Below are 144,179 nucleotides of genomic sequence, written 5' to 3'. Positions count from 1 at the left end.
TCAAGTGTATGACAATCCATGATGATAGATCTAGTAATGGTCATTTCAGGCTTAGCCCAAATTGACCGCCAAAGCAAGATTGGCTTGAGTAAGAGTAAATCCTCTAGATAGCTCATTCCCACCTCTTTATGGGTAATGTATGTTGAGACATAGGTAGGGATACTTAGCATACGCTTGAGGAAGGCATTCTCTTCTGCCTGTAAAGAGCAACACAGAACATATCCTCAGATGCCTCCTCCATAGAAGGCTGCAGTCAGTGCTTTGGCTTCATATATATTAATCATTTCTCTAGTAGGACGACTACCGAGCTTCTTCAAAGATCTAAAGACACCCTTGCAGATCCAACTCATTTTAGCCTACCACTTTGTATGTGATTGACCAATGAGTCACTGGTGGCAAGCGCTATACCCAAATAATTGAATGTATTGATCCTTGTAATCAGAGAATCTATGATGTAGATGCTTCTGCTCCTCTGGGTCTTTTTCCCACATGTTCTCGTATAGGTTTTGGTAATATTGATCTTCAATGTTCTCCCCTCCATAAAATCGACAAAGGTGTCCATAGTCTGTGCAGGCCAACGGCTGTTCTTGACATCAAAACTGCGTCATCAGCGGAAAGTACCACAGGGACCAACTGGCCGGCGACAATAGGCGCGTTGGCCTGCAGAGCCCTAAGAGCATCATCAACCCCATTGATGTAAAGTGCAAAAAGCAACGGAGCCAAGACATAACCTTTCCTGGTTCCCTTCTTGACTTTAAAGGAGTGAGTATATTCCCTGCTTGAGCCAAAGTGTGCCTTAGCAGTCAAACTCTCATACAAAGTAGTAAGAAAGCTAACACTATTCTTGGGTGCCTCAAGTGAGAGTAAGATATGCCATAAAGTCGAATGATCTATGAAATCAAAGGCACTATGGAGGTCAGCAAAGATAAAGAATGTGAGCCAGCCTTGACCTTTGTAGATATCCCGATTAGAGATACAGGTTGTCACACTGTTTTAAGGTCCCCCAGCCCTTTCTTAAAACCACACTGGGCTTCTGACAGGATGGAGTAATCAGTGGCCCACTGCTCCAATTTTTGTAGGAGAACCCTAACCATCAGTTTGGCGAAAGAATCCAGTAATAAAATTAGGAGAAAGCACTTCGGATCTGATCTATCCCCCTTCCTAAAGATGGACACTATAACACTATAATAGAGTCAGCGTAGCTGGGGGAAATCGTATTCTCTGCAAATGCGTCAAGAAAAAGAGGGCCCAGAGTTCTCCCACAGCCTTGAAGGCATCAACCAGAAAACCATCTGTCCCAGGCAATTTACTCCTTGCACTGTGGTCGAAGGCGAAAAGAACTTCCTCCAGGGACACTTCAAGAGGTCTCCTAGCGACTCAGCTGCCTATCTGCTCTTTATCATCCACTAGAGAGCTGAAAATGTCTGAATAATGCTCAACCCATGCATAGGGTGGGACATGCAGAGTGAGTTCCGGAGCTGTTTCACCTTTCAGGAATGGGGCATTAACAGTATTCTAGAATAGAGTGGCATCTTTGGCCTCGATTGCCTGGGTTAAATTTGCCCAAGCCTTTACCCTGAGTGCCTACTTACTATTGGCTAAAGCTGAGTTGTAGTTATTCCTAAGTATTTTGATGATAGTTTGGTCCCTTGGTGAGCTGTGCAGTGCTGCACGCAGCACTTTAGCATGCTGAATGTATGAATGATGAAAACAATCATGCTTTGCTATGGCCGGGTGTCTAGGCTTTTGGGTTAGGAAAGCATTAATTGGCCTAGTAATAGCTTCAAATACAAACATGAGTAACATATTACCTACCTTGTCACCCAGGCAATACTTAAAAACTCTATTTCATTAGTAATTAACAGCTTCTGGAGCACAGCTGGAGGATCTACCCCCGTCTACTTATGGAATCCATGTTAGCAGTCGTGGCGCTAACCCTCTGCTTTTCAGTATATAATAACAAAGATACAACTAGCAGCTTATGGTCACTTTGTGCACTTGGTATTATTTCATGATCGATAACAAGGTTCCTGGTTGAAAAAAGACTAAAATGGTCAATACTCATACTAGCTCCTCTACCAATAAAAGAAGAAATCTGGTAATTTATTTCTTCAGTAATTTTATCCAGTAATAATCGATCATACTTAAAAATGACTGAATTCAGACAGTACCCATAGGAGTTAAGTGAAAAGTGTGGGACTCCGTCACCTGCTGACGGGTTATACCACACACCAATTTAGCAGCAAGCATACATGTCTGTATATTAAAATCCCCTGTTGATAAAACAAAACAATTTTAAGAACTAGCTTGTAAAAACATATCTAAATCCGCCGCTAAAGCAGTAACAACCTCACTAGTTGTGGAATCAAAAATATTATTATAAAAATTCATTAAAACCAGGTCAGATCTGCCCGAAAAGGACAGTCAAACAAGCTTGTAATAGGGTGAGGCAGTAAAGGATCTCCTAATAACCGCAGGTAACCCATTTGAAATTGGAATTTAAAGACCACCTTTTTGGTGAACCTGATAATGATGGAGCAGCGGGCTTACAAATAGAAGAAAATACTTCCACGTAGTAGGGGACTGCATCCCAGGTTTCCTAAAGACAAATCACATGAGAAGTGGAGGTAATATGGTCTCAGCCTGGGGCATCTAGCTTGTTTTTAAAACCAAATATATTCCATGATATAAAAAAACGTACTCCCTTATGTCCCATCAATGCTGGTAGTGGGGATGCTCAGTTTGACTAGGGTTTCCTGATACCACTGGCTCAACTAGCGGAATGATAGAATTACAAAAGGGTGCATCATGCCCGACTGCCAGCCCTTGGCTGGGACATAGAGGATCACTAGATTGGTTACCCCATTACCCCTGATTTAGTGAATCCCCAATGATGTTATGTCAGTCTATTACCTGTAACTCGCTTAGTGCCATAAATCTATTGGATGAGGAACCGCAGGTTGACAATCAGCCACTGGAAATTGGGATGGTGGAGCGGGGGCTGGCACCCTGCGAGATTGATGCAGGTGGCGATAGAAATACCATAGGGCAGAAGAGCTATGCTACTAGGATCGTTACTAGGCGTGGAGACCTAGACAGATTCTCACCTGCTGCCCTGGGGTCTTTAACATTTATAGTGGCACAGTCCCCCTCAATAGTTTTCCTATTAGGTCCAATCCACCCAACCCTTCCTGTCATAATTATTAGGTCCTCCCTCACAGTTGGAAAGAGAAACTTAGACCATAACCAATGGAGGACCTTAGTTAGTCAGATGACTCAGCTACACCTGGGGGAAAAGGGGGGACATTAGCCATTATTGCCACATACAGGAAACAAGCTGGGGTAAAGAATGGTTAGATTGTTGTATGTTGTATGCTGTATGACACTTCTTGGGTAGATTCCAGGTGTACACACAATGTCAAGGGGAATAACTGAATTGTCAACTCTAGTCTGACCCAAATGAGCAAGGCATGGGTCCATAGAGTGGGCAGTAGTGTTAGCAGCACCCCTGGAGCTGTTTGGTGGTAACACTGCTGGATGATGCTCAACAAAAACACTACTAGATTTGTCAACCCCTCTTCTACTTTCTCTAGACGGGCCAGAATCGACGCCTGTACACTCGTAACAGTTGTTACCACCCCCTTTCATATTTTTTCTACCTTGTTGGGCACAGTTTCTCTGTTCTTACTCATATTGTGACTGCTGGGCCACAGTTAGGACTGGGTTTCGGACTGTGCAGAGACGCTGAGAGACAGGTACATTGTCTCTTAGATTTAGCCGTCCCTTCTGCCCGCTTCCTCCTTCCCCCAAGGCTTTTTAAGTTCCTTTTCCCTGCACAAATTTGAGCCCCCTCCAGATTGTCAACAAAGGCAGCAGTCACAGTTGGAACATCCGGAGCCCAGAGAGTTACAGCTTGCAGCAGCAGGTGGGAGCCCGTATCAACAATAGTAGGATAAGAGTGGGCCTGCAGTCTCAGGCTTGGGGGCAGGAGGGGAACAAGGACACACGTCGTTCTACAGCACACTGTAGAAAATCCTCTAAGGTAGTAACAGGTGTAGGCTTCACGGGAGCAGCCCTACGTTTCCCCCTGACAGAAGACAAGAAGACGGGGGCAGGAGCATGCTGGTGTTTTAAAGCAAGTTGCAAAGCAGCCCCACCTACACACAGGGAAGCATGGGGGACAAGATCCCACCCCAACCAGGACCTTCAAATGCATGGCAGTCAAGCCGTTCAAGATATTTTGAAACAGTCCCAACTAGGAATTAAAAGGAGACCAGCAGTTCTTTTAAACTGGAAGCGAAGGGGGGTGACCCACACTATTCGGGGCAGGCTAGGACGGGCTAAGATGGGCCTCTCTTGACCTGGTCTTTGCCCTGGCACATGTGTCCTGCGCTTTATGAATCAATTAGCACTTTTAAGAATTAGAGGGCAGATTTATGACTTCTGGCGCATCTCTGCTGATCAGCAGAGAGGTGCCAGAAGAGTTGCGACGCATCTGCCCACCCGTGCGCCACCACTGATGCGTCGCATTTACAATGCGGTGCACCGTGGCACTCGGATAGGCAGATGCGTGACGCATCCCCAGCGGAAATGCGGCGCATTGCTGGTGTTGCGTCGCAAGTGCGATGCATCTCTAGCAAGGCTCGGGGGTGCGCTATCTCTAACATGCTGCGTCAATCCTTACGCCTGCTTCAAGCAGGCACAGGGTTTTGATGAAGCATGGCCCTAAAAGTGACTAGGTGAAATCTTGTAGGAGGCGTTCCTACACCGGAACGCCGCCCCCGGTGCCAGAACGCCTAGATGTGGCCCAGGGCTTTACAACTTGACGCATCTCCCAGATGCATCACGTTGTAAATACCCCGCAACATGTTGCTGGTTTTGCGCCGCAGTTGCATCACAAAAGTGACACAACGGCGGCATAAAAGAGGCTCAAGGGGCTTGTAAATCTGCCCCTTGGTGTTTGGCAGATATGTGCAGTCAGGCAGAGACAGCCCCTCCTCCGAGCAAGAATGGTGGGGGTCGTAGGCCGACCCCAGCCATGGCACAACAAAATGAACGGAGGTCTGAATGTCACATACCACAGGAATCACTTAGGGCCATATGTATCAAGCAAAATTGCGATCGCAAACGCCGAAACTCGCCGAATTGCGCTGAATTTCGGCGTTTGCGATCGCAATTTTGCTAAGTTATATGTATGAAGCCAAATCTGCGTGCAAAATAAGGAATTGTAAAATTTGCGAATCCTTATTTTGCATTTGCATTTAAGGAATCGCAAATTTAGCGATTCCTTAAATGCAATGTAAGAAGCACCAAAAACAGTGCAATTTGGCCTTAAGGAATCACAAATTACCACCAACTTCAAGTTAGTGGTAATTTGCGATTTCTTTGAAAAATTCACTTTTTTGCATTTTTTAAAGTGCAATGTGAAGCACATACATGCACTTAGGGCATGTATGTGCCCCACATGTGCACCCATGCTTATTTCAGGGGTGCAACAGGGTATCCTTTTGACACCATTGCACCCTTGAAATTGCATTCTCAATTTGCGATTCTCTAATTGCTAATCGCAAATTGAGAATGTCTTCCCATTCATTCCAATGGGCCTCTGGGCCCATAGGAATGAATGGGAAGGTATTTCTTAATTGCTAATCGCAATTGGAGATTCACAATTAAGGAATATGTAGGATTCGCAAAATGTATTGCAAATCCTACATACATAGCATTTTGTGATTCTCAAATAGCGATTCGCAAAAAATCGCTGTTTGAGAATCGCAAAAGAGGATTTTGATACATATGGCCCTAAGTGTTTTAAGCGCTTGATGTAGGAAAGCTATATGCAGGCAGGCAGAATCCTCCGGGCCAGAAAGCTGAGAGATGTAGTCCTACCACTGCCCCTGTACCACAACCAGAATGGAGGTCTGAATGCACAGGAGACTTAAGTGTGAGAGCGTGTTCACAGGTGTCCAAGCCCATGGAGGATGCAAGGGGTGTCTGGTACTCACGCTCAACGCAAGATGTGGCATTTTCTCCCACCCTACTCTGTCAGTGTCTTCAATAATTGCTGCATTCAGTCTGTTCTGCAGATCATATCCGGTGCCAGTCTCAGGTGGTTCTAGCAAAATGCAGAAGCGTGAAAAAGCAGAAGGATGCTAAGCAAGGTATCCTTCTTCTTCTGCCTGGAAGGCAACATCTTTTGGAGATGAAGGCATTGCTTGTCTTAAATCTGTTCCTTTCCATTTTGGTAGCCTTCCCAGTATTTGTTGCCTGAAAATCATCATCCAGGATTATGCTAACCTTTTAACCTGTGATTTAATGTTCTGCCTGTACCATTTATAAGGAGGCTTTGCCTTGAGATGTATGCCTTGTGAAACATGAATTCACTAATTTATTGTCACATTCATCACTCACTTTGAAGCCTTTTCATCCCTGATAGTTGCTCTATTGTTCAGCGTCTGGATCACTTATTTGGATTCTCTAGTGGTGAAGATCTTAAGCTTGACTCCTTCTTCTTCCAGGTTGAGGGTGGTCATTCATCATCTGCAATTAAGAGTCTAGAAGATTGTCAAGAAAACGTTTTTCCTTTGTGTTTTTTTCCCATTAACTGGGATCCTCTTAAGGAAACACATGGCATATTTGAGGTGAATAGTTATTGCATGATGATACAGTGGCTCCTAGTAGAAGTCACCCTTTCTTCAGAGAATCAGAAAAAACACTTGGGGGTCTTCTCCACATCCAGTCCTTGACATCAGGTTATCCATATTTGTGCTGCATCAAAGAGTAAGCTCCTGCTCTGGTGCATCTCTCATTCCTCCAGTTGCCAACACCCAATAATGTATGCCAGCCACGCCGATTCTAATGCACAGTCCACTGCGGTAATCCTGTGATCCATGAGACCACTGCAGCCCTGAAAGGGGAGGAAGCACCTACTTTACCACCAAAGACGTGCACCCACCACATATTCAAGTGAGTTGTGAGTGAAAGAAAGGAGCAGGTCTTTGGATCCACCAGATGCGAAGATAGTAACAGGCCCCATAGAGGCATAAACCCATATCAGTTATCTGCAATAAGCAGTGTGCTCTTTGTTTCTCATGTGCTTTGCAGAGATGTATGTGTTATTTATTTGGCTGCCCTTGAACAGTTTCCTTAACTTCCATTTTTCATAGATTTTGTCACTTGTGATATTCAGTATTTCAAATGTTTCAGCTCTGATTTCTCCAGAGGAGATAAAGAGCTTGAGTTGGAGGAGTGCAGTTCCCTCTGTCCCATAAAAGTAAGAATGTTATGGCATGTGTTTGCATGTCAGTGCACTGTTTGCAATCAGGCTTGCATGCAGAGGGTATTCTGTACCATGTTATGAGACCCAGAAAGCCTCTTTGGACTAGAGTGGATGCATCTTCCTTCATTGAGTGTAACTACTTTAAACTCACAGAATTGTAGAGAAGTAATATTGGTGTCAGTAACAGATCATAGTGGGCTTTTTGCAAGTAATGTGCCAGGAAGAGTTGCCTGTTGGCCTCTCCTGGGTATTTTCTCAGTTGGTCTGCCAGTCTTTTGCTCCATCCATGCGGGACACGAATCATGCATTTTTATGAGTAAGTGAGTGAGTGTACACTTGTAAAGCGCATGGCTACCAAAGGCCTCCCAGCGCTGGAGACAAGCATATAACTAAGGCAAAGCAGCCGGCTCAGGGGAACAGCAAAGTCTTTAGATGTTTGCGGAACCGTAAATGGTTGGGCTTGAGCCGAATATGGTCCGGCAGAAGGTTCCAGCACCTCGCAGCAATAGCGGAGAAACGCCGGCCACCACTCCGCACTCGGTTCACTCTGGGAATAATGGCAAGATGTTTCTTCTCAGAGCGCAGTGACCTTTTAGGAAGATACCGGGGAATGATGGCACGAAGGATCAGAGGGGCAGTATCCGAGAGAGATTTGTGAGCAATGCACAATGACTTGAATTGGATTCTCTCGGCAACTGGCAGCCAGTGCAGAGAGGAAATGTGCGGTTTAGCAGATTCCCGGTTGTGGACCTGCATCAGAAGACGTGAGGCACAGTTTTGAACTATTTGAAGTTTTCTGATGGTCGTAACAGGAGCACCTAAATAGATTACATTGGCATAGTCCAGCCGAGAAAGAATCACAGCTTGTACCAGCAGTTTCCTGGCATTGAAAGGCAGGGGTGGTAGAACCTTTCTTATCATTTTGAGGATGCCATAACAGGCGCCTGCTACTTTACTCGCCTGTACCCCAAAATTCAGGTTGCTGTCCAACCAAACCCTAAGACTTTTGATATGGTCTTTGGAGGGAGGCATATAACCTAGGCAATTTGGCCAAAAGGCACTGGGATACAAGTTGATAGGTTCCCCAAAAACATGAGCTCAGTTTTAGCAGCAGTTTTAAAAAGGAACTGTCCATCCACGCAGACACTCTTTCCAGGCACTTTGCCAAGCTGGCACTATTATTGTTCAAGGGATTAAGGGACACCACCAGCTGAGTGTCTTCAGCATAGGTAATGATTTTAACTCCAAAGGGCTTAACTACATCGGCCAGGGGGGCATATAGACATTACAAGCGTGGGGCTTAGGGAAGAGCCCTGAGGCACCCAACATCTCAAAGGCATCCTATCTGAGACAGTACCAGAGAGTCAGAAAGAAACTACGTAACTACTTTGAAAGCAACAAAACACAATACTGTGTAATAGTTAAAGTGACGTGACTATGTGTCACTCTGCACTCAAATTTCCCTTCTTGGAAAAAAGTGCCCATCAGTTCCCGCCTGATTCCGCCCTACATCATTTGGACTCTCCTTACCCAGGAGAGAATGCAGTATATCTATCAGTGTGGTAGTGATAGATTAACTTCAGAAAATTTCGCTGGTAGGAATGCCAGAGTGTTAATGCGGGTTACTGAAATACAGTGCCAAATTAAATATGTGAAAAATAGTGATGTTAAAATTGGGTAGCTATTGAGTGGATGCAAACAATTTTAATCAGTTCCCTCAAAACTCCCAATATTAAAATGTGAAAAAGCAAACAGATTTAACATAATATCTGTTGTTAAGTATGGTCAACATGTTTCAGCAAATGTGACTTGAAATATCACTGCTTTCAACAGGACCTAGATTTTATTGGCTACTGTGTAAGAGATAAAGGAAAAATATCATCTGTATATTTTTCAACTTCGTTCAATCTTCTCCACTCAATTTGGTAGGAGGAATAGCATCACCCCACCTGGCCGCTGCTCAGGTAAGAGGAGCATCGCTCTTCCTGTCGGTACACCAGACGTCCCTCTGTGCAATCCCCCAGATTTTGTGATTTTTCACATTTTAATATTGGAAGTTTTGAGGGAACTGATTAAAATTGTTTGCATCCACTCAATAGCTACCCAATTTTAACATCACTATTTTTCACATATTTAATTTGGCACTGTATTTCAGTAACCCGCATTAACACTCTGGCATTCCTACCAGCGAAATTTTCTGAAGTTAATCTATCACTACCACACTGATAGATATACTGCATTCTCTCCTGGGTAAGGAGAGCCCAAATGATGTAGGGCGGAATCAGGCGGGAACTGATGGGCACTTTTTTCCAAGAAGGGAAATTTGAGTGCAGAATGACACATAGTCACGTCAGTTCAACTATCACACAGTATTGTGTTTTGTTGCTTTCAAAGTAGTTACGTAGTTTCTTTCTGACTCCCTGGTACTATTTCTAGTTTTTCAAGTGTCAGTAGGGCATGTACTCGGTGGGTCGTTAAACAAGCCCAAGGACCCCATCCTAATGTTTTTCTTCTCATCCTATCTGAGACAACATTATCTTCAAAGACCTGGAAAGACCTTTCTGAGAGGAATGACTCCAGCCATTCAAAAGCATACCCGTCACCCCGCATTCTCTTAGTCTTATTACCAGGAGCTGGTGGTTAACCCTGTCGAAGGCCGGGTAAGGTCGAGTAGTATAATAGCTGCGGACCCTCCGGCATCAAGAATTTTCCGTGACTCCTCAATAACCACTAGTAAGGCCGTCTCTGTGCCTTGGTTGGGTCTGAAGCCAGTTTGCGAGGGGTGTAAACAATTATTTTGTTCTAGAAATGTAGAGAGAACAGAGTTGAATGTATTTTTCACAAATTTTGGCTATCCCAGGCAAAAGTGAGACTAGGCGGTATTTCACAAGGACCTCTGGGTCCATGGATGGTTTTTTCAACAGGGCCCTGACCATAGCCCGTTTCCAGGAGGAGGGAACAGTCCCGGTAGAAAAGGAGGTATTAATAAGTTCCAGGATAACAGGAGCAATAGCATCGAGGACCTTATTAAGGATAGTGGGGGGAGCGCTATCACACAGGGAGCCAGATTTCAATTGGGCAAAGTAGATTTTTAAAGTTTTTATATCCATGTGGGGGATTATGTCGATAGTGGGGACAGGGAGTTGGGTAGGGTATTCAGAGAGGTCGGACCCTGTTGGCATTGCTAGCGGGGGAAAGGTGGAGTAAATGTCTTCAATTTTCTTATGGAAAAACAGTGCCAAATTATTACATCTTTCATCTTTATCCTCTGAGTGTAAAGGGGGTACTGGTGGTTTTAAAAGGGAGTTAGTGATTTTTAAAATTTCCCTGGGGTAATTGGCAGCAGAAAGTATTTTCTTTCCATAGTAGTCAGATTGAGCAATTCTAATTTCTGTCTTATTGGCTCTCAAGGCAGCTCTGTATTTAGTTTTTTCCGTTGTGGAGAAACCCCTTCTCCAGTTTCTCTCCAAGCTCAGTTTGGGGGAGTACTATGGTGCAGAATGCTCTACTTTTTTGCTGGATATCCATTTTTTTGGAATTAGGGTGTCTAGTGAAGTCTCCAACCACTGGTTGACATTAATGCTGGCAGATTCCCGGTCGCTCCCGAGAGCCGGCCTCGTATTATTCAGAGTCGATGCCCAGGAATCTAGGGATAGTTTGGCCCAATTCCTATTCCACGTTTTTACCCTTTCCCATGGCTGGCCATCCTCCTGAAGGGTCCAGACAAAAGGAACTAAAATATGATCTGACCATGGCAGGGGAATATGCTCTTCCACTGTCAGACTATCTATGTTGGAAAAGAGAGGGTCCAAAAGGTGACCCTTTTGATGGGTAGGGTCAATCACCTTAAGCTTCAGGGCCATTGGATCTGGGTTATCCGTTATTGCCTCTGCATCAGATGAGGATGTCAGGTCAAAATGGACATTCAGGTCTCCTAGCACAGAGAAGTTGGCGAAGGTGCTCAGTGGTTTAGCTAAAATTTCTGGAAGCTCTCTGCTGAAATGGCCAATTGTGCCAGGAGGACGATGAATAAGTACCCCGGAGAAGGTGCATGTAGGCGAAAAACCGAGTATGAAACAAAACGCTTTCGCAGTCAGGGATCGGGCTAGCAGAGAGATTACAATTGAATTTATCTTGATAGATGATAGCTAGGCCCCCACCTCTACCCAGTTCTCGATCTTGTCTCTGGATCAGACACCCAGGGGGCAGGGCTTGGACAACCGCTGGGTCTGCGGTACTGGAGAGCCATGTTTCAGTGAGAAACATGGCATCAGGATTATGTTCCTCCAGGAGTAGATGGAGTTCAATGCTATGCTTGGGTAATGAGCGGCAATTCAAAAGAAACATCTTAAGGTTTTTATTGATGGTTTTTCCAGCTGGGGTAATGTTTAATGAGTTAAACTTGAAGGGGCAGTGAGGACATTTGTTGTGGATGGTGACTGGTAGTATTGTATGACAACATTTAGAAGGTAGAGACTCTCTAATGAGGTGCAATTGGTGGGAGGGGTAAGCTAGTTTACCTGATGTGAAATAACCAGGAGTCTGGCCCCGGATCCCGTTCGAGGGTGGACGGGCGCAGACGGGCGCAGACGGGCTTGCCTTCTGCAGCCAGCGGCGCGCCCGCTGCGCGGCCGCATCACCTACTCCTTAAAAGGAGTGGTGAGCGTGGAGGGCGTCACTGCTAGACTGCCGCCTCCGAAGTGATGAAATTCCACCTGAGGTCCCCCTGGAGCATTCAACAGATCTCCCTACTCCCTACTCGACGTTTGTGCAAATTTAGCAAATGTGGTGCCCCGGAGCATTGAACACAGCTCCAATTCCCTCAACAGTGCAATTAAGCAATCAAGAAGTTACATTGGTAAAAATCGGTTTTAAAATCACAATATCACAGGAATTAAAATAATTGTCTTTTTAAAGAGGGAGGGTTCGCGCTGCAGCTACTACCTGCCAACCCGAGCCGCTAATGCAAGGATTAGCCTGTCTCGCTGCGCGGCCCGTCACCCGCTCCTTAAGAGGAGTGGTGAGCGTGGAGGGCGTCGCTGCTAGACTGCCGCCTCCGAAGTGATGAAATTCCATCTGAGGTCCCCCCAGAGCATTAACCAGAGCTCCCTACTCCCTACTCGACGTGTGTGCAAATTTAGCAAATGTGGTGCCTCGGAGCATTGAACACAGCTCCTTTCCCCCAACATTGCAAGTAAGCAATCAAGAAGTTACATTGATAAAAAACGGTTTTAAAATCACAATATCACAGGAATTAAAATAATTGTTTTTTTAAAAAGGGAGGGTTCGCGCTGCAGCTACTACCTGCCAACCCGAGCTGCTAATGCAAGGATTAGCCTGTCTCGCTGCGCGGCGCGTCACCCGCTCCTTAAGAGGAGTGGTGAGCGTGGAGGGCGTCGCTGCTAGACTGCCGCCTCCGAAGTGATGAAATTCCGCCTAAGGTCCCCCCGGCACCAGGGAAGGACAGAATAGTCAACCAAGCAATCAAGATGCTCCCAGATACCGCAGTGGAGCACCTTGCTGAGATATTTAACGCATGCATGCAGCATCTGCATTTCCCAAACGCCTGGAAAGAAGCAAGAGTCGTCGTATTCCCCAAGGCTGGGAAACCACTGCGAGATCCTGCAAACTACCGCCCCATAAGTCTGCTATCTGGCCTATCAAAACTCTTTGAAAAAGTTATCCTCGCCCGTCTCGTGGATTTCGCGACAAGCAACAACCTCCTTGCTAAAGAACAGTTTGGGTTCCGGAAAGACCACTCAACCAATCACCAACTCCTCAGAGTTGTGGACATCATCAGCCATGGATTCAACATCAACAAGTCTACCGGAGTAGTCTTTCTGGATGTAGCCAAAGCATTTGACCGAGTATGGCACGAGGGACTGCTTTACAAACTTATCAAGCTCCAGTTTCCCAGCTACCTGGTCAAGCTACTGTCCAGCTACCTGACAAAATGGACCTTTCACATGGCGGTGCGAGAAGAATGCTCATCGCCACGCCCTATTCTTGCTGGGGTGCCTCAGGGATCAATCCTAGGACCATTCCTCTTCAACATATTCACAAACGACATCCCCACGGACCTAAAGAAGACTGATCTTGCCCTTTACGCAGATGATGTTGCAGTCATCTCTCAATCCTTCAGCGACAAAGAAGTGGCTAAGAACCTGGAGACATCGCTCTGCAGACTCTCCGAATGGTACAGCGGCTGGCAGATAACCTTAAACACAGGAAAAACCACTGCAACATTATTTACCAGGAAGCAGAACAGGAACCACCCACAGATCCTCCTCAATGGGGACGCGGTCAAATGGGAAAACAGCAGCTCCTACCTGGGGGTGACTCTGGACTCTAAACTCAGCTGGAGAAACCACATAGAGAAGACCTGCCAGAAAGCAGCATCCAAACTGGCTGCATTATACCCACTCCTGAAAACTAAGTCGATGCCCATGCAGAGCAAGGTACGAGTAATCACTGCAGTAATCCGACCAACTATGACATACGCTTCACCAGTTTGGAGTGGCTGCCGCCCACATCTTCGGAAGGACCTACAAAAACTACAGAGTAAGGCCCTACGGATTGCAGCAGGTGCTCCCATGTTCACACGAACAGCAGACCTCCACAGAGACCTAGGCATCGAGATGTTGGACGACCATCTCCTCAAACTCAACAGAACATTCTACAATGGACTGGATCAAAAAGAAAACCCACTGATCAGAAAACTTGCAGATATCTCTACAAACCCATTTGACCGCTACCCGCGTCCCATTGAAGCGCTAACCCTGCGAACCTGAAACAGCAACGCAGCATCCAAAAACTCATTACTGCCTGAAGGCAAACGCCGGCAGATACGCAAAACGCACCGCTGCCCTGATGGCATAATAGCCTCGGCAAACACCTAAAACCCGCTCACTGCCCGATAGCATTATAGCCGCGGTAGGCACCCAAACCTCAACACTAACAGAAGGATCTACACAGATAAAGACGAGACTCTCGAAGGGAACATGCTGACAATTCTGCAAACACTACTGACCGCTACCCGCGGCCCATCACTGAGCTGACCATGTGATGCAACCTCAACTGTGACAATGCGTCACATACCAATAAGACAACCTAAACAGCGACTACAAAATTCCAAACGAATATGGAGTAATGAGGCTATTGCCTCGGTATCCAAAAACTCACCACTGTCAGAAGGTATCTGGCAGGAGAAGACAAGAATCAGGCCCCGGAGCATTAAACAGAGCTCCCTACTCTCTGCTGGACATGTGTGCAAATTTAGCAAATGTGGTGCCTCGGAGCATTGAGCACAGCTCATTTACCCCCAACAGTGCAAGTAAGCAATGAAGAAGTTACATTGGTAAAATTCGGTTTTAAAATCACAATATCTCAGGAATTAAAATAATTGTTTTTTTAAAAAGGGAGGGTTTGCGCTGCAGCTACTACCTGCCAACCCGAGCCGCTAATGCAAGGATTAGCCTGTCTTGCTGCACAGCGCGTCACCCTCTTCTTAAGAGTAGTGGTGAGCGCGGAGGGCGTCGCTGCTAGACTGCCGCCTCCGAAGTGATGAGATTCTTCCAGCGCTCCCCCCAGAGCATTAAACAGAACTCCCTACTCCCTACTTGACGTGTGTGCAAATTTAGCAAATGTGGTGCCCCGGAGCATTGAACACAGCTCCTTTCCCCCAACAGTGCAAGTAAGCAATCAAGAAGTTACATTGGTAAAAATCGGTTTTAAAATCACAATATCACAGGAATTAAAATAATTGGTTTTTTTTTTTTTAATGAAGGGTTTGCGCTGCAGCTACTACCTGCCAACCTGAGCTGCTAATGCAAGGATTAGCCTTTGTGTGTGTGTATTCTATTTATGTGCAATAGGCTGTGTGTGGAGAGATAGAAAGAGCCGTTGGCAGCAATGTTAATGGCAGGGCTATCCCCCAGCATTTCTTAGTGCATTTGTAGTGAAGCAGATTCCAAAATGTGGAGGATAGGAGATAGAAGGACCTTATGTTGTAAAGGGAAAACTGTTAACCCCTTGTTGTTTAATTCTTCACTAGAAGTGCTACTCACAAATCATCAAAAGGTGGTTAGGTGGCACTTCTGTGCCTTTGTTTTGGGTTTGCCTTAGAAGGAGACTCCCAACTCCACCTCTCCTTCCTACTGACACTGTGGGAGAAAGGGTCTGATTGTGATCTTGGTAGATGGGATACTCCTTCACAAACGTCGTACGGGATATCTGTCACATTTGCAACGGAGTACCCCATCCGCAAGATCATAATCAGGCCCAAAGTCTAGACCAGTCTGGGAGATATACATGTAAGTCAGGAAATGCCTGAAACAAATACCAGAGTTGGACTGTGGAGAATGAACACTCTGTCTGCAAATGTGGTATATGTGTGATGCAGAAACTACCGGACAGTGTATCACGGTTTGTCTTGCAGAATCGAGGGTTCCACAGCAATGAAGACTGAGAAATTCTTTTTTCAGAATTAAAACAATTTTTATTAGCAGGACACACAGCATCATAATACAATGCATTGTTGCCAACAACCCAAAGGGCCGGCTACATCGAAGTCATGAAAGCAGGGAAGAGCAGATGGATTACAAGCTGTCTGCATAGGTAGATTACACAACATGCCGCCTACAACCCATCATGGGGTGGAAACGTTCAACAGGAAGAAACATTAAGTGATACAAGTATCATATAATTTGTAAAATAAAGATGATCTGCAGCATCTAAAGCATGCAAATACCTGGTGGACCAAAGACTCACTATAGCAAGCCCCGGTCTGTAAGGTCTGCCTTTTAAGGAAAGTAAAAACCACATGAAAGGAACATTAACAGGTCCAAAATTAAAGGACCAAAATCCCATCCTTCCCCCCACCCCAAGCCTCTCCAGATAAGCCGGTTATTGCACTTATGCGAATGGACTTGGTACGGTGTGGTAGCTACTAGCAGAGCATACCCCTAAAAACCCATCAGAGGCCTATATGCGTTAACCACCCCCTAGCATTCGGGGATCAGTTTCAAAGTCCGAAGGTAAGCAGGGCATGTCAGCTCGCGGAACTGTGAAGATAGGATGGAAATAAAGGGAGCCCATACCTTAGAGTATTTAGTTTTGTCCCCTAGGGTGGCCATGAACAGTTTCTCCAGGTCCAAAAAGGACCACAGCTGGTGGAAGCCACTGTGTGTGAGCTGTGATCCTGTCCATTTTCCAACCAGATAAAAGCATCCAGTGAGTGGCATTCAATGCCAGGGCAATCTGTCGACCTTTGGTAGAACGCAAAGGGAAAGTCAGGGCGTTGGGCAATCCTAAAATAGTGTATACAAGGAATCTGGGGATGGTAGTGTCAAAAGCTTTATCTAACTCATTGAAGAATCTAATCCCAGTATCTCGTGAGCTTCGGACAGTCTCACAGCAAATGAAGGAGGGTACCTGGATTCCCACAGCCTCGCCAACAGAGACCATCGCACTGTGAGTTCCATTTAGTTAAACAATGTTAGGTTTGAAAATCCCATTCTTCCTATACACCTGTTCCATGTTATATTAGGTTAGCAGTGTGCAGCTAAATAGACACCATTTGTATTCACGTTATGCAACCCACTGAATTCTCCCTGCAACGTGCAAGCTGTAGTTAGCTAGTGTGACTCCATTTTGTATTTTGTAACCCCTATTAGGCTGTGCCTGAACTAGACCTCATTATTTGTACTTCTTGCCTCAGCAGAATACTGTATTTAGTTATTATTTTCTTTTCTGGTCAAGGCTGCTTCTCGACTTACTAATGAATAGGACTTTCTGCCCTCGCATACCTATCCAAGTGTGTAGTCCTACTCCCACGTTAGGAGATGCTGAAACACAGCATGGTAACTTTGAGCCCGAGATACCATGTACCCATCTGGCAGGTGGGAGCCCATCCTTCTGTGCCTCCTTTGTTCATGTTCGGCCTAGGCCGGTAACTTTCTACTGTGGGTGTGGTTGGAGGCTCTTGGGAGGAATGATTATGCATTGCAGACTGTTGGGGAGTCAGTCCCTCAGCAGACATCTTAGGGTGCAGGTCAGATTGGACTCATCTACAGAGTATTACTAATAAAACTAGTTGTTTGTATTCTCTACTGTCTGACCGACTCTTCATTTTGGCAGAAGGCAAATAGGAAGTTGTAGATAACCCCGGTGGCCCCTAAGAGCCACTTCCTTCAGTTGGCGCCTGAACAGGAACCCCAAAGGTGACCCGACTCACCCGCAAATGGGTTGCAGGGTTGGGGTTGCGTCCGGTCAGTTGGGCAGATTGGGGTACCCCACACGATTTAGCTTGGTTCTCGCAGCTGCCCCGCCTGTCCGATCAGGCGATTCCACATCTAGTGGTCACCGGCCGGGGTCCTGAGAAGGCAAAACCTTGGATTTGACCGTTTGGGTCCAAAGAGTCGGCAGTGGAGAATACTCTTGCTCAACCTGAGTGCACCAGGTGAGTAATTTGAATTATTGGAAATCTTGCGCCATAGTTGAACGACACAAGTGTGCAGGCTGTGTCTGGTACAGTCTCCGGACTGTCTTGTCTTGCACTTGGTGGGTTTGCGGACCCTTAAAAGACACAAAGTGTATGTGAGCAGTCAACCAGGCCAACTGGAAATTCGCCTATTCTTGAAAAAGTCTGGGACTGTTTGCAGGCAATCTGCCAGGCCAACTGGAAATTAGGTCTATTCTTGAAAAGTTCTGGGGCTGAAGCCTGCCTTCTTGTCTTGAAACAGTCTTTGGACTGTCTTGTCTTGATACAGTCTCTGGACTGTCTTGTGTTTGTGCAGTCTGCGGACTGTGGAGAGCAGTTTTCTGACTGTTTTTGTTTTGGTTCTTTGGACTGTTTTGAGTGGCTGATATTGTGTTTGTCTACTGGGGACAGTGTGTGTGTCTTATATTAAGATGCCTTGTTTAAGTAAGTTAGGGTGTTTTGGATGGCAGTGTTGCTTCACTGATGCTCGATTGGAAGAGAGGCCGCCTGCGCCTCTAGAGGGTACCCCAAATGTTGTTGTATACGTCAAGCATGGCATTGGCCCTATTATGTTTAGCACATTCTTGAATAAATATACGAGGGACAATTCTGAATTACAGTGGCCTCTCACTGACCCATTAGATGAACAAAAATTGAATTTCCTGCATGATATATTGTTTGCTAAAAGGAGTAGGCAGTCGATATTTAATTCTCTGAGGGTATGGCAGAAGAAAGAAAAACAACGACAGATCCAAGCAGAGAAACAGCCTTGGAAGAAACAGACACAAACAATAACACAGAAAGCAATCGCCTATGACAAAGAAAAGGTTGAGAAAGGCATTGAGTTTGCAGAAAGGAAGTTTCGATTACAGGGGGATAAGTGTTATGTTGCTCGGGAAGGGGGTGATGAGTTTGTCGAGGAGTTGCTAGATGCCTGACCCCCACCTCCTTATGCCCCTGAAAGGATATACCCCACAATCCCAACACATCAATCTTACTCTTCTGGTTCCTCTATTCCTAGTCTTTCTGCCTCCGGCTCTGCTGCTTCGGTCCCAGCATCACCTGTCTCTGCCCCACCTTCACAAGCGACAGGGGCGGGTGCCGTCAGCTCTCCCATTCTGTCTTCTGTATTTGTGTCTGTGGCTATGTCTTCTCATGCTCCTACCACCCAGACTTTGTTTGTGAGGGTGTCCATTTCTTCATCTGCTCTTTCTCCCTCGAGTGTATTACCTCAGGCATTGCAAGAGTCCAAGACGCCTGTGCGTGGAGGGCATGCAGCAAATTGGGCAGCGGCACGTGATTGTATGGAGAAAGATTTAGTGAGCTCGGCTGTGGGTAATAAGGAAAAGAAGATGGTGGCTGACCAGGCTTCACAATGGGCCCATAACCCTATATATAGTGTAAAAGACGAGTGGAATGTGATGAAAGATTTTGAGCCATTTATACAGTAACATGCCCTTAGGTACATGTCGACTACGTTGATAGGCTTGGGAGAACCATGTTTCAAGGGTATTGCACCTCAGATCATCTATGACATTCGGGATAGGGTATATGCTACAGATAAGGCCCCCAATGAGGTTTTCAGTAATGTGACGACATTAGTGGGTTATGGGGGCAGGTTACTTAAGTAGGTCCCGATGACAGTGTCACAGTTCCCCATGCGGGAAGGTCATCCCATTTACCATCCCGAAATACCGGAGTTGCAAGATGGGAATGATGTCGTTACTCACCCATCAGTGGCAGCACATTTTCAGGAAGAGTGGATTTACACTCCTTGGAAAAGGAGTGAGGTCCTATCCCTAAAGGGTCAGTTCTGCAATCTCGGAAAAATCCTACTGCATATTATAAAGAATTGACAGAGGCGGCCTCCTCTATAGTGATGACAATAGCTCATATAGAGTTGTTTTTTGGCCTGTTGGTACTGGTAGATATATGGAGGCAGGTTCATACGCATGATCATGTACTGGAATTGGGTGGCACATGGGACAAGGAGCGTAAGACCGACGAGAAGCCGAAAGTGGAACTATTAGTTTTGCTGGGACGCATTATCACTTACATGCATTCCCTTAAACCTCTGAGATGAGTGGACTGAAATAAGTTGACTGCTTGTTGTCAGAAGAAGGATGAAAGCTTGTCTGATTTCTTTACCAGATTTGAAGGGGTGTTTTGGGACTAGTGGCCAAGATATGTCATCGGAGGGTGGTGTTTGTTTGTTTTTTCACAGATTCGTCACTAACTTGCTTCATGAGATTGCAACTAGGTTGCAGGCTTGCCAAAGTCTTGGACAACCTCATCCCCATCAGGGATTTTGAGCATGGCGCAATACTACGAACATAGGGAAAACGAGGACAAAGAAAAGGTGGAGAAAAAGTTGAAGGAGTTGAAGACGAGGGTGTTGATGCAGCAAGTGTCAAGGGGTAATGGATGAGATAGAGGTTCAGGTTTGGCTCAGCAGGGGTCCCGAATGGACAGGAACAGTACTTTGAGTACGCCTGTAGGGTACAACCAATGTGCGTACTGTAAAAAAGGAGGGGCATTGGCGAAGTGAGTGTCCGGAGTTGTTACAGAAAGTAGAGGATCTGAGAGGCAGGGGTGGAGGCCGAGGAGAGGTGGATTCTGACAGTACAGCATATGATCACCATTGAAAGAACTATTTTGACAAGACTCTGGGAAGACAGTACTAAATGATGACTATAACATGGACGTAGTGACGGGGTTGTCCCACAGCTAGGACAGCCAGGGACAGGGTGAGGGACCAGTTCTGGTGCCTGTAGATCAGCACAGATCCTATATCACCGCGGATTTACAAGGTACAACCAAGAAATTTTTAGTTGAGACAGGGGCTATGAATAGCTCTGTTTCCCGTTCACTGGTCCTGGGGGCAGCTCTGTCTGGCCAAAACAATGTTTTGATAGGTTTCTCAGGTATGCCGGTTGTTAGCCCCATATCCAAGCCCCTTGCTCTGACTATTGTTCCCTTTGCGGCGGATTCACCATTTCTGTTAATGACAAATTGTGGAGAGAATTTAATGGGATTGGAGTTGTTGAAGAGATTACATGCCACCATTTCTTGTTCCCCAGACGGTGTTTGCATGACCGTTTGGCCGTAAGTGGCATGTGCAAAACAATGCTTTGCTAAAGGTGCACCCCTCCCTGCTGCATTCGATGAGGTATGTCTAGCTTGTGGGCAACAGGAGATACGGACGTGGGGTTGCTCTAAATACTGCCGGTCTCTAAAAAAATCAAGGATAATGCTGTACTGCCCCGCATTCCCTAGTATAAGATTTCACAAGCAGGAGATAAGGCTTTATTACAAATAATACAGGATCTGGTTAAGTCTGGTGTGGTGGAGGATACAGTGGCGAATGTGTGTAATATCCCTATCCTTCTGATTCTTAAAAAGCAATCTTTGGATTCTTCTGATGCTCACCCTGAAGTCTATTGCTTTGTAATTGGCTTCAGAGAGGTTAATAAGATTGTACTACCCCAACATCCTGTAGTCCCAGACATTATCACAATCTTGACAATGATTCCCCATTCAGCTAAATTCTTTTCTGTGATCGACCTGAAGAATGTTTTCTTTAGTATTCCCATCCATACAGATAGCAGATATCTGTTTGGATTTGCTCTAGCCGGCAGGAGCTTTAGATTCTGCCAAGCTCCTCAAGGCCATACAGAAAGTCCTAGTATCTATAGTCAAGCCTTGGAAACACAATTGGATTCTTTGGTGCTTCCCCCTGGTAATGTGTTATTGCATTACTTTGGCAATCTCCTTGTGACCTCTGATACTGAGGATGGATGTAAAGAGGCCAAGGTTAAACTGTTGTTGCATTTGTCGCACCAGGGCCATAAGGTGTCCCTTTCCAAATTTCAATATTGTTGACAGGAGGTCACCTACCTAGGTCACCTATTGTCAAAGGAGGGTTGCAGAATAACACCTGAATGCATAGCTGCTATCACTAATATGCCTGTTCCTAACACTCAGCGTGAAGTTCGTGCATTTATCGGCATTAGCTCATATTGTCGCCTTTGGATTCCCAACTACTCCCTACTAACGAAACCCCTCCTTTACCTGACTACCAAAGAAGTGCATGAACCCCTGCATTGGACACCTGCATGCCAGAAAGCTTTTGAGCAGTTGAAGGTTGTTCTTTGCTCTGCTCCTGTGCTTGGTACTCCTGATTACCAGAAGCCTGTTGGGCTCTACCTACATGAGGCGGATGGTTGTACGTTCTCTGTTCAAACACAGGGTTTTGGTGGTAAGCAAAGACCCTGCACTTATTTTTCTGCCATTTTGGATAACGTCGCCAGAGCTCTCCCAAGCTGCCTAAGAGCCGCAACGACGGTGGCAGTTTCTATCGGGCAATCGGCAGTGCTACTTCTTGATACTGATCTCACAGTGATAGTACCCCATGCTTGAGGATACGCTTTTGAATAAGACAAAGGCACAAGCACCTTACTAGTGCACGTCTTACTGGATATGAATTGACACTGTTTGCTCCGCACATTAACATCAAAAGATGTGCCACTCTGAACCCAGCCATGTTACTACCCCTTCCTGCGATGAGTAATGACACAGACACACACAATTGTGTGTATAGAATGGAAGAAGAGACGAAGGGACGTGCAGACCTTACTGAAGTTCCCCTATCTGATCCTCAAGGGAAACTATATGTCGATGGCTCTTGTTTTAAGTTACCTGACGGCACCACCACTGCAGTATATGCAATTACAACATCACGCCCTGTAGTTGAGACATCCCGAGTCCCGTACCAGTCAGCCCAAGCAGCAGAGTTAATTGCCCTCCTTAGGGTTTGTGAGTTGAGTGAGGGACTGACTGTCAATATCTACACTGATAGCCAGTACGCCTTTAGGTCGCCCATAATTTTGGACACCTCTGGGCGGAGAGAGGGTTCTTGACCTCGCACAGACTGAAAATACAGATTCGCGCACTGATACGTAGACATCTGTCAGCTCTAACACTTCCCAACAGGTTAGCAATAATATAGTGTAGTGCCCATAAAGCAATAACAAACAATGTAGGGAGAGGAAATGTGTTTGCAGATCAGACAGCTAAAGAGACCGCTGATTCAAAGATGAAAAATATGTTTGTGGCAGGTCCTGCTAGGTGGGTCCCAGGCAATGGACTTTTCAAAGCCACCTAGGAAAATGTGAAAGAAATACAGAGAGAGGAGACTCAAGATGAATTGGCAATGTGGCAGGAGAGAACATGGCATCTGGATGAGGATGGGTGTTGGACTGATAAGTCGGGGACACAGCGGTGGATGCTACCTAATGCCTATATGTTCCCTGTGGTTGCAATGGCCCATGGCCCAGCCCACATTAGCGCCAAGAGAATATGTAAAGTTTTGGACCAGTATGGAAGAATGAAAACATTTCCAAAGTAGCCACCCATGTAGTAAAACACTGTATGGTTTGCCTGACACATAATCCCGGGAAAGGTACTCTAACACACTCAGGTAACTTTGCACTGCCTTCCTTCCCTTTCGAGGTTCTCCAGCTGGATTTCATCGAAATGGAACAACTTAACAATTTGAAATATGTGCTAGTAGTGATTTGTGCATTCAGTAAATGGATTGAGGCTTACCCCAATAAGGAGAATATCGCTATGGCTACGGCAAAGGCACACTGAAAAGAGTTCTTCCCGCCATATGGATTGCCACACTTGATCTGGAGTGACAAGGGAAGTCACTTCAATTCAAAAGTCATTGAATTGGTGTGCAAAGGCTTGCATATTAAGCAGAAGTTTCATGCAGTGAACCACTCTCAGTCAGCAGGCCTGGTTGAGAAGTACAATAGTACTCTCAAACTGAAGTTTGTGAAGATTCAAAAAAGCAGAGGATTGCGATGGCCAGATGCATTACCTTTGGCTTTGTTATCTGCTAGGGCAACGGCACTCTCTAGGACAGGGTTGTCACTGTATGAAGTGGTGTTTGGACGCCCAGCTAATATCAGGGGCGTTCCAAGGACCAAGGGCTTTTCCGAGATAGAATTCCCTTTGCTAGTGGATTACTTGTATGAATTGACTAAAGATCTCTGTTCTATTCATCAACAGGTTCAGACACTGGACAGGATCATTGAGGGTACTTGCCCAGGAGGGAGGGTGCCCTATCCTGAAAGAAGACGGATTTGACTCCAGTAAGGGCTGTGATCCTGCGGTCCCAAGGGAGTGCTTCATTGATGAACAATAGTAGCCTGCTAGCGAGGCTCTAGATGGACGGTGGGTGACTTGTGCCCCTCTGGTCGGTTGTATTCTAGTGGCTCCAGTTCATAAAGCTTTTTACATGTACCTATTTGGCCATGCTGTCATGGAGGATCAGCAGCCCCTAGCAGCACCCCCACCAGGGCAGAGTAGTCCTGTGTGGTCTAGTTGGTATGCTGGGAGTAAGATAGTAGTCATAGTATTCCTTCTCATAGTAATGATAACATTATTTGGGGTAGTATGGTATTTAGAAGAACAGCATCTAGTGCACACTTTGATAGGGACTACCCCAGCTTCACCTGTGCAGTTGTTCATTACACTGGCCCTGCATAAAGAGAGACATAGACAGACATATGTTGAGAATGCTTATATACAGATGCTTCATCAGGTACACAATACAATACCACTAATGCCACAGATTGCTGGGTGTGTGGGTTACGTCCCTCAGTGATGCACAGGAATGATTAACTGGTGTCTTTACTTCTGTCATACATTCCAGTTGCTTTCTGTTAGAATCGGCTGTCTCTAGTTGGCAGAGGTATACACTTCTGACAAATAGGGACCCACCTCCTCTAGTCAGGGCAAGGGGATTACACACTCAGATAACCACTGCTCACCCCCTTGGTAGCTTGGCAGAGCAGACAGGCTTATCTCAGAGGCAGTGTGTTAAGCATTTATGACCACATATATTAATAAAGTGAATACACTACAAATGGACACAACACAGGAGTTAATATAAAAATAAGGATGTTTATATAAGGCTTAGCACACGACCAAATAACGACAAAAATATACCATAATCTCAATAAATACTCTTGGAAAGGAAAAATAATAGTTCAGGTAATGTTTCTTCTTAGTAACTGTTCTTTAGCAACAAAAGTAAATCTTCTTCCTAAAGCACATGTCTTGGCAACAAAGTAACCCCCACAGGAGTCACACGACGTCGAGGCAAGGCTATTCCCAAGGTTCGGCCTCGACCGCGAGGAGCGCTACGTCAAGCCCGGAGTCAAGGTAGACCCCACAAACACAGTACATTTGAGAATGAAGGAAACGGTGATCCACGGCGTCGAGGCATCAGCGTCCTTCGAGCCTCGGAGTCGGGGCGATCTGCAGCGGCGTCGAGAGATGTCGGGCCGGAGCAGCGCTCACGGTGGCAAAGCAGGATATGGCGTTGCTGTCAAAGTCGTTGTTGCAAGAGTGAGCAGCGCTCACGGCGTCGGGAAGGGCTGCAGCGTTGATGCGATCAGCAGCGGCGTAGAGACAGGGTCACTTGGAGCTGGAGCCGAACTCGCTACTCCTTGGCGTCGCTACTGGCGTCGATGGGGCCCGGGGACCGGCGTTGAAGGTGCAGGACACTGGAGCCGTACTCACGATGTCGAGCTGGATTCGGCGGCATCGGCGACGTCGTGGTTGCTGGTTTCTTTAGAGTACTGGAAATACCACGCTCCAGTGCAAGTAGTTTCATTAGATGGTGAAGTCCTTTGGCCCTGTGACTTCAACAGGAGCCTGGCACGGTTCCAGCCCTTGGAGATTTTCTTGGCAAAGCTTGAGAGTACACACCTAGTTCCTCGGCAAAAATAAGGAAAGCAACTGCAGATTCCCCCCAGCAAACAGCACACTGGCAGAAGGGGTAGGCAAGTCCTTGGATCAGCAGGCTTCTTGTCCTTGGTAGAGGTTTCCTTGTCAGAAGTGATCTAAATTCTTTGGTTCAGAGGTCCTTCTTTTATACCCCTTTTCCGCTTTGATCCCTTTGTCCACGCAGGGAGATTTCTCCCATCCCAGGTTTGTTTTGGGTGTTGCCGGGCCGAGGCACCTGGCCTATTCACTGGGCAGGGCAGGGTCGTCAGCCGCCCGGCAGGAGGTGGAGCCAGTATTGTCACTGGCAGGGGCAGGGCCATCAGTCGCCCGGCAGGAGGTGGAGCCAGTATTGTGTCAGGCAGGGCAGGCTATCAGGACCTACTCTTCCCCCACTCTAAATGCAAATGCCTCATTCACCCCAGGCTGACTCATTCAGACCTCTGGAGCCACCCAGCCCCTGTCACACACACCAAACCAGCAGACACTGGTAGATAGTTAGACAAGAAACTAGCCACTTTCTAAAAGGGCTATTTTCAAACACAGAATCTAAAAACCATCCACCCTAAAGGATGCGTTATAAAATCCTGAGTTCAGGGATACTAAACTTGACTTTCTACCATGCTCTCTGAGTCTGTTAGGATTATATAGTGTAATAATTCCAGCAGCCCATTCTGGCCTAGGGAGAGCAGGTAGCCTTACAATAGTGAAAAACGAAAATGGCTGTAATTCACTATTAGGACATGCCACACACAGGGCTTGTCCTACCTTATGCTTACAATGCACCCGGCCCTTGGGCCTACCATAGGGGTGACTAATATGAAGTTAAGGGAAGGTTTAGGGACTGGCAAGTAGGTGCACTTGCGCAGTCAGCATGACAGTACCAGACTGCACGCAGGTTTTGCAATGGCAGACCTTAGACATATTTTACTAGGCCGCTTCTGTGGGTGGCACAAACAGTGCTGCAAGCCCACCAGCAGCATTTGTATTTACACGCCCTGGCACTCCTGGTGCACTATACTAGGGACTGACAGTAAACGAAATAAGCCAAACATGGAATCCAATTAATGTACCAATTTAACATAGGGAGCACTTGCACTGTGGCACTGATCAGCAGTGGCACAGTGCCCAAAGCAATATTCCAGCAAAACATTGTAAACAGAGGAGGCAAACAGAAAAAAATGGAGGAGAGACTCATGCCAATGATGCCAGGTCTAACACTTTCCATTGTGTATATTCATTACCCTGCTGTTCTAAGAACATGATGCAGGCTGATTATGAAGCAGTAGTGGAGGATGTAATCGTACACCAGGAATATATACCTGGGACAGATGGAAAGGAGGGTACCTTACATCCAGAAGCAGATTACATGAATGTTTACAAAGATAATAGGAATGTCACCTGGTTACAAAATGAAATGTTGGATTTTCAGGGATTTAATGTTCCTGAATACTTTAAATGCTTCCAGGAAAAAAATTATACCAAAGACAAAGCCACCCCTGTCCCTGTAATTCATACAGCAGCTAGTTTCTGTGTTGAAGGTTCTGGGAACATTCCAGTAGGACAAAACAGTTGTAACTACACATACCGATTCAACACGAATAGTAGCCCACCTTTGCTCACACCTCCAAATGTATACTTTTTTTGTGGGGAGCAGGCTTATACATGGCTTTCCAAGGGATGGTCTGGCCGGTATTATGTCTCTTTCCTTTTACCTTCCGTTTACATTGCACCGTCTTATTACAACAAAGACCACAGGCTACAGCGTAGGGATCTACATTTTCATCAGGTTAAAAGAGTCATTAATTCATAGGATATAGATGAAACAGATTCTTCCCTACGGCAATTTACTGACATATGAAGGGCAATCTGGAGTTCTGGGGCCCCATGTCCAACAGTCTTAATATTTGTTGCCTCGCCGGTGTAGTTGAGGGAGTTGTTAATACTTCTACAGGTATACTGACTAAGCTTACAGCCAAGCTTCAGGCTACCAGGCTGGTTGATCGTTAAAACTGGATGGTTTTAGACTTCATCCTTGCAGACAGGGGTATAGCCTGTCGCATCATTGGCAGCAGCTGTTGCGTGTACATTCCTGATCACGCCCCTAATGTATATTCAACTATTCAGAAATTACACAGGCTTGCTTCAGATATTCATCAGAATAATGGTTTATGGTCCTTCACAGGGTGGTCCTGGGGTCTGCTAACATCCTGGGGTTGGAAGATGCTATTTTTCCTAGTAGCTATAGCAGGTGTTATATTCACGTGCTGTCTATGTGTCAAATGCCTTCCAGCGTGATGCTCCTATTCAGTGGGCAAGCTCACCCCTACCCCTACCCCTAAATTGCCAGGACCGGATAATAAGTTTTCTACTATGATGATGCAAGATGTACAGGATATGATGCTCATTGATTAAGGTATTTTGATATTCATGTGCTGTTTAATTTTCCATTGCAATTTGAGTGATTATGCTTTTTTTTTCTACCCACGTAGAATTGTAAAGACCCTACCGGTTAGCCTCAATACAGCATTTAGCCTCAAATGCTAAAAGAAGGGTCAGTTAGGTTTGAAAATTCCATTCTTGCTGTACACCCGTTCCATGTTATATTAGGTTAGCATTGTGTGCATAAATAGACACCATTTGTATTCACCTTATTCAACCTACTGAGTTATCCCTGCAACGTGCAAGCTTTAGTTAGCAAGTGTGACTCAATTTTGTATTTCATAATCCCTATTAGGCTGTGCCTGAGCTAGGCCTCATTATTCGTATTTCTTGCCTCAGCAGAATACTGTATTTAGTTATTATTTTCTTTTCTGTTCAAGGCTGCATCCCAACTTACTAATGAATAGGCCATTCTGCCCTCGCATGCCTATCCAAGTGTGTTGTCCTTTCCCCACATTAGGAGACGCTGAGACCCAGCACGGTAACTTTGAGCGAGAGATAGCATGTACCCATCTGGCAGGTGATAGCCCATCCTTTGGTGACTCCTTTGTTGATGTTCAGCCTAGGCCTGTAACTTTCTTTTATGGGCGTGGTTGGAGGCTCTTAGGAGGAATGATTATGTGTTGCAGACTGTTGGGGGGTCAGTCCCTCAGTAGACATCTTAGGGTGCAAGTCAGATTGGACTCCTCTGCAGAGTATTGCTAATAAAACCAGTTCTTTGTATTCTCTACTGTCTGACCGACTCTTTATTTTGGCAGAAGGCGAATAGGAGGTTGTAGATAACCTAGGTGGCTCTTAAGGGTCACTACCTTCAAAAAGCTGGGGTATAATACCAGTAGGATACAATTTCAACTGCAGTTTCTGTGTGGCCCATGGAGTGTGGGGTGTGGTGAGTCCTAATTCCTTGTCTGACAGGGTTCTTCCGATTTCTGCCTCATACCGCCTCTGCCTGTCAGTCTGGACCTCACTAGCACACTGAGAGAGAAATGTGTAAATTTTCTAAATGAGTTTGCGATCATCTTTTTTTTAACAAAAGCCATTTTTCAAACAGAAGCATTGGCCTGCTAGCCAAGGGGTGTAGGAGAGGGCCAGTCACCCAGTGCAGCATTTGCAAGTGAAGGAAGTGGTCCGAGGCCGCGAAGCCATAGTTCGCCCGGAGTTTTCAAAGATAATATGGCCCTGGAGGTCAAACAAATGTCCCAAGCGCTTGCCACTGCCTGCTAACCTCCGTGAGACCACTCCTATATCCCTCCCAGGAGGGATTTCAGGGTTTGAAAAAATATGAGGCATAGGTTAAGGGACCTTTGTGAGGTTTGCCTTCCTGAACACTCTATCCCATACCAACATGGTGGGACGCATGGCCTAGACAGCCAAGCTTCCTTCCAAATATGTTGACCAGCCACTGTCTGATCCATAAATACCCAATATTTCTCCATCATTGGACGGTTCCATTCCACTAGGTAGCGCAGCACAGAGGCCTGAAAATATCGAGTGATATTCTGCAATGCAAGGCCACCTTCCTTTTTAGGCATTGCAATAGAGACTTGTGTAACCTGGGGGAGACCGCACCCCAAATGAAACGTTCTATCTCTTTTTGTATGTTCAAGAGTGTATTCGGTGAGGGCATTAAAGGGAGGGTTTGGAAAATGTGTAGGACCCGCGGCAGGACATTCATTTGAACTGAGGCAAGTCTCCCGTGCCATGATAAAGGCAGACGTTGCCACTGAGCTAGATCTTTACGGGTGGGAGAGAATAGAGCAGTATAATTCACTTTTGCATTCTTACTGAGACTCCTATGGAGGACCAGCCCTAGTTATCTTATGCCAACCGTCACCCAGTCAAAGTCAAATTGGATGCGCAGGGTGTCCACTGTTGTTTGCTTTGTGGTTAGATTAAGCATCCGTGATTTCTGTAGGTTCATTTTCAATCTTGAGACCCTACCAAAGGTGTTCAGTTCCTCCACAATGGTCGGCAAAAACGTCAAGGGATGTGCTACTGGAAAAATGATATTGTCAGCATAAAGGCTATTTAAATGGTGATCAGCAACAAAGGGGACGCCCTGCACATGTGGATTGTCCCTGAGTGTTTGAGCAAGTAAGGGGGAGAGGGGGCAGCCCTGTCTTGTGCTTCTCCCCACAGCAAATTCACCCAAAAGTATCCCATTTACCTTGAACGCAGCAGTTGGAGTGCTGTAAATGCTCGCTACCCATTGCAGTACTTCACGCCCAAACCAAAGCGCTCCAGAGTGGCAAATACGGCCAGCGCACGCGGTCGAATGCCTTTTCGGCATCAACTTCCAAAAGCAGCGCCTCTGCTTTGGAGAATTGCACTTTGTCGATCAGGTGACAAATCCCTTTAGTGTTTTCCCCACATTGTCTGTTCGGGAGAAAGCCTGACTGATCTAGGTCTATCAAACCGGGCATCAGAGGGTTCAGCCTGTGGGCCAGAATGCTAGAGAACAGTTTTGTGTCAATATTTAACAAAGAAATTGGCCGATAGGAGCTGCAAAACACCGGATCCTTCCCTGGTTTGGGAATGACCAAGATTGTCGCCAGTAACATCAAAGCCATGAGAGTGCCCGTATCTGCAAATGAGTTAAACAATCGAGTGAGCAAAGGGGCCAACTCCGCCCAAAAGGTTTTGTAAAAAAGCGCACTGAAACCATCTGGGCCCGGCGCATTCAGGGGCTTCAGACAGGCGATAGCTCACCCGCTTTATTCGGTGGGGAGGGGTGACTGAGGCCCCATTTATATAATCACAGGGTCTGCAAGGGTTGAGGACTCAGCGGAGTAGAGATCCGCGTAAAAGGTCTGAAAAGCCGCTGCAATGCCCAAGTCATCTGTAATCTCAGAACCCCGCTCCTCTTGCACCGCTTTTATTGCCTGGGCCTGTTGTTTACTGTGGAGGCAGTGTGCTAGAATGCATCCCCCCACCGTTTGATCCCACAAAATATTTATGCTTCAACCAGATCACTGCATGTTCAGCCCTGTCCATGTCCAGATGCCTCAACTGGAGCCACTCTTTCTCTAGTTGGCGCCAGACCCGCGGGGCGCCGGTGTGCTTGTGAATTGCCTCAAGTTCTTTAACTTTTGATTCTATTTCCTCTCATTTGGCCTGTCAGATTTTATTATCATAAGCCCTTTTAGCAATCAGGGCCCCTCTCGAAACCAGCTTAAGGGCCTCCCAAACGGAGGCTAGGGCTGTGGAACCATCATAGTTAAGTGCTATGTAGTCTACCAATGTACGCCGCAGGTCCTCAACCATTTGTTGGGACCGCAATAGGGAGTCCCTCAGGTGCCAGTGTGGGGGAAAGGATTCAGCGTAAGGCTTATGAGCTGCCAAGTAATGCATATAGTCTCTATCATTGGGGTGGTGGCATCGCCATATGTCACTGATCCCATAATCCTCCAACCACTTCCCACCACTCCCTGACGTAGCTCCCGCCCCCCCAGTCCTCGGGTTAGAGCGGTCGATCCCCGCATCCATGACTAAATTTGAATCCCCACCCACCACCACCAAGGAGTTAGGCGTGTGGAGAACCTCGGCCAGGGCCTCAGTCAGGAACTTCTCCTGATGTTCGTTTGGGGAATAGATTGAGGCTATTGTGAGGTTGGAGGTGCTGATTTGTTGCCTCAGCGCAAAGAGGCGCCCCTTAATCTCTGCCATTGAGCCAATTATGGAACCAACTATGGTTGATCCAGCACTTGTCATGGCCGCATGGAGGGTCAGTGACTGATTTCAAATTAGAGGACATGACATCAGTTTCTTATTCGTCAGGGGACGTAGCGAGGGCTCTAGTGGAACAGGTTGGCAGGGGTGCCTAGAAGGCAAAACGTGACATTAAGGCCGTCTTCCTTCTGATACCAGTATACCTAGAGAATTTTAGCTTGCTGGGCAGCCAAGTGAATGGGAACATGTTTGTGGATAAGGCGTTACTCATGTGTTGTTTAATATCATGTGCCTTGTTCGAGAAGTTTAATTCCTTCTTGCAATGGGTCTTCCCTTGGAAAATGGGCAAAGAGACAGTGACACACTATCTTGATGACTTCTCCCTGGCGGGACGGCCTGGTTTGTTGGACTGTCGGCAACAGATGGCAAGTTTCCAAGAGCTCATGGGGGCAGTAGGGGTGCCCCTGGCACCAGAGAAGACACAGGGTCCAAGCACGGTGTTGTCATTTCTAGGTATTGAGTTGGATTCGGTGGCCATGGAAACCAGGTTGCCGGAGGATAAAAACTGCATATGAGATTGTTGATTGATGACATATTGGCCAGGAAAAGAGTGACAGTGAGGATGGTACAGGTGCTGCTAGGGCACCTGAACTTTGCATGCAGGATAGTTAGGTTAGGAAGTGCATTTTGCAGGAGATTGAGGAGGTCATTAACGGGACTCATGTTGTTACACCATCACATGCAATTGTCCGAAAGGAGGATTTATGCATGTGGGACGGGTTCTTAGAAGAATTCAATGAGATTCCCATGTCCACATCAGAGGAGTGCGAATTGGATGTGCATACTTATTCCGATGCTGCAGGAGCCTGCTGGTTTGGGCTGTACTGGCAGAGCAGGTGGTGCGCAGTGGAACGGCCGCAACAATGGAAGAATGGGGGCAGGAGTATTACTTTCTTGGAGATGTTTCCTTTAGTCGTAGCGGTCACGGTGTGGATGCATAGCCTAGCGCATAGAAAGGTCATTTTCGAGGTGGTTAACATGGCAGTTGTGCAGGTGGTCAACAAGCAGTTAGCAAGAGATGAGCAGGTCCTGAAGTTGATGAGAGTATTCATTCTAAGTTGTCTAAGGTATGATATACAGTTGCGGCCGAAGCACATCCCGGAAGTGGACAATGACATTAAGAATGCTTTGTCTCGTTAGCAGTGGGGGAAGTTCCATGGGCTGGCTACGGAGGCGGAGTTTCACAAGACGCTGGTGCCTGCGGGGATGTGGTCCGTAGGAGACAAAGGATGCTGCAACTGGTGGTAGGGTCATTAGGAGTTTCTACAAGACAGGTATATTGCCAGACCTGGCAGGACTTTACAACGGCAGGGGTGAGGAGGACAGGGACTTGGGCCAGTGAGGAGGAAGTCATACAGTTCATTATGTCCCTGATTGATAGGGCTTTGTTGAAGGTCACTGTTGCTGCCAAGCTAGCGGAAATAGCTGTCATGGACAAGTTGTGGCGGGTTTTTGACCCTTTGGCAGGTGAGTTAGGAAAGCATATGCTAGAGGGTTGGGCCAGGCTAGCGGGAAAATGACAGCGGGCCAGGGTGCCGGTGTCAAAAGATTTATTAGACAGGATGATAGAGGAGCTACCCAGAATATGCATTAGCTTACAGGAAGCATATTTATGTGCTGCCTTAATGTCATGGCTGTATTACAGAGCATTCAAAGTATCAGAATTGTTCAGTAGGAATGGGATTGCAGGCCTTTTATTGAGGGAAGTACAGGGGTGTTTAAAAGGGAGTGAAACAGTCATGATTCTCCTCACACACTCAAAGATGGACCAAATGGGTTTGACAGTAGTACTAGGGGCCAATGAGTAGGCTTTGATATGCCCGGTTCGATGAGCGTGCATATTACAAACATGGACATGTGTCTTTTCAGGTGCAATAGCAGGGCCAGAGTCGGAGGCGCTGTCCATTTGCATAGTCCGGCATTAATTCGTCAAGTGGGCAGAGAGACACAAGCTTCAAAAAGGGAACAGTGTTAACTTAGGATTGGAAGCTGTCTTGTTTAAAATAAGTTGGCATGGGAAAGGGGGTTTTGAGCTGGCACAAGCCCATTCCCAGTTCAAATAAATTGATGCATCATCATGTTTGCCCGAATGTTCTAATAATTAATTTGGGGGAGAATGATTTAGTGGTTTACAAGGGTTTGACCCTACTAAAGCAAATGAAAAGGGACATGAGAGAGATTAGGCAATAGTGGTGGGGATGCTTTGTTGTTTGGACTGAACTCATCCCCAGAAGACAATGGAGGGGGACTGAGAGACCTGCCACCATTGATAAAGCCAGGAGGAAGATAAACAGGGACATGAGGGTCTTTTGTGGTGAGTCAGGTTTCAGTAGAGTGGAGCATCCAGAACTAAGATATGCTGCAGTCTACTTTTTCAGGCTTGATGGAATTCATTTGTCTCGCTTTGGGATGGAGCTTTACCTGATAAAAATTAAGGACGTTTTAGACAAAGCACTATACATACGAAGATAGCCAAGAGTAACCTAGGTGAAGGTGGGGTCAGAAAAGTCATAGGGACTGTTACTGAGTGGCGTCTGGTAGCTGGTTCTGTGCAGTTTTTCAGTTCACTTTATGGTTGGGAACAGGTTACTCCAGGAGCAGATAATAGGGGTAGGATAGAAGATACTTAGTTAGGTAGATCTTTAAACAGGTAGAGAAGAGATTACAGGATTTAAAGGGTCACCAGTTATGGACTGAGTTGGGGTTGTTAAATAGTTGCAAAAAAAAGGAGAAGGGTGGGGAAACCTTAGGGGTGGGGAGGAGGATACGTAGATGAAGCATGTATAGAGAGGTTTAGCTTTGTGAGGCAAAGCTTAAAGTTATGTTTTTTGTAAAGATGCACCTGTTTTCAATAAAGCGTCCTTTTTCACAAATCTTGAGATTCGATTGTGGTCCGTTCTGTGCTTGCGGCTCAATGGGGCTTTGGGGAGGCAGCCGACCAGTAGGGAGGCTCGCACCCCCAGGAAGTTTGGGCCATTGGTGCAGCCCGGAACCAATTGGGCTCTCTTTGGGCTGCACTTGGGTTATGGGCTTGGGTTTTTAGCCAGACATTTTAGGGGCCGTGTTACTATTTTGTAAGGTGACACGGCAGCCGGCAGTTTGGGACAGTTTTAGATCCCCTCCTACCCACTCTTTAGAAGGGAAGATAGGGAGGAGTTATGTTGGGTATTATGGGATGGTTGGCCGAATTTGTTTAGTACAGGTGCATTGGGGTAGTGAAAATGCATTGTAATTGGTTGTTGCTTGTAGTAGGTGCATGGTGTCTGGTAGCTAGTTCTGTGCAATTTTACACTTCAATTTATGGTTGGGAACATGTTACTCCAGGAGCAGGTAATAAGGGTAGGATAGGAGATACTTAGTTAGGTAGATATTTAGACAGGTAGAGAATAGGTCACAGGGTTTAAAGGAACAACCGATATTGACTGAGTTGGGGTTGCTAAATAGTTGCAAAGAAAGGAGAATGGCAGGGAAACCTTAAGGGTGGAGAGGAGGATACGTAGATGAAGCATGTATAGAGAGATTTAGCTTTGGGAGGCAAAGGCCAAGGTTATGTTTTTTGTAAGATGCACCTGTTTTCAATAAAGCAGCATTTTTCACACATCTTGAGAGTCTATTGAGGTCCGTTCTGTGCTTGCAGCCCAAAGGTTATTCTTTAAATGGATTACAGGCATGTACTATTTAACAAGCGGCTCCACTGAAGGTTGTAAGGCTGAGTCAGAGATGAATCTACAAAAAGGTTCGTAGAGTTCTTGAGCTGGGTGTTTGGGTTAGGTTTTTTATAAATTGTGTTTGATTTTAACACAGGGTTTATTCACTTTTTGTTTCAATAACTTGTTGGTGCTTATTAATTTTGCGGTGTAAAGGCACATATGCGCATATGCACAGCATGGGTAATTTTTCATTAATTTTCAATTTTAAGTAGTTATTAATAGGCACACATACGTTGATAAAATATATGTTTGAGTACAATATGCATAAGATTTTAAATCAATTTTAAAGAATTTAACAATTTATACATGGTTCCTGATGGGTTGTTCTTAATTTCCAGTTACCCCGGACGAAGGGCTTGTAGCCCAAAATGCATTGGGTGGACTTTAAATCTGGTTACTCAAACTGAAATGTAATTCACAAAGCTGATGGACAAAGCCCAGAAGGGCATTCTTGAAGCATTGAAAGGTTTTAAGTCACATTGCCTCTCTCTGAACTTTAAATTGAAGACAGATAAAAATGGATGAAAAGGATTACTCATAATATTACTGGATTTTTTTACTGAGATAATTGATTGTCTGTATGCAGTACGGCTTTAAACTGGCGCATGACGATGCCTCAAGTACTCTTTGTCATTGAATATGTGCCTCCTGAAAATGGTACCACATGTCTTAATGGCTACCTAAGAGAAATCTAATTGTGCCCTGTTACGGTTATAGTCAATGGATTCATTGGGGTAGGAGTAACAAGTGAAGTAGGCCTTCTGCAGTTTCAGTTCATGTAATACATATTGTGTCAGATGTCAGTAAACTTTTATAACCTCTTGTAGAATGTTTCTGCTGACCACTAATTACTGTTGTCTTGCTGGGTGAGAGGTGTATTCCACTAAAGCTGCCCATTGCTGACTGTTAGCATTATTGGACTCACCCATCCTGGCACCATGAGGTGTGGTAACCCTCCCTGGTATTACTTTATGAGCTCTGAATATGCTAAGAGAAGCTCTTTGCATTAGTAAGAATGATTTTGGGCATGTGTAATAGCAAGTGATTTTTTTTTCATCAGGTGTTACTGTCAGCTGCAGCTACAGTTACTCATTAATAATAGATTTAACGAGTGAAGATGTCCCTAAAATGAATAAGACTTCTTTTTCTATCAGCAGGAACTCTATTCCCTGCAAGTAGATTGTAACCACGGGATGCATTTTCTGTGGAATATTCACTTCATCAGCCACAATTTAGTAAAATTCTGGTACTGGTTCTTAAATCAGGTTTCATTTGTATCTGTTACACATAACAAGCCCTGAGGGATAAGGGGACTTGATTCTATGGAAGATTTATAGGTACACATGGGTCTTACAAACACATTAATATGTTGATCAAATGTGAAATTAGGAGCAACCAGTGAACTGACCTACATTGAGTATCACTGGCTCATATCACTCCCTTTTAACACCTTGGCTGCTAGGTGTTTTCCCCTCCTATGCTGACTTTTCATTATTTCTATTGATTCATGACGAGCTCAGCTCGTCGAAAAAGCAAACAAGAGTTACCTGGTCCAAATGATTGCTTGTGTGTTGTGTCGCGCAAAAAAAACACTAGACCAACATGTCATCACAATGATAATGCTGGGTTGGAAAAAAATCCCATCAGCCCACCATTATGGTGGAGTGTCGTCATGTGGGATACATATCATAAACCCAAATCTCTCCCAGCGCACCTGATAATGATGCGGAGATGGATTTTGAAAAATACTTTTCCAAACCACAGTATTTCAAAGGTAGGACTGATGGAGTGCAGTGCTCGTGAAAAAGAAGATAAAGTGTAAATAAAATTGGCTCCTGTGACAAAAAATATGTTTATTAAGTATTATCTCAGGGTCAAAGGTTAAAAACAACGCCTAATAGTCTTAAAGAATGACTATATAACGGCGCAGTGCATGGAGGTCGACATGTTTCAGCTTATGTGGACAGTGAGTCCAAGCTTTCTTCAGGACCAAATGATGTTAAGCATCTGCATTTTGTGAAAACTAGGTGCATTGACAATTTGGATTAATCCTACCAGAACTTTGAGCCCAAATGTTCTCTGGTGTTTATCCAACTATTCGTGATTCTCCTAGAGAAAAGGACAACAGAGTATAAGAGACGCATGTGGTATATTGGTGATTAAAACACAACACAACAAAACAAACAAGGCGACAAGAAAATTTTCTTCGCCCATCAGAAGCTATATAGTTCTCCTGATTTTGATCCCATCAATTTCAGGATTTTGAAACATTCCACTGTAAGTTATCACTCACCCTGCATTCTGTGGGAGAACACCTCACCTCACCCGGCACCCACTCGGGAAGAAGGAGGCCCCGCTCTGTTAGAAATGGAAAAGTATAAAAGGACCTCAAAAATATATTTTCAAGGTACACAGTATACATACTCAACTAATCCAAAACATGTGCTAACAAATACCAGTTGATTGAAAAGGAGACTCAACCCCTAGAGAAGACATGGTAATGACCATGCATGGAATGGCAATGATTGTAATTATATGTAAAATTCAACTTAAGTTGCCAAAATTTTCTTGTCGCCTTGTTTGTTTTGTTGTGTTGTGTTTTAATCACCAATATACCACATGCGTCTCTTATACTCTGTTTTCCTTTTTCTCTAGGAGAATCACAAATAGTTGGATAAACACCAGAGAACATTTGGGCTCAAAGTTCTGGTAGGATTAATCCAAATTGTCAATGCACCTAGTTTTCACAAAATGCAGATGCTTAACATCATTTGGTCCTGAAGAAAGCTTGGACTCACTGTCCACATAAGCTGAAACATGTCGACCTCCATGCACTGCGCCGTTATATAGTCATTCTTTAAGACTATTAGGCGTTGTTTTTAACCTTTGACCCTGAGATAATACTTAATAAACATATTTTTTGTCTCAGGAGCCAATTTTATTTACACTTTATCTTCTTTTTCACGAGCACTGCACTCCATCAGTCCTACCTTTGAAATACTGTGGTTTGGAAAAGTATTTTTCAAAATCCATCTCCGCATCATTATCAGGTGCGCTGGGAGAGATTTGGGTTTATGATATGTATCCCACATGACGACACTCCACCATAATGGTGGGCTGATGGGAATTTTTTCCAACCCAGCATTATCATTGTGATGACATGTTGGTCTAGCGGGTTTTTTGCGCGACACAACACACAAGCAATCATTTGGACCAGGTAACTCTTGTTTGTTTTTTCAATTGGCATAGGGGTTTGAGCTACCGTGGTCGTTAAAAATTCCCCTCTGATCCCCCCCCACCTGTTTCTTTCAGAGAGCTCAGCTCGTCACCAGCACAGCTCAACCGTGCATCATGACGAGCTGAGCTCGTCATGAGCATGGAAAGGGTTAAAGGCGCGCATGGCGAGGTTTTGCTAATTCCCAGAGCTGTGGGAATATGTGTGTGTTACTGCAGGTAAAGGGAAAGCACACAGCTGTCTTATACCCATCCCTGTGGGCTATACACATTGGAAGAAAGCCTATTTGTGAGCACACCTACCAGAGAAGGTGGAGGGACTTTGATGAGCCTACCCCAATTGTGTCTGCTCAATTCATTATACAGGCAATAGGTAATTAATATAATGGGGTTTTACTAAATTCTATCCTTTAGTATTATCTAAGTATTAGAACAGTAATTCCAACAAGATCACAATAATTTTGGGATCAAAGAATAAAAATTCTAAATATTATATTTTATTAGTGACTCCAAGCCTACCATTGTTGTCAGATCAGCAAAGATATGTAAAATCAGCAGCACACGTTTTTACGACCCAAGACTGGCCTCTACCTAATCAGCTGTGATGTCCTTTGGACAAGTACTGGTTCCAGTTCTCTAGGTAGCCTTTCTTCCTCTCCTTAGGAGAGACAGGGTTATATTGTACTTTCGCTTGGTTATGGCTGTTACCTGTTTGAATGGCATGAAAACCCATTGTTTGGTGAGTGTGCCTGGCAACCTGTTGTTGGGTGAAGCACTTTCTTTGCAGTTATATATAGGGCACACGTGACCCAAAGGTATCAGAGCTCTTTACATAAGCACCAGTTGCATTACAGAGGGATACATTCAATTTTTTTTAAGGCACAGGGAGATTAAGTGAATAAACGTAGCACTATCATATTGTTGTGACAATTTGCACACAATCAAATATCCTTAAGACTTAAAGACTTGTACCCCAAGAGGCAGTTATTATGGGCCTTTAGTGAGGCAATATACCCTATAACATGAGTTTTCATATACCAAGTAAACACAAAGTAATAAGGGGCATCATGAAGAAAGAAATCCCTCCAGAGATTTCTGTATTAAGCCTGCCATAAAAAGCATCCTTCTTATCTGATCCCATCCCTCCTACTTTTGCTAAACAACAAGCAAATTCTCTCTCACAAAGGACATTTTTAGACACACAGTCACAGGGGTTTGTTTTCTAATTATTTTGTCTCTGACCTGTGCCAGAGAAGTCATGTGACCCTGAGTTATATATCTTCCTTCCTAGCATGAGTCAGGAGTATAAAAAGTAATTTGGGATAAAGTTCTCCTGCAAGTTAGGAGCTTGGGCACAGTTTCACTTTTGTTTGTTTTGTCCGTTAGTTATTTCTTTAAGAAAGATGTATGTGCCCCTTACCCTGCTCAAGGACACTGCATAACAATTTAAACAGTAAGATTCTTTTTGTCCGTTGAAACACCCCAAATTACGATGATGGTTGAGAATAGCGGAAGAAGATTTGGTAAATGTGATCAACATGGATTTTGTTTTTATAGTGGTTTGTGTAAATGTGGTTTCCTGGACTCTTAATTGCTGGCATAAGCGTTTTCGTAAACAAGGGACAAAGTTGTAGGCCAGGTCAGAGTTTGCAAAGTGACCAAAAAACTCCACACTCTCCGTAGAGTTCCGCAAGCGATGGAGTGAGGTAAGTTGCACTGCTGAATTTTAGTTCAAGAGGATGCAGCTTCCTTCTGCCACTTAAGGTGTTCTACTTGAGTGGCACCTTCCTCAACGCAAGTGGCAGGTTTCTCAACATGAGCAGTAAGGACCGACCGCGACCACCTTGTGATGAGAAATCTCGCCGGGAGATAGTCTAGCATTGGATTTTCCTAGCTCGCGCTTGCCAACTCAACATTGGTGAGCTGTGAGAGAGAAAAGAGTCTGCTGCACTCCACTATGCTGAGTTTTTAGAAGCTCCGCCGTCCATGAGGAGTACAGAGTTATAAAAAGTCCACAAACTCCTCAAGCATAGCAGAGTTTACCACCCAGGCCTACTAATTAGTCTAATGAACAGAATTGTTTTTTTCATATTGCTTCCCTTGCACAGATCTGAGTCAAGTGAATTTATAGACAAAGACCAGTGGGTCTCTCTGTGTTTCAAACCTTTGAATGTGATTGAAAAAGCAAGTTCCATCCAAATACTAAATTCTGCATAGATAAACCTTGCTGAGAGTGATGATTTTTCAAGAGTGATTCAGAAAAGGGGGTGGTGATGAACAGAGTGTCTGAATTAAGCAGACCACTCTTACCCAGTCCAAAGATCAGGGCTTGATCCATCACCGTTATTTATCTCACTGCACCATCCCAGCTCAGAACCTGGCTATATGCAAATCAGGCTGTCCCTGGCCCAGTGCATCATGGGAACAGGGCAGACTAAACTACCAAGCCAATTCTTCACCAGAAAGGAGACAAGCTACCGGGGACCGGTTTCTGGCATTTCAGCCGTCTTCGGCCCGGCTTGCTTGAATCCTGATGGTGCAGTGAGAAAGGGACTCATGTCTGAGTATACCCTGCCACACCTATAGTGGCCAAAAACGATTCAGAAAAGGGGGTGGTGATGAACAGAGTGTCTGAATTAAGCACCACCCCCTTTTCTGAATCATTTTTGTCCACCATAAGCGTGGAAGGGTATACTCAGATGTGAGTCCCTAGCTCATTGCACCATCAGGATTCAAGCAAGCCGGGCCGAAGACGGCTGAAATGCCAGAAACCGGTCCCCGGTAGCTTGTTTCCTTCCCAGTATAAGAATTGGCTTGGTAGTTTGGTCTGCCCTGTTCCCATGATGCACTGGGCCAGGGTCAGACTAATTTGCATATAGCCAAGTTCTGAGCTGGGATGGTGCAGTGAGCTAAAAAACGGTGATAGATCAAGCCCTGATCTTTGGACTGGGTAAGAGTGGTCTGCTTAATTCAGACACTCTGTTCATCACCACCCCCTTTTCTGAATGATTTTTCAAGAGTGACGCATTGTAATGCAACATGCCCCACACCTACTTAGTTTTGAAACTTTTTCTTGAAGGATTACGCCAGTCATGTAGCCAAGAATATATAAGAGTTATCATAGACAAGAGTGATTTAATTCACATTCTGAAAGTCTGCACAAGAGCATTTACAGTACAAAAATGTTAAACATTAAGATTTACATTACAAATAGTAAGCAATTTAAAAGTCACCATGGCTGTACAATGACTATTGAACAACTGCTTAATATTGCTCAAGTTGTAAGGAACCAACGTGTCATGGATGATATTGGTAAATGATCTGATGTAGGAGCCCCAGACCAGAGGAAGTAGTGCTTTGTTGTCATTCGGAGTGATCCTCAGCCATACTCCTGATATGTGGTCGTCGTCCTTTGCCAAATCACAAAAGTAAAATCTTCATGTTTCTCTATGGCTGGTGAAGCTTTACTGTTCATCGATTTCTAATGGTTCTCTGGATGTCCTCTGGTGGGATATGATGTTTCAGCACTGAATGTTTATGAGAAAGGGAGATAGTTAGGGATCCTCAATATATTTTGTCAGTGATATCAGTCACAGTGGTCAGAATCAAAGGCCAAAGAAATGGCAAGTAGGCTGAAACCTGAAAGTTGAAAAGTACAAGGTCAGATAGGTCAAGTAGGCAGTTGCCCATCCTCACAGTCCAGAGTGAAATGGAGGCACCAGGCGCTCATAAAATATGTTCTGCTTTGTTTCCAACTTTGGCTTGCAAAGAATTTGAATAACTTTAACCAAGGTGAAGGGGGATTCAGCACTGAAGAGATTGTGACTCTTCAAACACAACAAGAGGTAAGGCAGTTTCTAAACATCTGCTGCCATACAATATTGTACTCCAGCAGCTGCCTCTTGTCTTCTCCCAGGAGCTACTCCACAGAAATCAAGGGCTCTTTGTAGTCCATCAAAAGGCAGTTGGTTTTTTGTAATCAAACAGATTATTTTTAACAATGTGAAACAGGCCTGATAAATGCGAGTCTTAGGCGTTGATTATGATCTCGGTCGAAATGGAGGCTTTCTGACCGAGATGGTTGGTTTCACTTCTGACCACCTAATTACAATTTTGGTGGTTGGAAGTGAAACTGGCGAGTCATTCCGGCTGCCTTCCAACTGGCTCAAGGAGCCCGCCCGCCGGTCGGAGGCTGGTCCGTAATCCATATGGACGCCTTTTTACACCGTCCATATTATGATTAGGGCTCCCTGTTTTCCGCTTTTTCTGATTTTTATAGTTAAACACAGACATAAAACACTGTATCTCCTGTCTGTATTTATTTTTAAATACGGAAAAATACAGATAATATAGCTTTTTTGAGTGATTCATCATGCTGAGATTAATCACTTTCAGGCCAGTAGCTGTACATAATGATAGCAAGGGGAGCTACAAAAGCGAGATGTACTTAACTTACTGCATATCTCAACATGTATATGTGTTATTACACTATTTCTTTAATGTGGGTTTATTATTTTTATATTTTTGGGTGTGTAATGTGCTAAATCCTGACAGACATCGATGTATGAGTCCACATGTATCCATTAATTAAAATGCAGAAATATACGCGCTATCACCTTATCTGTTTACACAACACAAAATAAATATGGATAAATACCAACAAGATGGCCCAAAAATATATATGGATAAATACAGAAGGAAATGTTCAGAAAATAAATACCATAAAACTGGGAGACCTAATTATGACGCAAAGTTTCCGGCAGACTTTCCATGCCGGCTTTATGACATGGAAAGCCTGTTGGAAAGCATGTTTCGGGGCCCCTAGCAGGGTCCCTTCTGTTTGCGGCCTCTGGGAGGGGGCACATTGATCCCTGCACTGTGTGGCAGGCTCCTTGAGGTGCCTGCTACGCAGTGCAGGGATGAACACATTCTCCCATTTCTCTATGGGAGCTTGTGCTACAGCTGATTTATAGCCACAACACATGCTCCCATAGGGAAATGTAAGTTTGCGACCGCACCATATGTGGTTGCGTCGTAAATTAATTTGGTGATCGGGACTGTCAATCTGAGGTCGGTCTATCCATGTTTCCACAACGGTGTTGGACAAACTCAAGGGGGCAGATTACGATGCTTACTCATGGGCCCTTCTTTGCATCTGAACCACATTTGCATACTTATTTTGCTCTTCTGTGGCAATCACAAAGCATCCATTGTGGAATTACAGCAAAGCTCTTGGTGGCTCTATTCTCACATGATGAATCTCCGAATAGATAAAGTAGTTCTCTTCTAAAAGGTTTTGCAACCAATCTTCCACAAAATAAGGGTGTTTCTTTGATTATGACGAGTGCTTTAGACAACCCTACCCCGAAATCGCACCTCCTCCAGCACCAATGGGATGTGATCCCTCAGTCTCGCCATGTCCATTGTTGGTTACATATTTCCCAAGCCTCTTGAAAACCCATGTATTTCGTTCCTTTTAACTCTCATTACTGTAATGTACTTTAAAACATTAACCAAAGGCCTTATATTAGATATGGCTCTGGAATAATGAGACTATAAAGGGCCAATTGTACTCTTGAACGTGTGGTACAAGAATTTCATGGCACTGTAATATTGTGGACAAAATATTGAGGGACAAAATATCGAAGGGTAAATGCACAAAGGGAAGTATACATTTGCCATTTTTAACTCCAAATAAATGAAGATATATGTATATGTATTTTTGGTACACATATGTTGAATTAGGTACAGAAAATCTATACATACTTACCTTTTGATATTTTGTCTCTCGATTTTTTTGTCAATGATATTAGTGTCCGACAATATTGTTATTCATGAGACACATTTGGAAGGCCAAATTATGGAACTCAGTGAAAACTATGCAGCATAATGTACATTCTGTGACAATACTATTTTGCTGTTTTATCAAATATTATTGCTGTTCTCTCAAAGCGTTTTGCCTCTTTAGTACCAGTATAACACATTGTGTGATAAATTCAATGAGTAGTTAACATATGCCATGGCGCAGCACCATGTGTAATTTTTGAGTCTTCTAAACTAGCAAAACATTTATTTGTACAAAACTGTAAACTATGTAGCATAGGGTGGATTGTTTGGAAAGTACAGTAAACCCATAATTGTATGGAAGAAGTGTCTGGAGTAAGGGTGGGCGCAAGACTACGCTCCGCCCACGGAGTGTACGTAGTGTTGCCTACTTTGCATTTTGCAAAGTAGGCGTAGTAGGCAACACTACGCATGCTCTGTGGACGGAGCGAAGTTGCCTGCCACCCGCCCTCTTTTACATACATAAATGTAAGTAATAAGTGCAGTGAAAGTAAATAAAAGCACTTACCTGGTCCGCAGCATCCCGAGGCTTCCTCTTCTATTTTGCGCCGACTTCTCCCATCGAAATGCGCATGCGCGGCCGCTCACGCATGCGCATTTCTCGCGAGAAATGCGCATGCACATTTCGATGGGAGAAGTAGGCGCAAAATAGAAGAAGGAGCCCCGGGACGCCGCGGACCAGGTAAGCGCTTTATTTACCTTTACTGCACTTATTACTTAAATTTATGGATGTAAAGGAGGGCGGGAGGCACGTAGTGGGGCTACACGAAGCGCGTGAGTGGGCGTAGCATCATGCCCACATCGCGTAGCCCCACTACGCCTACTACGCCCAACCTTAGTCTGGAGACCCTCATGGGTGACAAGCAGCGCTCTACAAATCCACCCTACATTTACATTACATTCGAGTGACCCCCATCGATTAGTGATGGTTTGTTGTGTGATCCTTTCAGTCTGATAGTACTCACACTCTCACTCAACTTCACAAAAAAAAGCATCAAAATCTTACCTCTCTCTACTTTGAAAGTATGAACTCGCACAACCTGAGAGTGCTTTTCATCATTTTGATCATGTCCGTGGGCTGGTAGATAGAGAGAATGGAAACAAGAAGACTATTTAGACGTGACATGCATAACAGTTGACTTAATTTTCTCAAAAAAAGCAAACTGGGAGCATTGCGAGTAACTGGTTGACCCCAAGGAATAGGAGCTATTTTCTCCATTGATTAAAGTCAATGCCAGCCAAATTCTTTGTCTAGTCTAGAAGTGAGGATAGAAAAACCTAACTATTGGTCCTAGGGTAAAAGGGCATTTTTAGGCCCATAGATCCTTACTTGGCCACAAATAGGATCAATTCCAGTGTGTTTTGCCTCACAGAAGAGGTTAGTCAAGTAGTCAGAAGGGTGATTGTTTTAATTCATCTCTTTTCCATCAGGAGATAAATTCCACCTCTGTACATTTACACTGTGCACTAAAACCAGCTTTGAAGTTAAGAAATCAGCTCTAGAGTACCAGTGGATGAGAGATGGATTGAGTTTCTACACCATTCACTCCTTTTTAATAACATAAATAATTCCTTTTGTTTCTGGGAATGGAATGTAGTTATTCCTGTGATATCTTGTGGATGTACTTTGTGAAGATGGTATGGAAGAAACAGAATTCGAGGGAGAAGGCACATGAACATAATGGAAAGGTATTTTAAAGAAAACTCACGTGTTTCTCAGCTGCAAATGTCGGAATGTTGAAGTCATCCCTGTATTCTGGTGGTATTACCTCTTCATTCAGATTATATGGATCCTGAAAATATAATAAAAAAGATCAGCATTACCAAGACCGTTGTCAACAAATGTAGACCGTCATGAGTCTTGAAGAAGAAAGTCATGAAAGGCTGCACACCTCAAGCAACTAAAAAACGAATGTACAAGAAACAGCATACTATGTTCACTTCCTATTTTGGCATTTCATATCCTTAGCACCTTGTACTCATCACCTAAAAGCAGAACATATGTGTGAGTGAAATATTGCTTTTGTGAGTAATGGATCAAAGTTGCAGTAACAGTGAATAACAGAGATCTGGCAGTATAAAAGTATGCTGCTACCATAAGTGCTCACTCTGCTCTTTACCTAAGAAATCTTGTATGGCTCTTTCTAAACAATACAGTTTCCACCATATCTGATGAATTCCATCCTGGCTCCCAAGGGGCTTGCTTACCATTGACAGATCACTCACCTCCACTACATTGTAAAAAGACCAAGAAATAAATTACTGGGTAGCGTTGCCAATCAGCCTAAGATGGTAGCCACATTTTAAGCGAGCGACATGCCAGCTCCGAGAATCCTGCTGAATCCGACCCTTAGGTGACCTATTTTCAGTTGCAAGCACCAGTGCAGTGGCCCTATAATCACCCCCTTTGGCCCTCCCGGGCCCATTCAGGGAGCCCAGGATGAGAGACAATTTCAGCGATCGACGGCCTGGGTGCGCATACGACATGTGGGTAGATGGGCCTGCCAGTGGCAAACACCACCTGGAGCTGTGAACCCATAGTGGCAAACCCCTCTCTGTATCGACTCCTGGAGCGTGCAAGAGAGAAGACAGGCGAGTGGCCGGGGTGTGGCACGTTGCTGCTTTTACTTCCAGGTGATGGCTCGTAACAGCATAACAGGCACCTTAGAGTGGATGAGATGGTCTAGGCAATACGCGAGGCCAGGATTGCAACTGCAGCCTGGGTGAGCAGACTATGGGGCAACCTTTTCTTGGATGCAAACATCCATGTGGTGCCTGCTACGTTTGTCCCCTATGGCCAACCTAAGCCCATGCAGGCAGTCGAGGATGAGAGAAACTTAAGAGGCAATCAATGACCTGCCGGGAGATGGACTTGCTGCCAACAGACACAACCTGGAGCTGAAATCCCACAGCAGCGACGGACCTTTACCTCCGCATTGAATCTTGGGGCACAGCAAGGGAGAGGATACAGCCACATGGGAGGGGAGTGGTAGGGACCACCTTTCATTTAAAGCAGCCCCATGGGCTTGTGACAGCCCAGCTGAATTTGTTGCCCAGAGAAGAAGAAATGGGGTGGGCAACATGAGAGAAATTCCCCACAGAATAGTTCAGAACCTGCATCATGGATTGTGAGCTATCCCCCTACTTCATTCTGGAAAGGGCACGCAGGGCGCTGGCCCTAAGGCCGCAGCCGGGTATACCGCCTAGAGGCATTACCATCAGTATACTGTATCTTATGGACAGAGACTCTATCCTGCGGCAGGCATGACAACATCCAGACGTCCATTGCACCAACTTCAGGGTTATGCTCTTCCCCGATTATGCAGCTAATGTGCAGCCCCTTCGTAAATCATTCTTAGAGGTTAAGTGGAAACTCAGGGCTATGGACATTCAATATATGCTGATGTACCCAGCCAAACCAAAAGTAAGGTATCAGTGGAGAACCATTTTCTTTTAGAGCTCACGGAGAGGAAATAACTGCCCATATCAACAAAGGAGCCAATGACATTTTGGGAGACTGAAGGGGGTCAACCATCCCACTCTAGGAGGAAACACAGTAGACTGATAGGAGGCCAACTGTGGTCACAGCAGGAGGACAGACATAGGGCATCCTCCTCAGAGAGCTCTGGTAAACATGGGAAGGGGACCCCAGTGGATGATGAGACGTTATTCAGCGGTATAGAGGAAGGGTTTGGTCCCCTTCCTTCCTTTCGTCCATGTAGAGCTACAAGTTTATTCGCATTTGCTGACAAAGAAGAGACACATTCCATCTGTAAAGAAGGCCTGTCCTGGGCCGAATTATTCCCTGCTACACAAGACTACGGTGATTACTTTATTTTGATAGAGTCCTACATTGTATTGTATGTTGTTTCTATTGGGGTTGCTTATTTTTGGGGCGACAGATGCATCCTCTTTAGATGTGTTGAGTAGCGGGTTGTTGGGAGAAAAGTTAGATACTTTAGGGTTGAGTTAGGTCACAAACTGCGTCTCATGCAAGACTCATTGCCTGGGCCCTAGTCAAACAAGCTCTTTATAGGCTCTATTTGTTTACAGCACTATTAGAAAGTAGACATTGCACTTACTGCTCTGTGTGCGTGACAGCCAATCTCCAATATACGTCTGGGGTGGGTGACAGCTACACTTTGTGCATGCCCTCTAGACACCCACAACACAGGAAGGATAGATGTATCTGAGTACCTATCTAAATACATCTGCATTCTGATGGCCTTGCTTGGGCAGGGTCTAATACGTCACTTGAATAGGCAGTGTCCTGTCCTCACACAAAGGACTGATTATCCCTGATGGACTGGACTGGGCTGAAAGGAGAACCTGTGCACTTTACAAACTCACATCAAAGGCACTTTTAGTTATAAGTTTTGGGTCTCTGACCCCCAAGCCCCAAAATCAGACACTTCTGGATCTTGAAATAAATCTCTATCAGGACTGTTGTGCTGCTCAAATGACTCATCTTTTGACTGAAAGCTTGAAAGGTCTGCTCCTCTATTGCGTTGCCCTGCTGTCTGCTGCTGTCAGACTTTGCTGAAGGAGAGCTGGACTCTGCCTTACATCCAAGTGATTTCCAAGGGTTTGTGGCTTGCCTCCTGTTGCTTGAGACTTAGGGATATCAAAGTCCTTACCCCTGCTCCTGTTCCTGAACTTACTGGAAGTAGCCCAAGTACTTGCAACACGAAATGTTGCGCATCTCTTGTCTGTGTGTAACAGAACCGGCGATAGACACTGTTGCTGGAGTTTAATTGCCACATAGCATTTAAACCAGCACTTTGCCTCTAGAGATTAATGCATCGGACAACGCATTGCCGCCACTGCAGCTTGGTGAGATTGATGCATCCCCTTGACCGTGTGGCAGAATCTGGTTCGGCACACCACTCAAGACCTCTCGACTCCAACATCCATCTTCGGAACTGACGCATCACCATCACTATGTGTAACATATCAACACAACTCACTGTTTGTGACCAGGAAAGGTACATTGATCACTTGGTCCTGCATGGGTCCTGTAGCTGACCTGCACTTCCACGCGGTCAGCCTGAACTTTGACTTTGACCCGGTCCAGCACGATGTAAAGTAACTTTTTTAATGCTACTTGCTTCTAAGCGCTTCACTGCATTTATTCCTTTAAAATTCAATATATCAACTTCTTTACATTGTATTTTTGTCATTTTGGTCTTGTTTTGTTTATATTAGTGTTTGTGTTTCTAAACCTGTATGCAGACTTTTTGTGGGTATTCTTTCTGTTTCTGTATGTGTGTGTGTGTTGCACAAACACTTTTCAAATTGCCTCTTTATATAAGCCTCACTGCTCTCTGCCAAGCTACCAGAGGGTGAACACAGGTTATCTTTTAGTGTGGATCTAGCTTACACTGACTAGGATTATAGCTTCTGCTTGGACAGGCTGCATATGTTTGCCAACCAGAAACCCAATTTCTAACACATGAGACCCAGAGTTAAGCTGGGAAAGGAATATCACCCTGTTGACACGCAAAATTAAGGGAAATATGGCGAGATGGAGCTCCCCCTGATCATGATAGAGTCTAGAGCCAGTCAAGTCAAGAATAACTTTATTTCGGCTCAGAGAACCATAAAAATATTTACAAATTAAAAAGAATAAAATACAATACATACAAGATTTACAATAAAAAGTTAAAATCTCTATACAGATTTTACTCATAAGGCTTTCTGATTGCAATGGAGTCTCTTATGTAATTAGCTACTGTAATACAGATTTCAGCTGTAGCCAAAGACTGTAAGAAGCTAAAGCCATCAAAACGAGCAAGAGTGAGTATTCCTTAGTAATGCAAGCAGAAATCTAGTTCTCTCTGATTTATACAATGTGCAAAATAATATAAAGTCCATGGTTCTTTGAACTGAGACATCACATGGGCAGGTCATAGGCTTGTTTGACCACCCTCCTTGGCGAGAAAATGCCGGCAAAAAAGTGCACTGTGTATAAACAGAATGTGGTTAGATACAATCAGAACTGGGATTTAGTGGAAATAGATAAAATTGTGCAGGGGCAGAAAGCAAACAGGGGACTCCAATATTGTCATGTTGGTAACTAATAAGCCTATTGCCCCTGAATCGTACGCCTCCTTGATAATTCCTTTGGAATTCATGGGAATTCCTTCAGGGTTTTCAATAAAGTATTCCAGACCAATCTCATTGTATTTCCTCCCTAAATAATAAAACCATGGAATCTTTAAAACATTGTCTGATTTTTGACAATCTCTAATATCATCACATGAAAATATTAAATCCTCAGAGGTCCATATCTCGACCATAGGGGAAAAGGGGAACTGCCTATATGGTCTTCCATAAATTCTAGTTAAGTCCTGTGTGGCAGGATAGGGTAGGAACACTTTTCGGCAAGCTGTTGGCTTTTAGCATAGCCCCAAAACCGAGCTCCATACCTGGCAATAGAAAGACATTTGGCTATAAAGGTAATTAGTCCCTTCACAGGCTTGTTCCCTAATTTACAAGCAAAACGGAATAGTGCATCCATCGCCCTACTTGTCTGCTGTGCTATTAAGGTTAAATGAGGTTCGCAGCTCAACTGTTTGCTAAAAAGATTGGAATAAACAAAATGGAGAGCAAGGGTTTTGAGGGGCGAGTCCCTACCCCTCAAGTAAACAACGAGGACTGGCCCACTGTGTTAGAGTGATGGAATCTTGTTAGTATTCCATGTCACCTGTAAATGTAGCTGTGTCAGCTGGGCACAAACAGTGTTTATTTAAAAACCCCTCACACACCAACCTGGTTGGTGTCATGCTTCATCATCGGGGTCCAACCAGGCAGCCGAGTGCCGCCTGGTTGTGCTTCAACGCCTGACTACAGCGGAGCGAGTGTCGTGCAATAGTGTGAAGCGAATGAAGGTGAATGTTAAAATGCACCTCTGGGAATCCTTGCCTGGTAATTTATTTGTGGCGGCCCAGGGTGTCAATTAAAAACTATGTGCTGCAACTAATAGTAAAAAAATTATGATTACTGAGTTGGCTTAATAACGGTCTACATGTTTCAGTCCCTGTAGAGTCTGGGCGGGACTTTCTTCAGGACCAGGGTGAGTGAGTGGCAAAAAGAAAGGCCACGTGTTTAAATCTCCTACACACGCGCTAAGGTGTGTGGAATAAAGGCGGTGGAAGGCGCGCCTGTGGGTTACAGGCGCCTTCAGGGAAGCGAAAAAATCATCGCTACTTAAGAAGGTCCAGAGAATCGGGGCACGGGGGGGGGAGTCACTCCTGTCACTGTTTGTGAATGCAGAATGCTCCGCTGTCCACCTATTCAGTAGTCCTCCGTGGCCCAGCTGAAATACCACGTGGCCTTTCCTTTTGCCACTCACTCACCCTGGTCCTGAAGAAAGTCCCGCCCAGACTCTACAGGGACTGAAACATGTAGACCGTTATTAAGCCAACTCAGTAATCATAATTTTTTTACTATTAGTTGCAGCACATAGTTTTTAATTGACACCCTGGGCCGCCACAAATAAATTACCAGGCAAGGATTCCCAGAGGTGCATTTTAACATTCACCTTCATTCACTTCACACTATTGCACGACACCCGCTCCGCTGTAGTCAGGCGTTGAAGCACAACCAGGCGGCACTCGGCTGCCTGGTTGGACCCCAATGATGAAGCATGACACCAACCAGGTTGGTGTGTGAGGGGTTTTTAAACAAAGAATGCTTGTTCCCAGCTGACACAGCTACATTTACAGGTGACATGGAATACTAACAAGATTCCATCACTCTAACACAGTGGTCCAGTCCTCGTTGTTTACTCGCTAAAAAGATTGCGAATTGAGAATTTACTGACCTTTTCTATCTTCTTTGCCTAAACAATAAATGTTTTGGTTTTAGTCGCTTTAGGTCCAAATACCATTGTATATGATTTAATAAAATGTACTTTTAAATCAAACGAGGTCAGAAAATCGGTAAAAGCAGCAAGAGATTTCTGCAAACTCATAGCTGTCCTTGCTAATAAAACCATTTCATCTGCATAAGATAAAAGCAAGACAGGTTTATTGCCAATTTTGGCAAAATCAAGTTCTTTACTTCATAAGTAAGCCTCCAACCCATTTGTATATGAAAAACAGGAAGGGGGATAGGATGCATCCTTGCCTGACTCCCTCTGTAGAAATAATTGGGTGTGTTTTTCCCCTTTACTGCCATATCTTACTATGACTGTGGTACCGGAGTGACGCCTGTGGAGTAGGGTTACTAACGCTTTTTCCACACCCATACATTCCAACATAGCCCATAATTTAACTGGGTTGTCAGTGTCAAAAGCGATAGATAGGTCCATGCAGGCAGATGTATAGAACTCTTAAAGGATCTTCTGTGCTTCTTAATGATTAGAGATAAATTAAGACATTATTCAGTTGTACCCCGCCCTCTCCTAAAATCATATTGAGTATTAGACATAATCTAATTTTCTGATGCCCAATCTTTCAAGCGTGCAAGGAGTACTCTGCCCAAAACCTTATCCATGCCATCTATCAATGAAATGGGGCTATGGCTTGCCGGGTCACTTTTTGTAACTTTCTTTAAATACTGGGACCACTGTTGCTTCCTTCCATGATGAGGGTGTATAGATAGCCCTCTTCAAAATGGTGGCCTTGCCACAGCTGTTGTATGGTTTGCCACACTACCTCCAGAAATCCTTACCCATTGGTTTACCACCCTACAGACCAACATCAATAGCTACAAGTGGGGAGGATCGGTGCTGTGAATTTCCCATAAGAAGTGCATTCAATTCTTTATGATGGCGGACTAGGGGCAGTAGACATCAGACTATAATACTGGGCAGCTCAGCTGCTGGCAGTCAGTGACTGGATCGATGGGGACCGGGGGGACCCAGCTACGAGACTCAAGGAGACTCCCTTTATCGGGCCAGCACCAGTGTTTTGGCTGTATGGGGAGTTTCTCCTGCCCACTCTTCCAGCCATTCTAGCTGTTCCAGCCATTCCATTGTTTAACTGGAGGTTGCCCACTCGGAAGAAGCTGTTGTGCATGGGTACATGCCTAACGGAAATGGTAGGGCTCCAGTGAGATAAGTTGGGGATCTGTAAACTGGGAGACATCTGGCAGACATACCATATGATGTTCTATGACCAACTTAAAGCTAAAGAGGATTTGCAGAGAACTCAGTTGTTTCTTTACTTACAGCACCAACATGCACTGATTAAGCCCACGGACCACATAACAGCGCTCACGAGGGTACATCCCATTAGAAATCTGACTCATGATGTTAGCTATTGGTAGGAAGGGCAGATATTGCTTATACAGAATCCTGGTGCTAAATGTCCCAGACCTGCTAAACAAATTGCAGGAAAGATGGGACTCAGACCTGCAGCCTTTTGACGATGACAAATGGATTGAGGCAAACAATGGCAGCACGAAAATTGGTAATATTGTCTCGCCTGAGAGTAGACCAGGTTAAATACTTTCACATATATTAAACCCCTGACAGGCTATGGAGGATGGGGAGGGACAGCGGCCCTGAATATTTCCGTTGTTGACAGGCCAGAAGTTCCTACATGCATGTGGTATGGAAATGCCGGGTGATTCAGGTGTATTGGATCCTCCTTTACCCTAACCTAGAAATGGTATGCCAATTTCTGATAGAACACAATCCCATATTGGCTATCATGGAAATATTCCTGGGATGGGACGGGTGAGGGGGACAAAACCGATGATTGGGATTGGTTGTCTTTTGGCTAAACGTCACAAAGCAGGCCGTTGGAGATGGAGCCCCCCACCCCCAATCTCAAAGTGGACTAGAGGGATGGTATAACTGCTCTTTGGCTGAGGAAGCAGTGCCTAGATCCAGAGGGTGATCACAAACGTATGATAGAATCTGGGGACGGTGGAAAGTGCAGCACAAACCACCCAGAGTTGGCCACCCATAGGAAGTTCTTGGTGGTAAGTGCACAGCTGTCCATGGCACATATCCATCTATAGAGCACCGGATTAGTAGCAGCTGAATTAACTGAAGACTACTTCATGGTATTCCAGAAGTAAATGGGATGTTGAGCAAGGGGAGCATGGGATGGAGGCCAATGCAGTGATACAGTATTGTGATCCTAAATGTGTTGAAAACTCAATACAAAGAATTTAAAAAAATAAAGACATTACTATCCAGCTACAGGACAAATCAACAAGAATTTCTTCTTGCGCAATAACTGCTCTTGAACCAGGGTGAAATTGCAGCAATGGCACTCCACCAATCTGTTCATTTCACTGTCAAAGCTGACCCTGCAGTTGTGTCAGTTGGACTTTCCTACAACTTTTAATATTACTGACTCAAGTCCTACAAACTTGCATGGGTTTTTCAGGCTGGCAGAAATCCCTCAATATGCTGAGCTGTATGGCTGACAGGTCAGTGGAGTACATGCTTCCACTGCCCTGCCCAAACGGAGTTCCTTATTTGATGAGCTGGTCCATCCGTCAACACTCCAATATTTCTAATGTTCAGATTATAGAAATATCTATGCATACATACATGCAATACCAGTGTAGAGTGTTAGAATATCTAGCTAGAGCTGGGACTGCTGCTGTGACTGACATATTCTAGGAGAATCATTTTACATGTTTCTGGTTTGACAACTATTGGTTGGGGTAGACACCTCTCCTCTGCCTTTTGTGGTGCTGTTGCATTTATCTAAACTATTCATCTAATCTGAGCCTTTCATTGCCTTGCTTTTGCTAGCCACTGATCATCTTAATCACCCTTGTCATACCCCCAGCCAATGAGCAGAGACCTTCAAAGTTATTAGATTGAATTATTTTACAATAGGTCTCGGATTTGCAAGAGTTAGAGCTATTGACGTTGTAAATGACTGTCTTTTATTTGTCTATATTTTTTGTTTTGGAGTGTAGTGGATATCTGTGGTATGGAGTGGAATTATATGGGTTGTATTCAAATTGTTAGTTGTAAAATTGTGTGGGGTGGAATTCTGTGGTGTATTTGTGTAGTGGAATTACGTGGCATGGTGAATAGATAGGGGTGAGAGTTGCACAGAATAGATAGAAATGGATGATAGAGAGGGATAAGTAGTTTGTGCACGAAGTGGTGATTGAATTTGAGATAGAGGAGTAGAAAGAGTATGTGAGAAAGAAGGGGAGGGCAGGCCACAGGTGCATAAAGATGGAGCACATGTAATGCAGAAAAGAAAAACACCTGAAGAATGAGAGGAGAGTGTGGGTTTGAGGGACAGAAATTTGTGAAAAGGCATGCTAATGAAACTGTGCTTGAGAACTCAAGTGAACCGTATGAGAGAGGTGGGAAGAGCGCATGAGAGAGCAAGAGAGAGGATTGAGAGAGAGTAAGAGAGAAAGAGATATAGATACAAGTGGAAGGGGCACCCATTGGGGTAGGCAACAGGTGGACAACAAAACACACAAATGATGGACGGAATGTTGCACAATGACAAAACATTCACCCCCAGTCACAGATCTGGGTTTAATCCATCGTTATTTTGCTCACCAAGCCACCGTAGTTCAGACATGGCCATATGCAAATCAGTCTTGACCCCACATAGGGTGAACAGCAAAACACACAAATGATGGACAGAATGTTGCACAATGGCAAAACATTCACCCCCCAGTCACAGATCTGGGTTTAATCCATCGTTATTTTGCTCACCAAGCCATCCAAGTTCAGACATGGCCATATGCAAATCAGTCTTGACCTTGTGCCTCATGGGAACAGTCCAGACCGAACTGCCAAGCCATGTCTTCCCTGGACCAGAATCAAGCATCCTAGGACTGGTTTCTGACTATCAGCCTTCATCAGCCAGGATACCTTGACTCCAGTGGCGTAGTGAGCACGGGACCCACGTCTGGGCATACCCTTCCCACATAGGGGAACAGCAAAACATACAAATGATGGACGGAATGTTGCACAATGGCAAGAAAATCACCTCCAGTCACAGATCTGGGTTTAATCCATCGTTATTTTGCTCACCAAGCCACCCCAGTTCAGACATGGCCATATGCAAATCAGTCTTGACCCAGTGCCTCATGGGAACAGGCCATACGGAACTGCCAAGCCACGTCTTCCCTGGACCGGAATCAAGCATCCTAGGACCGGTTTCTGGCTATCAGCCTTCATCGGCCAGGATAGCTTGACTCCAGTGGCGTTGTGAGCACGGGACCCACATCTGGGCATACCCTTCCCACATAGGGTGAACAGCAAAACACACAAATGATGGACGAAATGTTTCACAATGGCAAAACATTCACCCCCAGTCACAGATCTGGGTTTAATCCATTGTTATTTTGCTCACTAAGCCACACCAGTTCAGACATGGCCATATGCAAATCAGTCTTGACCCTTTTCCTCATGGGAACAGTCCAGACCGAACTGCCAAGCCATATCTTCCCTGGACCGGAATCAAGAATCCTAGGACCCGTTTCTGGCTATCAGTGTTCATCAGCCAGGATAGCTTGACTCCAGTGGCGTTGTGAGCACGGGACCCACATCTGGGCATACCCTTCCCACATAGGGTGAACAGCAAAACACACAAATGATGGACGAAATGTTTCACAATGGCAAAACATTCACCCCCAGTCACAGATCTGAATTTAATCCATTGTTATTTTGCTCACAAAGCCACCCCAGTTCAGACATGGCCATATGCAAATCAGTCTTGACCCTGTGCCTCATGGGAACAGTCCATACCGAACTGCCAAGCCATGTCTTCCCTGGACCGGATCAAGCATCCTAGGTCCGGTTTCTGGCTATCGGCGTTCATCAGCCAGGATAGCTTGACTCCAGTGGCGAAGTGAGCACGAGACCCACGTCTGGGCATACCCTTCCCACATAGGGTGAACAGCAAAACACACAAATGATGGACAGAATGTTGAACAATGGCAAAACATTCACTCCCAGTCTCAGATATGGGTTTAATCCATCGTTATTTTTCTCACCAAGCCACCCAAGTTCAGACATGGCCATATGCAAATCCGTCTTGACCCTGTGCCTCATGGGAACAGTACAGACTGAACCAGTGCAGAGCATGAGGAGGTACAGAAAGGTATTGAGTGTGAGCAGGCAGTATAGAGAGAAGACAGGGAGTTTGAGGGAAGGATGAGAGAGATCAGCGGTATTGGAAGATGAGAGGGGGTACTGGGAGTCTGAGGGAGAGACGAGAGAGGCAGTGGGTGGGTAGGGAAGTGATGACAGGGTTAATGGTAGTTCAAGGGAGAGATGTGTTAGATTGGAATTGTTTGTTGTGGCATGGTGTGAAGTTGTGTGGAGGAAATATGTGGCACGGGTGCTCTGGAATTATGTGGATAGAATTGAAGAGTGACGATAGTGGCAGCAAATAGGAAGCCCAGTGGCAAGCTAAAGCCAATCCAGTAGATGCAGCATGTCTCGGTTTGAGACAGCACATGTGCTCCATCTAGAGCTGAGACCTAAAAAACATGACTTTATCCAGCTGGGTAGTGTACTTTCAGAGAAAAACTGAATAGCACTGAAATGCTTTGCCTGTACCAGCACCTATGTGTTCTCTTCCGTGTTCTCAGAGTGAGACATATAGCAAGATTGAATGACCAAGCAGACATCGTAGTTCGTGGTAGCAGTATGCCTGACAAAGAAATTGGCTGTGTGTATTTTGGCCACTGTATGGGGGGAGTTGACAAATGTGTAGATGCAGAAAATATGCGTGTAATAAAATGTTCAATATATCATCCTGCCCTTGGGAGAATGCCCACAAAAGTAGCACACTTGTGTTAAAATGTAATCCTAGAAAAATCCTATGTACATGCAAATCTGAAAGAAACACGTAGTGTGGATCCATCACCGCCATCATGCGGTGACAGTCTCCACAGTTCTTGAACCCGGGCATTCCTAAGACACCAGGAGTCAATCGACTCGAAAAGATGAGTTAAATGGCCTCGAAAAACTCAGTCAAAAAGTGACTGGGAGTACTAGCTCTTCCCGGACCTGCACTTGCTGACATGCAAAAAGAAAGAACTGACGTCAGCGCACGTGGGCGCGTCTAAGTAGCTCCGACGACATCATCCCGGTGCCAACGACGCTCGTGGAGCTGCACGCCGCCTACTGACGCGCAGAGGTACTACTAACAAAAAAACTTTCAGGATACAGTCTGATGCCTGGGGGTAATTCTAAGGTAAGGAATCTATCACTATTAATGTTTCTGACAGATATATCGTTACCGAAGGTAAGTAACTTGTGCTTACGATATAATTAATATAATAAAAGAAACATATATAACAGGTTTCATCAGATCAGATAATGAGTGTAAAATGACTTTGACGGTTACCAAGCTTTTCATTGTGTAGTACCTTACAGTTTGCCACTCATTTCCATATACATACCAACCTTTTGACCTACGTTTAATTTCTGGGAAAAATAGGCAATGTTCATATTTTATTGACCAGGCAGCGCACGAAGTGGGAGGCCATTTTAGTGCGGGCTACTCTGTACAGTGAAAGGCCCTATCTGCGGGAGCCCAGGAGTGCGGTGGCAAGGGACAATTAAATGCTCGCACTTTCAGTTCCACTGCAGTGTGAGGGGGTGCAAGGCCACAGGATTTAGAATCACAGAATAATGAACAAGACTAGCCTCAAAAGAATTGAAACAGAGCCCCCAGCAATTTGCAGCACCCCGGCTGCCAGGGCGTGTTATGCAAATTTACAACATGATGCGACTAATGCTGAATTACCCTAAACATACCACATTTAGCAGCTAATCATGCTCAGAAACAAAAAAACTTAAAGATAGAAAGTTACTGTCTGTAGCATGCTTCATGAAATAAACCCTTGCTATGACGAAAGGCCTATGCAGGGCTTCAAGTGGTATGAAAAAACTGGTGGGTCTCTCAAAGGGGCGTGGCAAGAAGATTAAGGATGTGGCTTAAAACATGTGAGCTAAAATTATGCACTTCTGTAGTAGGCCTCCTCACTAGTATTTTGGGGCTTCTGTCATTGCACCCAGATATATAATACAGTAAGTTAAATTGCATATACAACAAGCCCAGGCTGTCAGCTTTGTCAATGGTGTGTATTTCCATTGGCTATATCTGAGGGTTAATATTTCCAAGCCCTTTTCAAATAATTTGTTTCCTTTTAAATCTTTTCTCTCTCAAGGGGGGCTGGTTATCAAAGGGAGAATTTGCAAAGGTTAGTTTAAATAAGCCATCTTCAGTTTTTCCATAGTTTAAAGCAGGATATCCAAGTTAAGCCCTTGCCTTTCTCTCAGAGCTTTTTTTCCCGCACAACTTATTTTTAACAACCTTGGTGTTTAACAAAATATATGATTCAATACCTCGATTACACACTCAAAGCATTTCTTCCTGCAGAACAGTTGTCATGTAAAAATGTATGATTTATATGTAAAGCCCTTTAGTGCCCTAGTGCCAAGTTCACGCTATATATATACTGCCAGGAAAAATAAACAAGAAACAAAAAAGCAGAACGTGACCTTGATGTGCCCTGGCTAGGCATATGTCATTTTGTGCAACAACAGTATGCAAGCATCATCTTTGCCTTAATTGCAGAAGTATACAAGCACATGAAGGGCAGAAACTTTCCCTAGTAGAGGACTATGACAGTTAATGTCATTTGTAGTGAACACTGTAATAATGTACTCCGCATTATATTGCTGTTCTGCAGAGTATGTTGCAATGGTAAAAGAGCCATGCTTCCCTGTAGCAAGGAACATTATTTCCCTTAAGCTTCGGGATCAGAGCAGACATTCCAGCGAAAACAGGGATCAGCCAAAACTGAGGTTTCTGCCTAGAGGGTGTGGGCAAAATGGAGAGCCCGATAAGGACCCGTCCCAGCACTTGCTTTTTAGAACTGCTGGTGCACCAGCAAAACCCAGCCCACTTAAAGCCCTCGGCATATATGATATTTATTGTGCCTGGGTTGTTAAAAATAGTATCTTGTGTGGCAATGCTATGAAACTACAAAAATGTGGTTACATGAGCTATAAATGAAAACATTACTTATTAATATTACGATATCCAGGCTGTCAAACATGAAAATGTGCACAGAGTCAGAAGGAGGAGGCCAGCAAGAAAGTATACGAGTAAACTGAATGTTTCTGCTGTGTGAGGATGAAACCTGCAGAGAAGACTGCAGCCCTCTGCAGCGTTTACCCCAAGTTTCCACATCTTGCTTGGACCAATCTATGATCGTACTGCCAGGTCCTATAGGCAGGCTTGCTTCCAATGTGATCTGACTGAGCGTTACTATTTGATTCAAACATGTTAAAAGCAGTTTTGTAGCCAACGCAGCATTGGGCACAGTCAGATGTATGCTCTCAAGACAGAAAAACAGCTTTTTATATGAGAGGCATTGTGCTGTTGAAATTTCAATTTCTTTGCGAAAACCCTGAGATCAATGAAGAAGCGGCCATAAAGGGGCGCCTGCTGAACAAGGGAAACACCACGAACTGAAAAAAAACCTGAGTGATCGTCGCGCCCGCCTGCATTGAAGTCGGGGGAGCGGCTTGCGCTTCCGGAGCCCTGCGGGCCTACCCCTAGGAGTGGCAATTCGGTTTGGGAGGTGCACGCTGCCATCGGGGTCCTCCCGTGTGAGCCGGAGCTCTGTAGCCTTGTCAGGGCCTGGCGACGGGCTCGAGAGCCGTGGAAGGTGAGGCCTGTGGACTGTGAGCTGGCGGTACGGGCGCCCCCAGCCCTCCTGCTCTGGCCCTGAGGAGAAGTTGACGGGCGGGGAGGACATCCTTTGTCATTGGGAGCCTCAGGAAGACTGGGGTCCTGTATGTGCTGCTGGAGCCTACTGGTCATCGTCGCTGCGGACGGCCTGGGCTGGGGATGCAGCCTGCGCTGCCGAGGCGGGGAGCGTCCCGAGACCCTGGTGACCCGTTTGGACAGCCCGGGAGGGCCGAAGAGACGGTGGGGGGGGGGGCTCCCGCTGCCATCTGCGAACCGCCAGGGGTCTGCTGGGCCTCCGGCCAATCGACGCACTGCAGGACTGGGCCTTCCAGGACTGGTGGAGCTGGGCCTGAGGACTTCCTTGGGGAGTCATAGGATTGGAGCCGGGTTGCAGCGAGTGAGCACCGAGGACTGTTTACGACAAGGACCCGTGGAGGGGTGAGGGTCGGCTCCTAGTGGTCTGGATCATCGGGACTCCCGTGGTCACATGGCCACCCTGTTGAGCTACTGGGGAGAGAGGACCTGTGAGGTCCACCACGATTGAGCTGGGACTGGCCCCGGTTGAGACATCGACATTTTGCCCCTGCACCGAGGGCATAACTTGCAGGGCCAGTAATGCATGGGAATGACACTGCGGTGAGTTGGTGCGGACATTGTGGGGGACTGCGACGGGGGAGTAGGTCGAGCATCACCTACATCCACGCAGGCCTGTGAGTGGGACTGTTCGAGACTTCTTCGCCATCTGGAAGCTCAGTGGTGGCTCCATTTGATGTCTGCAATGCGTAAAGATAGGACATCGGGCATCAAAGGTAACAATGAGAGTGGAGAAACAAGAGGATAAGTTATATCTCAATCCCAATTTTTAAATCTTAAGAGTAACATTCAAGAACAGACGGCCGTCCTGCCGACAAAATCTTTAGAAAAAATAAGTGATAATTGAAGAAAAAAGTTTCCTGAAGAAGGTGACGATCTTTATCACTGAAATGCCGCGTCGTCATATAATTCTTTTTTCTTCATGAACTGTTTTATAAATGAAATGTTTTTTTATAAACGAATACGATGTTTTTAACTTGAATACATGTAATAATTAACAAATAAAAAAAGAGATATAACTTATCCTCTTGTTTCTCCACTCTCATTGTTACCTTTGGTGCCCGATGTACACAATTGATATACCTCAATATTGCAAATATGTAAATTTGGTAATCTGGTCGCAACTCTAAATGCCCTCCTTTGTTCATTACCTTAAACCAAGATCCTTTTGAGACACAAGTCTCACAATTTAACAAAAAAGGAAAAAGGAATTTTTGTATTTTTGCTCATTTATAGACCCATTCCCTTTTTCAACAAAGGGTTCCTCCCAATATCTTATTCTCTTATCTCCCTTACCTTCAAAGGCTGACCCTGCCGACCCTTCCTGTAGCGGCTCAAGAGGAACTGGAGGAGACCCTAACGCTGGGGGAGGTCCGTGTAGCTCTGGGCCGCCTGCCGTGCGCCAAGTCACCCGGGAGCGATGGGTTCCCTCTGGAATTCTATCAAGAGTTTGGGGGTACACTTTCTTGCCTCCTCTTACAGGTATTTCACGAGGCGTTTGAGAGCGGGTCTCTCCCACAGAGTATGACGCGGGGGAAATTTGTATGATCCTCAAACTGGGGGATGACAAGCACAACCCTTCTTCGTATCGCCCAATCACTATGATTAATACTGACGTGAAGATCTTAACCAAGCTACTGGCCACCCGCCTGGCGCCGTACATGGACCATCTGGTCCATTCGGACCAGTGTGGGTTTATCCCCGGAAGTAATACAGCCATGAACCTACGGCGCTTGAATCACATTAAACACGAGGTACAGGGTAGTGAGGAACAGATGGTTCTGGTATCCATCGACCTCGCTAAAGCATTTGATACGGTTGATTGGGGCTATCTGCAGGAGGCCCTCCGAGTGATGGGCTTGGGCCCCAACTTTTGCCGATGGATTCGCATTCTATATACGTCCCCTCGTGCCAGGGTACGACTTGGTGCTGCGCGATCGGAGGAGTGGCAGTTGGGACGGGGTACACGACAGGGGTGTCCCCTCTCGCCACTCCTTTTTGCCCTGGCCATAGAGCCCCTTACTGTTCGTGTCTGCACTGAGATGTCACAATGGGGCATTCAGGTGGGTGACACGTGCAATGTTATCTCTTTATATGCAGACGACGCCTTATTTTATTTGAAAACCCTGAGGGAGGCGCTTCCCGATATTGTTGTGTCGGTTCGGCAGGGCGTCGAGATTACGGCTCAACCGTAACATTTCTCTGATCTTCCTGCTGTCGGGTCTTGAGTCAGTGCCCTTGGAGGACTTGCCGGAGCTTGGGCTGCGCTGGGAACAGGAGGACTTCTGTTATCTCGGTATTCAAGTGGCCTCAACAGAGGCACAATTGCTGGCCCGGAATATTGTTTGGGTGATTCAGTCCTGGCAGAAATCAGTGTCCTTTTGGAATACCCTGCCGTTATCTTTAATGGGTCAGCTGGCCGTTGCCAAGATGGTAATGCTGCCCAGGACGCTATACGTCCTCCAAAATACGCTGTGTCCTCTTCCCCCTAGGGTCTTTCGTACCCTGAACATGCTACTTACATCCCTGCTCTGGGCGGGCCGGAGCAGTAGAGAAGCTCTTCATACGGTCATGCGCTCCTACGAGGAGAGACTCAAAAGAGAACAAGGAGGACCCTACTCACATGGGAACCAGGGCATTAAATGATATCAAAGAACAACGGCTCCTGTGGTCTAATACTGAAAATATATCATTAACTATGTAGCTAAATAGCAATTCAAAGCCCACAACAAGGGCTATCAGAGATGTCAAAAAAGGTTACACCAACAATTTGAGAGAATACTCAATACTGTTTATAAACCAAATCACAAATCACAAAATTGAGGAGAGAGGCCTAGAGGCCCTGCGCTTTGACTTATATTATTACGCGGCGCAGCTGCAACCGGCAGCCAGATGGTTCGACACGACTCTTGGCAGGCAGAGCGACGGTGCAAGAGCTACAGGTTGCATTGCTGCAGGGAAGGAGGGCAAACGAAAATTTTCCCTATGTGGTGCGGCACACGGCGGGCGTTTGGCAAAGATTCGTAGAGAGGGTCCTGCGAAAAGCGCCCTTCCATAGAGAGCTCCTGGTCTGGATACTGGCCCCCTGGTGGCAATGGAACAACATATGTCTTTCGTTGACTGGTGGGAGGGGGGCTGTGAGGTTCTGTCCGATCTATACCCCACAGAGACCTTTTTAACATATGAACAGGTGGTAGAGACCTTTGGTCTCGGCAGAGGACAGTATCTGCACTATCAGGGTCTGCACGATGTGGTAAGGACGACTTGGCCTCAGTGTTCGGAGGCACCCCCAACAACCCACACCTTACAGGTTCTTCTGTCCTGCGGCAGGGGGCGCAGACTAATCTCCCTGCTATATGCAGCTATGAAACAAGACTCCGCCCCACCGGTGCCACCAGCCTGGGCGGCCTGGGAAGCTGATCTGGGCGAGCCGCTGGAACAGGAGCAGCGCAAGCGAATAGGGGCTCTCACGCGCAAGGTCTCATGTAATGCACGCTTTAAACTGATACATTTTAATTTTGGCCACCGTACCTACCTCACCCCGATCTTGTTGCGGCGTTCATCTGAAGACAGGGGGGACAGCTGCCCCAGATGTAGTGCAGAGGGGGCGGGCTTCCTTCATTTAGCTTGGGACTGGCGGTTATTAAAGAGCTTTGGGTGAGCCTGGTAGATCACATAGTTGCCACTACAGGCCTCCAGATCGCACTGAAACCCTTGCATTGCCTACTGGCATTGGTCCCCAGGCCTAGGAAACGGAAACTTTCCTATAGATTACTGCAACTGATGTTGGTGCTTGCCAGGCACAGGGTAGCAATTACTTGGATGGGACAGAGGGCCCCAGAGATACACACATGGCTTAGAGATGTGAAAGAATAATCCCCAGCCAAAGAAACGCATATGCGGTACACAAGGAGGGATGGAAACTACCGGAAGACTTACTTGCCTGGCGAGCCATGTGTATTTCTGGATTGGCAGAGAGAGGGTTGTCTTCCCAAAGCGACTCTGAAGGGACAAGTGGTGAATTATTCTTGCTGTCTATTTATTACAGGGCGTAGTGCGAGGCCTGGTTGTTTCCTCACGATGCTATCTATTTATTTGTCTGTTATACAGTCAGTCCTCATGGGTCCACGTACATCCAGGTGAAGGCTATAAAGTGCCATAATGAGAATGTCGCTCTGTATACATGTGTTGTTGTGATGCCATCTGGGGGGGATTTTCCTTTTGTAACTGTTGAAATTAAAAAACTGAAAAATAAAGTTTAAAAAATAAAGAGTGACGATTGGGACAGCTAAATGGAAGCCTATGGGCAGGCTGAAGCCCATGTAGTAGATCCAGCAGTCTTGGTTAGAGCAGCGCACACGTGCTGTCTAGAACAAAGACCTAAAAAGAACCACTTTTGTAAGTTAAGAGCTTTGCCAGAAAGCGGATCTTTGAACTGTTGGAAAAAGTAATTTCCTCCATTTCCTCCATCTTGCGACGACTTCCTGCAGCTTCTGGGCACTGCTATCGAACCATCCCACTTAATAACAATTATAAACTTATGAAGCTTTGTTAGATCTGGGGGTCTCTAGTTGGCAATGGTATTCACCTTTGTCCAAATAGGGACCCTTACTTCAGTCAGTATGAGGGGATTACACTCCTTAATAACCTCTGCTCACCCCCTTGGTAGCTTGGCACGAGCAGACAGGCTTATCTCAGAGGCAGTGTGTTAAGCATTTGTGAACATACACAGTAATACAGTGGAAACACTACAGATGGACACAAAACAGGTTTTATAAAAAGAATTGTTTTTTATATAGACTTAACACAAGACCACAAATGACAAAAATCCACAATACTATACTAAAAGTTGACTTAAAGACGATAAATGTTGCTTAGTTCAAGTTGATGTTAAATGCAATAAAGTTCTCAACAAAGTACCTGGATGCGTAACGCAAAGTGAACAAAAGGCTCGCAAAAGGGGAGATGCGTTGGTTCTGTGGCCCGGGGGAACGGTTGCGTCCTGCCTTAATGCTTGCGCAGCGTAAGGGATGCGTCGTGAGCCTTACCGGTGCAGAGGTGATGCGTAGATTCTCGACCTGCGGGCCTGTTGCAGTGCGCAAGATGGCACCTTGATGCGAAGCGACGATCCGGTTGCGATGCGAGAAGATGGCGCCCTTGATGCGCCCTTGATGCGGCAATGCGACGACGATGCGATGACGCCCTGGCAGCCTTGCGACCACTCTGTACTTTGGAGCCGCAACAGGCCTTACGACACGCTTCTCTGGTGATGCGATGGCGACTCTCTCGACAGGGTCACGCTTCTCTGGTGGTGCGACAGCAGGCAGCTTAGATGAACACACGCTTCCAGGGAGATGCGGCAGCGGCGCACTTCTCCGGCGATGCGACGATCTCAGCTGCGGCGTCGACACGCTTCCTCTTGGTGCGTCGCGCTTCCAGCTCCCAGCGACACGCAAATGTCTGTAGATAGAATTCCAAGCAAGGAAATTCACAGAGGGAGCTGGAGGTGAAGTCTTTTGGCCCTGAGACTTCAGCAGGAGGCAAACACAGTTAAAACCCTTGGAGAATATTATGTAGATGATGAAAGTCCTTAAAAAGTTACTTCTCCTTTCCCTTGGCAATGAAGAAACCACTGCAGGCCAACCCAGCAAACTTCACACTGGCAGAGGGGCAGTCCAAACTCCTGCAGCTTCTTTGGTCCTTCTCCTTGGCAAAAAGGTTTCTTGTTCCAGAAGTGATCTAATTTCTTGGGATCAGGGTCCCAATATGTATACCCCCTAATCCTTTGTTCTCTGAAGGCAGAAAGGCCTCTGCCTAGTCCAAACCAGTTCCTGAGCACTTTGTATACATGACTCCTTCCTTCCTTTAACTGTGCAGGGCGGAGACATCAGACGCCCCACAGGAGGTGGAGCCAGCACAGGGGAGGGAAGGCACAGCTCTGGAGCACTTTTTTGACATGATTCCTTCTCTCCGTTCACAGTGCAGGGCAGAGACATCAGACAAGCCACAGGGGGTGGAGCCAGCATTGTAGAGGGAAGGCACAGCCCTATTCAGGTCCCAGGTGCAACTCCTCCCTCCCATCTAGATGCAGATCTCTCTATTCACCACTGGGCTGCCCCATCCTGTCTCCTGGAATCCCCCAGCCCTGTCACTCTCAAACCCAGACAAGGAATACACAACCTAGCAGAGACCGGCCTGGATAGTTAGGCAAGAAAATACCTACTTTCTAAAAGTGGTATTTTCAAACACAAAATATTAAAACCAACTTTACTAAAAGATGTATTTTATTATTCTGAGTTCAGGCATACTAAATTTGAATTTCTACAGTGTTCCCTGAGTCAGTTAGGATTATAAGAATGTAATAATCTAACTGCCTATTCTGGCCTATGGAGAACAGGTAGCCTTCAAAAGTGAAAAGCGAAAATGGCTGTAATTCACTATTAGGACATGCTACACACATCAGGGCATGTCCTACCTTATACTTACAATGCACCCTGCCCTTGGGCCTACCATAGGGTTGTCTAACATGAATCAAAGGTAAGGTTTAGAGACTGGCAAGTGGGTGCACTGGCCAAGTCGACATGGCAGTCATAGACTGCACACAGGCCTTGCAATGGCATGCCTGACACATACTTTACAAGCTGCTTCTGTGGTTGGCACAACCAGTGCTGCAAGCCCACCAGCAGCATTTCACTTATAAGTCCTGGGCACACATGCTGCACTGTACTAGGGTCTGACAAGTAAATCAAATAACCCAATCATGGAATCACTAATTAGTATATCAATTTAACATAGGGAGCACTTGCACTGTGGCACTGATTAGCAGTGGCACAGTGCCCAAAACATATAACCAGCAAAAACATATCAAAACAGAGGAGGCAATACATCAAAAATGGAAGGGAGACTCATGCCAATGATGTCATGTCTAACAAGCTTGTTTTTATTTCATTTAAAGGCTGCCAGCTCATGGGATTCATGCCTTTACAGACAAATGTTTTGTCATTGCTATTGGCACATTAATTGGAGTGCAGCTTCCACTTATTCTGGTATACAATGTACTGTGAAATAAGTGAGGGATGTGTGATGGCTGTTCGTTATGAAAAAGTTTAAATACAATTCTTTCTCTGTGCAGACAATTAGGGTGGCACAGGCAACAAAAATTATTCACTCAAAGTTGAATTATGGACTCAACAAACTTTTGGGCAGCACTACCTCAAGCATCCGTCTGCTCAAAAGACACTTGTCCCCTGCCAGTGGTATTTAGGTTAAAATTTAGAAATGAAATATTGAGGAAAACAAATACAAAAAGAAAAGTGAGAAACTGATATTTCAAATGTTATTGCTGTATAAGTATCTGAAAATTATTTTATAGGATCTGTTTCTTGTTGTAAGGTACACAAATCAAAAATCCTATGCCTAACCATAACGCTATCACTATCATTTGCCCATTACTGTGATGTACTATAACCCAAACCCAAACCCCCTAACACTAGCAGGATAATATACCCACCACTTTTCATAGACCTGAACCTAGTTCATTCCAGCAAAGTATCCTTAACAATATTCTTTACCCTAACCCTGTATCATGCCCATACTTCATCTCTAGCCCTAAAGTTATCCCTAAGACTAACATTAAACAAGAACTGTTCCCTAACTGGCACAATATACGCAACCTGAAGTCAATCTCTATCCTTTAGACTTACCTTAACCCTACCTCTAACTTTAATGCGTACCATCACCCTTACCCTAACTCTTATTCAAACACACCCTCACACACAGACACAAACACACACACACACACACACATCTTCTTCCCCAACCCCAAAGGTGGCAGGAAGGCCACGAAGAACATGCCCTGCAAAACCAATGTTCCAGTGAATATTGCCTTACCCAGCTGCCTAAATCCACCCTGGCCTCATGTTCACCCAGCCCCTAAATACAATGATCTTCCCTGGTCTTGTCCTAGGCATAGAGGGATATGTGCTGTTCTCTGCCCCTACAATGCAATCACACTGCCTTATCCATGTGTCAGGGGGGTTGTTCACGTTGTCCTCATGCAGGCCCATCAACCTTGCTGAAAGACATGAGAGGTAGTCCTGTAACACAACACACCAGTGCTGGTGCCAGTTGCCTCCTGGCCCGGGCCAGACACCATTTCAGCAGGAGTTTAGAACACAGAAAGCTGTGTGCTATGGAATATGGACTCAGCCCGTGCCGTTTCTCAATGTAACTGTTTTCTTTGGGTGCAGAGCCCAGCCTTTACCCAGGCCTGTTGTTTGATCTTGAGTACCGAACCCCCCTTGAGTCCACGGTCTGGCCTTAGACCCAGTCTTGTATTGAACACCCACATTCCTAAATGTAAGTTGTCTTGGAGGGTGGCCTTTCCATCTGTGCTCTATCACTTCTGAAGTCATGAGTAAATCAAAGGAGAAAGAAAAGGTTGAATGACTTGTTTTAATGGACAATTTAAGAGATTGTTGCATTGGGTATCATAAGCCTCTTCAAAATAAATTTTCTAAACAAATGTCTAAATTTTCTGCAACAAATGATATATATATATATACATGAGGTACGGAGGCTGCACTGGCCATTTATTTGATACATTTTTGCTTTCGGAATTGTAGACCGCCTACGTCTTTAGACATATTTTAGCTTTTCTTTCCCGTAAACTTTTATCTAATTGTAAAATACATTTCGTAAATGTGAACGCTGCTGCTGAGGAAAGTTTTGAAATATAAGACAGAAAGAGATGCTTGATTCTTACCAGTTCAGTTCCAAAAAGACAACTCTTGTATGCTTCAAGTACCTGCCGGCATGCAAAAGGATGAACCTTGGCACATGTTTGGAAACCAATTACTATGCCCTGCAAATAGTGAAAGACAACTCACAATACTCAGGGAGACACTAGACATTAATCAAACACAGACACTTAGTACAAGAGATTTCATAGGAGAAAGAAATGCTAAAGCTACTTCTTGATTTCACATTCAGTGCGTACAGCTGGCATTGGTGAATGATTGTCAACTAGTAAACTAAATATATTCAGTGGCCAGAAGCATGATTTAAGGATACCCTTATATAGCTATACTGGAGGGCATTTACCATGCTACTAAAGAAGCTCCTTTGGACAATAAGATGAGAGTTCAGTCACTATTTGTTTTCTGTCACTTGGTTCTCTCTGGTGTTTCACATAAAAGAAATGCAAGGACAGTTCAGTACACAAGCCTTCTTTGCGACAAAGGAGTGTGATTTCTTTGGAAGGGGTGCTTATCCTTTCTTCCTCATGTCTACTGTGCAGGGATTGCACCAGATTCTGTTCTGTCCTTCATTCCTTGAAAAATCCCACCTCTAACAACAAGTAGAAACAGACTACTATGTTGTCTATTTTGAAGGCCTCTCTGAGAGAGTCATTTCCAAGCCTTCACATAGCTTTATGTATTTCGCGGCTTCTATCAAGAGAGATCACCTAAAGAGGCCCCTAACTATCCCTGATGAAATGCATTATTAGTCACCTGAATAAAGGAAATCTACATTTAGTTTCTGCTAACTTAGTCCTCATCTACTCTGTGGAGCGTTTCCACTCTAATATAATTTGGCTATGCATGGAGTACAAAATCACACTTTTGGGTGAGCGGAAGTGCTGAGTAAAGAAGGTTTCACCTGTCATCAATAATTTACCATCCAGCTCTGTTAATGAAGTTACAAACCTGGACAATGCACATCCAGATGCTCCGCAGCCCCATATGACATCCTTCCCAACTTGTTTTTGTTCTGGTCTTACACAGTGAAATACCCTAGGGAAATAGATCTATGATAATTGTAAGAAATGCACTTGATACTTACTGCATGGTGAGGTGTAGAAATAAACCTAGTAGACTCAAACATGCTTCGAAAGAAGGGTAAGATCAGTGCAGTATCATCACAGCTGGCCATGCACTTTCCTAGGCACTGGAAAATAAAACCCTAAAAGGGAGTAAATTAAAGACATTCTGAGTTAAAAATAAACAGCACCTCCTGCCCACTCTATGAAAGTCTTACTTATATCGGAGCATTCATCTTTAATTCACTCTCCACACATCTTTGTCTCCTACTCTGAAATAGCACTTAATGAGTTTAGTGAAATGTTTGTTATGTTATATATATATATATATATATATATATATATATATATATATATATATATATATATATATATATATATATATATATATATATATAATTACTGGACATTGTAGAGATTTGTATATGGCCCTGAATATGACTCAAAACAAGGGAAAGATGGGTAATGGGAACCAATGAAGGTCCAGTACCTAGGCTCCGAAAGTGCTAATGCAAAAACCAGTGGAGGTACTGTTCCTTTCAGAAAGCAAAGAAGAAAGAAAGGCGGACAAAGAAGGGGGAATCCTAAGGATTTTTTCTTGGTGCCTTTACAAATCCGTAATGTATCATCATCATGGGTGTTCATCATAGGGCTGGTGCTGCAATGCCCTAGGGGCCCCACGAAGGGCCGCTCTAGCGGAGATCTTTTTTTTTTTGCCATCTGATGAAAGTGCCAGTGTGAGGGCATGTGTGGAGAGGAGTGAATGTGTATAGTAAAATCAAGCGAGACTAAACCTGTCTAAGAGATACTCGATTAGACTTTAAACTGATTGTTCCCTTGACAGGATTAAAAAAAACATAATTTGGTACAGGCGACTACAGGGAAGTCATGTATCCAAGTAGCCTAAATCTGTGAATGTGGTCAGGTCAACATGTTTCATGCCTGATGGCCCAAAAAGGATCCGTAGCACTTCTTCAGGACCTAAAAAAGGAGGGGTAACCCTACCCCACACCTAAGATGTGATATAAAGTGTAAGCATTCCCCTAAAAGAAAATACACAGTAAACAAATGTTTTGCATGTATGGGCCAATGTTTCTCCAGAATCGCTTTTCCAGCACACTGTATCATAGTGTCTCCAAAGGTAGATGTGTGCAAGTTATTGTTGTGCTGATCAGTCGCCACAATGTGAAAGAAGTGAAAAACACACTAGTATATGCAATATAACAGAACAGGCAAGTGAACATACATGTACCAGACAACATAAAACCAATCTGTGTTGATGTTACACAGTGTATCACAAGTTGTCCTCAGGTGTGAGTGAAGGGTCTTTCGATTAATGCCCCATAGGTCAAAAGCAGAGGGTAGCACTCAGCTGCTAACTGAGGAAAGAACAATGAGTCAACATAAAGAAACAGCAAATCAAGGGGACCCACATTGCCTTAGGGTGAAAAAAAAGAAAAACAGAGAGTTGTCAAGAGCTGCAACCATATTCATGTAGTTTCTATGCAGATGAGAGCAAGAGACCTACCATCCTCTGTTCATCTGGATCGAGACGAGCAGGGGAGAAGACCCATCTTTTAAGATGCAGGTAATTGTAGTGATTGTTCTCGGGTAGGGTGCATGCGACCGTGGGAAGGAGTGATGACACACTGGACCCCTTGAGATTCCACAAGTGTACCCAGAACCTGAAGGGCCTCCAGGTACACACCAGACCACACATTCAACAGTCCCACATGCAGAACACCTTGTGGGCCTTACCAACTGTCACAGGGCACTATATCTGTGGGTCCTACGGGGTATGGCCACTCACTAAACATTCCAAAGAGGTCAGGTTGTGTTCACGATTCACTTAGAAACAGGAAAGTCACAGTAACTGCAATTAAAAAATGGTGCTTACCGCAAGATAATATTGGAAGCTACTATTTCATGTAGTCCTTTAAACCTTTTCAGAAGGGTGCAAGGGTGGATTTTCTGCCTCTCCAACAAGAGCAAAGGTCTGAACAATTAAATCCTCTAGGGCAAGGTGTCATTCAGTCCCTTGTTAAATCAGATACTCTCTTACCATGGCTGGATTGACATTCTCTTCATACATGGGATCTGATATACCATATCACCATTGACACCATGTCACATATGGAATGCCCTGCTATGGAGTCCCAGACACCACACTAAGCAGTGTTTATGATAAGCATTTTGCGACTTGGAATGGGTCTCTTCTTCAGCAACAACAAATAATTCTGTTGATACCAATGAGGTGATACCCTTCAATAACATAACATTTAACTGTCTTAGTGTACTGTTTTAGATGCCGCCTTACTAATACAATCAACAACTTTGGGCTGGCCCGCATTTGACCGCTACACACTCCAAGATGGCCACCACTGAGGGATGATGCTTTTGCTACACAAGGACATGAGGGCCTTCTCCCATTTCCTCCAGCATACCTCTTCTCTTCCCTCTTCTCCTCATTCAACATTTCCCAATAGTGCTCTCCAAGCATCCTAATCCATTAGGAATAGACCACTTGGCCGCCCGGTGTTACTTATTACATGTGGTGGCCCAGATTTCCAACATGAAGACAGATGTCAATATGCCTAGATTCCACCATGAGGGATGGCTAGGAGTTATGGGCACCTGATTTGCTCTCCATCACTGTATATGCGAGAGCACTTAGGTTTACCATACTTTTGTCTTACCATCACCCTCGATTAAGAAAACATTCAACTGTCTTATTTTACTACTTAGAAGCCACCTTACAAAAACCATGGTTGACTTTGGGATGCCCAGCATTTAACCATTGCACACTCAGAGATGGATTCCACTGAGGGATCATACCTCTGTTACACCAGCACGTGAGGGGCTCACTCCTTTCAGCTCAAGCTCGTCCCTCGCCTCCTCTCCTCTTCTCTCCTCATTGTCCACTAGGTCATCACTCCTTCCCGCTGCTGCACACACCACACCTGAGGACATTGCTCCACTTACTCGTACCTTCAATGAAAAGTCTTCTTTTCTGCTCAGTCTCGAGCCAGGCGAGCAGAGGAGGGTAGGTCTCTTGTGCTCTCCATGCTGAAACCATGTGAGTATGAATGCTTCTCTTGAAAACTCTCTGATTTTCTTTTTCTTTTAACACTACGTCATTTGGGTCCCCTTGATGTATTGTTTCTTTTTTCTGACAATCATAGCTCTTTCCACAGTTAGCAGCTGAGCACTATACTCTGCTTTTGACCTATGGGGCATAATTAATTGATCCAAAGGGTAAGACCCTTCACTCACAACGGAGGACAATCAATCACTTATGATACACTGAGTAACACCAACACAGATTGGTTTACTTTGTCTGTTCCACATATGTTTGCTTGCCTGTTCTGTAATATTGTATGTACTTGTGTGTTTTTCACTTCTTTCACGTTGTGGCGACTGATCAGCACCAAAAATAGCATCAGCATGTCTACCTTTAGAGACACTAGGATACAGTGAGTTGGAAAAGCGATTCTGGTGACTCATTGAACCAAACATACAAAACATTTGTTTACTGAGTGTTTTCTTTATTTTCTCATTTATTTTCTAGGTTGGATGATCAATTCTAAACATTATGAACCAGGTATTTTCTTCTTAAGGCATACCTAAACAGCATATCAAGTCTTAGGTGTGGGGTAGGATTATCCCCCATATTTTTGTTCCTGACTAAGCATTGTCGAACCTTTTTAGGCCATTGGGCGCGAAACATGTCTATCTGACCACACTCACAGATTTAGTCTACTTGGGTACATCATGCCCCTGTATTAGCCCCAACCAAATTATATTTTTTTAGTCCTTCCAAGGGAACTATCACATCAAAGTCCAGTCCGGTATCTCTTAGTTTTAGTCTCCCTTCACTTCACTGTGCACATTTACTCCACCCCACACATTAAAATTGCCCTGACACAAGCACTTCTCATCGGACAGCAAAAATAAAAACATCTCAGCTGAAATGACCCTTTGTGGGGCCGGTAGGGCATTACAGCGCCGGACTTATGAGAAGCAAGCCCACTATGAAGCATGACATCCTCACTGATGTGTGAGGGCACCAAGACATAATCCTTAGGATTCCTCCTACTTTACCCGCCGTCCTTTCTTCTTTGCTTTTTGATAGGAACAATACCTCCACTGCTTTTTGCATGAATAGGGCCTCATATCCCCTGAATGGGAATTGGCTCTAACATGAAGAATACCTATTGCCTTGAGGAGTTCCATTAGGGAAATGAGTATAGCCCTGACATGTGGTGGCTCCAAACGATTCAGGTAGACAGGATTACCTCAGGGAATTCATCTCCATCTGATTCATAGTAGGTCAGTCTTTCCGGGAAGTGGGTAAACTATACCTGATTTTCTCAGCTTACTAAGTCCAATGCTGTGTACCCATATTATAAAAATTAACTTTACTAATCACAGTTCAATTGGAATACACAGTTCTATCCTTCTCTGACTTTGTGTTAAATTGACTTCCCCAATGGTTCAGTGCTGACCCTTGAGAGCACTAACCTCCTCATTCACATGATGGGCAAAACTGTCAATCTGTCGTGTGAGTTCTTCCATAAAAGCGACATGCCATTCTCTGTATGGGGCTTTCTTCAGGATAGTTCCCAGGAACTGCAAGAAAAACAGTGAGAGACTTTAATGGGGTAATATAAACTTAAATGCAGTATCCAAGGCTGACGTCTGAAGTGACTTTGAGGAGATAAGGGTAAACAAACTTCAGCTAACAACCTCTTTAATGACAAAATTATATGAACCAGAAAACACATACAGCAATGCTTAAATAGTGCAGTGTGAAATCAGTGCTCAGAAGAAACAGGAGGCCTTGATTTGCACAGAAACACATGCAACAAAACCATGCTGCACACAAATTATTGTGAAAATAGCAACAGTGCAGCCATCCAGAAAGAAAAACATGGAGAGTATGCAAGAATATCACATACTTAGAAGCAGAATGCAAACACATAGACTTTTGGGTTACCAGTATGGTGGCAGAATGTACATTTAGTGTTAACAAGGATAAAGACTGAACACAATGAGGAAAAAGAAATTTTACATGGCCAGTATGTCCCCTGCGTGTACCCCAACGTTTAGTGTACGTGCATGTCACCCATGCATTTTCCCTCTATGGCCTGCAATAATGATGCCTCTGCATTTGCGTCCCACATTAGGATGCCAGTCACCAAGTCTTCCATAAAAGAAACGTTAATTCTGCACCGAGGCCCAGGTGGCCCATGTGTTTGCATTGTGCACTTTTAATATATCGAGAAAAACCCATTTCTCCATTTCATGGCTCAGCCAGAGCCAGTCCCCGAATTCAGGTTTTCATGCCTCCAGACACTCTGAGGGCTGCAGCTACGTGTCCCTGACCTCGCATACTTTTGGCTAAGCCGAGAGGGGCCCAGCCCGGGGTGCCAAGACAGTATTGTGCATAACAGTTATCTGCTTGCTCTACAGAATCACATTCCTGCCTGGTGAAGAAGGTAAACAGAACCCGTCTGCAGAGATAGGGCCTAGCCTTTCTGTCTCCATTTAAGTGATTTGCAGAGCCCGCGTCCATAGAAAGCCCAAGGCCCCCTCGCAATGAACGAAGAAATAGATGCCCACACCGGCTCTTGGTGATGAGCGACCTTTGCTTCAGATAATACATCCCCGGACATAAGATATCAGATAATACCAGACGTGCTGGTCGCCCTGACCCTGAAGGCCTCCCTACCAGACCGAAAGTCAGCTTCCCCCCAGTTACACGTCAATTGCACGTCATGATCAAGTTGTGCACACAAGTAGGGCAAAGTTTAAGCTGGCCATGCAACCCCCTTCCATGCATCCACCCACCTATGACTCACCTATGACTCATCAAGTGAACGCCCACATGTACGCCCATATGCACACCCACATGCTCTTATCTCTTTTTCTCTTGCTCAGCTTGGAGCGCTCCTCCCTATATGCGAATTTGAATGTATAAATATTGTACTCTGTGAATAAAGTTTAGAAGACCCTTCCTGAACCTTCGTGGTGATGGAACCGATTCTCCCCTAACTCGAGTTATTGAAATAAAGCCCTTTTGAATCGGACACCACAGACTCTGCCTCTCATTTTAGACAAGACCTTTTGTTTAATTATAGAAATTATGACAGGGTAATACTTTATTTACCACAACAAGGAAAAGAAAATTGCATCTCAGGAGCACAATAGAAGCACAGTGGCGTGTGATGACCTGGCAAAAAAATACAACAGTGACAGAGTGACAATTGAGATGAAGATAGTGAGCACGGATCATGTGCCAATCCGATTTCAGAATATGAACATACTGATAATGTGGAAATCAGTGAGCAGAGTGGGAAGAGTGATAGTGTGACAATCAAGGGAAAGAAGAATGTTGTGCTAGTGTGACTATCCTGGGGATATAAAGAGTCAGAGGACACGATTACCAGTAAGGGGCTACATTTGTAGCCCTGTTCAACAACAATCAGATTTATGAGTCATGCCATGATCGATGTAGAGCCTGTAATTTACCTGGGTAAAACATGGGGATAAACTTTGATACATGCATGAGTAGATGCAGTGAGCATGTCATTTCCAATTTTCTGAGGGTCATCTTAGGCCAATGACGTTTTTAATGCTTCTGGTAAATATTGCATATTAGGGAAATGTTATGTACCGAGTACAGCGTCTCCTCCTCTGTGCAAAATCATAATCAAGGTCATCAAATGATCATAATCCATAGAAATTATAGGACTATGGTGAGACTATGGTGAAATCCAAGGTTGGATGCTGGTCAAACGGCGGCGCTTATATTGTTAGACCTTAGCGCCGCCTTTGACACGGTAGACCACAGCATCCTCCTGCATCGGCTTGAGGAGACCGGCATTGGCGGTCAGGTGTTGCAATGGTTCCACTCCTTTCTAGATAACCGCTCCTTCTGTGTTGCCATCCCTCCCTTCAAGTCCAATTTCCAACCGCTGGCCATGGGGGTTCCGCAAGGGTCCTCGCTGAGTCCCACGTTGTTCAATCTTTACGTGAGACCGCTGGCTGATGTCGCTAGGCAGTGGGGCCTAACTTTGGTCTCATATGCCGACGACACACAGCTGGCGGTTACTCTCAGCGGGGATGCCGAGACTGAGGCCCCCAGGTTTCAGTCTGGACTGAAGGCGGTGGCTAGCTGGTTGACAGGCAACTGCCTTCAGGTAAATGCCACAAAAACGGAGGTGATGGTTGTCGGTAAGGGAGTGGAGCTGTGGGGTGACCAATGGTGGCCCTCTGAGCTGGGACCCACTCCGACCCCGGTATCTGAGATGAAAAACCTGGGGGTCTGGCTGGATGCGGGCCTCTCCTTTGTAGGGCATACTAAAAAAACTGCGGCCTGTTGTTTCGGTCTCCTAAGGGGCTTGAGACCTGTTCTCAAGTTCTTTGACGCCCCGACCAGGCAGCTGGTGATCCAGGCAACTATCATCTCTCGCCTGGATTATGCCAGCTCTCTTCTGGCTGGGGCTAACCAGGCCGAGCTAACCCGTCTGCAGCGGGTTCAGAATGCTGCGGCAAGGGCGATTGTCGGCCTGCCCAGATTCAGCTCGGTGGCAACTGTCCTTCGTACCCTACATTGGCTCCCTGTCAGGAAGCGCATCCTTTTTAAGGTCTTGTGTCTCGCTTTTAAGATTCTGAGAGGTATTGGCCCGGAAATCCTATCCAGCTGTCTTTCCTTTTATGTTGCCACCCGCACCCTCCGTTCCCAGGGTTTGGCCCTTGCGGTGGTCCCCAAATTTAGGCTTAGTCGCATGGGTGGCCGCTCGTTTAGTGTAAAGGCCGCGTCAGCATGGAACTCCCTTCCTGTTGAAATTCGTCTGATGGAGGACCTCTTGACTTTCCGGAGAACTTTAAAAACTTTCCTGTTTTAGCTGCTTTCATGTTTTTAGTTTCCTGTTGTGTTATGTTCTACCTTGTCTCTGCGCCGGGACGCCCCTTGGCTGGGGTATCTGTGCGCATAATAAATCAATATAACATAACATAACATAACAAATATTGCAACCTCATAGCTGAACAGCACAATGATGGGGTGAATTTAATATCTGCATATATTCACTCTGAACGAGTAGTTATGGAAGACAAAGAGACAAGCGTCATGTGTGACATTCATTAGCAATTCTTCCTTACTGAAACAACCGTGCATTTCCAGTGTGCCAAGTCAAAGGTTTTTTCTGTTGAAGCTGAAATAGAAGTTGGAACAAAAGAAACATATGTAAGCAAAAGTAAATAGCAAGCAACATTTCAAAGGACATGGGCTTACATTCCGAGCACTAGCAGAAGTAGAGTCACACAATTCAAAGTGTGCCAAATGTGTTTGCTGGCTCAGCCTGTCCTGGGAATTGAATTCAAGGTCATTAGTTGTTTATGTGCCCTTGATGTCACTCTTAGCTCCTTATATCTGGTTGTAATTTTAGGTTTATATATTCTGGTTTCCTTTCGTATATAACAGAAAGGTCGACAAACCACTTGTTTGCAGAAAATCTGATTATTACAGAGCTTCTGCTAATAAGCATTTCAGCTGACAGATGTAGCTGTGATCACAAAGGGGATCGCCGTTGTGGTTCAGAGTAAAAAAGTGCATACGTTCTCTAAAATTATATACACATAGAAAAATACTCCTTTGTTATATCCAAGACCAAAATATTTCATAACACTTCCTAATTTACTATGAAGCCCAATGTACCCTAATATAGGCCTAGGTAGTTGCATAACCTTTTACCTATATTTGTCCTACCTTGCTCTACATAACAGTTCTGGCGCTGACCTTTTACCTAGTTCGATGAAGAATAAATGTCATGTGTTTTTCTCCCAAAACTAACTTCATTTATTATGCATGAGGTTTCTCAGTATCACAGCAGGATTGCCATCTTCTGCATATTAACTCTCCATAAGGGTCACCACTATTGTCATCTTTGGCTGACATGCCCCCAGTACCATGACACATCTAGGTAGAACCCCTGAGAGTACCTTTCCGGTATATAAGTACCACATCTTCGCTGGGCAAGCCAGAGGAGAAAAAGCTTCCATGCTGACATACTGACACGAGACACTGAAGACCCTGCACGCAGACACCCCAGCAAGCAGTCATCTGACATTACTCGCGGGTTGTCCACTCAAGACCAATACGGGGTCCTTTGCTTTCTCACATCAGGTAATGGGATTGGCTCTTTCCTAGGAGGTTCTTGGCTATACACCTACATACATGCTAGGTACACTTAGGTACATCTGGTTGGTGTTTGCATCATAGGAGTACGCACTATTACCATCATGTATTTATATGCCTGCATATATTCACTACTTTAGCACCATGGTAGAAGTCTACCTTTTATTTACTCTATTGGTGCTTGTAATCGTCTATATCTGTTTTCTATCTCGTGGTTGGTGCAGCACATTTATTTTATGCGAGAATGACCCTGGTTCAATAAATACTTATTAAGAACGCCCCCACCATTTATTCTGTGTATCTCTCTGAGATAAATTGAGCATGAGTGACCAAGCAAAAAGTATTGTACTGTTTCCACGATCCCTGAGGGGTCAGGGTTCTCATGTTCGATAGTTGCCAGAAACTATTCTCTCCTTGGTAAGGTTGTGGGACTTATAGTGGCACTGTTAGCTAGCTGGTCTACAGACTCACATATCCTTTGGGGGTGTCTGGAATCAGTCTGGATGCCAATCCCTTAGTTTATGTTGTCTAAAACGTTCAGTTCCTTTATAGATTTGTAGGAACTACGTGAGAAATTCACATAAGTGACATTATAATTTGCAATTAAATCTACCTTAAAAACACAATAACACACTTCTGCATGATACCTGGTACACAGCCTGAAATATAAATTGTGTTTTTCATAAAACAAGGGTGTCTAACCTTACAGAAATATGTATCAATCAATTTATTGACAACATAACATCACCAACTTTTCTGAATGTTCCACCATGTGAACTTCTCACATAGTAGGATTCCATTATGCAACATTTAAAACATTACTTTTAACTGCAACTTATATATGTCCCAGAGTTTTAACGAAATACACTGTTCAGCCTTACTCATCACACAAACAACATTATGCCCAAGTAGATTGTTCTAACCTACCATGTACCCTGACTAGTACCTGGTTATAATAAAAAAGCAGAGAGAGCTTTTGGTGTTTAGAAATGTGTGTTGCAAAACCTCTTCTGTATTGAGGCCACAAGGGGTCTTGGTTTCAAGTTTAGTCATTCGAAGAGTTGGTGCTACTGAGTTATTACAATAGTTTACAAGTGAAATAAAAGAAATGTTGCCAAAATGGAAAGTGCTATAAAATAATGGTGACCTTGGATATACTGAAGAAATATTTTTTCTATGTTTATGGAATTTTTGAGCACATATGTACTTTAAAACACTGAATCGAGATACCGCGTACTTATGTGATCAAGGCTGCCTCTGACAGATGAAGCCCTTAGTGGCAAAAACTTAGAAATAAACAGATTATTTCGGCAAACCAATGGTGTTAACTGCCTTTCTGTTATATGCTGAAAGAGCACAGAACTTGCAATAAGCTAGCTGACTCTGTTTCTGTTAATGCCCCGTTCGGTTTGGAGTATGGCATCGGCCATCCACAAGTAAAGACTGTGACAATTTCTTTTTTTTGCTAACTTATACAAGCCTTCAGCCAGACTTCCTCATCTGCTGGTCTATTGTGTCATATCATTTACATTCTCTTCTGCCCTCCACCGCATACATCATGGGCCAATTGTGCCGTTGGCTATCTTCACTGTGAACAATTGCATTCTGCTTTTTCAGAAGGAGCACATCCACACACAAATTATTTTCATTTAGTTCCAGGGACAACTATAAGAATGTGAGCTTTTTGAAACCAAATCAATATTTTTTGCTTCAGACAATTTATTTTATCTTGGTATGTACCTGGCATCTCCTCCCACAATAAAACAAGAATGGAAAAAGCCTAAAAGCTAGCAGCCAACAACAGACTTAATAGCTTTGTCATTGGTCAATGCTTGTTTGAAATGCCATTAATACTTGTTTAAATTGTGTGAAAACTGGTTCATGCTTTGGGGTCTCACCTTCTAAATATGTTATCAGCGGGGGGATCTTCATTCTGAAGAGTTTCGCCAGAAATGAGTAATTCGGAGGAATCAGGAGCTTGAGAAGAGCCAAGACTGAAGTTCCCCTTTCGACATCCCAGCGAGGATATGAAGAAATGACCTGAAAACCCACAACAAAGAATTCAGAAAGTGATTCTTTCATGAGTTCCTATTCTCTGGCCTTTAAAGCTTCTGGAAATGCTACCTTGTTTCCTACACAGTACTTAGTACCAACCACATTGTGGCTGTTTCTGTACAATGTAAGTAGCATGTCGTACTGATAACCAATTAACTGGAAGTAAAACCATCAAATTCAAAAGGATAAAAGCTGAGTTGAATTCAAGATCTCCATGGGTAGGTTGCATAGAAATGCCAGCAAAGAACTTGGGAAGAGGGATCTGGTGGAATATGGGGTGGGGGGGCGGATATGGTGGGGATGGAACATGATACTCACTAGCAATCTGATGAAGAGGCTGAAAATTGGAATTTCTTTAGCTGTTTAGGTACAAAAGAAAGAAGACATGTCATACTCAGTCCATAAATTACTGAGCAACACTAGGAAGACATATGGCTGACACCCACACTTACGACACCCAATAGTACCCGTAAAGAAGATGATGGGGTGATGGGTGGTATTTCCATGAGCTTCTAGCGGTCATGTGGAGGCTTTGAGATTCCTGCAGATACTGGCAAAAGCAACCCTACCACTTAGGGTGCTTCCTGGGGTGTACAGTAACTTGACGTCCTGTGCTGCAATTCTCTTCCTCCCTCGCCTACCGGTTGCTGTCAAGGAATGAAAGCTGTAGGAGGAGCTACCTAGGCTGCCATGCACAGGTTCCTGCTACAGCTTTCATTGAGGAACAGAAGACTTCAGTGGAATAATAGAGGATGCCTCAGGAGCCGTGGATGTGATTTATATCCTGAAGGACCATGGGAAAATGGGAGCCATTTTCTGACAATGGATACCTCAGAAGAAAAGAGGACTCCAGAACATGTTCTTGCAAATCTATTTTCTAATAAGGTTAATGACCTGGTGGGCAGGCAATTATGAGCACATAATTGCCTGTTCTATTCTGCTCAGGACCCCTAACATGAGTGACGAATAAATAGACTGTGATATCATCTGCCCAGGTCACTTCCACTTTGTGAACACATCCATTGGAAATTTGAGTGGGGAGAGCTAAATGGAACCCTGGAAATATAGCAATTACAGGTATTCACCACCAGATGCGAATCTCCTTCGTAACCTTGGAGTCAGTCAAAATAATTATTTTCACTTACCATTATTGAGCATGCATCCCTATGTACAAGTGAGGGCCAATAACTAGCATTTTTGTCAGAATCTGAAGTCCAAAATGTTGAACCAGAAACATTACAGAGACAAATATCATAACTAAAAGTAACTCCATGGAGAAATACAATACATCCCTGTTGCAGCCGGCAAAAGTAACAACACATAAATAGGTACCATACCAAGCAGGGTATGATCAGCATACAGGACAGAAGTAACCTCATGGAGAGCAAGAATACTCCAAGGTTTGAAGAGGAGCATTAGAACCCTGAGTAGCCTGATAGAGTGTGGGAACCTGGGACAGTTAGTACATTGAATTTAGGGGGTGAGAGCATTAACCAGTCTAAGAGCTGAAACTAACAGGACAGTAACTTTATGTCTGGCAAACTACAAAAAATGTATATGGGACTTATTTACAAGCCTCTTGTGCCACCAGTGCATCACTTTTTGTGACACTAGCAGTGTAACCTGCTGCCCCATATTTACAAGGACAGGTAAAGCCAGCCTGCTTTGCTTTTCGTGCCCTTGTAAATATGGACCCCTAACATGCAACACTTTGTGAGAAAGGGGCGTGCCATGGGTGTTGCACAAAAAAAAGGTATGCCTTACTGCACAAAAACAATCATCCCTGTGATGCAGCCACCCTTGCACCATGATGCAAGGGTGCCTTCATCGGCGTATGGCATGTAATTGTGCACCAGCGCTGGGAGAGCAAAGCGATTCGTCATATCATTATAGATATGACTTATCCTGGTGCTTCGGAATTAACACAGCACGGCACAGCCAAATGGCTTGAGGCACTTCAATGAGTTAATTCCTTGTAAATAAAGCCCACAGAGAGTAGCAACAACAGCACAGATACATATATCTCTAAAAGGAGAGCAATAAATGTTATTTGAAAGATTGACACCCACATTCCATAGAAAATCAACTCCTGAGCTAATGGACTGGTTCTTCAATTCATGCCTGATCATGACTAAGTAAGAGGGGATCTGGGGAGTGGAGGAGGAAGCAATAACCACCTTCATTGGTAGATCCCACTGTGTAAATGAGTAGGATGCTTAAGACTCACCACATTCTTTAAAGTTGATGCTTGCTTTCTTATCTACAACAAGTAGCATCTGGCACAGGGCTGGCACAGATGAAGTGCACTCCTCTTCCAGCATGTAGTTCAAAATCTCTGTCCAAAATCCCTGCAAGAAAGAGCAGCGAATGTGTTATTAGTATCATTAGCATTGAATAAGGCTTTATTCCACAGATAAACAGTCATTGCCGGTGGGAGGGTTTTTGGTGGGTCTTCTGGAGATGAGGCTACATTTGAATTATCCCCTTCCTGATACCTTTCCTTGCTAATGGTGTCCAAGACAGATTGCTAGTATTACACTGATGTAGCACCCCCCTGTTCAATGCTATAATCTGTGAAACTATAATCGAGCAGAATAAACCAATTATTTGCAGAGAATGAATGCAACATTTATTCTCCAAAAACCCTGCAAGAGAGTTGAACTTTGCAAATTATCTCATTATCTGCTGTTATCCTCATAACAATCACAAAACAGAGCTATCTTTATAAATGTGCCAGAGTACGCAAAGCTATGGCTGGGAATGAACGACCTTGCAGATATGAAATATTGGTGCTTGATGTATCATCGGGCAAGTAGCAAATAGTAGATGCAGACTGAGTAGCTATGTTTTGCAATATGACTGATGTACCATTCAGTCTTGTTTCAAACTGGCTATTTAGAATAAGTTGCAAAACCTCCAGCCTCATTAAAAAGAATGAGGTAGGATTTGACAATTTTCTACAAATGCCGAATATGCTGGGAATGAGGACTGCATGGGACAGCAGACCTCCATCCCTGCAGCAGAAGAAACAGACTTTACATCTCGCCTCGAACCACGCTGTGCCTTAACAACATGGTCCAAAACACTAATAAAAATAATGTGATTTATAAAGCACATAACATGTCGCAGCACTGCGGATCAGACCTATTATACAGAGTACAAATATGAGCACCCTAAAACCCCATGTTTTAAATTCTTGCGAAAAGATGTTTCAGATTTTTCTTGCCTAAGCTAAAATGGTATTGAATTCTACATCTTGCCTGCCAAGTAGTTAAAGGAATGGCCCCCAATTTGAGCACTTTTGATGTTGGGGGTAGATGCAAGAGAAGCATCAGCTTATCTCAGATTTCTTTTAGGAAGATAAGGTGTGATCAGAGGGTGAAGATATTTCGGGCCTTTATTATTGAGAATCTTGTGACAATAGCACATGGCTTTGAAAGATACCCCATGCCTTAACGGAAGCCAGTGCAGCATTGCTAGAGCTAGGGCTGATGTTGAGTGTCTAGGCAGATGAAATAGCAGCCGAGCTTCCATATTCTGCACCGGCTGTAGTCTTCTGTAGCCTGTGATACGCCAAGATACAGAACATTGCACTAACACAGTCTCAACACGATTAAAGACTGAACCACTGTCTTTCTGGCTGCTTCTGGCAGAAAGACAAGATTTTTAAAGGTATTTAGGATCCCAACACATCGCCCTGCAAGACTCGTAATTGCTGTACTTGCCCTAATGTGTCTTTACAATTCATTCCTTTATCAAGCAAGCCATTACAACCACTTGCCTAAAGGAAAGAGTTGTTGGACTAATGTTGGACTTTAAGTCCAACTCTTTCCCTACAGTTGCACAGAAAGGAGTTGAAATAGAAAATACTAATCCAAAGTCCAGTGCTTTTCCAAAGGCAAATCTTGGTAACGACTTGCGTAGAAAAGGTATGCATTTTTACCATGCATTCATGGTTCAGACCACTATGTGCATATTGTTATTGTTATTTTTAATTTTGATTTGTAGAGCGCCTAATACCAACAGGTCTCTAAGCGCTTCAAGAAGATCAGCGTCAGTTCCAAGGGGAGTAGTATACAGTTAGGCCCAAACTTCTGTGAATAGAAGGGTCTTAAGTTTTTTCCAGATCGGGAGAAGGTGACTTTCTGCACAAAGCTGGCCAGGCAGCCTGGTCCAAAGTGTAGGTATGAGGACAGAGAAGGCTCGGCCCCCTGTGGTGGAGTAATTGGATCGTGGGAATTTTAGCAGGCCCTCAGTGGAGGACCTTAGTAAGCGGCCTGGGGCTTATTTCACAAGGAGTTCCTTGATGTAGATGGGTGCCTGACCATAAAGGGCTTTTTGTGTGATACAGAGGCCCTTAAATTTGGCCCTTTCCTTTTTGGCAGCCAGTGGAGTTGTTGCAGTAGGGGTGATGCCCGCGTGCGCCTAAGTAGCTTGAAGATTAGCCTAGCGGCATCGTTCATCACTTTCTGGAGTTTGCCCACCAGTGAGTCTGATAGTCCGATGTAGAGCGAGTTAACATAGTCCAGGCGGGCCAGGAAAAGGGCGGCAACCACTGTCCTCATGGTTGAGAAGGAAAGGATGGTGGACAGTTTCCTGAATAGCCTGAGTACGCCCACACAAGTTCCAAACACTGTGGGAACTTGATTGGCCAATGAAAGTTTGGCATCTACTTTTATTCCCAGACTTTTTACCACCAAGGCTGGGGCTGGAGTGTCGCCCAGCTCATGAGGCCAGTAGAGGTTGTTCCAAGGGTTGCAATCATTGGTCACAGCCAGGACCTCTGTTTTGTCCGGATTAATCTTTGAGTGAATTGGCCGTCATCCGGTTAACTGCAAAACGCAGTACATCTTTTACCCGGGAGTGGGCCTGTGGGGTGTTTTCAATTTGAAGAATGATTTGCGTGTCGCCTGCATGGTTGAATACTTGGCAGCCCATTAAAGCGAGGGCATTTATCAGAGGTCTAAGGTATATGTTAAACAGGAAGGGGGAGTGAGACAACCCTTGTGGGACTCCACAGGGAATAGGTCCCCTCTCTGAGACCCAGTCACCCCTCTGAATTCTTTGGGTGCGGTTGGTCGGGAATGAAGTAATCCAATGGAGGATAGGCCACCAATCCCAATATTTCTTTATCTTTCCAGGAGTAAGGCATGGTTGACCGTGTTGAACGCTGCCGACAGGTCTAGGAGGACGAGGACAAATGGCTTCTTCTTGTCACCTGTAATCCTGATATCATCGAGTACTGATAGCATCACCAATTCTGTGCCATGGTGCGCTCGGAGGACAGTCTGCCTGTCTCCCAGGAGGTGGTGGTCCTCCATTAGCCTAGATAGAGTTCTGTGATTTTGGCCAGAAATGGGAGTTAGGACATGGGTCTGTAATTTTTCAAATTGGAAGTGTCAGCGCCTGTCTTCTTGAGCAAGGGGGTTATTCTGGCTTCCTTAAAGTATCTGTGAACCTTCCCAGTCTCCAGAGAGAGGTTCAACAGGGCGAGGATGTCTCCCTCAATTTCTGGAATAGCTAATTTAAAGATCCTCGGAGGGCAGGGATCAGTGGGTGAGCCGGATTTTATTTTTGTTGGAATGCATCGGTGGGTCTCAATGTCGAGAGTTTGGAAGGAAGAGATCAACTCTACCCTTTTTCCCCTAGAGTACCTCCTCTTCATTGAGGGATTGCTTAAATGGGGAATTGTCGATCTCAACCAGGATGTCTTGTATTTTATCGGAGAAGTATTATAAGAATTGATTGCACTGTTCCTGGGTGGATGGTGCCACCAGGGACTGTTTTTGACTTAGTTCTTTAAGGATTTTACATGTTTCTTTTTGTTTGTTGGTTGCTACCAGTATCCTATTTTCATAGTATTCAGCTTTCCTTCTGAGGAGCGCCTCTTTGTAGGTGGAGACTTTTGCCCTATACTCTACGAGAGCCTGTGGCTCATAGGCTTTACGCCAATGCCGTTCGTGGTGGCGGAGCATACGTTTCAGAGCCCTGAGCTCTTCCGTGAACCACTGTGTACCCTTACCCTTGTTACTAATTTTTTATTTTCTAGACTGGAGCTAATTTATTGATGGCAGATAGTAGCTGGCTGGAGATGGCTGCTTTCTAGGTTAGGAACCTCGATTTTTGACCAGCTACGAAAAAGTATCCAGTCTGGGGATGGGCGTACATTGCGCCTAGCAAGGGGGAGAAGAAGATTGATACGGTGATGGTCAGGCCACGCACATGTGGTGATATCCCCATTGGTCACCAAAGGGAGGGTAGACCAAACCGGGACTAGGGTATGCCCTAGTTCATGGGTACTTTGAACTAGGGTACTTTCCCTACCTTCCCTGGCGGCCCGCGGACCTTGAGACATCTTACCTGGGTTTAAAAAAAATTTATTAAACAGTGTCAGTAAACACTGCGCAGGACTCTGACAGACTCTGCTGCTCTGTGGGGGCCCGGGCATTCCAGTCATAGTGAGAGTGGAGCTGCAGGGGTGCTAAGAGGTGAAATACAAAAGCCTCATTAACATACAGATGGTCTTTTAAAGACCCGCGAAATGCTCGGGTGCGGCTGCGTGTGTGTGTGTGCCCAGGAGCTGTCTCAGCCCAGGCACACACAGGCAGATGAAGAGGGTGACAGAGGTAGGTAGAGGGAGGGAGACAGAGGGAGGGAAGGGAAAGGGAGGGAGACAGAGGGAGAGCGAGGGAGGGAGTGAAAAGGAGAGGGAGGGAGAGTGAGGGAGTGAGGGAAAGGGAGGGCGAGGGAGGGAGGGAAAGGGAGGGAGAGCGAGGGAGGGAAAGGGAGGCAGACAGAGGAAGAGCGAGGGAGGGAGGGAGAGCGAGGGAGGGAGGGAAAGGGAGGGAGGGAAAGGGAGGGAGAGGGAGGGAGAGCGAGGGAGGGAGGGAAAGGGAGGCAGACAGAGGGAGAGCGAGGGAGGGAGGGAAAGGGAGGGAGAGGGAAAATGAGGTAGGGAGGGAAAGGGAGACAGAGAGAGGGAGACAGAGAAAGGGAGAGAGAGGGAGACAGAGGGAGGGAGGCAGACGGAGACAGACAGAGGGAGGGAGACAGACAGAGGGAGGGACAGACAGAGGGAGGGAGACAGACGGAGGGTGGGAGACAGACAGAGGGTGGGAGACAGACAGAGGGAGGGAGACAGACAGAGGGAGGGAGACAGACAGAGGGAGGGAGACATACAGAGGGACACAAATAGAGGGAGGGAGTAGGTGACAGAAGGAGACAGAGGGAGGGAGACAGACAGATGGAACAGAGAGAGGGAGACAGACAGAGGGAGGAGGGAGGCAGAGGGAGGAGGGAGACAGAGTGAGGAGGGAGACAGAGGGAGGTGGGGGACATAGGGAGGAGGGAGGAGGGAGACAGAGGGAGGAGGGGGACAGAGGGAGGAGGGGGACAAAGAGAGGGAGACAGACAGAGGGAGACAGAAAGAGGGAGACAAAGAGGGAGAGGGAGAAAGAGGGCAGGAGACAGACAGCGGGAGGCAAAGAGAGGGAGAGGGAGGGAGACAGAGAAAGGGAGACAAAGAGAGAGAGAGGGAGGGAGACAGAGAAAGGGAGAGGAAGGGAGACAAAGAGAGGGAGACAGAGAAAGGGAGAGGGAGGGAGACACAGGGTGACAGACCGAGAGAGGGAGGAGGGGAGACAGAGGGTGACAGACCGAGGGAGGGAGGAGGGAGGGAGGAGGGAGACAGAGGGTGACAGAGGGAGGGAGGAGGGTGACTGACAGAGGGAGGAGGGAGGAAGCGAAGGAGAAGGGGAGGAGGGTGACAGAGGGAGGGAGGGGGAGGGAGGAGGGAGGGAGGAGAGAGCGAGAAGGGCGACAGAGGGAGGAGGGTGACAGAGGGAGGGAGGAAGGAGGGAGGGTGACAGACAGAGGGAGGGAGGAGGGAGGGAGAAGCATGACACACAGAGGGAGGAGGGTGACAGACAGAGGGAGGGAGGAGGGAGGGTGACAGACAAAGGGAGGGAGGAGGGTGACAGACAAAGGGAGGAAGAAGGGAGGGTGACAGACAGAAGGAGGGAGGAGGGAGGGAGAAGCGTGACAGACAGAGGGAGGAGGGTGACAGACAGATGGAGGGAGGAGGGAGGGTGACAGACAAAGGGGGGGGAGGAGGGTGACAGACAGAGGGAGGGAGGTGGGCGACAGAGTGAGGAGGGTGACAGAGTGAGGGAGATAGGGAGAGGGAACGAGAGAGAGGTAAATAGAGAGGGAGAGGGAAGGGGAGAGAGGGAGACAGAGAGAGGGAGACAGAGGGAAACAGAGAGAGGGAGAGAGAGAGAGAGAGAGAGAGAGAGACACTCAGAGTGAGTGAGACAGAGGGAGTCAGGGAGAGAGAGAGGGAGAGAGAGGGAGTGAGAGGGAATGAGACAGTCCGAGTGAGACAGGGGGATAAATAGGGAGAGATGCAGGGAGAGAAGAAGGGAGAGACAGAGAGGGAGAGAGAGAGTGAGAGAGGTTGAGAGAGGTTGAGAGAGGGAGAGAGAGGGAGAGAGAGGGCGAGAGAGGGAGAGAGAGATGTGTGTATGCCGGGTCTGGTGGCTCAGTGGACGAAGGCTTCCGCTGCAGGGACCTGTGTTCAACCTCTTGGTCACAGTTTTATTTTGTTGCTCTAGCCCCACCCCCTCCCCCACTGACCCCGCCCCCACGGTGCGGCCCTCGGACACAAACCACACTGTAAATGTGGCCCCCGAGAGAAAGTTTGTGAGTACCCATGCCCTAGTTCATGTGTGGGGGTCATTACTAGCTGTGTAAGCCCAAGATTGGTGAGTGTCTCCTCTAGCTGTCGGGCCTGTTCCCCTCTGGGTTGTTGGTCCCAGTGGTAGTTGAAGTCTCCTACCACCAGGAATTGTTGGAAGCGTGAGCAGAGGTTAGAAACACATTCAGTCAGGAGGTCTCCGAAACGTGGGGGGCATTTAGGTGGGTGATATACGACCATGATTACTATACATTTGAGTACTGGCAAACCTTAATTGTTAGAATATCAGCTCCTTCCAGATTTTCTCCTGACACCTTCATAATGGTCATGTGATTTTTATACAGAAGTGCCACCCCACCTCCTCTTTTCCCTGCTGGCCTGTTATGCCAGATGGCGTCATAGCCCTCGGGTAGAGCTGCCGCTATGGTAGGAACGGAGTCTTCATCAAGCCGTGTTTCAGTCAGGGCTAGAATGTCAGGGGCATCATCTTGTAGAAGCGTGAGAATCTCAATGGCATGTTTCTGTAGTGAGCGCATATTCGGGAGTTTCAAAGTATCACTGCCGCCAGGATTGTAGTGACCCGGGTTGTGTGCAGGGGTGGAGATAAGTGTCTCTTCCCCCTGTGAGATGATGAGTCCTTCTCTCTTGAGTATAATTCCCATCTCAGGTTTTAAGGGACGGGCTTGCCTTAGGTGCGCCTTCGGCGTGCCAGCGGCACGCCCGCTGCTCGCGTCCGCTCCAGCGTGCGATTTTATGCCTCCCACGACCCCTGGCTCCTCCCCTCCAATCCGCATGAGAGCATACGGTAAATGAAGGGGAGGACCAGCCAAGAGGAAGTTCCGGTGTGCAGGTGAGTAGCGCGACAATAGCAGAATGAGATAACACTCAAAATGGTTTTAAAAGTTAAAAAACGGTTCAGACAATGTTACAACAGAGCTTTCCCACATACAACCCTGCAGCAGAGGGAGCTTTGCTAAAACATGCTTGTATGTGAGTTAGAGGATAATGAAGATAACCTGGGAATTGAGGAGTCTTCTAGTTCATTGACCCACCTTATTTCACATTCTTCTCACTTACCTCATCAGTATTTCTATGGCGTAATGCAATTTTATTGAGGAGCTGAGAGATTTGGATGCGAATGGTCTCTTCTTCAACCTCAGATTCATGATCCACATGACTTTTGCCCTGTGAAAATGTGGAAAAGCAAGAGAAGTAAAGTAACATATATTTTCACATCATTTTCACGGTGTTTTCTCCCCTCATGGAGGTACAAGAGATTTGAGAGTTAAAATATCACAATTTTCAAATCAAGGTTGTAAGCACAAAGAGAACCTCTTGGCTTAAATTCAAATGTGAAATCAAAACAACTAGCCCCAAACATGTACATAAAAATGTATAAATAAGGTTATGCTCTCATGTTCCGCTCTGCAGAGTAAAAAAGTATACAGTCGTGTGGTGGAGTAGGGTAGAGCATTTGTTTACTCTCAAAATACCGGTGGACTCACTTATAATATGTAAGGTTCTGATACATGGGACACTACATCTGAGACATTGCACCTCTGGCACCACAAGGTAGTCTCTTGTGCTCACTACACAGATTGTGACGCCCCATGCACCCTCCCCTCACCACTTGATGGGGAAGTGTGTGCTACATTATGGGACTTCTTACACTCATTAAGACAAAAACATACCGGGAACTACATTTTTAGGAGGCAGTGTTGATATAAAATACTGATTGAAGTATGTTTGTGCTACTTTGTGCAGGATTTGGGGATTTGCCCTGTTAGGCATTTAGAAAAAATAAAGTGGGGAATGTAACAGAAAGGAGCCCACTAGATAATGTACTATCAGTGAACAACACAGCTTATCAGTGCATTCGCTGAATGCCCATGTGCCTGGTCTAATCACCCAAGAAATTTCCCAGTTAGCCCCTGTGAAGTCTAAGGGCCAGTTGCCTCTCATAGGCTGGTTTGTGAGGTTGGCCTATGTACTGCATGTGAGCACTGCTGTTGAGAAGTGAATGGAGAGAGTCCCATTCTCAGAGTGTCTGAGCATCTTATTTCTTTGCACTCATGCCAGTCAACATGTGCACCAAGTTACTAAGATCGGATCTAGGTATTCAAGCACCATTGTTACAATGCGATGCAACATAAGGACAGGCATCTGAATTGTTCTTGGAATGATGCCTCTGGCCTGTGTTAAAAATAAAATCTATGGGCAGTGTTTGGCTCATCCATTAGTTGTGCTTAATGTGAACCCAAGAGTAAGACTAAGCATGGACTGCAGACACTCTGGATTATGGCTTTTCCCCAAGGAGATGGATACCAGATGTTATCAGTGATGTCCAATCTCCACACATATTACTGAGCATGGACTTGAGTTGTGCATCTTGGTACAACTACTCTGTAACATGGGTGCATGGCCAAGCTTGAGGAAGTCCTACCTGGTGCACATTGATCAAGAAGGCCATGACACCTTTGCTGTTGTGAAGGGTTTGGTGAGACCATAAGCCACTGTGGCCTACTCTCCCAGAGACACTGACAAAGCCAAGTATTCTGCAGTTTTCAAACACCATGCCACCTGCCATTGCCATGCTGCCACATATCACCTGCAGCCCCACAAGCACCAGTGAAGGGCACTGATCAAACACCCATTCCTGGCCCCTAGTCAGATGACAGCTGTTTTCTCCAGCTACTAGAGATAGGATCAAAGTGTAAGTGCCCAAAGGACTTGAGACGGTCCAAGAAAAGAGAAAAAGCAGAAGAAGTGCCCAATACAAAATCATACATGGGACCTGTGGAAGAGGAGTGCAATGAAGGAGTAAGAGAATAACTAAAGGATATTATCAGACCACTTTCTGATACTGGACGATTTTGCACAACATAAGAGCAGGATAAAAGTTATAAAATTGTCAGAAGTGCCACAGTACAAATCAAACCAGCTCCAATAACTGAAATTTCAGAACAACGACTCCACTTGCATTTGACATCACTAACTCGGACCCACAATAGTATAGGTACACTATGTTAAACTTTTCACATTAATGGAAAAACCGTAGCTAGGGTGTACTGGAAGATTGACTCTTAAAGTAAAAGCTATAAGTAAATTTACTTGAGTGGTTTGGTTCACATCATGGGCACCCTAGAATATGAAGACATTAAGAAACGGCATGTACAGTGTTGGCACTCATGGACAGCTGCTGAATCTCAGGTGCAAATGTAAGCAGACAAGTGGATAAGGGACAACCATAAAAGTGACGGAGGGAGAAAGATGCACTGGAGTGGAAGTAGGGAACAACAGGCTAAAATGAAGAACATAGAATGTCAAGGTGAGCCTATGGCAACTAAATAGAGGGACATGAGGTCTATATTCCACCAGCAGGCGCAAATATATGACACAGCCGATGTACATTATATGGCAAAGTAACTACATTGGGGCACAAGGGGACCAAAAGGTCCATTTATGTCTTGTGTGCTGACTACTGTTGCTGTTCCCTAACACATTCGCCTACCCAAATATGTACATCTGCCACTTACCTGCTCTTCGATGAGGAGGCTATTTTTTTTAAGCACATATTCCATCACAGCTCTTCCGTTCACATCATAAAATCCTTTGGCTGTCAAACTGGATATTAAACTTAAAGTGGCAAGAATAACCTGTAATAAAGAAAAAAGTTAAGCATGATTAGTGAGAAACTCTTTTGGTGGATAAATAGGAGAAAATCCCACATTCCGGTAAGAAAGTAGCGAGAAAGTGTGAGGAAACCTTACAATCTCCCCTTCCTTTTGTTCACAGAGAAGAGCGATATACATTTTTATGTGTGGACAGCCAGTGCCTGGATACTACCTTTTAAAGTATGTTGCGAAAAGGGTTATCATGACACTCTGAGAATGAAACTAGAGTCAATTTAGTTAAACTGTTTTTACAGAGTGTCTGCCTGAAGTGTGATTGAGGGAATATTCAAATATTCAAATATTCCAGGTGGGCTACACCTTCTATAGGTGCCTGAGATTTGATAAAAGATTGAAATAAAACATTGCAAAATATGCCTACGTAGGTTACAACCCACAAAAAAAGCTCTCAGGACCTGGTATTGATTACAAAAACACAATTCAATAGGCTATGGATTCCACTGCTGAGGGAATTAAAACAACCTAGAGTAGTCTGTGGGAAGAATGATGGCCGCCGTCTAACTTCACCTGCAAGATTGAGCAGACATCCCAACACTGACAGCAGATAACAAATGGGTTGCAGTACTTAGAGTCCATTGTCCCACACCTTGTTGTTTGGTTGATCCATATCACTTTCAAGAAGTCGTTTTGGCTCAAGACCGTAAATAGTCACAGTCTCCTGTATCCACACAGTGAGTTAAAATTCACATCCCTAATATGGTTCTGTACACTGTATATTTGCAAAATCTGGCCCCAATGGCTTCAACTGCCAAGGAATACATCCTTGCTTGATTTCTGTGATTCTAACATTCCCAGTAGAGTCCTGTCTCTGATGTTTCTGGTTTAGTCTGAAAAGTATTTAAGAACAACTTGGTTTATATCATGCCTTGAGGTTAAAAATGACAAACCCAATAGACTTCTCAAAGAGAATCCAATAGAGCCAAGGTCATTGCAATAAACATTTTGTTGGTTATGAAAAGAAAACAGCTTTGTTGATTTTCCTTTGTGCCTATATCCTGTGCTTGCTTACATGCTGAACATGGTAATTCTGATACTGATTTTACCTGCTTTCTCAATGACACTGAAGTCAGGCACATTGTGAACATACATGGCATCAAGCAAGTCACATATATTCCAATTTCTACAGACATTACATCTTTTATAGCACAATCAGATTTTTCAAATGTGCACATTGAATAATATCCTGTATTATCGATCCACATTTGGTGAGATTTCGCGGAGACATATCCCAAATATCATTCTTAGTAGAGACATTTGAAATACCTTACACCCCGGTTGTTAAAGATTTGAGGACATATTAATATTCTGAACTTCAACACCCCTTATTTCATCATCAACACTCTCCTCCTCAGTGAGGGGTATTACAGATCAACTCAATGCGAATTACAGACCAAACATGTTGACAGCGCACAAGAACTTTCTTTCAACAAGCATTTATTCAACAACTAGCTGTACCCGGCCACGCGTTGCTGTAGCTCAGTCTGGTCAAATGGAAGAGAAAGAAAAGAGTAATCACACATTTCTAATATGTTTAATTTCACAATGCTTGTGGGTATACCATGTGTTTTTGTGACTATTGTCTGTATGCGTCCCTTGTAGTTGTTGCGCAGCAAGCAAATCGATAGGGTCTGTTTGGCCTTTCGATTAAAAACATGCGCGTGTTGTACACACTTGTATTCGAATCCAACGTTGTGTATATATAAACACGAGCTAATGTTGCAAAGTCAACCAACTCCTCCTCCCCCTTCCTCCACCCACTTCCCGGTCTGCCATCCTGACACCAACTGTCCATCCTAATATATGTAGACTATTGTCTCTATGGGTCCTTTCTTAATGTTGCAAAGTGAACCAACTCTTCCCCCCTCCCTCTATCCACTTCCCGGTCTGCCATCCTGACACCAACTGTCCATCCTAATATATGTAGATTATTTTCTCTATGTGTCCATTGTAGTTGCTGCTCAGCAACCAATTTGATAGGGTCTGTTCGGCCTTTCAATTAAAAACACGTGCGTATTGGGCACACGCGTATTCTAATCCAGCGTTGTGTTTATATAAACACGCGCTTAATCGCATCCAACGTTGTGTCAAAATTTCAAAGCAATCGGTGAAGAACTTTCGGAGATTTCCTTTCCAATCCAATCCAAAAATTCTTTATTTCGGCCATTGAGACCATAAAAGATTCATTAAAACATTTAAAACACATCAAACACACAATAAAAACATGGCAGGGTGCATTTCACAACTAGTTCATTTCCCTGTAGGATCTGGGCATGAGGAGGCGATTAACTCTATTTCATTACAGTTCGTAGCACTTTATACAGAAAATCAATCTTTTTGTATTTTTCCCCCTATCTGCCACATGGCCATTAAAAACTTGGCAACTGCAAAAACTATATGGGGCTGGGTAGATTTAATATTTTGAACAAATGAACATTGACATTTTTATTTGTCTGTTCGGGCTGTCGATTAAAAACACACGCGTATTGGACACGCGCATATTCAAATCCAATGTTGTGTATATATAAACACACGCTTAATCGCATCCAACGTTGTGTCAAAATTTGAAAGCAATCGGTGGAGAACTTTCGGAGATTTAATATTTTGAACAAATGAACATTGACATTTTGATGTGTCTGTTCGGGCTTTCGATTAAAAACACGCGCGTATTTGAATCCAACGTTGTGTATATAAAACACTCGCATCCAACGATGTGTCAAAATTTCAAAGCAATCGGTGAAGAACTTTTGGAGATTTACAAACAAACATTTACATTTTTATTTATATATATAATAGATAGATTAGGGAACAGCGACTTTCTCTGAGATTGGGTCTGAAAATGCATTTACACAGACTAGGAGAGGAAAACTGGGATATGTCCACTTGACACACTGAACAGGCACATATGGCTGGAGATTGCATGACCCAACACCTCCACGGAAGACTTGCCTTGGAGAAGTCAACAGACTGTAGTGTGCATACCACACCTATGAGTCCAAGTAAGTAGAGGCTACTGCACTATGCAAAAACGGCATAACTTGAATTAGATTGAGTTGTTAATTATGAAACTGCTTTAACACGGATTGCTTTACGAATAATAGCTTGATGGTACCTTGCGATTGTCATCCTCAAGCACGTGACGGACAGCATCCAGATAAAAGGCACCTTCTGAATCTATTAAATAAAACCATACACCAAATGTTCATAAAACTTAGATATTGTCTTTGTCAAGTAAGATCAAGAATAATACATAAGTAGTGAAGTGTCCACTATTAACTGTGATTACCACCCTCAGGGTCCTGACTTTCAGTTTTAGTTTATGAGTCTGTGACTGTAAGTCACATGGGGCTATCAATGCCTTCCTGTTTCGCTGTCTGTGTTATCATGTACCAATGAGTGTGTCTGTGTCTTCCTACTCCATATTTTATTTCCCTTTTTGTTCTTGTCCAGTGTCTATGTCAGTATCAGTTTTCACAGTGTCCCTCTCCCATTAATGGCTCACAATGGGAACAATTAACCGAAAAGAAAGAGGTGACACTACTTGATTTCTTCACCATGATTCACGTAATTGAAGGAGATGTAAGCAAGACTTTATTCTTAAATTACAGTGCTCTACCATTAACTGTTAGCAGTTAATGTAGCTGAGGAACATACAATTAAAGTGATTTGCTTTCAGCTGCACCATGTTGGGCAAGTAAGGGAGTAAGTTGGGATTACAATGTAGGGCTCTGGATTCCATTACAAGCATTATATTCCTTTAACTATTTTCCCTGTCTAAATCACACACTGCCACCCACCCACTGACAGTCTTACCAGTTTCAGAAAGGAGCTTGCAGAGCAGCTGTATGGTTGTGGCACGGGACTCTGCATCTATCTGCATCAAGCTACTTTCAAAATATTTAAGGACCTCGCTAGAGTGAGAATGGGCTGCAAGAGTAAAGTAAAAATAGACATAAATGAAAAATAACACAACAGAAAATCATGCAAGAAGGAACTCAATGCCGGGGAGCAGGTCATCAAGGCCATTCTCCAACGCATGTCCAGGAGGTATGTTTTCAGTGGTATACACCATTTAATGATGATCTTATGAGCACATGGTACCCATGTGACTACTATAGCTTTATACAGTAAACTTGGCACCATATTCCAGTAGCAGGCCAACTAATGCACTGGGAAGGGAGATAAATACTGAAGCAATAGTAGCTTTTAAGACAATCAAGTTATGTGCAGGGCAGTGTACAGAAACGAATGTTTCTGAGGACCTGATCCCTAGTAAAGTCCAAAATATACTTGCAGTATTACAAAGATATACATACATACATTTATGACCAACTCACCCAGTGACAGGATAATAGCTGTGGACACTTTGAGTGGCTCTTCCCTTTCATCGGACACTCCACTTGAGGGTGTGCAGATCTGTAAATAACAAAGCCATAATAAATAATAATGGAAGCTAGGCTATCTGAAAGCCAATCCCATACATCTAGACAGCAAATAACTTCAAGTGGGGGAACAACAGCATAAGAGTTTGTCAGGACTTGTGGGCCCATGATCCATACCGCGCAACAGCAAAATTAATTGTGTGGAATACAGCATATTCAGGAAGCCCAATATTGGTGGAAGTGCAAATTCTCAGTTACCACTCTAAGATGGATGCCTTAGTTCCTTTGGTTTTTGGATGGTTTGTAGACTCTGAAGTCTGGCGAGATTGCAGCAGGCAGTGGTACTGAATGCTTTTAACACAGCTGGCACTAGTGGCGGCTATTCAAGGAAATCAAGACGGAGGCTGTTGTTACACTTCAACTTGGTTTATCTCTGGGGACGGTAAAGCCGTTCCCCTTTTGCGTCCTACAGTATCTGGCTGGCAAGGTGGGTTGCATGCTTTTTGAAGCAGGCCTCTTTTGTTTCAATTTTTGCCCCTTTTGAGTTTCAGGTCTCTATTCAGCAGAGTGGGGATCTAGTGTTTCTGTCGGTGTCTGCATTAGGGCCTTTTTCTGTTCTCGTCGCCACTCGCTGTTTCTACTGTACCACTCGCAGTCATTTTTTTTGTTCTTTACCGGCATTCAGTTCTTGCATTTGGTCCCCATCAGAGATGCTTGTCTTTTTTGGTCCCATTCATTCCAGATTCCACATGCCAGCATTGCTATTTGGAATTTCCTGCTATGGCTGTCAAGTTGTGCACCTGTTTTCAAAGGGCCTTCTTGTGTGTGGACTGAGGTCTTGAATGCTCCAAGTTTGGATTGTAAAGATATTCCAGAAATATTATGTATTTGGATTGTTTCAACTAAATTGTGGGGTAGTTTCTGCACATATTACCTTTAGGAACCTTAGCAGGATAAATACTGAATTTTCTTTGATTTATAGCATTAATCAAATGTATATGATATAGCCTATTTATTAATATATATATATTGATTTAATACATGTGATGTTATTAAATCTTTTTCTGTTCACTGTATAAGCATTGGGTTTCCTGTTGTTGGGAATGTCACGAAGAGTCCAGTATATGTTATATACTAAAGTCTAAATGGGCAATTGATCCTCCGAGATAAGCTTTGTTAGTATTATGTCTCTGTTGTAAACCATTGTTATTGGGTAAAACCTTTTTCTTTCAGGTCTCCATCCTTGGTGTTCTCCCCTGAGTCCCTTCCCCTGCCATGTCACTCTGTTCCTCTGTTACCTATTATCAGAGCCAGAGCTGCCGAGAGGCAGACTTATGGGGGGGGGGGGGGGGGGGGGTTCTTGGAGAGGAGCTCTCAATGCTGGCAGATCTGACAGAGTTATATCCATTGTCTTCTTCATTGCATTCTAGAAGCAAATTGGTTTATAAAGGCTTTTTATGGATTATAATTTAATCATTTATGTAAGAGAGTTCCCAAATGTTACCCTTTAAAAACACTCCTACTATAAATTGGATTAAGGTAGAAACTTTATTTGTTACAATATGTTACACAGGAAATGTCTGTCACCTCCCATTGAAATACTTTGTATGTCCTCGTGTATATTCTTACCAGGTGATGCAGGGCGGCAAGCACGGTTGGCACAGTTCCAGTCAGCGCTCTGCAACTCTTAGTAACAGCTGCCTTGATGCATAACTCAAGGGTCTGCAAGGAGATAAGAAAATTGAGATGAGGCCAAAGGGCAGTTTTAGGAAATGGTGATGGTCAGTGGTGAATTACAAACTTCAAATGTAAATTCTGTCTGAATGCTAGAGTGAGTTTGTGTGTGAATGAGCTCTCTTGTATACTAATTCTAAATACATATAACCACAAGTAGATTTTGACAGAACACTGTGCTTATGTCTAATTTTTTCTTTCCTCGTTGCTCTGTTTTCTTGACTCACAGTGCCTCAAGATCTCTCAGATTCTCATAGCGATTTCTGTAGAGGTTATCTGTTGGAGTCAGATATTGGATTTTAGTCCATCAAGGAACCAGAAGAGGACATGTTCAGCATTTAACATTGGCATGCCCTAACACATGTAGTCTAGAATCACTTCTTGTCATCGTAGGCCCTGTAATCTTAGCCACTGTTGCTGATGGCCCTTGCCTTGGTTGTCCTAGTTCTCTTGGTGGTTCTAGTTCTCTTGGTGGTTCTAGTTCTCTTGGTTGTCTGCTACTCCTGCTTCCTATGACACTCTTGTCTAGATCCTCTTGGCCATCTTAGTCCCTTCCTTCCTGGCCTAGACCTTCCTGCTCCTGGTCTTCTAGCAGGTCTTGCTCTTAATGGTACTCATCAGTTTGGTTGATCTCCCTTTCCTTTTCAAATCGTCATTCTGCCTTTGCTACTCCTGTCCCTAGTTCTCCTGATGCTTGTCCTGTGTTGATTCTCTTGATGGTTGTGTCCTCTTGGTGGACCTGGTGATCCTAGTGCTCCTGGTCTTCCTGGTTGTCCTGGTCCTTCTACTCCTCTTGGTCCTTCTTCTCTTCCTGGTCTTCCACCTATATGTTTTCCTCTTAATGCTCCTGGTTTACCAGGTCTTCCTTTTCATTGTTCTCCTAATCTTCATGTTGATTCTCATGTTCTCCTTTTTTCTAGATCTCTTCCCCCTGATCATCCTCTTATTCTTCTGTCTCTTCTTCCAACTCATATTTTCCTAAAACTCATCATTCTGGCCTTCATTCACATATTCTTGGTCCTCGTCTTCTGGGTATTGGTCATTGGCCATAAGTAGCCTAAACCTCTTGAGATCCTACTCCTGTTAAAAAGATTATCTTTACCATGGTGCGTTTTGCTGTGTGTAGTTTTCGACTTTAGTCTGGCTGTGGCCCTGCTAATCAGGACCACAGCCAAGCTGTTCTCTCTCTAAATTGATACCATGTACTTTAGGTACATACCAGATTGGTTACTGGGTCACCCTTGTGAGCCCCTGTATATGGTACCTTAGGTACTCAGGGCATAGGGACCCCAAAGGCCTACCAGGAGCTGCAGCATGTATTGTCCCACCCCTGGTTAGCCTTCCAAACTGACACCACAGGTCTGCACCTGCAGCCTGGGTAAGGTGGTGTAATCACCCCTTACTTAGATATAGTTATAGTATACCTATATCTATATATCTCTATCTCTATATCTATATCTCTATCTATCTATCTATCTATCTATCTATCTATCTATCTATCTATCTATCTATCTATCTATCTATCTATCTATCTATCTATCTATCTCTCTCTCTCTCTCTCTCTCTCTATATATATATATATATATATATATATATATATATATTGTCGGGTTGAAGGCGGCTTCCAGCTCTCGAGGCGGGGTCCAGAAAAGCGAAAGCAACCAGAAACTTCCGCATTCGATATGGAGCAAAATTCTGTTCCCAGTTCTGACCACAGAAGTAACGGACCACCACACGGTTTTGGCAGAGTGTCACAGCGAACTTTTATTATCCATTTCGACAGCAGTTCAGGTAGGCATGACGCGTTTCGGGCAGGAACTGCCCTTGATCACAATCCTGCCCGAAACGCGTCATGCCTACCTGAACTGCTGTCGAAATGGATAATAAAAGTTCGCTGTGACACTCTGCCAAAACCGTGTGGTGGTCCGTTACTTCTGTGGTCAGAACTGGGAACAGAATTTTGCTCCATATATATATATATATATATATATATATATATATATATATATATATATATATATATATATATATATATATATATATATATATATATATATATATATATATATATATATACCTATAAGTCACTCCCATGGCAGGCCTTGACCATCCTAAAGGCAGAGTGCTTGGTTTTGTGTGAGAGGGTGCCCTAGCATGAGCTGAGCCCCTCTGCAGCTTTCAGAACCGTCTCCTCATAGCTGTTCTATGATATAGCCATACCATATACTCTTAAGTGCAATATAATCCTCGTGGTTAATGCTAACTTTGGTTTGGCTTTATCAAAACATGTCTTGTAAGGTTTCAAACACTTTGGAATACTACCCCTCCGCCAGTTCTGGCAGCGGGGGTAGCTTTCCACCCTTCTAGAGGCAGAAGACATGTACATACTGGTTAACCCGGTGAAAGTTTACCAGAGCCCCAGCATCATAAAATGTACAGACACGAGTCTGCCCTCCTGCTGTTGGACGAAACCCGGGCAGGGGAGATCTGGACGATAGGTTTCCTGTCTAGGGAGGTGCCAGCACCTCCCCAGACAGGCTTTAATCTATTGGGCAAGGTGGGTTGCATTCAGTGAATTCTTTTCAGACGATGCCTGGGGCTACAAGGTGCTCCATGCATTTCCCAGTTCAAACCGGTTGCTGGGGCACTCAGCCCCAGCTCTGGCGTGAACTGGACAAAGGGGAAGGGGTGTAACCACCCCCACCCCAGGTTCTCCCATTGGTGGGACCCTAGAGTTAGTCCAACCCCTAAACTTGCTATAAAAATAGGATCCCAGTCCCTAGAACTTTAGATTACCCTGGATGAAACTCTGATAGATACATCTTGGACCTTCAACATTCCACATCGACTGGAAGACTAAAGAAATCTCCCTTGTGGTCAAGGAGTGACCACCCTGTCCAAACAGGCACAAACAGCATCTTTGTCGGTCTGCATTTTCGAGGCTCCCGCCAGATCCCGAAGAATCTGGACATAGACTTCCAGACATCTCTGAAGCTGACCTGAGATCCCAGCAAAGACCTGTAGCTGACACAAGAGACGTGGGACCGGAACTCCTGGACATCCTGCATTTTTGTAACTGCACCCACTTCCCAAGGTAGCCTTAAGTTGTGCATTGGGTATTTGATGCCCCTGCCCCAAGACCTTTTGCACGGAAGCTCAGAGGGCTACACTCCACAAGTGTTCCGTGGGCCTGCTTTGTGCATTTCATCCTGAGGCTACTTCGTGGTTCCTAGTCTGTTGGCTAGTGAGCCCCCACGAAGGACAATCCTTTATTTCTTGAGCTTGCCTGGTTGCTCCAGATGTGTTCTCACTTCTCTCCAAGGAGGAGTCCCCTAGACCTTGCTAGTCTAAACTGAAGCCAATCTAGTTATCTTGCGTGGATTGCTGTTGCCAAGGCTTGTTGGGTCCAATCCGGATTCCGACACCGCAACACTCGAGATCCTTTGTGGGACAGCTTGAATCCAGCTCCTGGTTGTCATCGACACCTCGTGGACCTCGTGGCTGAAGAGTCAAGCTTCACCACTTTCACCTGAAAACACCTGACATCAGTTGGCATCTTCCCATTGCCATCCTGGTCACTGGCTAGTGACCCAGACTCTGTCCCCTCTGCTTTCAGGTTCTTCAGATCTCCGTCCACCCTTGGATCCACTCGGACACTTTTCCTCTGGTCGCCTGCAGCATTTCTTCGCAGCTCTCCATTGGAATCAACGTCGAAACCCGATACCAAAAGACACCTATGCACCTGGCTTCCGTGGGTGAGGTAACTCGAGTAATCCGGTGCTCCCGTGGGTCTTGACTCTCGAAGTGTCTAAGTCTAAAAGAGTTCCATCGTAGTTCATCTCTAAGTGTCCTTAATCTTTAAAATTGTAACTTGTTAGTTCTCCATAGAAAGTCAATGGTGATCCGCGGCTGTGTTTAGACACTGCACGCGTCCCCCGTGGGCCTCCTGCGTCCTAACCTTGGGTGGTTCCTGGTTGCCCTAGCGGTTCTACATGCCTTAGGCCTGCTTTCTATCTCTCATGTGGTTCTTATACCACTATTTTAGTATATGGTTTGTGAGGCCCCTTGGGCATATTGTATACTGTGCAACTTATCGTATGCTAATTAAGTTCCTTGTATTGTACTTTTATCTCTGACCTCATAAAGAGATCAGAGGGGCTGTGTTTAGATTAAATACATATATATTTGATATATACCTTGTGTGGTGTGCTTTCATTTAATCAAGAGATTATTACTGGTAAAACAACTTGCTTAACTCGCCTCTAAGTCTTAGCCTGAAGGCTGCTCTCCACATCTACCCCAAAGATAGCTTTCTAAAAGGTTGACTTTACAACCTACCATCAATAAGGGTCATTTGGACTGGTGCAAGGTGCCCACTAGAATAGTGGACATCATATGCCAGGCTAACCTTTCACACTGTGTCCCTCCTAATTGTTCTTCTGGTGATCTTGCCCTAGTGTTCTTCAATCTTTTAATTCTTCTGGTTCCAGTCCTGCTGGTCCTCATGATCTTCCTTGTCCTCATGCTCATGGTCCAGCTAGTCTTGGTCATCCTCTTCCTGGTCCTCTGGATCCTCTGGATCCTCTGGTGCTATGACTCCTAGCAATCCTACTGGTGGCCCTCATCTTTGTAATGGTGGTCATGGTGGTGACTGCTGTTCTGGACCTTCTAGCCTCTGCTTTTTCTTTTTGGTCCTCTTCCTCTTACTGGTCTTTCTCCTCCTGGTTTTCCTCCTTATTCTCCTAGTCCTCTTGGACATCCTTTTCCTAGTCTTCCTGGTCTTCATCCTCTAGATTTTCCAAGTTCTTGGACATGGTATTGGTCCCCTATTGGTTCGAGTTTTCCAAATCCTTCTGGTGGTCCTGGAGTTTCTAAACTTCTCGGCTGTCCTGGACCCCAACCTCCGCTTCTACTCATCCTCATGGCCATCTTCCTCCACCTCATCCTGTGTAGTGTCTTCAAAGTGGTGTAGTTTCGCCATGTTGACCTGGCCATCTTCTTCCTTCTTGTTCTGGTGGTCCTGGTCCTCCTAATGACCCTCCTTTTCCCCTTGCACATCATTCTTCTCCTCTCTGGCCTCCTGGTTCTGGTCCTTCTGGTCTACTTCATTCTACTTCTTTTTCTGGTTTTACTGATCCTGCTCTTTGTCTTGGGCATGCTGAGCCTCATGTCCTTGTGGTCTCAGTCATCTTGGTTGACTGTGGTCTCTGGCTGCCCGATCCTCCAGGTCTTTCTCATGGTCCTCCTGCTATTGCTTTCTCTTCATTATCTTGGAATTCCAGTTTGTTGTGTTCCTAATCCTGCTAGTGAACTTGATCCTCCGCCTCCTCCATTCAGTTATACTGGCCCTTTTTTGGTCTTTTTTGGTCTTTGTTCCCTTGTCTTCCTCCTCTGTGTGACCTCCTCGTCACCCTCCTGTTTCTCTCTGTTCACCCTCCAGGTCCTCCAGGTATCTGCTTGCTTATCCAAGTTCTCCACCCTTCACCAATATATTCTCATCCAAAGTCAGCCAAATACACCCTCCCGCCATAGGGCGCACGTAGATGTAGCATGGATGGATGGACACTATCGGAAATACATTTTCCCCTTTTTTCCTGTTAGATAGTAAAATACAGACATAATTGGGGTGCTCCTCTAAAACCTGGATCCATGTGCCACTGCACCTGTTTAACTATTAACATTTGTGGACCAGGATTCCTCAATGTCCCTCTTGCAGCCCTGCACAATGGGAACCATGGGAGAGCAGAGGAGCCTTCAAGGGTAGTGTTTGCTTATGAGAATCAAAGGCAATGTGGAGGCAGGAGCTGCAGCACAGAAGATGGGTGACTAAAAGCAGTTTTAGGAGCACATTTAGCTTCACAGATGCTAATGAGACGAATGATCACCTGCAGTGAAGGCTTAGAAGACTGATTGGGGGAACAGCATCAAATTATGTCCATGATCAATATGCCATACACCAACATTCTGTCATGTTTTTATGTTTGTAGCTGGTATTCAAATTTGTATTACAAGGTAGAGACTGTGAAAAAAAGGACTGGTAAGGAAATTTGAACATCCTGTCCTTTTAACTGTAAGTGCTCCGACCTGGCAGAAAGTGTCCCACTTAGACCCTCAACATTAATCTTCTATTCTCAAGCCTCACCAAACAATAGTTCTGTGGAAATGAAAATTGGCAGATTAAAGAAGTAACGTTTCCAATAGTGTGTCCACTAAGGTCTACTCTCTCTTGCTTTTTCAGCTAATACAGTTTGCATCCCTGTAACTGTGGACTATTTCCTTTGTTAATATTTTTTTTTATTTCACATACCAACTAAAAGTAGTATTCAATCATTCCAACACATTATTGATTACAAACATGATACATTTCCAGTGCTCCTCTTAAGACTTCATTGTTTTACCTGTATGTTTGGTCACCAGGAGTGTAATGCAAAGTCATTGGGCTCTTAAGTGAGGGTTATTTATAAATGTACTTATATTTCACAGGATGTAAGCAACCTCTCCACGACTAGAGAAGATGCAATGGCATGCTGTTTGTTCTAAGAGGTCCCTGAGGCTTCAGTAAGCCCAGTTACAGCTTGGGACCTATGTCAGGGCTCTAGTGACTGAAGATCTGCTGTTTTGTTGTGATTAATGCATCAAGTTGGAGCGTCAGTATGCTTGATTTCACTTCCATAACCAAATTTTACTTATTAATATTATTATTATTATGCAACTTATAACGCGCAAACTAAACCCGAAGGTGTCAAGGCGCCTATCAAAACCAATCAATCAAAGTTTGCAGAGCACCACTAAGGGTATGCACGTGTAAAAAGGTGGGTCTTTAGCGCGGATCTAAAGGTTTGCAGAGAGGGGCGGGATCTTACTTCCAAAGGGAGGGCATTCCACCATTTAGGTGCCAGGTAGGAAAAGGCCTTGCCTCCCCATCTTGCTTTTCTGACACGAGGTACAGAGAGAAGAAGTTTGTGACTGGAGCGAAGATTCCTACTGGGGTTATGCTGAGAAAGAATGGATCCCATGCCTGTAGGGCTGGATTTAGCTAAGGCATTATACACCAGGCACATTGATTTGAAAAGGATCCGGTACTCAACGGGGAGCCAGTGAAGTTGTTTTCGGGCTTCGGTGGCAGAGGCACGTTTCGGTAGGTCAAGAGCAAATCTCGCTGCCGCGTTCTGGACCACCTGCAAGCGCTGTAGATGACTCTTGTTCAGTCCTGCATACAGCGCATTGCAGTAATCCAGTCGCGAGCCCAGGAGAGCGACAGCAAGTTGCTTTCTTGCCTGGGGTGACAAAAAGTGCCTGATTTTCCTTAGAATGTGGATAATCCCCCAGCAGGTCGAAACAGTCCTGTTGACCTGTTGGCACATACTAAGGGTGGGGTCGATCATGACTCCCAAGTTTTTTGCTGACGAGGTGGGCTCGGGACATAAGCCTAGCGAGTTCGGCCACCACTCCGCCGACCAGATCGTTTCCTTTCCTCCAAAGACCATCACCTCCGTCTTCTCCCCATTCAGTTTTAGTGAGTTGTGGATCATCCACTGGCCAACTGCCTCCATGCAAGATCTAAAATTGGCGGCAGTTGACGTAGCTGACTGGGAGAGAGAGACTAGGATCTGAGTGTCGTCCGCGTAGGAAACTACCTCCATCCCAAAAGATCTAATGAGTCTGGCAAGGGGGGTCACATAGATATTAAAAAGGGTAGGACTAAGCGCTGACCCTTGAGGGACCCCACATTGCACAGACAGGGATGAAGATAGAAACGATCCCAGCATTATCCTTTGTTCTCTATGGTCGAGAAAAGAGGAAAGGAGTTCCAGAGCAGGCCCGCGGACCCCAATCTCCCTCAGGCGAGATGTTAACACCACGGGAGACAGGGTATCGAAGGCCGCTGTGAGATCTAGAAGGATCAGGAGGGAGGTCTGACCCTCATCAACTCTAGTGCGGATATTATCCAGCACTATGGTGAGGGCAGACTCGGTGCTAGGCTCCCTCCTGAAACCATGCTGGGAAAGATCCAAACAGCCCGAGCTCTCCACAAATGCAGCCAGATGTTTATTCAGATGGGCTTCGAGCATCTTTGCGGGGGACGGGAGCAGTGAGATGGGGCGAAGTTTTTTTAACACCCCGGGGTCCAGAGAAGGCTTTTTAAGCAGAGGTTTTACTACAGCATTCTTCCACTGCTGGGGAAAAATGCCTTCCTTCATCGCCCTGTTCATGATGTCAACCAGAGGAGGAAGGAGAGATTCTCTGCACTGCTTGAGGATCTTTAGCGGGCAGACATCCAGCGGAGAGCCAGATTTGGTTTTATCAAGCAGGATTTCAAGATCCTGACAGGAAAGAGGAGGAGAGGAAATCAGATCCTGATGTTGAGAAGATTCAACAACACCGGGCTCAGGAAGAGCAGGCAGCAAGGGAACGGCGGTCAGGGATTTTTGGACCTCCAGAGCAGCGTAGATGTCAGCGATCTTTGACTGAAAGAAGGCAGCTATCTTATTACACAGGTCCTGAGAGGCAACCACAGGATCCGGGGTCTGAAGGGCCGTAAGGGAATCAACAATCCTAAAGAGTTCTCTAGGAGATGAAAGTGAGGAAGTGAGTGCCGTGAAATATTTCTGCTTGGTCTTAATAACTTCCAATTTGTAGTTTTTAAGCAGGACCCTATGGGCTTCTCTATCCTTAGGGGCCCAGCTTGAATGCCATAAGCGTTCCTGCCTTCTTACTTCCTGTCTCCGAAGCCGGAGCTGTTCAGAGAACCAGGGAGCTGAAGGTCTTTTCCTAGCAGAATAACAGGACCTTGCAGGAGCCAGCTCCTCTAAGGCCTCCGAAATGATGTTTTCAAATATAGAGACCGCTGTGGGGGTATCTGCCTCCCGAGGAATGGACAGACTGGATGTCCATGGATGGAAGGAGTCTTCCCTGATCTTTTTGAGGTTCCTTCGCACTTCCATAGTGCTCGAGGCCCTTCTAATAAAGCCCCGTGTAGGATACGTCATATTGAAGGGAACGGCCAGATGGTCCGACCAAGAGAGATGGAAGGGGTTGGTAACTGTCAGCCTAGGGTCGTTAGAGAAGATGCCATCGAGCGTGTGCCCCGCTCGGTGGGTGGGACCGTTCACCAGTTGGGTGAGTCCACAGGCTGACATCATTTCCACCAGGGAAATAGTGTCGTGAGCCTCCAATAGCTCTAGGTGGAAATTGAAATCACCTAGAATGGTTAGATTTTGTCGGCCGAAATAGGGTTCCAAAACCTGCATCAGTTTCAGCCCAAATCCTGCTCTTGGGCCAGGGGGGCGATAGACCAAGATTCCATTAAATGCTGGGTTAACAGAATCAGAGAGGGAAAAATATAAGACCTGGAATACGTCCTTGGGGTCAGAAATGCAAAGACATCAAACCCGGAATCAGTGGAGAGAGTCACGAGGTCCAAAAAGAAGGGGAATCCTCCACAATAGCTAGCTTGGCAGGTGACAACACAGTAAAGTCCATTGTGGTTAATCTATCAGAAAGAGATCTAGATCAGGATGAAATTTCTGTACTTAGCAAGGGTTTAGGATTTTGCCCTAACCAAATGGGTGGAGATGTCAATTTATTTGTTGATTTGATGAAATTTGTTCGACTTGTAAAACTCAAAGATCATTTTGCACGCAACCCTTCTAATCATGTCAATCAGAACAATGTTAATACTGTTATTGATTATACTGTTGATGAAATAAATACTTTACAAGCAATGATCTCTGTTGAACTTGACACATCTATTGACATTGAAAGTGTAAGGAATGAATTGGATGTCTTGGAGGATGTACACATCGAAAGTGGTTTGAAACCAAGATCTAAATTTACCCCCACTGGCACCCATCCAAACATAGATATCTTCCGAGAAAAGGTTAGCCACTCATTCCATCAAATGCTGGATAATCCTAAACGTGCTCCCCCGCCAAAATACAATCTCTCCCGTTTGGAATCGGAAGCCTTAAAAAGACTCAAATCCGATGTAAAAATTGTCATCCGTGAGGCAGATAAGGGGGGGAATGTAGTTGTAATGAATAAAGTCGACTACATGAATGAAATTTCCCGCCAACTCTCTGATTCTACTTGCTATACCAAACTTGGCAACAACCCCATCGAAGCTCTCACAACCCATATAAATATGAAGCTCACAGAATGGCGAGAAATAGGTTTACTAAGTGCTGAGGAGTGCCAATACCTTACAGTAACAACCCCCTCCTACCCTTGTATATATATACTCCCCAAGATCCACAAGGGAGGCTCGTTTCCCCCTGGCCGCCCTATTATTTCAGGAGTTAACTCACCCACGGAAAGACTCTCTGAATATGTGGACACTTTCATCCAGCCTATGGTGCAGAACCTCCCTGCCTACATACGAGACACCAAGGATATATTGGGCAAATTGGAGGGTTTCTCCTGGACAGACACCCTTCACCTAGTCACTCTGGATGTAGTAGGGCTTTACACCTGCATTAAAAAGGAGTTTGGGATAAGAGCCCTGGAAACCTTTCTGGTTAAACGTACAGCAGACCACTTGTCGCACAATGGTGTCCTCCTTGAGATGACAGAAATAATACTATCCAAAAACTACTTCTTACATGATTCTATGTGGTATCATCAAATACAGGGGACAGCCATGGGCTCCAAGTTTGCTCCCGCTTACGCCGGCCTTTTCATGGGCTGGTTCGAGCGGGAGCATGCATGGGGTCGCCACGCGGCCGTTTGGATGAACAACATCATTTTCTGGGGTAGGTACATCGATGACGTGATTATGATCTGGGATGGACCTACCCCGGACCTCTTGGATTACTTTGGTTATCTTAATGATAACCCGTTTAATGTTCGCTTTACCATGACACACGACCAAAAAGCAATAGACTTTCTAGATGTTAATCTCTTTGTAGAAAATAACAAAATTCAGAGCAGTACCCACCGCAAAGCGACAGCCTGTAACAGCATCCTACATTATGAGAGCGCCCATCCCCGACACGTTGTCGAGAACATCCCATATGGGGAAATGATCCGCATGCGCAGGAACTGCAGCACGGATGCCTCTTTTCAACAGAACATACGAGAAACGGAAAAACGTTTTCTCGAAAGGGGCTATCCAAGAAAAATTCTTGAAAAAGCCAACAAAAGGGTCCAAATTGTGCCCAGAACAAGTACCTTGATCCCTAAAGTTAGGCCCCCAGATACCAGCAGACCATTATCATTTATCACACAATACTCCGATCAAAGCAGCAGCATTTTTAATATCATAAGAAAGCATTGGCATCTGATTGCTGAGGTACCGAGCCTTCAAGGTTCGGTTACTAGGACACCCAAAGTATGCTATAGAAGAGGAAGAAACCTTCGGAATATCCTATGCCCTAGCTATGTGGAGTCCAAAAAACGGGCCAATTGGCTTACCGCTCCCACCAAAGGCTTCTTCACATGTAGCGATTGCAACGTGTGCGCACTGGGCAGAAACAGAACTAAAGAATTCCGATACAATACCAACAAAACCTACACAATAGATCACTTGATTAACTGCAACACTAAGTATGTAGTGTACATTTTGGGTTGCGATTGTAACAAGATCTATGTAGGGAGTACCAAGAGAGCCTTGAAAACCCGTATTCAGGAACATGTCCGTGCAAGACGGAATGGTGATATGAGACATCCTCTGACCTTTCATATGCAGGAACACCATAAAGAGACAGACAACTTATGGTTCTTGGGCATTGATCACCAACCTACACACCCAAGGGGAGGAAATAGAGAACTGGCGTTAAGGCAACGGGAGGCGGGCTGGATATGCAGGCTACGCTGTATTGAACTCGGCCACAACACCGAGGATGAGTTACACTATTTCCTGGAATAACCTGCTGTAAGGGTTCACCTCAAGCCTTATGCTGCTCTGTCCTCATCACACATACCATTTAGGAACAAAGGCAGGTTTGAGATTAGTCTTTTGCTCAGCCTGTTCTATCGTACTGTACTTTCTACAAGAAAATAACGATTTACATATGTATAAACTGTAATGTCACACCTATGTATGTCCTCTCTTTAAAAAATTGGATTGTTTATGGTAACTACACAATGCAGTGTATCTTCATCGGAAAAATTCAAATACAAATTGCAGATGGCCTTTTATTATTGGATACAATGGCACCCCTCTGATCCCTATCCCGATCCTACCTAACAATTGAACCATACTGAATAACACTTGTTTATATACCTGCTTGCCTGCCAGAGGAGGGATTGCTCGACTGCAAAACAAGTATCAGCACACAAGTCTGTCCTCCTGATCCCAATAATGATAGGATTATGGGATTAAGACCATTTACGTCTAGAGTTACTTAGAGTAACCCGCAAATGCAAGTCACTTATGCCCAGAGGGACTATACACCCTGGTTCTACGTGTCCACACACCTTAACCGCCTTTCTGTAATACATTTCCTCTGATTGAAATGACCGCCGATTCTACATTTTATGTTCCACTTTTCCCAGGGTACGTCTCAATTCAGTACTAATACACGATTAATACATACGGTTGTTATAGACCCTATATCGGGTCTCACGTGTGTCGTGGTACATCTCACAGGAGTATGACCACACGTACAACACATACTCCTGAGAGCCCCTTTTCCGGGTTCCACGTTTCTCGGGATACATCCCACATGAGTACGATCACACGTTCAATACATACTTTTGAGAGCCCCCTTATCGGTTATCACGTGTCCTGTGGTTGATCTTACATGATGATGACCACACGTACAATACATACTCCTGAGAGCTACTGCACTGGATTTCTTTCTTGTTCCATACCGGCAGAAATTGGAAAAACCTACGTTTTTCTTGTCCTATTTATTGTGCGTCTATTTGGAGCTTTTTTATTTTCCAGCATGATACTAAAGATACAGGGCATGCCACCTACCTGTTTCTAATTCGGGTCTAATGCCACGCACAATGCAACAATTTTATCCATTACAATATGGCCGCCATTTACCTTTATACATATACACAGCTTTTGAAATGGAAGCCCTTGGCTTCACACTTGATGAGTGATTTATTTTGCTTATTAATAGACACAATGACAGACACACGTTCTTGCACTTTGTTTAGGACCTGAGCGTATGTTCGGCGGTCGTTATCGTATCTCCGGAACACGTTTGGGTACGTTTCACATAAGCGGTCGTAATAACAAGGAAATGTGTAATACACACACATATATCATACTTATTCATATTTAGGGAGGGGACACGCTAGTTCTACAGGCGGCAGGCCAATTAGAACAGGGATACCAATACGTCCCTTAGACGTTCCAAGATGGCCGCCCGGTTTACTAAAGACATTATCGCGTTTAACCTCTGTCCCCAGGCACAGCGCCCGTGCGCGCTGGCGGGAAACTTGCCAGGTGTAGACCCTCAACTCCAGCTATATAAGGAGCAGTAATGGCTCATATTACTTGCAACACGACGTCGCCACGGGTTTTTTCGGGTCGAAGGCTGTGGATGGGTGCCGGCCGGTTTATCAAGAACGGTGAGTACTAATGGACTACTCCTCACAAACCAGAACCCCTGTTGTCCCATAGATCAGGCTGGGGATAGGGCTTATTTGCCTTGGTTGAGTGACAATGTTTTAAATTTTTGGCTATGTCCACTTGGGATGCCTTTCCAGTTTAAATAGCGGAATCAACATGCTAAGTCCAGCTGGGGGCACATGTATCCTAGACTACAAACCCATGACAATAGGTATTAGGAACTACTCTTACAATAGGTTGACCAATATATAGAATTCTCAATTATAAAACTTACAGAAACCTGGGGAAGTAGACTCTTAGAGTTTAGGACCAATGATTCACTGTTTCCAACCACCTATAAAATCCTCCAATGGAAACCAGTGAAGAACACTGTACACTCTCAATTTTTTGAGTCAAACTCTCTTTCTGAGGAGTTTTTCCACCCATCTTTTCTTTTAACAGGCCTACTGGGACACAGTGCCCACTCCCTCTCCCAATGGACGAATAGGACCTCCAGCCCAACACAAGTTCTCTCTCTGACTCAGGTATCTGTTCTTTGGGGGATTTACTTACTCCGCTGCAATTGTTCGTTATCATCGTTATCTGTATGTACAGCAATGTCATCTTCCCAGAACAGCCTTCATCTTGTCTCTTCGCGCTCCTTTACCCTCTCTTTCCTTAGCAAACGGACTGAATACTCTGTGTGAGCGAGGTGACATATATTTCCACACCACCCGCATATTCCTTAGAAACTTCTGCATCTGTTAACCAAGAAAAGCTGATAGTAAGTTGAATTCTCTTTTTTTCTTTAAATGGATATAGGGATAGGGAGCAGATTTTCTCCAGCAGGACTATTATAATTAAGCTAATTCTTTGCCATTTGGTTGGTTGCCTAGTACGCTTACATTATAGGGTGAGGTCTAATATCATGTTATCCCCCTTCTCGTACCCCAGCCAAGAAACCAATTTAAATATTCAGCCTCGGAGAGATCTACCAGAGAACAGGATCACACTAGCCGGGAAGGTTACCCGAGGACTACGCTGCCTCACATGTTCACTTACATATGCGACGTCCAACTAATTCATAAGGTAAAAAGTGCTTTGACCATGGGACTTTTGCTATAGTTGAAATTTAGTGATTCACTATGCTTGGTCCCCCTTTGTGCAACACAAGACCCACTTGGGGCTAGCCTTATCTCTACACAATATTATGCCGTTTTGGGCTCATTTGTCCATTTGGGCTGGCTGTTCTGTATTCGCTCATTTACCTTTAGATACAGATATCAGTCATACTAAACTCACTCTGGCTTCCTTGTTCTCCATCCTACTGTCCAACTGGTATCACGGCCAATCACATGGGTTGAAGGCTAGGCATATACTTTTGCCTTCTCTCATTGTAACCTGCAAGATGTAAAGGGATTTTCCGATGATATAAATTTGTAATGCAACTTATCATACTCCAATTGGTATCATTGTAGAGATTTACAGGTCATCCTGAATCTCCTATTTACACTAGAATTATAAATAATGTAGATAGTCTTAGGCCATCGGGCACTTGCCAGCAAACAATTGATAAAGGACCGAAAGCCCCAGTACTAAATCATGTATGAGCTCCATGTTCTTGTCAGAAATACTCTATGTTTCTTTTAAAGTTGTTCTCGTCAATGTTATATGTTATTTTAAATGTAAGTCGATTTTCTGTACATTAAGATTGATTGTATGTGTATGTCTTTTTTACCGACAGCCCTGAAGAAGTCCCATTTTGGGACGAAACGCGTCGGCTGTTTGTGCTTTTATACCGATTGAAAATAAAGATTGAAAGAAGAACTCGAAATATCTCTGAGGAATTTTCTTCTTATTATTGCTTAAACATCGTTTATACTTATTGGTTTAATTTTTTGTGGTGCACCTTCGCTGTTGTTTGTTTCAGAAAGGGGTATAGTATGGCAGTGAAATTTGTTCTGATACAAAATAGCCAGGCCACCGCCAACACGGCCTAATCTGTCATATCGAGTTAGGCAGTAGCCCTCAGGGACCGCTTCGACCAGATCAGGGCCTGAAGAGTCTTTGGCCCAGGTCTCCGTGATAAAAACCCAGGAAGGTGTTTTATCTAAAACCAGTTCCTTGAATACAATATTATTTTTAATCAGCGAGCGAGCGTTGAGGAGAAGACAGGACTCGCTGGGATTTTTAGGTGTTGATGAAGGGCGGGGCTCCGGAGGAGCAGAAGGAAGAGAGAGCTGAGGCTCATCCGCATCACTCAGAAAGCACGCACAGCCAGGACGTGTCAAAAAATCCTCAGGTCTGTACCGGTGTGAGCATGGGGCAGGAGAGGGCTTAAGCCGCAGTACCTCCTTTAAAGAGTATTTCAAGACAGGGGCGCCTACCTTGTGTTGGCCAGTGGTCCAGCCGTCCAGCCCGGACTCAGGGCGGACGGGCGCAGACGGGCTGGACTCTGGCGTGACTCCGGCGTGGCTGCGGCGACCACGCTGCGCGCACACGCTGCGCGTCATCGCCCTCGCTTTAAAAAGAGCTCTAGCCAGTCCTCCTGACTGCTAGAGCGCGGGAGTGTCTATCGTTTCGTGCACCTACCCAAGATGGCGCTCCGAAAATTCTAAAGCGCGAGGGACCGGGCCGCCAAAGTAGCGGTGAGGGACACAATTTAAATGCAAGTATGCGCACAGGGGAATTTAAAAACCAGGTAACAGCGCTAAAAAATAAAGTTGCATCAAATAACAAAAGAAGGAGTATTTAAAATTATCAGCACACGAGCATATCGCAGTGAGCGCTCGCCAAACAGTATCACAACCAGTATCACAACAAGTGGAGCAAATTTCAGCATTGTTGATGTTTATTTAAATTCTAGCACACTTGCTTCAGTTCACATTACTCCTTTATATATCCTGATTTCTTATGTAACAAATAAAAATTAGCATTTTGCTTCTCTGGCTGCCTTCATGGATTGTGTACAAATCACAATTCAGCTGGTTCAGTATTTGGAAATAATGTTGGAAGACTATATTCCCCATAATCCCTTCATCTCCCAAAACAATACACCAGCTCAAAGCTGGAGAAATTACCAGGCGTGAATGTGTCAGATAGTGGGGAATTACAGTCCAAATTGGTGTGGTGTTTCCATTTCTCAGGGGTACCTAAGGGGCAAACTTGGAATCATACATTTTTCCTACATCCCACAATTTCTGATACCCACAACATTGGTACCGTCGGGTGCTGAATACCAATGTGTTGGCCCAATGTACACATGATGGAGGCCTGAACCATTACACAACTCCACCTGTGATGTAACTAACTCACCAATGGAATCCTTCCGTTCTGTATTCAACCCTCATTTCTCATTAATGTATTGTTCCATTGCAGCAAATCTCGCATAAATGGATATGGTGTTCATTATAAGTGGATCACTTGGGATTGGTTGAAGTGGCAAGCATGAACACCAAATAGAGGTCACACTCACCGTGAGCAAACGAAATGCCATATCAGCTGGCAGCTGGGGCTGGAGCCTTTCAACTTCATTGACCAACCATGAAAGCTCCTTATCTAGTTGTTCCTCTGGCAGGACGGAGGCCAAATGTCCCAGAGTGTTGAGGACCTGCCCCCAGACCTGTTAAGATAAATTACACCGGGTGTTCAGTTCCACACACTAGACATTAACTACTAAGAAAACATGAGCCACATGTCGAAGTAGGAGGTTCCCTGGAGAGGCAGCTGCACTTTACATCTTACATTCAAAGGCAGTGTTTTGTTTTACTGGCAGGAAAATCCAATAGACAAAACTGATTCTCTAAAACAGAAATTTTATCCATGAATTATTTGGTTGAGGCTTCCCCATCCACTCTCTCTATAGTCTCGCCCTCCCCAGATCTTTTTTTAAAATATATTTCCCCTGCCTTCTATTCATGGACAGGTTGTGGTAGACATAGAAAATAGACTACTGCTACTGCAATTTTATTAAATTGCCCTAGAATCTAATTCTGTCACTTTTTTTTTTCAAAAATACTTATTACACTCACTGTTCTCTAATATGTAAGTATTATAGCAAGGTTTAGCTTTGATTTTGTTTTATATAACTGACCTGATATGAATTTGATACTTGGTCGGGTACAATAATTGTTTTTACACATTTTATTCAGCTACAAGAATAGAGATCACATGTCTGGGTCAAGAGAATAATTATTTATTCTTTTTTGTATTTCATCAAATGAAGTACAAATGCAAAGGCAGAGAGAGGGGCAGTCAATGTGTATGCATCAGTCATCTAACAAAACGTAACAGCTCTCAACCTTTATCCACTGTGCTCTGTTCTTTACCCACTTTCCCAACTCACCTCCTGGAGACTGGGGATGGTTTCAAGAAGAAATACCTTACAGGCTGAGTAGGCTTCAAAGAAAAGTGCGACTAGAGGAGTGTCTACACTGGCAGCAAACTGGCCTGATAACATTTCAATGACTGCACAAAAATAAAAAAAGCACAGTCAAGTTCAAAGGCTTAAGTGTTGCATTTATCTACACATTTACCACCTTGCCTGGTAGTGCATAGAACATACTAAGCAAAAACAGTGAAATGTGTCTGCTGATAGCAAATTATTTTTAGCAGGTATTAGACTCAATTTACATAGGTATTCTCTGACTCTCATAGATCATGTAATGGTATCCATTTCGATCCTGCATCCTTTTGCACTTTTGAAGCATTCTAGCAGTGGCGTAACCCGTCCCCGGGCCACCACCTACCAATTTTGCAGAGGAGGCCCCCTGGAGCTTGAGTGCCCACCCTGCACTGAGGGGGCTGCGAGGGCTTATCTTATGCCACTGTGAAGATGCCAGAAATGCCTCTTATTTCAGTTATGGAGCTATCCCATTAGAAAAGCAACAGACCTACAACTTTGGGCCATAAGACATCCACTTTAACACCAGGTAAAAAACAGAACAAACTCATTTTGCACTGACATAGTAACAATAATTAGCCCATAGTAAGCTTATTGTATTTTGGCCACAGCACAAAAATAGAAAATGTTCTCATGTGCCCTGGCGGTGAGGTCTGTGGGACTGGCAGGCTTTTTGTGCCCAAGGACGTCTGAGGGACTGGCAGGTTTCTGTGCCCGAGGAGGTCTGTGGGACTGACAGGTTTCTCTGCCTTAGGAGGTCTGTGGGTCTGGCAAGTTTTTCTGCCTGTGGAGGTCTGTAGGACTGGCAGGATTCTGTGCCTGGGGAGGTCTGTGGGGTTGGCAGGATTCTGTGCTTGGGGAGGTCTGTGCCGTTGGCAGGTTACTCTTCTTGGAGAGGTCTGCAGGTATGGCAGATTCTGTGCCTGTGTAGCCCAGTTGCACTGGCATGTTTCTGTGCCCGGGAGGTCTGTGGGGCTGGCAGGTTTCTCTGCCTGGGGAGGTCTGAGGGGCTGGCAGGATTATGTGCTTGGGGAGGTCTGTGGGGCTGGCAGGTTTCTGTGCCTGGGGGAGGTCTGAGGGACGGGCAGGATTCTGTGCCTGTGGCGGTCTGTGGGGCTGGAAGGATTCTGTGCTTGGGGAGGTCTGTGGGGCTAGCAGGTTTCTCTGTCTGGAGAGGTCTGTGGAGATGGCAGATTCTGTGCCTGTGGAAGACTGTGGGACTGGCAGGTTTCTGTGCTTGGGGAGGTCTGTGGGGCCGGCTGGTTTCTCTGCTTGGGGAGGTTTGTGGGACTGGCAGGTTTATGTGCCCGGGGAAGTCTGTGGGACTGGCATGTTTCTGTGCTTGGGGAGGTCTGTGGGATTGGCAGGTTTCTGTGCCTCGGGAGGTCTGTGGGACTGGCAGGTTTCTGTACCCTGGGAGGTCTGTGGGGCTAACAGGTTTCTGTGCCTGGTGAGGTCTGTGGGACTGGCAGGTTTCTGTGCTTGGGGAGGTCTGTGGGACTGGCAGGTCTCTGTGCCCGGGGTGTTCTGAGGGACTTGCAGGTTTCTGTGCGGAGGTCTGTGGGACTGGCAGCTTTCTGTTCCTGGAGAGGTCTGTGGGACTGGCTGGTTTCTGTGCCTGGGGTGGTCTGTGGGGCTGGCAGGTTTCTCTGCCTGGGGAGGTCTGTGGGACTGGTAAGTTTCTCTGACTGGGGAGGTCTGTGGGGCTAGCAGGTTTCTGTGCTTGATGAGGTCTGTGGGGCTAGCAGGTTTCTGTACCGGGGGAGGTCTGTGGGACGGCAGGTTTCTGTGCCCTGGGACGTCTGTGGGGCTAACAAGTTTCTGTGCCTGTGGAGGTCGGTGGGACTAGCAGTTTTCTCTGCCTGGGGAGGTCTGTGGGGTTGGCAAGATTCTGTGCCTGGGGAGGTCTGTGGGGCTGGCAGGTTTCTCTGCCTGGAGAGGTCTGTGAAGATGGCAGATTCTGTGCCTGTGGAGGTCTGTGGGACTGGCAGGTTTATGTACCCTGTGAGGTCTGTGGGAATGGCAGGTTTCTCTTCTTAGGGAGGTCTGTGGGCCTGGCAGGTTTCTGTGAACAGGGAGGTCTGTGGAGCCAGCAAGTTTCTGTGCCTGGGGAGATGTGTGGGACTTGCCAGATTCTCTGCCCGAGGAGGTCTGTGGGACTGGTAGGTTTCTGTCCCCGGGGAGGTCTATGGGGCTAGTAGGAATCTTTGGCTGGTGGAGGTCTGTGGAACTGGCAGATTTCTGTTCTTGGGGAGGTCTGTGGGGCTCGCAGGTTTCTGTGCCCGGAGAGGTCTGTGGGGCTGGTAGATGTCTGTGCCCGGAGAGGTCTCTGGGGCTGGCAGGTTTCTGTACCTGGAGAGGTCTGTGGGGCTGGCTGGTTTCTCTGGGGCTGATTCACAGAACTAATTTAAGACAACATCCTAAACTTACTACTTTTGGTATTCACAGAAGTAAGTTTTTTTCTTAAGTTTGTCTTAAGAAAGACTTAAGACAGACTTAAGACAGACTTAAGACAAACTTAAGAAAAAATACTAACTTAAGTCTGTCTTAAGACTGTCTTAACTCTGTCTTAAGTCAGTCTTAAGTCTGTCTTAAGTTTGTCTTAAGACAAACTTAAGACAAAATCCTAACTTCTGTGAATACCAAAAGTAGTAAGTTTAGGATTTTGTCTTAAGTTAGTTCTGTGAATCGGGCCCGTTGCCTGGGAAGATCTGTGAGGCTGGCAGGTATCTGTGCCCAGAGAGGTCTGTAGGACTGGCAGGTTTCTCTGCCTGGAGAGGTCTGTGGGGCTGGCAGGTTTCTGGGGCAGGATGCTGGGTGATCTTGTCACACCCCAGGGTCAGGGATTTGGAGACATTTATGGACCAGAAACATTAATCCTTTTACGGCTACTGAGCGGAGTACAACGGCTTCAGGGCGGAAAAGTGCACGGAGCGCCCCACAGTTCAAAGGTCGTAAGTCAGGTAGGTTGTGCTGGTGTTAAAAAAAAAGTCAAGAAAAAGAAGAGAGTTACACACGCAGGTGCCTGTTTCCACGGAAGTCGCATGCAACCTCTGGTAGAACATGCTTTGTAACGTAGAAAGGCTGTAAATGTTATTTTTTTCCTTTCATATCAATGGGGTAGGATTGGTGGCTCTTTGCGACAGCAGTAAACAGAGGGGAAGTACATGGTATGCAGTGCCATGAGAATTATGCTGCAGGTACTCAATTATGCAGCAGGAAAAGGCAAATTATGCGGTCTAATACAGCATATTTTGTGATACTTATACTTAATTTTTTGTAATTTTTACACCTTTTAAGACTGTTCTGGCAAACATTTCACCCCAGTCTCAGTTTAACCACCAAACAGCAGAGAGTAACTGAAAGGTGGCCTGTCAATTTTAGCGAAGGGCATTCGACTATATAGCAATGCATGTTGCTGTATTTTAAGTAACTTGTATCTGTCTCAGCTAGAAACCATTTTTTTCTGCAAGCTGCAATTTATGTAGCACCACTGCCACCACAGCCCCAATCTTCGCCCTCTCTGCCCCAACCCTCCCCCCACTCACACCCTGATGTCCAGTTCAGTTGGACCCGCTCCTTCAGAACTGACATCACTCGGCAACTAGATATCAACGACAAAAGAAATCTGGTCAGTTTTGTGGGGAAGTGGGTACCAATTTGTAATGATGAAGTCGAGCGAAACCAATATCTTCTCCCAAATTCAAAGACAAATGGTGTAAATTCATAGGTGAAGCGTACATTTTATTGCGCCCACAAACTTCAATGACGATTTTTGTGTTTTCTGTTAAATCCGCAAATCAACATAAAACGCAGGTGAAACTGATGACACGCACTTTTAATCTTTAATGTGTAACATAAATCCCCCCCTCTTTTCCAAACAACCTTCATGTACCAAAGGCGCCTTTCTTTTACTAAATGACTTCACTCTAAACTGGAGTCCTTATGCACACAAGCGGTCGTCGCAATTAATTTTGGATAGGGTGCATTTGTCTGCGGGGGTGGCATAGACTGGGGGAACAGACGGACAGACAGGCTCACCTGCGTGTGCCGAAGAAGACAGGGCAAACAAGGCTAGAAAAGTGATGTAATGATTTTGCATTATTCTGCTACTCAGGCGGGAAGACACTTCACTGGTTTCAATCTCACATCTAAATAAACACTGATTGACTCAATTTTCTATTTTAAACATAGCAAAAAGTGTGAAATCACATTGCCCCTTTTTCTGTCCTAATATTACAAATGTTTAGTTTGGAGCAAATCATACTTCCTGCATGCTCTATTTTTCAAAAGAGAAAGTATATATTTACTCCCTGATTTGCACCAGTCTGAACCTTTAATTAATATGGTGACTAGTTTGCAATTGTGCGAGCTGTAGTTTGCAACAAGGTGTCTGTGCCATTGAATGAACAATTACCTCTTGAAAATGATGTACAATGTTACAGGTTTTAATGCTCCTCCTTCCTTGGTAGGTAAGTTCACAGCATAAGGCCTGATTCAGGCTGTGGCACATGGGTATTCCAGATGTGATGGGCTAGCCCGTCGCTCGTATTACACATACAATAGGATACAAAGAACTTGGAATAAGTCAGATGACATCAAGTTCATAATGGAGCAACTTGTCCACCAAACTCTAAATCAGGCCTTGGATTTTTGTTACTGAAAAGAATAGGGTGTTTCCCGGAGGTGAACTCTTCAGACAAGAGATGTGTTCCAGTCATGACATGGCAAACTTGGCACAGCAGCTCAGCATGCCAGTTCAATTGGCAAATGTACTAGAAAGTTGTAGAGTTACACATTATGCAGACCAATGTTGCAGTTGAGTTCTGATTTGGGCCACAAATGAGAGTTTAATGCAGATAAGTAATCAGTTGTTAAACACATTGGGATGAATAGGGACTGTTATTTTCTGCACCAATCAGACATAAGAAATTGCATCTCTTTGCATGAAGCACAATCTCAGGAAATGTTACAATAGTGAACTTAATAAAGGCTTCCTCTCCCTACACTCCCCCAACCATCAAACAGAACACGACCGCTCCATCAGCGCAGGTACACACCAAGGCTAAACCAATATTTCTGTTTGACTGTAGAAGCAGTCTTCATTATAGGAAAGATCGTTCTGAGAACCAGACCTAGATATGGTTCAATTTCCGGTTCTGTAAGAGGAAAAAGAAGAAACAATATTAATTAAACGAAAGACTAATACCAACTTAAGATGATGAGTGTGCTGCAAAGCTAGTGTTTGTCATGAAACATATTGTAAAAAAATCTTGATGCATGGCTTTCTATATTTTCCACTCAGCAGAACATAAAACGTAATCCAATAATCCCCTGTCAATAAGCGGAAAATAAAGTTTCACATTGTCTTTTCCATGTATTCACACGCACCTTTTTATGACGGTGGTGAAGGAGTTCGGAATTATAGCAGAGTTGCTGCATTTACAGAAATTCTAAATCCTTGTACAAATAAAGGCTTATTAGTTAAGTAGCTGGTTGGTGTAGAGCAGTTTTAGTTTTTAACAGTTTTTTCACAAGAAACATAATGAAACAAAACCTGTAAGGAACATCTGGTGCTGGTATGTGATGCTGAAATGTGAATCTACAATGCGAAATTACAAAATTCCAACAAATCAAAATCAATATGCACCATTTCAACATAATACCAAAATAGCAGCAATACATTGTATCTTTCAAAAGTGACTGTGAGTGGACCTGTATTTAAGATGCAACCATTCACTTCTAAGGCCTCTTGCTGCAGTTCCATAGTTTGAAGCCTCCTGGTGGCATAAGCACAGAGATGCTTGTTTCTGTAATGACCCCTGAACGGAAAGTAATCCTCTTAGAGCTTATTTGCATTACCATTACGATATGGGGTCGCAACACATAGTAGTGCTGTTTTATTTCCTTCCAATTAATTGTCACTTTCCTAAAAAATGAAGTGTTTTAACGATGCGGGCTGAAATGGCAAAGGCATGGGCATGGGACTCTATTCTGAATGCCACGATTAGTTTGAAATATAGGTAGAAAATACCTTAAATATACCCTGCAGCTTCTTTCCACTTTCAATTTGCATTGTATATGCAATGCTAGTGATTGATCTATTCTCAATCACCACTGTGAAATGTATAAATTCACCATACTGTTATAGGTTTATACAAAATATTAAAAAAACTTTAAACAAGCATGCAGTAAGGGACCTGAAAGAACAAGCCAACATCTGTTGCAGCATGCTTCAAAGCCCACTCTCTGTGTATTTGAGTGTTGTGATGACATGAGCCATAGTCAGATAAAACTATTTGCAGACAGACCTAAAAGGAATGTAGAATCTGGTAGATTGCCACAGAGCACAGTATTCCACACATCATAGCATTTTTGCAAATTACCGTATAGAAATGTCATTTGAAGAATGGCCCAAAACACAATCTCCTCTTGAATAGAAGACACCGTAAACAGATTTACAATCCTAGAAGATATTGACTGTGGTATCCACTTGGTAAGAGCAATTTGACACATTAAAGCCATCCTTTCAAGTTCACCAGCATTCTCCTAAATATGCAGAAATAGGAAATATTGGTAATTCGAAACATTTATGACAAACAAGAGCAGAAAAACAAATCCAAAACAAGTATTAAGTACAATGTATCAGATATGGAGGAGATATTGTGAAACATGAGATGCCTAAACAAATTAATAAGGGCTTGATTATGAGTTTGGCGGATAGGATACTCCGTCACAAATGTGACGGATATCCCGTCCGCCATATTACATGTTCCATGGGATATAATGGAATTGTAATACGGAGAACGGGATATCCCTCAAGTTTGTTATGGAGTAAACCTGTCCTCCAAACTCCTAATCAGGCCCTAAGACTCAACAATAAAATAGAACCAGAGCAAGTAACAAAAATGTAATGGCTCCTTAAAATAGGCCAAGTAGAACCAGCAGTTGCCAAAACAGATTTAAAATAAGGCTGTAGCCTGAGATTTCTTGATTTCTAGCAGCAAGAAAGTGTAGAGGATAAAAATGGGTCATAATAAAATTATAAATATATTGGTGCCCCCATTACATGAATAAAAAAGTCCATCACAATCAGAAATTCTTGTCTTTTCTTAATTTCACATCGAAAAAAACTTTTTTTTATATAAATGAATGTCTTTCTGCACTGCAGAGGTATCCAAATGCGACTGATACCATTTAGGGTGTGCACCGAATGTATTTCTAGGTACAGGCTGGGAGCTGCAAGCTATTCGACCTAGCTGCTTTCAGTATTGGCATGGGGCATATATAATCAGGAATAATTAATTCTATTTGGCTATTCTCTAGACCTGGATTACCTTAGTGTTTTCTACTTATAAAATATCTGTACTAGGGGTAGGATTTTGTGAAATATTTAACCTCTTTTCAACACAATACTGGCCTTAGAGACTGCAATGTCTTTGTGAGCGGAACAAATGGTAAACTGGCTTTAAAAACACTGACTGAATATTTTTACCAATATTTTACCTATTTTAGGACTAACACAGATGTATTTCAAACACTCTAAATAGGATGGACTGTTTTAGATAAAAATACATGGAAATAAATGACAAAGCACAATGTCAATAAATCAAAAGTACTGTAATGGTATAATACATGAACTGCATGCTAATAACGATATGGTGTATTACGAAATAGGTCTACAATTGTTTTATCTCTATGTATATCTTGATAAAAAAACATGACCTCCCTAGTGAAGTCCTGAAGTCTCAGAGGCCAGATTGGGTGCAACATTGAAAGATGTGTGGCAATTCCAAGCTGCTGTTCTGTTTTGTACTTCCAGCATATCGGACTACATTTGGAGGTTGGTATATTACTTAATTTCATCTTTCTTCATGGGGATGACTGGGTTCCTGAGACTCCGCGTGGTGCTTCCCAAAGTGTGCCTCGGTAGGTGTGCTACCATTGCACCGCTTTCCTTAGACATCTTCTGCGAACCAGTTTGCCTTTGCCAGTGCTTAGTAATTTGACATAAACACCTGGACAACAGGGTTCCCTCATTTGTATGGACCCTAGCCTCCTAGCAAATGGTGTAATGCATCTTGACACAGTGTTGGGGTGAAATGGGTGTAGGTACAACGCTTGTTACAAAAGGCCCAACACATGCCTTGGCAGCATCTTCCGCAAAACAAAAGGGCGGTACAAAAGGGGGTGGTGATGGACGGAGCATCTGAATCAATCAAACACTCACACCCAGTCAAAAGATCTGGGTTTAATCCATCACCGTTCTTTAGCCCACTCTGCCACCCCAGTTCAGACATGGCTATATGCAAATCAGTCTGACCCTGTGCCTCATGGGAACAGTCCAGCCGAACTGCCAAGCCATGTCTTCCCCGGACCGGAAACAAGCTTCCGAGGACCGGTTTCTAGCATTCCAGCCGTCTTCAGCAAAACGAAAGGGCAGCAAAAAAAAAAGAGCCAACTCCACCTACCGCCAGTGGTCTTTGCTAATCTGGTCCATGTTTTGAAATGAGTGCAGCTCCGAACTCTCATCCCCTTTCTTTCTCTCTCTTTTCTCAGTTTCTGACACACATAAACAACTACAGACACAAACCAGTATAGATATGCACACACATTTCTGTGTGCAAATCAGGTACTAAAATAGGCAATTCATTCTACAAAATACAAATCAAGATCAATGAGAGAGCTTTACTTTTGAATCTATTAGTTTGTTAAATACAGATTGACTCTATTCTGTGGTCTCAGCCCTTGCCTACATGTGGAATGTAAAAAATCCGATTCTCTGTATTACAATATTGCTACTTTTGTAAGATATTTAAGAAGTTCTTTAGGAGTGAAAATATGGAATTTGGGGCCTGATTTTGTATTTGACAGATGATGCAGTGTCCTCCAGGGTGTCAGAGGACATTGTGTCCGCCACCCCAATGGTATTTGAGTTGTTACACTTAGAGCTGACCTCTTGCCCAGCAGTCATCTCTGTACTTTGAAAGAAACCACTGTCACAGCGGTTTCCTTCAAGGTACAAAAAGTGTGGTGGATGGCCATCCTCGGTTTGACAGCCGTTCACCAAATATTTAACTTATTTTTTTCATAAACCCCGGAAGCTGCAGTTTCTGAAAAACAAAAACTTCATGACATCCACACTCTGAGAGTTTTCTCCCAAGGTGTGGAGGTCATTATTGTTTTTCTGACCCTCACAGGCAAGTTTTTTTTTCAGTCATGGACAAAAGAAAATCATTCTGCTTGCAAGGTGATGTCTTTTTGTCGGAAGTAGGCTTTGGTCGACCCAGCCATCAAGAAATCCACTGATTGAAAGGTTGTAGTCTGCCCACCTGTAAATAAGGCAGGTGGACAAAAGCTTGGAGGGCAAGGTACTCGGTCATATTTGCAATGGTATAACCTGTACGCCAAACCCTAAATCAGGGACTTAATCTTTGTTATAGTCTTATTAAAGGCTCTGCAAAATATATAAGGAGGTAAAGACCTGCTTTGAAGTCCACCGGTTTCTCAACTAGATATATATTGAGAATCATATTGTTACAAATAAATATTTACTTTGCTGAATGCTCATTTACTTTTTAATTGATCTATGTATTTACAGTTTTCTTTTGCCGTTAGTTGTGAAATAAACCTCCCTTTCTTTTACTGTCAATGTGCAGAAAAAAATTGTGTGAATAAAATGTGAGATTTTATGAATGTTTTTTCCGTTTCACCAGATTAATATTTTTCTAATGTATAAGGTGTGTTGAATGTATTCATAATTCAAAACCTCTGAACACAATATGCAATAAATTAATTAAGTAGTTACAAAAATCACAACCAAGTATACCACTATTTTGCAATTGAATCAGAAATAAAGCAGAACAGTTTTATTGTTGCATTTTGTATGGGTATCGGTGTGGGATGCTGTGTTTATGTTTGAGATATGCTCTATAGAGTATAGTTTGTGAGAAGTACGATTTGGCAGGTGGTGAGAGAGACAGTGGTGGTGCAGGAGTTGTTGGTCAGTATGTAGGTATAGATTATAGGATACCTGGTGTAGGTGTTAATGTAGGGCTGGAAGGAGAAGGAATGTAGGTGCAGAAGTAAGGGAGACTTAAAGAGTAGGCAGTCGCGTGTTTCATAATCGGTGGATTAAAAGCTCTGGTCTCCAACTAATTAATTGCACGTTACTAGTAGCTTGCAGGCTGCCACTGAGTAGCTTGCATATGATAATTGCCTATCAACAGGCTTGAGAATATACAGGTGTCCACCTGATAACACAGCTATTTAAAACACAGCTCCCCTTTCTATGATTTACTCAAAAGCTGACAGTGCTTGAGGAAGCAGGCTACCCTTTTCTGGAAAATAATTTCTTCTTTTTCTACTTCTTTCTAGCCTCTCGTCTTTCTTTTTTCCTTGCTTTTATATCTCTCTTTTGATTCTCAATGTATTTTATTCTTTCTTTCTTGCTTGCCTCTTTCTTTATTTCTCGCTCTTTCTCGCTTCCTCCCTATTTGTTTACACTATCTCTTTCCTTCCCTCCTTTGTTGTGCATTCTTTTTCAGTTCTCTTTCTTTTTTTCTTATTGGCTTAGTTTTCATCTTGGTATGTTTCTTTCTATTTTCTCATTTCAACCTCTATTTCAATTTTTCCTCCTTTTTTCTGGTTCTTTGTTTGTTTGTTTCTATTTCTTTCTTCTCTTTTTTTCAATCTTGTTTCACTCAGTAATTCTTTCCTTTGTTCTATCATATTTTCTTTTATCTCCAATTTCAGTTTTTCTCTTTTCTTCGTTTATTATTCTTTCTTCTACTCTAGATTTCCCACCTTCTGTCCTTCTTTTCTTTTGTACTATCTCTATCTTTTTCAATGTCTTTCTGTCTCTGCTGTTTTCTCTGATTGTTTCCTTCTCTCCTTTCTTTTGGTCAGTCTTATCTGCTTTCTCTGCCTTCATCTTTCCTCCTCTGTTATTCTTTTTCTGTCTTTCTCCTTTTGGTGGTATAACTTATTGTTCTTTTTCTTTCTTTTTCTCCTTTCTTCATCCACAAGGACCTTTTCTTCATTCACCTCCGACCTGATCTTCTTCCTTCTTTTTTTCTTCTACTTTCTTTCTCTCATTTTTTTTCTTTATTTACTTTCCACTGTTTTCTCGCTGTCTTTTTCTTTCTCTCACCTTCTTCCTTTACTCTTTCTCTGTTGTACACTTCATTCTTTTACCTACTTCTTTTTTTGCCATGCCTTCTTTCTTCCTGTTTTTTCATTAAACCCTTTCATAGTTTGTTTCTACATCTTTCATTTCTTCTTAATTTCTTTCTTCCTTCCTCTCCTGGATTTTACTCTTTTCTCTAGTTATTTTGTCTTCGTTGTTTTTCTCCTTTATTTTTGTATTTTTTCCTTTTTTCTCTACCTCTTTCTTTTTGTATATTTCTTTCTTTCTTTATTTCTTTCTTTGTTTCTTTGTTTGTTTGTTTCTTTTTTCTTTCCTTCTTTCTTTCTTATTCTGTCATTCTTTCTTTTTTGTTTTATTTCTCTTCCTCCCTTTTGCCCATCTCTCTTTCTCTCTTTTTAGGTGTTTCAAGAGCAAAGGGACAACACTGATCCTCAGGGACCCCAAATGTAAACCTTTGCGGTACAGCTCCTATTCTATTAATACTTTATGCTCCCTGTATCTGGAATGAAGTACTCTAGGGTACTCTAGGGGTAGTGTTTAAGTTATTTGGTCTCTGTGTGCATTTATCAACTTCCTATATTAGACAGTAGCTCAGAAAAGGTTAGAGACTCTTGATTTAAAGAGTGCTAATTGCGCTCTAGGCTGCATGTGATGGGGAAGGAAGTATTTGCTAGCTAGTTGTACATGATGTATTTGTGATGCAGGAGTGTAGAACAGAAAACATTGGGATGTAGGTTTCATGTATGATGTAGGTAGTAAATGTGTGATATGGAAATGCAGTGTAGATGCAGGTTAGAGTTTAGCTGGTGGTGTCAGATATCCCTAAAATGCATCTGAGTGTCATGCTTACTCTAATGTGCATTGCATCATGATGTTCAGCACACTCATTTTCTACAGGCAGACAATTTAAGGCACACTATTTCTTTCTTCCTCAGGATACTCCTTAATATCAATAAAATAATTTATCACTATCAGGTCTAAAGTACCACAACAACAAACTAAAGGAGCTGGAATGATAAAAAAACATAACATTCAAACACAAGATAACAAAAAAATTAACTGTTGTCTTGTGAGTGCTAACAGCAGAGAGACTCCTTACTAAAACGTTTAAAAGGGAATCATTGAATATTGCACCCACAATAGTATCAGATATGGTAGTTAAAAATATCAGCACTTTGTATTTTACTCCTACTTAAAAAATAGGAGATAAATGAGTGGAAACAAATGAGAAACTGGTGTGTAAATAACAAACATGTTTGGAAAATGCCATATTTTATAGTTAACTACTTTTCAGATTGTATTATCTGTGCAATGGTTTTCATTAACTATGCACTTTACAAATAAAACTGATGTACTTAAACTTACTCAGTTAATACAGCCATAGTTAAAAATAATTTGTATAGATATAGTGTTACGTTAAGTGTTTGAATTTTAATTGAAATAGAAATACTATTTCTGCATTTCAAACGCTGTGATACCAAATATAACTTCTTGCTGCAGACACAACTGAACTAGCACCTAACCTATCATTTGGGTCCATCTGACATAATGTTATGACAGAGTCGCAGCTGGTGTCAATGCAGTACTATACATAGAGTTATTCTGCTCTGCCTTAATGAACGGGCCTAAGTGCAAGGTCAACATATGGCCATACATACTGGATTTTCATACAGTACACCAGCCTCCTCTGAGCGTTACTGATTTACCTGCTATCATCCCTTATTTTATTAAATCTGTCATCCTTTGTCAAATTCTATTGAAAGTGTTGTACCAGAATAGCATGGTAAGAATATTGACTGACATAAATACTTCCTACTAAATATTGTTTATAAAAGATATTGCCACAATTAGGACATGATATTGATGTCAAATGATATTCTATATGTAATATTCTAATATACAGTTCTGTTCATTACTACATTACCACCCACTGTAAAACTAAGTCAGTGCTCTCGTTATGAGAGCTGCTATATTTCTTGTAGCTCCCACAATATCCCCAATCCAACAAAATCCCTTCTATTGCCATTGCATTGGGTAACTGATTAGACTTTTTCACGTCAGGAATATCTTGGGTTTTTTGTGCCCCGTTGTGTCTCCCATGCACAACTTCTGCCTTGCTCTTTACTCACATCCATTCTGGCGGCAAGTTAATCATCCTTTGCAAATAATTTTAGACACTCTGAGAGAGCCATCTGTATAACCCTGTTCACCATTCAATCCCACCACTGTTAGTTTCTATACTGGCTTCAGACCATGCCAAAGGTCTGACTGAATGATCAGGAGTAATTATGCTTTGCCATGCCAGGAAAGATGCAAATCTTTGCAGCCAATGCCCTGAAAGTCCTGAGGTTTTCCATGACTGAGTGAATGGTCACCATCTGTCGGTGAGAACCTGTTGCTTACCAAGCTCGTCAGGATGCTATCCAGAGTGTCAGCAGTCCTCAACATGTTCCTCTTTGTCACCTCCCTTTGAGTGATGGTAGTATACATACAATGTACAATGGCTTGTTCCTGCAGGAGTGTTAACTGGAAGAAAAAGTTAATTTCGTACATGTGAACAAGAGTCAATCAGGAACTTATTCACAAACTGCAACATACTGCAAAATGCTTATCCCAAAAGCTTTGTCCGAAGACCTCTACCTCCCCCTCTCTCTAATCTTTACTACGAGATCTTTGCCCCACACATACACCTACCATTTTGTACTACCTGTGGGAGGGATGGGAGTGAGTGGCTTGAAAACAGGGAATAGTTATTATTAAATGGGAGAGCTTAAGTGAAAGGTAGAAGGGGTATATATATTCATTAAAAAACCAAAGGTTATAGGGAGGTTACAGTTAGCTTTAGATTTTACACACTCAAACCATAGAAATTCGGCAGTTTTTGTTAGAGTTATCTCAAGTAACCATAACTTGTGCCCTTTGGTAATTATAACTCAACCCTGCCATGAACAGTTACTTCATCAACAATTTGACAGCAAATGTTGCACTGATATTATCAATAATATCACAGAAGATGTCATGAATGAAGTAAAATGTGAGGTGGATGGTGAGGATGTGAGTTATAGTTGCCTTAGGGCACAAGGTGTAATTACTCCACATCAGTAACATGGTCGGGCCATGGGGAATGGGGTCCCCAGGGCTGAAATCAGCCTGGGGAGGGGGTCTGTGTGCCCCCTCACCCTTCTTACCTATGGCTGTGCCCTAGAAGATGGGGTCCGAGGCTAAAATCAGTAGGGGGCCTACGTGCTGCCCTCTCAATGTTTTATAAAGCTGGGCCCCGGGAAATGGGGACCTCAGGGCTGACTCATCCCAGGGAAGGGGGCCACATACGTGCCTGACCTATATGAATATAACCCCCCATACACAGGACCTTACCCACCCAGGGGACTAAAGAAAACAAGCAGAGAGATTGTGCTTGTTTATTTTTTTTCATTTGGCTACATATTCTCTGGCACCCCACAACCAGTCCTAGGGGGTCAGGCTATTCCTACCCTGCCCCATTGCATTCTTTCCCATTTTTCTTGTGAGTGGGGCCAAGTCCTGAGTCCCAAGATGTCTGCCACTACTTTTTGGTAGAAGTGTTGGCAGCCAATCAGATCTCACTATGAGACCTGTAGGATCTGCAGACCCTTTGCGTCTCTAGAAATAATGACTACAGACACTGCTAGTTATAAACCACTTCTTCAGATTTCAAGCGGTGCAGTGTCTATGCCCATTTTTTGTTACTAATGAGAATATGGAGAGTGGATATATCAATCTATATATAGATAGATAGATAGATAGATGGATAGATAGATATTTTATTCACTATAAAAACAAAGGTTACATGAATGTTATAGTTAGGCTCAGATTCCACTTATACAAAATCTGAGCTAACTATATAACTTACGGGCCCGCAATGCACTGTTTATGACCTCACATATTACATCACTCATGACATAGTTAGTGACATCACTGAGGACATCACTGATGACAATATCCATAGAACTACTCACACACCCTCTCATACCTCTATACAACCTCTCATACAACTACTCACACACCCACACAATCACTCACAGACCCATTCAGGTACTCACACAACCACTTACTCATCAATAAAAGCCACTAACACACCCACTAACTCACTCATACAGCCACTAACACAGCTACTCATATAACAAGTCCCTCATCTTTACAGCCCCTCATGCACCCACTCATAAATCCATACAGTAATTCCACATCCAATGGTGGGTACCCAGGGCTTCTAGAAGTCCAAGAGGGGGGTCTATGTGCCACCCCCTTTATTAATTGAAAACAAAGCCCCAGGGAGGTGGTGGTCCCCAGGGCTCAAAGAGCTTTAGATGGGGGGCCACTCGCACCCCCTACTTAAAATGCCCCAGGGACCTGGCCCACCCAGGGGCCCTTTTGAGAAAAAGAATGGGAGCATTTGCTTGTTTTTTTTGCCATGAATTATGCAAATTCCAGCATTTTTTTAAAAAAAATGCTTTTTTGCCCTGATGGGGTCCCAAAGCCTTTGGGTCAGGATCTTCCTACCCAGTCCCCTTTTCTTTTTTTTCACAGTTTGTAGGGAACTCGGCTGAAGCAGAGCCCCAAGATAGCTGCCAACACTTTCTGGTTGAAGTGCTGGCAGCCAATCGGAGCTCTGCATTTCCCTGCACAAGCTCGTTATTATTCATGAAGTCGTTGCGACCCCATATAAAAAAAATCCGATTTCTTGTAATTTCTCAATAACTACTGAATGGATTTACACTAAACAACTGAAAGTGTGATCTGCGTAACCAAATCTACCTTTCTGTCACATTTGGTGTAATTCGTCAGGATGCAGTCGTGTTCAAAACTCCTATAGGAATTAACATGGGAAATACACTTTTTTTGACCCTCACCCCCTTTTCTATGCCCTTTCTTGAATGATCACCCAAAATCTTTCTATGCACAACAAGACTCACTATGCACTTTTTTGGGAAAATATAGTGAAGATTTGTCAAACTACGCCAAAGATATAAGCAAGTTACAAAACGCTTTTCCTATGGAAACATGGTCCAATGGTCCTCACTATAACTGCCTACTGGCATCTGCCAGTAGGTAATTTGTCAGATATCTATATAAACATATTGTCAGCATATAAATATTTATTGGGCTATAATTACAATCATAAAAGAGCAAAAAATCATATGTTTATAAAATAGTAAAAACAAGTAGGTTTAAAAATTTAAAAAGAAATATGAATGTGTCAACAGTAACAACATTAAATAAACTCATGTACCAGATCAAGGTTAATCAGGTCTAGATTGTCTTGATCTGAAAGCAGCATGTAGAAAGCGTGAAACAGAAAAAAGATAGGCAAGCTCAAATATTTGCAAAACAAAATGTAGGGTATCCTGTGGAGACATATTCTTGCAGCCACTGGGCCCTAAGTGCTTGAATGAGACTGACCACTAGATGTGGCCAAAAGAGGATGTAGCATGTTAACCCTGAATCGTACCACCACAAATCTATCCCTTTCATTATATAGGAGAGAAAGGAAAGCTCTATGCCCTGAACAGTTTTTAATAACAAATGCCCCAATAAAATGGATTGAACAAGCTTTATGTGTTCATGTTGTAATAAGGAACGTTTGAGAAACAAGTCTCTTACTCTTTTGAGCTCCAGGGGGTGCAGGGAGTGATAATTGCAGTATGTGTTCACCCAACCGATGCTGGTAAAAGCTGCCTTCACATAAGCAATCTAAGGGATTTGATGCAGGTTGTCAAGGGTCAGACAATCAGACAAAATCAGTCTATTTAGTTGGCATCCCTCCCCAGTCCATATCTTGATCCAGCACAGCAAGGATCTGAGAGCAACAAGGTCATCATGTATCTAACACCAAGTTCCTCATGAAGAAAAAAGCTGGGGTACTTTGTGGTCAATGAGCAGCCTCGCACCTTTGACACTGTAGCAGAGGTGAACGACTGTTGCAAACACTATGCTTCCAAGTCCTCCTCTTCTAGACAGAACACGCTGCAAAGTACTGGATCACCGACTCATGCTCTTTAGTCCCCTTAGTGCTGATCTGACCTGCGGTATTTGGATTCTCCCTCCAAATAGGGACTACTTTTGCATAACACCTGTGGACTGTCTCAGACAGTGTGCTTGGCTCATCATTGCCTTCTTATTACATTTTCCATACAAATGCTGTTTATATGTGGTGGATTCTTCCTTTCTATTTCAGCTATTCCTCTACAAACGGGCCACACCATGCCAACATGTCACCTCTCCCCCATGCTGAACACTGCATTAGCCTCATTGGGATTGTTTAGTTCTTTGTTTCTCCTTTTCGGGGCTTACTGGATGTTTTCCTACTTGGTGTGGGTGGGGGGTGGGTGTAGGTGTGTGCCCTTTCTGCTTTCTCTTTAGTTTTTTATTTGTTTGTTACCCTTTACACATCAAGTACACTATATGTCAGCTCATGACATGGCACAGTTCTCCCCACACCTGTTTACTCTATGCCATCTCAGATAGGGCATGGAGAGGTGATAGATATTACTTTCCTTACATGAAACATATGTGGCATCAATAATCCATGTAAAGGCAAAAAAGTCTTCTCATATCTGTCCCAACATAGCCTTCCTTCAGGAAGCACGTCTCCTACCCAATGGCACCCAATCATATGCGACTGCTTGGGGGCCACCCTGCTATTTCTCCTTTCACAGCTCCTATTCCCTTGGAGTCTGCCCCCTCATATGTAAAATCGTCCCCATTCCCTCCATAAATGTAACTCAGACCCGAATGGATTCTATTTGATCCTACAAGGCAGACTCACTGACAAACGAGTTCTATTAGTCAACATATACGCCCTGAACACTGAGAAACCACAATTTTTTCAGGATTTATATGCCTATATGGACATGCAGATGCTAACTTTGCTATTCTGGGTGGGGATTTCAACATGGTACATACTCTAACATTGACTCTACCAGTACCCAGCCGAGTGGTTAGCCCTGATCATGGGAAGAACTCCATCTTATATTGCAGACGCTTATGCTCTACAGGATACTTATGTGCTCGACAGCCATCCACACCGAGTTATACCTTTTACTCTGCCCCACATGATATTTCGACATGGCTAAAATAATGGTTCCTGTCCGCTAATGCTTCACTCTGGACTACACATTTCTACCACAAACTCTTTCAGATCATAGCCCTGTTCTTCCAACCCTACAGGTCCCCTATGGATGTAGGTCGGAGCGCACCTTGAGTATCCATCACTAGGCTCTACATGATCCTGTCTTCTGTAGTGAACTCCATGATTCCATCGTCCAGTACTTAACATTGAGCTCGAGCATGGTCTCAACAAAGGCAACCCTCTGGGAGGCCTTAAAAGCATATATCTGTGAGATGTGCATATCTAAGCATGTGAGTATCCTATGAGATATCTGCTCCCAACTACAATGCTTTTAAACCACTAAAATATAGACCTCAGTGCGTCCTAAGGCGGCGGCCTCTAACTCCATTTACGTTCAGTATTGTTGACTGAATTTTGCGATCTAGCCGATAGGGAAATCGCATATCTAGGGAAACACTCTAGGGCTCAGAGCTATGGTGAGGGGGAGCGCCCAACCACACTCTTGCGCAGCTACTCCACTCTAATCGCTTAGGTAGTTATGTCACTGAATTCACACCGTCTCTGAGTCCTCTGTTTTTGTTGGCGAAGATGTCCTGGCAGAGTCCTGATGCTATTATGAACTCCTTTGTACATCCTGCATGCCTGACAATGCACCAGCGATCCCATCATACTTGGTGGGTATCGCAATGGTGTGGCCCACTGATGGCCAATGACAATTTCTTAGCAAGACGATTTTTTGCAAAGAGGCTACCCAGGTGATTGATGAATTAGACAGGTCCAAGGGCCCTGGCCTTGATGGCCCTTTGGGAGCTATCTATAAAGCTTTCAAACAACAAGTCACTCACATCTATTTGTAGTGGTCAACAGGATCTCCTGCAAAACACCTACTGTAGTTACCCTATTCGATGTCGAAAAGACGTTTGACCCATTGGAGTGGCCCTTCTTGAAAAAATCTCTGATCAAACAGGGAATCACACCGTGCTCATCTCTTTGGTCATGCTCTTATATCCTAATCCTGTGACACGCCCTGGAGTCAATAGCTCCCTATTGGATTTGCTCCCTATCATGAGGTGGACTAGGCAAGGCTGCCCTTTATCTCCTCTCCTCTACATTCCATTAATGCACCCTTTGGTCTACCACCTTCTGGAGGGCCACATACATGAGGCCTTCAGCTCACTCCTGGTCCTTCCTTCTTTCCTTTTATGCCGACAACATTCTGCTGTTCATTCGTTATCCATCAGAAAATCTCCCTCCTCTTATGCAGGACATAGAGTACTTTGGTGGCCTCTCTGGGCTTCAGATTAACTGGACTAAATCTGAACTGTTCTCTCTTATGGACATCTCCCGTCACATTTTCACAGATTACTCCCTAACTTGGACCGAGCATAGTATCAAATACTTTGGCATACTACTTCATAGAGACGGAGACCAGCTGCTCCAGCTCAACTATGATGCCGCTATTGATGCCCTTACACCTCAATTATAGCATTGGATCAAACTCCCTCTCAATGGTAGGGCGAGTAGCAATAGTAAAAATTGTGGTTCTCCCATGTTTTTATATATGTTCGTTAAATATTTCTATCCTGCTCACACATAACTTTTTCAACACTCTATGAAGCCTCTTACCATGCCTCATCAGAGCTGGCTGCCACCCTTGCATCCAACAGGATACCACTCCCCTATGATTGCAGCAGTTTCTGGGTCCCAGACCTTCAACTCTACTGTCTTGCGGCCCACTGCCTTTATACACATGGTATCACCCAGATGTCTGTCTCCCGTACCTGAATCCTAAGAGAGACCAGCTAGATGAACTCCCTTACTCTTCAGTTCTGCTAAAGGGCCTCCCAATAGACTCCAGGGATGTCCAAACCATCTCCATAATTTGCTGGACCTGACAGAATCTCAGACGGATGTTTGGCAATTCTCTCTCTATTCCCTGCTCTTCCTCTAGCAAACAACCCCTGGGAACCCCTCACACATGAAAAGCTAGCACAATGGGCTCTCCACCACCATGATCTTCACTCTGTAGGTTGAAAGCTATGTCTTGACCCATGCCGGTGATACTCACTTTCAGAAAGCCTCATTCATGGACAACTTTTACAACTACATGACACCCTATGATCTCTCCTTCCCTCGTACCCCTTATTCCCAGACCACTTCCTTTCACCGATGCTCGTTGTCTCAGACACCAATGGAAACCGGCTAGTCTCCAGGTCATACCGACTCTGCATTGCCATGAAACCCAACACTACTTCTCACATCCAGAAACACTCTGCAGTTGACCTGGGCTCCCCACTTACAGACATAATGTGGTACTATTGCTTTTCAACAACCCAACATATTTCGGTCAACCACAGACCTAAATTGCTACACTTTAAATGTTGGCATCAAGCATATCTTTCCAACTCCGACATTGCAAATTTTTATCCCACACGTTCTGACCAATGTCCCAAATGTTCAACCCCAAATGCAGATTTCACACACTTAACACCAACCTTTGCCTTTATTGCACATCCATCTTCTTCCACATCTCAGCCATGACCAGAGTAGCAGTCACACCCGATCCTCTCTTAGCACTGTTGGTTCACACCAGCGATATTCCTAAGTATGCTCGCCAGCTCTTGTCAATGGCACCCCTACTTGCCAAGCGAGGAATTGCAGTACATTGAAGTAGCGATCGGGTTCCTACATTCGCAACTTGGCTCAAAAGTATGACATATTGCGACAAGCAGCTACCCTTGTCCAAAACCAATCCTGCTTTGCTTCGGTGAAGCGAGAGCAGGTTTCTTAACGAAGCAAAGCAGGAGTTTGCTATGACAGGGCGGGAGCTGTGCTCATGTCCTGCCATAGCAAACAGCAATGTTATGGGGGTAGGCACTCAAGGACATTGCAGGAGCTGGTACTAGGGGGTGGTGGTCCCCAGGGCCATCAAGGGCTCCAGGAGGGTGGGCACGCTCTCCCCTCCCATCATTTGCATAGCTTCAGGGAGGTGGTGGTCCCCAGGGCCAAGGATCTGTAATGGACGACTGTATTTAAATGAAGTTTGCCCTGGGGAGGTGGTGGTCTCCGGGGCAGTGTGTGGAGAAGCAGGAGCCACCCCCACATTTTAATTTTTTTTATTTAAGCCCCGGGGAGGTGGCAATCCCCGGGACAGTGTGGGGTGGGAAAGGAGCCCCTCACACATTTTCAAATAAGGCCCCGGGGAGGTGGCGGTCCCCGGGCTGCGGGGGGCCTTGTGCCCCCACACATAAATAATAAAGCCCCAGGACCTGGCCCGCCCAGGGGCTTTAAAAAACAAAGCACCAGAGCCTGTGCTTCATTTTTCTAAATATGTTCAGCTGGAGTCACACTGGGTGCACAAATCTAGCCAAAATGTTTTAAAAATGCTTTTTTTGGCCATAGGGGTCTCGGTGGGCGCCCTTGACCAGGCCTAGAGGGTCAGGGTGTTTTTACCCTGCCCCCTTTTCTTCTTTTTAAATTCTTTTTTTCACCCTTTTCCTTCTCCTCGTACCAAGTCTGAAGATGGCTGCTAACACTTCCTGGTTTGAAGTTTTGGCAGCCAATCAGAGGCAAGCTCATGCTCGGGAGGGCTCAGGCAACCAGATCTCACAATTCTCAAATATCTATATCTATAATTCTTTAAATACCTCAAAAACTACTGAACGGATTTACACCATTTGAAACAAAGCATGCTTTCTGGACCTAGAGCTATCTCTCTGCCAATTTGTTGCAATTCCGTTCAGCAGTTCGGGCTGTAGTCTTGTCTAAAGTTTCCTATGGAAATTAACACGAGAAAACAAATTTTGGGACTCTACTTTTTTCTCGGCCCCCCCCTCCCTTGTTGAATCACCCTGAAACGTTCACAACAGGAGTGGACCTGAGTGAAAAATTCGTTTTGAAAAGTTTGTAAAGTTAATGGCAAATCAAAAAATGCTTCTCCTATGGAAACAAGGTTCTAACTGTAACTACCTACTGGCTACCACCAGTAGGTAATACGTATACATATATGGTGATTGAAAAAGATGCAAGTATACAACTCTGGTGCACTCCCCTTGTGGTGTCAAAGTGTTCAGTGAGATCCGCCTCCTGTTAATACCTCATTGCAGCCGAGGTGCTGGCTTGTAAGCTCTATAAGAGGAGTTTCTTTTTCTGGGTCCAGGCTCATCAGAAGGAGCAGACCCCATAACTTCTTCCAGTTGACCCTCTCAAATGTGGACGTAAGGTCCATACACACCAGGTGGAGAGATCCTGGCTGGGCAACAGTGTACTCTTTCATAAATAAGTAACTGTTTAGACATTGATCAGTAGTCAATTATCCCAGCCTAAAACCATATTGTACCTCTGTAAATATATAGCTCCCATCTGCCACAATGACAACCTGTCTAGAAGTATCCTTCCAAGACTTTTCACCACTGTATTAATGAGTGAGATAGGGCAGTAGCACTGTGGGTTGTCCTTGCCCCCATCTTTAAAATCTGAACAATAATAGCAGAGTCCCCTCAGGCCCTGACAACAGACGGGATGTCTATGGACGCTATATAGTGCGGGCGGCAGTGGCGAGAATGCGGCTGTTTCCTGGCCCCTTCTCACTGGGGGAGAGCAGTTTGAGCCTTGGAGTCTACGCAGGCCCCAACCACAGACATATGTATATCTTATTTGTCTGACTCCCACTGAAGGACTGTATCTAATCCAGCGACAGGCGAAGATCGTTTAGGATCACTTACAGAGGAACAGCCCATACAAGAATTAAGGCACAGGAGATGGATGGTGATGATGGAAACCAGCGTCTATGGCACATCGGAAGCAATATTTTCCATTAGGCATACAAGTCACACAATCCTTAAAATAACAAAAGGAGATGTCGGTTCACCATCTGCATACCAGCTCGACTACTGCCTCCTGATTGGCTAGAAAATAGCCAATTGTGACATTAGATTGCTTAAATTCTTATGGCTCTACCTATGTCGAACATTTACTTTAGGCCCACTTATGAAGGCTGATTGCTGAAACACATATGTGGCCATTAATGTTGAATCCCCCAGGAGTGCTCCAGTTGCTTTTTTGGTTGTTGAATGAAATGGTTCTTACCCCAGCTAATTGGAGGCACCCGTCGAGAGTTCGGCGGAACTGGTGTGAAACGTGTATGAATATATATATATATATATATATATATATATATATATATATATGGAAAAACCTCCGTTCTCCTGCCACAATCACCTCTGACCTGATCGCGCTGGAAACAGACACGGACCACACTTGGATGCTGGTTATTCTTGTTTATTCAGCTGTCGCCATAACGTTTCGGCAAAGAAGCCTTGATCACATATATATTACATTTATTATAACTTTTCAGGAACTTTTCACATTTTCAAATACATTTAACAACAAACAATTAGTCATTTTTCATTCAGATTAAATAAAAATATACATTTTACTGTCCGGTTGATTTTAATTCTAGGTTTAAAATATATATAAAATTATTTTAGATTAATACATTAAAATATTTTCACTAACTTATTTTAAAGATTAAAAATCCCCAATACTATACAATAGGGAGAACTCTCCCCTGGTGAAATATGTGTGAAACATTACTAGTGGTAACTAGTCACTTATAAATTTGCCTCCATTCTCCAGTTTCAGGGTTTGAGGATATGCACATATCCACTGTGTAGTAACTTTAAATGTGGCAACGGTGAATAGCCAAGAGCAGTAAAGTTACTACAAAGTCTAAGAGTAAATGTGCATGTTTGCAGGTACATCTACTTCCGTGCAAAGGGCCGCCAGTTTTTTCCCACCTGTAATTATTGAACTTTTCCTGGTGCCACATTTTCTCAATTATCCCTATCCCGAGTAGGAACTAGCCATGCATTCTTACGTCTCTCAAATGGCTCCTTCAGATGACACTCAACATAACATTGTAAGGACAAAAGTAGGTGAACATGAGAGTTTTCTATTCACAGAATTGCTGTATTCAGGATCAGGATATTTTACCCCCTCAAAGCAAGATTCTGGTTACATTTCTGGATTAACTACAGAGTGGTTAAATGACCTTCATTTGGATGATGTGATGTACATTTTTTTTACAGGGATATCTTGAATATCTGGCATGGTCCAGTCCTTCCGGTTCTAGGTTGCACACCCAAAGATCTGAAGCATTTTACAGCAAACTAACAGTGTAACTGTTCTTTCTTCACTCCAAGAAAGAATTTGACATGACATTTCGGTGAGAGGTTAGTTTCTGCCATTTATTCCCACAGTCTCTGACCTAACAGAGTTGAAATGTTCAAACAAAGGTTACACTACTGCTTTCTCTAATGACTCATCTATGAAGTACGATATCAATATGTGTACTTAATTGATGCTTTTGATGAAAATATGTAATTCCAGGCACGTGCAACACAACGCAGCGATGTAATGCACTACCATACATCACTGCACCATACCACAACATAACACCACAATACACACATAGCTGCACTACAGCACAGCATGTCACTGACAAACAACACAAGATAATAGTACACTGCACAAAAATGTGATATAACACTGCAACATCACACTATTACTTACTTATTCTGTACACTACAGCAACACATTGCACTACAAGCCAAGACAACCTAACCTTATACAATTCTACTTCCCACCACACACTCCTTTGAAGTACAGTGGAGCACAAAACATCACACTACAAACCTACACTGTAAGGGAACGGGAACATGCAAAAAGCCCCCATTTGAGTACTAGTTGCCGGTTTTTCGACTTTGACAGTGCACTGAATTGGATGACCCTAGTTTGCAAGCACTAACTTACTTGTAAGTCCCTAGTATATGGCGCCAAGTGTGACAAAAGACAAAAATGCTACCAGCCTCACACTGCAGACTAGATGGGTAGTCATTCACAATGCTAGTTTGACTGTAATGGCTAAGCCACCCGTTCACTCAATAGACCCCTATGGCAGGGAGCTGTGTATTGTTAAGTAAGACATATAGGTTTATATAGCCTTTGCAGCAAAACCCTTAAAGTTGTTGTTTTGCTGAGAAACGTTAGTCTGGCTAACTCCTGAATGGGACTACCTTACTAGGTACATTAAATCCAACTTGATGTCCAACTCAAAATTAAAGTCACTATTAAAGTTAAGCAGCTTTTAGAAAGTTGACACAGTGCCCTAGC

General features: G+C 44.4%; 1 protein-coding gene across 1 annotated transcript; it reads right to left on the bottom strand.

Annotated features, from left to right (window-relative positions):
* Positions 1–45,524: 45,524 nt before the first annotated feature.
* LOC147666303 (maestro heat-like repeat-containing protein family member 1) lies at positions 45,525–118,809 on the bottom strand. Its single transcript, XM_086949146.1, has 17 exons — positions 118,696–118,809; positions 117,826–117,972; positions 100,739–100,831; positions 99,065–99,143; positions 98,541–98,654; positions 97,840–97,901; positions 94,575–94,694; positions 92,116–92,223; positions 84,571–84,691; positions 82,662–82,702; positions 82,187–82,328; positions 79,253–79,305; positions 75,608–75,715; positions 71,110–71,229; positions 70,031–70,129; positions 46,222–46,305; positions 45,525–45,590 (listed from the first exon to the last, which is right to left on the bottom strand). The coding sequence occupies exons 1-17, from the start codon at positions 118,807–118,809 to the stop codon at positions 45,525–45,527; spliced, it is 1,671 nt and encodes a 556-aa protein (XP_086805272.1).
* Between the last annotated feature and the right edge of the window lie 25,370 nt (positions 118,810–144,179).

The sequence above is a fragment of the Lissotriton vulgaris genome, unplaced genomic scaffold (genome assembly GCF_964263255.1).
Source record: "Lissotriton vulgaris unplaced genomic scaffold, aLisVul1.2 SCAFFOLD_694, whole genome shotgun sequence".
NCBI lineage: Eukaryota > Metazoa > Chordata > Amphibia > Caudata > Salamandridae > Lissotriton > Lissotriton vulgaris.
The sequence above is the reverse complement of the archived record's forward strand: the minus strand, read 5'-3'. Positions and strand labels throughout refer to the sequence as shown.

Coding starts and splice junctions, on each gene's coding strand:
- LOC147666303 (XM_086949146.1), bottom strand. CDS start 118,809: ATGTTATCAGGCCAGTTTGCTGCCAGTGTAGACACTCCTCTAGTCGCA. Junction 92,224..94,574: donor GCCTCCTCATCGAAGAGCAG/GTAAGTGGCAGA, acceptor ACATTTTCACAG/GGCAAAAGTCATGTGGATCA. Junction 75,716..79,252: donor GGAAATGCACGGTTGTTTCA/GTAAGGAAGAAT, acceptor TTTTTCTTGCAG/TTCCTGGGAACTATCCTGAA.